Here is a 142,886-nt window from a genome sequence, read left to right on the forward strand (position 1 = left end):
CCAACCCACACGGATAAAAGGCTTATATCCCGGGAGGGACAGAGCCTGGGTCGTGTCTGGTCTGTCGGGTTCGATTCCCGGAGGAGATAAATCACTTTTCTTTCCAAATATCAGTTTCGGCATCACATTCAGAAAAATTCAATTTCTCAGCGGGTATTTATTCATCATCTGGCGTTGAATGTTGTTTCACCCATTTTGTTTGTTTCTGAACTGAAGAAGGAAGAAATCGCTCGATTCCTTAATAAATTACCCCAGGACCGTCTTAATGCATTGGCCTGCCAGGCACGGATCGGCGGAGGGGGTGCTTCTCGGGTGCATAGGGCAACTCCACGAGATAATAGGATCAAGTGCTATGATAACTAGCTGGTTAGGGAGCTAGCCTCTGACTGTGCTCGTCTGGGTTCGAATCTCGATATGGATTTCTACTAATAAATTTCCTGGACGGATCTCTTGGGAATACGTGAGGGTCACGTTATATATGTAAAAAAAAGTGTTTTCTCTCACACCGTCTTCACATTTAATTTTTGTTGCAAAATACGTGTTGTGCATTTGTCATGTACGGGTAAAAATAATCAATTGGCTTAATGAAGACAAGGAATGTTATAAAATTTTCCATATTTATCAGACTTCCCAAATTTATTTGAGAATTATGTATAATCGCTGGCAAAAGTGATAAATGTGTTGAAATTTAACCAAACTTTCTTTATCGAGACGATTGGTGATTATCTATAACCACCAGAGAGAAGCACACACAAGCACGCACGCACAGTAGCATATACAATAAAATGTATAGGAACTGATTGCGACCAAAGCCAAACGTCATACAAATGAAGTTGTAAAAGTCGTATAAACGAGGTTCCACTGTATATCGTACCTCTTTATTAGTGGGCACTTCCAGCTAACGGAAACACAAAAAGAACCCCCCCCCCCCCGTGTGAAATCCATGATATATACATAAATAATTTCAGTCTTATTTAAGTCAAGAAGTCCATTCATTATGAATGAGTTCTATTAAAAAAAAAGCCCAAAATTATTCACTCGTATTAACCGAACTTTTATATGCGTGAAAAAGAGTGAAATTTCAAATGCAATTAAATAGCGAACCAAAGAAATTCCCAGAAATGCTTCGTATTATACGAGTTCAAATGTAGAAAAGAAAAAAGTAATAATAATAAACGACATTACTCATGTGATTTGAAGCGAACTCCTGAAGAGGATACAATATGTTATATTCGGTGTTTCGAAAATTCTTGTTTCAGAACAGATTACCTACAAAGCACAAAACGTTCTGCAAAAAGATGAAGATTTTTGATCGATAAAACTCTCGGATTTCCTTCAAATAATATGAAACGGAACTTTTCCTACGAGAAAAATGACGTGAAGCAGGAAACAAATGAAACAGACACGAAAATTCGAAGTAAACAGCAAAAACCGTTTTATTTGTTCGGGGAGAAGAAAGAGTGTTCGTATATAAAAGAAAAACTACTACATATATACTGTGTATTTTGAGGGGACGAGAAAAACACTCCGAATCATAACGATTCAAAAGGAAAAAAAAAGGAATTTCGAATCACTATTATGTATAGAAAAAATAGGAAAAAAAACTTTTTCTTGCAAATGTGGTTTCTAGTGAGACTTATCGCAGATAAATCTCGGTAGAAATTTCTCTTCGAAGATTGAAGCTGATGAAATGAAATACAAAAAAAAAACCCCAATTTATTCTATAGAAGCCTTTTTTGAAGGAAGAATCACGTCACACTGCTTCTTCTACCATGCGTATGATACTGGAGCTCAAAATGTGGGGACAATATTTTTTACATTAGTGGTTCCCAAAGTGTGGGTATTAATGAGTTGGGGGAGGGAAGTCGCGAGAGATCCCCAAAATGAAAACGTCCGAAAAAGAAAATATTGAAATTCATATTGTGAAAGTATTGGGAGGATATTTTTCTCACTGGGCCCTGCGTTTGATTATCAAGTTATCCACTCTCCACCATTTCAATGCACAAGATGTGCATCCCGTTCTAACTTGCTACTGCGTCGACACCATCTGCAGGGTTCAAGGCTAAAAAATATATAGGGTAGTTTGAAATCTCATAACAATAATCAGCTCTGCCAACTGAATATTGAATAATAATTTGATTCCGTTCAACATCGATTACGGAAATTAAAGCACATTCATTAACAAAAAAATCCCGAAAAATGGGACATGTTGACGGAATGTAAAGGGTCACCAATAAAATTCTTGTCAAAAGAGGATTGTGATCTAAAATTTTGGGAACCACTGTTTTATACGAGTGTGTTCACGAGGAAACAATTATCTCTTAACCTAACGTTATTATGAAACGAACGCTTTAGTCTTAACGGCCATTAAAAGGAAATCAATATTTTCTCCTCAGTTTAGCATCAGGATGTAACTGAAGGAGCAATAGAAAAGCTATGTTCTAGAATCTGGAATAATGCTTCCCCCCTTCCCCGGGTAGATCCCATATAACCGGGATTTCTGGCTAGCTTCAAACCAGAATTTTTCAGTAAACTGATAGAGTCAAAAATGATTAGATTTTTCCTGCGCCCCGGAGCTGGAACCCTGCCCGACTTGAAATGAGCTGTTTTCCCTCATGCAAGCTTACGGACCCCCCAAAACCTCTTGAAGGACACTCATGTGATCCGTGGCCCCAGCTTAAAAAACAGGACCTGTTTCTCGCATGGTCAAAAAGGGGCTTAAGCTAACAAATTTTCAGTGCCTCGAAATTTGCTGCATTTTGCATTGTAGGTGATGGATGGCGGATGGCAGAATTTCCTTGGAGCCAAGCATGGTTTTTTCTTCTCATGGAGAAACCGCCCTAAATATTTTATTTTTTCTGACTTTTCCGGCACTTAATAGCCCTTATCATGTTAAAAAAAACTCCGCAATAGTAAATTAGAAAAATTTGTGTCGGTGTCGTCCTCGGAATGAAATTTTATTGAGCAATAACATGTAGAAAATTTTAATCACTAATACCGATTTTCTGGTCGTCTTGTTGACCTGGAATCTGAGATTTGGCAAGCCCTTATAGAAGGGGACCCAAAATTTCATATTTGCCCAGGGCCAGAAATTGGGGAGGGGGAGAGCCCTGTTGAGAACCCTTGATCTTGTAGAAGTCTACGTCAATCCTTTTTCTAAAGACTAATGGCTAAGACTAATTCCTAAGACTAATTCCTAAAGACTAATAACTACGGCTTTTGTAAGAGCCTACGCCGATTTTTGAACTGCACTTCGTCTTATCAGTAAAACTACTTCTTTTCTGTCCCGTGTCTTATCAACAAAACTACTTTTATTCTGCCCTGTGCCTTCTCAGTAAAACTACTTCTATTCTGCCTGTGTCTTATGAACAAAACTGTTTTTTCTGCACGGTGCCTTATCAGCAAAACTACTGAGAGATTGCACCGTCTTAATAGCACATCTACTTCTATTATACACTGTCTTGTAAGCGAAACTACTTTTATTCTTCCTGTGCGTTATTAACAAACGCATTTTTTGTGCACGGTGTCTTATCAGCTAAACTACTTCTATCCTGCACTGTCTTATAAGCGAAACTATTTTTACTCTACACCATGGCTTATCAGCAAACCTACTTATATATATTCCCCACTGTGTCTTATCAGCTACACTATTTCTAGTCTGACCTTGTATTATCAGAAAAACAACTTTTATTCTGCACTGTGTAATTCTGGTAGATTTTTATCAGATACTACACATTGAAATCATACAAAATCATATAAATTTATTTTATATGATTTCAATTGATAATACTATGTGGATATGGAACGAAATGAAAAAAAATTGCATTATTTTAAATGGGAAAGTTCACTCCGAGATACAAATAACTTTTAGGAAATAAACTCTTAATTTGAGGTACCTCTGGTCACATGAAAGATTATCACAAGCGCCTAACCAGTTTGGAACTGACGAAAACTCAATACGCCCTTGGGTCTAACATACAAGTGTCGTATCGGTCGCTATCACTAGATAATTAAGTATCCCCAATGCCAGTGCCTCATCTAAATATCTAACGTTAGACAACCCTTCAGCATTTATAATATAAAAAAAGAAACAATCTTAAAAAATATACAGAACTTGCATCACTTTTGCCGAAAATAATTTAATTCTGGGCACACACAAACTCGCATCGACACACGTAAAACCCGGAAGTTCTTGCTGAATGCACAAAAAAAAAAAAAAAAAGAAGGAAAATAGAGATACTTCTTAGGTAATGTAATTCCTTGAAACGAGGGTCTCGTAGAGCTGATTAGTATTCCGAGATCCGAAAGCAACTCCGTCATAAAAATTTGAATTGAAATACTGAGAGAAAAATAGAAACACTTCTTGTTTTATTTCATTCTAGTCTGATTTTATTGTTCCCGTTTTTCTTATATTCGTGCTTTTTTTTTTAACAATTTGAGCTTTGTGAAAAACTCTTTATTTTATTTTTTTTCCAGAGAAAACACCTCAGTTTGAATAAGAATACATTGTAAAAGAAACTCTCAACGATTCTTTTAAATTCCTTGAGAGCGACGAATTCGTCGTAATGAGAATGCAAAAATGTTTCTATCACATTTTGGAAATTCCTCGAAGAAACTATTCGTCTAAAAGGCGATGATAAAAATTAATTTAATAGCTTGTGCAACATTATATTTATTATAGGTATTATGAACACATGTCAGCTTGCAATCGAAGTCTTTGCCATTGAAGAATTCTCAAATCTATAAGTGATGCGAGATGCGTGTTGGAAAAATGCCAGAATTATCAGAGATACCCAGTTTTGTTTATAATTGGGGCATTAAAGATGTAACAGACCACTGTAAAGGCCTCTGTGTTCCTAAAGAACACTCTCGATAAAGTTGTTTGACCATTTCGGACGTTAGTCGAGCACTGAAAATAAATTGGTGTACGCAAGTTTTGAACGCGAATACGTTAATAAGTAAATCGTAAGCGTTTAGCATTAAGTAAAGCGCGAGCCTTTAGCCTTAAGTAAGGCGCAAGCGTTTAGCATTAAGTAAAGCGCAAGCGTTTAGCATTAAGTAAAGCGCAAGCGTTTGAGCATTAAGTAATGCGTAAGCATTAACGTTCAGCATTAAGTAATGCGTAAGCATTAACGTTCAGCATTAAGTAATGCGTAAGCATTAACGTTCAGCATTAAGTACAGCGTTAGTGTTAAACATTAAGTAAAATGTACTTTTATAGTTAATCGCTTCTCGCTTCATCACGGCGGGCGAGCGAGGAAAAAAAGATCGCGAAAACTCACCAGGGCGGTCATATAGTGTGCCCACCTACCTGCTTTTATCGGCTCAAACTGCTTTTACCCACTTACGCAGAATGAATTAGCGTTTATTTTTCTCGCTCGAACCACTCACCGCCTAATCTGGTCAGTTGGTTGGCTTTTATTTCACTACATTCTTGTAGAACTTGCTAAGACGAATTCAACGACACCTCATATAGAGTCAGGGCCACACTGGTATCAAGGCTGGGCCAATGCGTTCCAAAGTTGTTCCATCGGCAAGTAATGTGGCCACTCCACCATTGGCAGTGATCGTCAAATGCCGAAGGCTGGTCGAAAAGAACGACTAGGACTTTCAGGCCTACACCCCAAGTCAAAAGAGCCGCCTTTCTTCCCGAACTTCCAATCCGTCTGGCCGCACATTGGTCGAAGGATGCCAGTAGTCACATCATAGAAAGTGTACAGGAAGCAAATATTCACTAAGGAAAGATTTTGTGAAGCTGGGCCAATGTATAGGCAGCCTATGCCACTGATGCTTCTTTGCATCAGGTAAGCCATATATTGGAAGCAAATGTTTGCGAATGACAATAGGGCCAGGCTTAACACGAGTGTCAACCTGATTAATGGTTATGACAAGCACAGGGTCCAAGCTATACTAATTTCCGATGTGTTACACGACGGTCTTGCCGCCCAGCCCCTCATCCGCCCAGCCCCTCATCCGGGCAATGGCTAAAATTGACAATGGTCGATAGAGCCTGGGCGGTGCACGGAATGAAATGGTCTTCGATTCCGATGTGTCACAGTAAATGTCGAAACTTAATGTTTACGACAGTACTGTGACATCCAATGACGTCATGCTGGAATCAAACTCTAGAAACTTTGAATCTTCGTCTTTCTAACGTGATATTATCGTGAACATTGTCTTCACACGTGTGGTGCGTGAAAGTTATTAAGATTCAAAATGTCCGACACCTATTCTCGTGATTTTAAGAAATAGTGCCTATTTATAAACTGCATGCACGTAAAAGGTATTGATATAACTTATCGTTTACGATAGAACTCGTTTGTTATAAACAAAATTTGACGATGATCAGTCAAAAACTTCTGACTTAGAGAAAAGACGGGCAAACAGTCATTTTAGTGAAAAATTCATAAAAAATTGTACTATTGAGCAGTTTTGGCAGCGAACTCGGTGGTCACGAATTCAGATTATTTCATATCAAATACAAAAATTTGTTCAAAACTTTGCCAATAAGAGTCTTTCCTTCAAAAGAAACACAAGTAAAAAAATTATTTCAAAAACAGCTGCCCATTCACAAAATTTTGGATTTTATTGATGTTCGCGGATTTTCAAAGAGTTTTGGTAAGAAGAATTTGATTTTTGATATGAAGTATTTATGGTAAGCTCATTTGATCATTTTTGTCGCACCACGGTCATTTTCTACACATGAGGGTTAATTAGATCGGGACCTACTATTTATTGCCGATTCCGAACGGTAGGCTTGTCTTTTATACTCATCGAGAGGTTGGTGCGCTAACCCTCCGATGGGAACTCCCTGCGGTAGCAATTTTTTCTGTGGTCATGCCACCGTTTCTGTTGTACTCTTGTGTCAGGAAAGTTTCCTTACAAGGGCGAACCGGGTATCGAACTCGCGACACCTCTAAACATCCTTTAGGCGAGTATCTTATCGACCTGGGCTACCGCGCCCCATTTATGGTAAGCCTATTATATATACCTGAACACAGGGAATAAGGGTGTTTTAGCTTTAGTACACAGTTCCGTTCCCAGATACAGAAGAAGATGCTATATGGAGAATAAGATGGCAGAAGTAAAGCCGTAAAATACAGTGAAATCCCGTTATAAGAAGGCAAATTGTGGTAGAGGGATTATTGTTATATCGCGAGGCAGCAGCATTATAATCATCGCGTAATCCGTTTTATGCTGTTGTTGACGTATATTCGAAATCGGCGTTGTTAGTGCCACCAAAGAAAATGTGCAAAAAAAATTAATTCACCATACAAAATTATTATTGATTAGTTGTTTAAAAAAAAATTCAGTTGGATGTTTAATCCCCGTAAAAGAGCCTACCCTTTTACACTTTTGTGTACTATGCAGAAAATAGCAACACAGATAACTGCAATAATACTTTCGACGAAAAAATCAAATGACGAGTTTGAAAATACATGGGTGACAATTTTGAGTGAAGTGCAAAAAATAAAAAGCAAAAAATAAAAAATATCGTTGTAGTGGATTTAAATTTATTCAAGAAATATTCTTATCAAGAAGGATTTATCGTTGTTATCACTGTATTAAGAAGAGTTTGAAGCATTCGAGTCAAATAGTTTGACTCTGGGAAATCCCAAACAAGATTTGAGAAAAAATAACGTTTTAGAGTTTAGATGAATATATCGAGTTGTACGGAGGTTTGCAACAGGAGGTCTGCACTACTGCAATTGTGAAATTTCGAACTAATTTCAGTTCGTGTTGAAAAAAAAATTAGAATGAAAGCAATAAATCAATCATGAGTTTTGGTGCAAACCGCATGTTCGTTTTTTCATAAATTTTTAATTAATTTCAATAGATGTTTAATTATTATTTTTATTACAAGATATACAGAAGACTGGATGTTGTGAAGATATTTAGTATTTGAGATGTTCATTTTTTAAGGAAGGAAAAAACTCATCTCTGCCTCTACCGGGAGTCGAACCCGGGTCCCTCGATTGCCGGACGAGTGCTCTGACCACTAAGCTACAGAGGAGATAGAGATTTTCCTTCGCTAGAGCGTATATATGCCGAACGGAACCGTGCAATGGACGGTGAAACCGATCAGCTAATAGCTCATGGACGACGAGCCACCAGAGGGCTATATATATATGACATGAATGTCGCTCTCCACTTGTTAATACAAGATATACAGAAGACTGGATGTTGTGAAGATATTTAGTATTTGAGATGTTCATTTTTTAAGGAAGGAAAAAACTCATCTCTGCCTCTACCGGGAGTCGAACCCGGGTCCCTCGATTGCCGGACGAGTGCTCTAGCGAAGGAAAATCTCTATCTCCTCTGTAGCTTAGTGGTCAGAGCACTCGTCCTGCAATCGAGGGACCCGGGTTCGACTCCCGGTAGAGGCAGAGATGAGTTTTTTCCTTCCTTAAAAAATGAACATCTCAAATACTAAATATCTTCACAACATCCAGTCTTCTGTATATCTTGTATTAACAAGTGGAGAGCGACATTCATGTCATATTATTTTTATTATAATTTTTAAATAATTTTTAATTAATTTAATTATTTTTTAATTAATTTAATTATTTTTTTATTAATTTAATTATTTTTTTATTAATTTAATTATTTTTTTATTAATTTAATTATTTTTAATTACTTTCGATTAATTTAAATTACATTTATTTAAATTAATTTCAGTTACCCTTTTTTTTTTTATAAATTTATCATCTTTTTTTTTTTTTTTAAATAAACTTTCATAAAGGCTAGTGACTCCGACTTACCCTGTATAAAAATATTGAAAACTACTCAACGATTCCTTGAAATTGTGTAAAAGGAACTAATTCGCTATTATATATATCAGAGAAGAAAAAAGTTTAAATACTTTTGTGAAATTTCTAACGTCCACTTTAAATAAATCAGTTGAAAAGGATAAGCGAAACATTAATTTGTGATAACTTTTTTTTGACAAAGTTACATTTACGTACTGCAGATATAATAATGGGCGCAAAATATCTTGAAATCAGAAGTCACCATTAAAAAAAATACTTCGATTTCCAAGAGATACGAGATGTTTGGAGAACGAGAAAAATAAAGTACCAGTTTTAGGAAATCGAAACAAAAAAAAATTATCCCGTTATAATGGAAAAAATATGGAGTGCTTCGAAAAATGAGACACGATTTTTCTTCGGAGAAAATCTTCTTGGACGCATTTTGACATTTCCAAGTTAATAAAACGAGTTAACGACGACAGAGCGAAATCTTTTTGCCGGGAAGAAGATTATTTGGACAGAATTCAAAATGTGGAGTGAGTGCTACACACCATTATGAGTTCCCAACTAAGATTCAAATTCTTATTTCGAAAATCTTGACGAAACGATGTAGCTTCATCACGCAATCTCCATTCGTAAATGAAAATAACAAGAGAGAGAGAGAGAGAGAGAGAGAAAGGTAATGTAATAATAATAATAATAACATAATACCTTTTCTTTCTCTCGAGGGAGAGAGTGAATTGATCAGGCAACACACTATCTCATTTTTAATAGAGACCCTTAGAATAGGAGCACTTTGCGTCACGAAACGTGTTACTCGATTACACTGGATTCTCATTATTAGAGTATAAAGCTCGTGTGTTTCTCTTAATGATGTCGACTTGGAAATGATAGCTCTGGTATCTTTCGCATTTTTTTGCACACTTCCGTGGATTAAATAACTTAAGAGCAGTTGTTGATTCCTGCATTTTTTGAATAGAAGACAATGTGAAATGCTGAAAGATTCTAGTCATATCTACATGGGGGGCAATTTAATTCCGCGGAGGGACTGCATGTTTCACCATTTATCTCTACCACATTATGAAAAAGTGAAATAATCATCATGTAAATATTTCGGTACCTTAAGATTCATCGTTGCCTAGCGGCTTTTCTAATAAAAATTTTCGAGCGGTTTTTATTTCTACTGACAGGAGACATCGGTCAACTCATGTATTTGAGTTACTGATGCATCCGCTACTTTGGATATCGTGTGTTAATCTGTGCGCTAATTAACTTTACCTACTCTCCCGAGTGGCAAGGTGCTCGTCTTCCACTATGAAGGTTACCGTCAAGGTCCATAGGTTCGAATCCAGCCAAGAGATCACCAGGAAAAGTTCTTTACCTATCGAGCCTCGGATGACCATCGATAGACGGCGCCTTCATTTCCCACCGAACTCCACTGGTTGGAAATTGCGATGTGGCGATATACGACTGGAGTTGGTGTGAGGTAAAGTTGGTTTTACCTAGAATTTTTGTCAAGAAAATGTGGAATTTCTCTTTCGAAAAAACGACTTAAAGAAAAATAGAGAGAAAGGTAATATATATATAATATATATATTACCATTATATTTATTACATATTATAATATGTAATATATATATATATATATATATATATATATACATAAAATTAGAAAGTAAATGCTGTTTATTTATACGTAGAAAATATAATTCTCGTTCAAATCATACCTATAAAGTTGTGATTCCCTGATTATTTATCATTATGTGGCCCATAGTAATTTGATGATAATGGTTTGAGCAAATCTGAGGCTACTTCGCATCACCAAAAAAAGTCTTGTAAAGCAATCCCAAAGTAGTTTTTTTATTTCGCTTTAGGCTTAATTCAGCTCAGTATTAATCCTACTAGGGTCAAAATGAATATTGCTTGTCTCTTGTTTTTTGATAAAATAACACCAAATTTCATTCGTATTAGTTGTTTTTCTTTTTACATGTTAAATGAGATTGAGTTGCAATTTTGTGAATTTTGATCTTTTTTTTTTTTACTCAAGATCAAAAACATCCATTTCCTGTCAGGTTTCCTTTAGTACTATGCGGTAACACATTGAAATTTTTAGTGGGTCCACAGTGCACCAAAACATTGTCTTGCTAAGAAATAATCAAGGTGGTGCAAAGTAACCCAGTCCTATGGGAGGCACCTTTATAGGTTCCTATATGGAGGCACCATACTTTGCACCAATTTTAAAAAAAAAACCCAAAAATTGAAATAATAATAATTGTGATGGCTTTTCATGGCAACAGACCTGTTCTCAAATCATCTAAGAATATATCAAAATCATTTTCTTACAGTAAAACCCTCTCTTTTGCGGACACCGGTGGGACAAAAAAATTCGTCCGTAAAAGAGGGATGACCGTTAATCAGGGATTTGAAATGAATACTTTTGTTATACAAGGAGGAATTATCATTGGCCGTAAAAGAGGGGTGACCGCATCTGAGGGAATGTCCGTGAAGAGGAGTTTTACTGTATTTGTTGTGCCTAGCGTGAGTTTTTCCTAATAAACTCTCAAAAACGGTGCAAGTGGTCCGGTGTTGCGATAGGACATTTTAGTTCTAGTTAAAGCCTAAAAACGAATAAAATATTTCTTTAAAAAAATATATATACAGTAAAATTGGGATCAGCGGCTTTAGCTCTGTAGCTAACCACGCGACGGACATTAAGGGAGTTGCACCACCCCTCGAATCAGATTTCCATCTCGCCCAGTCAGATCTGTACTGAGTAGGAATGCGCCGTCTGATTTACGGAATTTACCCGTATGACGGTTTGGGCCACTGTGAAAGACTGAAATTGGAGAATGTCCGAAATATTTGGTTATATTCTTATATATACATTAGGACCATCGCCGGTGTATGTCGACAATCACAGGTAAGCTGTGGTGGGGGACCAAACGAGAAGCCAAGAAGGCGCAGCCAGAGAGGCACCAAATTCTTGTTATCGGTCTTTTTTGCCGGTTGTGGTGAAAACAGAGTCGATATTTTCAGGTCTGGGGGCGGAGTTCGCCCTACAGGTGTATTTACTAAAAAAGTAGTCGGAAATAGCAAGTGCCCTACGAGGGCTCTGCTGTCATTTACAAAAAATATTTTTATTCAACATTCACCATGTAATGAATGTAACGACATTTACACACACACACATGGTGAATGTCGACATTCGCCAGATTTCGGACTTTCACGGTAACATATACATGATAAAACATAATACAATGCCCATAAAAATACTTATGGTTGTCTTATCTAAGTATTTATAGCTTCTCGATTTATGCCGATGTGTTAATCGTACTTATTTTTAAACGTGTCAATCGTATTAGAATTTATGAACCCCGGGGGTAAGCTATTCCATCTATTTACAACCCTATTAGAAGAAAAACTCCCTGAGGTACCACAACCTAGAATTATTCCTTACCAATCGATACTGGTGTTCCATTGTCGAAGCAGTTGAATGATGATGTATTTATAACTGATGTGTGGTCCATAATATCCAACCTGGTTGAAAACTTCAATAATACCTTAAACACTTCGATCATGTATCCCGACACCTGCGTTCTTCTGATTAAAAATAATTAAGTAAATAAATTGTACTGATTGAAATGAAAGAAAAATAGAAAAATTTAGCGTAATTTTTTTTTAATTTTCTTCTTTGGAATACGTAAAAAATTTATCGGAAACCATATATATATATATATACAACCTCTGACAATACAGTTCGGTGAATGAAGTCAGAACGGCCGATCTGGCAACACTGGCGAAGAAAAACGCTGCACATGCGTAGCGGCAGGTGTTGACCATCTGCCGCCACCGTTGTTCAGTTGAGCGTCGTTTGTGTTCCGTGAAAGACTTGTTTTACAAAGTGCTTGTTTAGTGCGTTGGTTCTTAACTGAGAACAGGAAAATGAACGAAAAAAAGATCAATTTAAAGTTTTGTTTTAAGCTTGGAAAGACACCGAAAGAAACTCACGCGATGCTGGTACGTGTTTATGAAGATCAAGCACTGTCCATGAAGTGTGTGTACGAGTGGTTCGCCCGTTTTAGAGAAGGCCGGGAAAGTGTTTCTGACAACCCCCGTAGCGGAAGACCGGCGACCTCCGTCAGTGACGAAAACATTGAGAAAGTGATGAAAATGATCACGAAAGATCGTCAATTAACTGTGCGCATGATAGCTGATGAACTGCAGATTAACCGTGAATCCGTGTGACAAATCGTTACCCAGAATTTAGGGATAAGAAAGGCGTGTGGTCGTCTTGTGGCACATCACTTGACTGACGATCAGAAGCACAGGCACGTTTACAGGCTTCACAGGATTTTGTCGAAACGGCGGATGCAACACCAAATTTCTTGAACTGTATTGTCACTGAGGGTGATTCCTGGTGTCTCAGGTACGACCCTGAAACGAAACAGCAAAGCATGGAATGGCATTCTCCTGCATCACCGCGTCGGAAAAAGGTCAGAGCAGAAAAATCACGCATCAAAACGATGCTAATCACCTTTTTTGATAGTCAAAGCATTATCCACAAGGAATTTCTACCTGAGGGAACGACGATGAATGCTGCAAGGTAGATTGAAATTTTGACCCGTTTCATGAAACGTCTATACAGGGTACGACCTCAGTACGCACAACAAGGTTCATAGTTTCTTGTTCATGACAATGCTCGCCCTCACACAGCCAATATCGTCAAACAGTTCCTGGCAAAAAAGGGGGTGGTGCAAATTGAACATTCACCATACTCGCCAGAACTCAATCCACCAGACTTCTTCCTATTCCCCCGACTCAAATTCGCTTTGAAAGGAAAGAGATTTGACGATATTCCTGACATCCAACGAAACGTGACGAGGCTTTTGAACTCCATCCCAAAAGAAGACTTCTTGCAAAGTTTCCAGGACATGTATAGATCTCAGCGGTGCATAGTAATGGGAGGTGACTATTTCGAAGGACAGTAAGGTAACTTTCGTTAACATTTCATCTACGTTAATGTTACGGGACTACTCACCGAACTTTATTGTCAGAGGTTGTATAAGTGTTCGTTAAAACTTTAAAAATTATTTCGAAAGAAATAGATTTTGATGAAGTAAATCGGATGGATTTATTCAAATGAATGGATTTGCGGAATAAATAGTTATTTAAATAAATCTATATGGAATGCTGAGTTGTGCTGTTATTATAGTTTTATAATCGAGTCTGATATATAAGGCTCTCCGAGACCGTCCATCCTTTTGGGAAAGAGCGCAATCCCAAGGTGGTCTGTCTGTTAGTATAGTTTAATGAAAGCTTTATTTGCTTATGTGAGTTGTTAGTGACATCTACCATTGGCTTTTTCAACTAATTTTTTAATTTACTTAAAGAAAACCGCGCACACTTATACAATGACAACAGCAGATCTGTTTTTGATATGATTAAAAAAAAAAACCTGCAATATATATATTGTTTATTTGTTCACAGTTTTCAATCGATTTTTAAAATTTTAAAAACTTTGGACGCAAAGTATAAATTGCACTTTATACATTACACACTTGGGTCCAAATATATATATTTTGCTGCTTCATCTTCTTTTATGCAAAGAAGAACTCTCGCGAAAATGTTACTGCAATTAATGCATTTTGTGAAACGGCATAAAGGAGCTGTATTTTCTCACGCGATTTAAACCTTTTATTTGATCGCTCGTAAGTGAAGGCGGTACGTGTCAAGTCTGCTCGACTTGTGTTATTTTTTGGAAACTGTTGCGTGTTGCACGAATACAAATGTGTCTTACGTCTGTCTTTACGACAGAAAGAGAAGTTTTAAACATTTGTAACGAATGGCATATTTTGACAATCTAAGTGCGTTGGTATTACAAAGTACACACGCTTCCTTCATTCATAACCCCGCATGCATTTAATTATATACGTATATTCAGATCGAATAAACTGCGCTACCAATCGCCTACAGTTGACATATCTCTTGAAGTTAAGAGGACTCTGCTGTGAAGCTATAATTAGGGAAAGAAAGTTGTGTGCCGAATTCACACACCCTTTGTTCGGGGGCTGGGGAGGCACAAATATCGATGCTTTTTCCGGGTGACTAAATGTATTGTTGTTTCTCGTTATGGACCAACCAAACAGACCCAGATCTGAATCAAACAAAGGTTCCCAAATTATTTACGGCTATCTCAATTATGAAATTATTTCTCTTACAATTTCTGAGTTTTCATCAACTCCAGCATTGTCTTCATTAGCCCGTTGTGGTCCTATGTCGAGGTTGAATCGACATCTAGAAAAAACGGTACTTTATTGTTATTACGACCCCTTACGAATACAGGAAAAGCCATAGATGTTAGCTTTTGTGTTTTGGCGAGAGCTTAGTACAATAGCTTATAAAACATAAACGCTTGCATCTTGGGGGTCTTCCTGCAATCGTGATTGCTGGGCCCTCTAGAAAGTACAAACGATAAAGTACCGTAAACGATGAAGTACTTGGAACGCAAAGGGTTAGTGCTGGAATTCTTTCATGAATTTTAAATTTTCGTCGATTCCGAATTTTTCATCAATTTTTGCATTTTCATCAACTTTGGAATGAATTCTTTCATTAATTCGGAATTTTCAACTGGTTTTCAGAAGCTGGAATTATTTCTCTTTCAATTATTTTTCTTATATTTAACTCATCGATTCTAAATCCCCATTAGTTCTCAGATTGTTGCGTTCATTGAGTCCCAATTTTCATCAAACCTCAGATTATTTAATTTATCAAGCCCTAACTTTCATCAGTTTTGTAATTATTTTATTCATTAATTCAATATTTTCTTCGGTTCTTAAATATTCACTAAAATTTCATAGTGTATATTACGTGTGGATTTTGGGGGACCTATCCTTCCTCCCCAAATATATATAAAAAGATTCCTCTCTGTCTCTTCCCCCGAAATTGTTAAGACGTTTCTGGTCCCGCTATTATTTTTGTAAGGGCAGTGACGTCATGAAATTTTGTCCTCAACCTGATGTCAGACGAGTCCCTTGCGGTACTGGTATATTCTATGGGGCCACGGGTGGATATCAAGTGAAAGAGAAGTCATGACAAGTGCTTAAGGGAGGAGGCACAGAATGCTGTAAAGAAAAATTCAGATGCCAAGGTATTTCGATTTAAAGTACTATACGGTGGTAAAATGTCTGATTAATTTCAGAATTCAGCAAAACTGTATACCGTAGTAACCTGTGGTGGTAAAACATGGGCATGTCAAAACAGATGGGGCCCATCTTCGCATATCACTGGAGAAACTCATGTCCATAAGGGGGGGGGGGCTATATGATGACTTCCGGTACTATGATTTTCGAGAGTAAGTATGTAATCTTTTACTTCCAGCAAACTTCTGAGCCCCAGAACATTAATTCACGTGGAGGCTATTAAATTGGAGCGCTGTATTTCGAGATATTCCTCCCCCTCCTCCGCCCATAAGGGAAGTTCGCCGAATTCTAGCCCATGATCCAGAGATAAATCTTATTTATGAGTTTTTGCTCACTACAAACTTGCTCAGAAAATACATTCTACAATAACATTCCTGGGCGGCGCACTGTAATACTTTTGTTTGATTATTCCCGTCGCAGTGGAGGCTCTGCGTGTGTATATTGCATATTGCGTAAAAGGAAAGAGAAACAAAACTGCCCAACACTATGGACGGTGGCTTTGTTTGTTTCCCGTCACAGTGGAGGCGCTGTATAAATATTTTGTATACATTGTGTATTCAGAACATAGTTTCCTAACTTTTTTTGTCCCATCGCCCCCTTCTTCAGAAATTTTTTCTTCCACTTCCCCCAACGCAATCTAACCCATAGGATCCTATGTTATACCCGTAGCTTCTACCGCCCCCTGAAACATTCCATCGCCCTAGGAGGCGATAATGCCCACGTTCACGTTGTGAATCACTGATTTAGACCATTCTCAAATCTCTCCCACTTCAACATGCCAACTTATTCTTCTTCTTACTTGTCCACAAGTCTTTTCCACACTTCTTTCGAAATGCCAGGCTGCGGTCTCCGGCCCTTATGTGCCACTGGGCGCACGTGCAATTTTCCTCCCTAGTCATTGGGTTCGGCTGTACATTTTAGTCAAATGGCTTGTACGTTACATCGACTTGATGGCTGTCTTCATGGGAAGAACGACGCGAGTGATTCGATACTTGCGAGCACGGGGCAAGGGGAGCCATCACTATAAATCTTTGCTAACTTTTCGACACAACTCTGCCTCTTTTGAGGTAGGTGTTTTGCATCAGTCCGGGATTGTGAGCGGTTTTATCTATCTATCTATCTATCTGCAATAACATTCACAAAAATTGAAGGAATTGGTATTTGAAAAAATGCGTTTCCGGAAAAATTATTATTTTTTCAAACGAAGGGAGATTTTTATTGATGTAGGGAAAAAACTTAGTTCAAATTTTTGTCGATAGAGGTCACTGCACGAAAGCCAATAACAGAATTCTGGACCTGAACTTTTCTTTAATCACTTCTGTGTCCGAAACGTTCGTAAAGCTTTAGCTGGTGATTCGTAGGCTGATATAAAACATTTCACCAACAGTAATTTATCCACCAATATCAACATCACATGAAAAACTAAACGCCAATAACGGTAAAAGTCAGAAATGAGGTTTAAATCATTAAATTAACCCTACATTTTATAGGACTTTGATTTGCATTTTTCCAGTGATTTCATTTCGTACAGCGTCCCCTACTGACAAAAATTTGAACAAAAATTTTTCAGATACAAAAAAATTCTCCTCGGTAAGACTAACTTTTTCGTAAACCACATTAAAAAACGTCCTTCGATTTATGAATTTTTAAACTACTTACGAACTAACGGGTAGAGCCTACTTTTGCATGAAAGGGGGCTTTTTGGACAAGAGCTGGGAGAGCGAGGAAAAAATGCAGTTCGAAAGGAGGGGTGATCATGGGTGGAAAAACGCTAATAAACACTGCCTTAATGGACACACCAGGACATAACGGATAACCTCCTGTGGGTACCCTGCCCCTGCATAACGATTGTAGCCTATTCTCATTTATCTGTCTTTCTTTGAAAATGCAGTGATTAAGGGTATCGCAAGGGTCCGATATTTTTTCCGTTGAACACAGGTTTCCACCTAATAAAGGTTCTATTGGCATAACGTGTCCAATTCTGTAACGATCTCGTAAGTAATTGAAATAAAATAAAAATGAATTAATTGAAAATAAAGTAAATAATTCTCAGCCCGCACATTACAAACGTATAATTCAATTCATAAATTTATAATGCAGGCTGAAACAATTTAATTATTGAATTTATATAATTTAATTGATGTATTTATAAAGCTTAAATTTATGTTTTCAAATTTTATTGCGTTTAAATGTTTAACATTTGATGTATGTTTATTTTATTTATGATGGCCTTCCACAGCCATTATAAATAAAATAATGTACATTTTCTCCGTAATTACTAAATATTTATCACTTGATATGATACATTATTCGTTAAATATACATACTATGTATTTACTTTAACATTATAGTATATAAAATATGCACATTACATGCATTAACTATTCGCATTGGCGAGTAGTGAATGAAAAATTAAAAACAGTACTGTAATTAAAACTACATTTTTATTTTTTGCAGTAGGCAATAAGACAGTTTTCCCATATGCAGTGCCACCCTTTGCTGCCTGACATTCAGTAAACAGTTTTGCTTCAGAAATCAAACTAAACATGACCGATCACTATGATGTAAAGCAAAGTGCTGTAGTTCTTCCAAGGTTTTGACAGCATCTATACATAAGATTAAACCCTACATTATGCTCCTTCTGAAATGATGGCATTCATCTCATGTTCATCCTCTTCTTTTTGACTTTCTATAGAGACTTTTGACTTTCAGTGAGAGTGTGTCAATATCTGTCGTATTAGGTTCAGTTTGTATATACATTGTCGTCTATGTTTGTGCAATCATGGAAAGTTTCTCGCACGCAATTATGTAAGTCTTGCATATCATTTGGAAACTTGCACTGATTTCTCCCGTAGAAAAGCCTGCTGTTTAAAGAAAAGTTTGTTGCAGATTTCAGGAAGCAACTAATTTTCTACATATGGCTTATATCACAGCATCAAGTATATAGAAACCGTTTTTGCTAATATAAAGGTGGATGATGGCACATCATTGGCAAGTAGAGATTGCATAAAAAAATTTCCGTAGAGCTTTTTAACATTTTAAATGATCCCTTGGTCGAAACATTCGTAGTGTTTGTGTGAAATTTTCCGTTAAGAAGGTATAATTTTCTTTTCCGTTTCTTCCTAAGACAGGTTGCGTTTAATAAGGGTTTTTTTAATATGTATTTTGACATTGAAATCACAAGACTAAGAAATTTTTTCCCCGTTTAAAGACAAGTTTTACTGTATCTCAAATATAAGGCTGAAAGTCGTATTTCTAGACATCTCGAATTTCATGGAGGTATGCGCACCTATTGAAAATACAGTAAATTCTTCGCGCGACGCTTATTGTGTGTGTGCATAGAGTATTGTAAGCTCAGAAATTCTTGAAATAAACACTTCTCCCTGACATAAAAGACATAAAGAAAAAAAAAATGCCGAATTTCCACTGCATTTAGCTTTCACCAATTGTTCTCCGCTTTTTTTATTTTTATCATCGATGAAAACGTCGGATACTAAAGTTTACGACCCTCTTGGCGTTCTTTACGTGTGAACCTTGAAATACAGCGACAAATAACGTACTTGACGCCAACTCCTTTATAGGTGGGGACAATAAAAAGGATGGAGAGATAAAGAAAGAAGAAATTAGACTCGATTTCTTCGGAAAAGTAGTAAATTGCTTTTATGTGCTGAGAGACGTTGTTATTCGGTTCAATTATTTTCTCCAGAAGAAGACACACACACACATATATATATACTGTATGCACTGTACTTATATTGGGAATTCGATTACGAGAAAAAAGATCTAAAATTTCGTGAACCATTTTCTTGAGAATAGCGTTTTTGTCTCATGCTTTTATATCAGAGAATAAATGGTGGACGAATTTTTTTGGTTTTTCGAAATGATAGGTTTCGAGGTTCAAGTGGGTTCCGGGATTTTCGGATTAATTTTCGGGACACTATTTCTTCCATGATTTGTCAACTGCAAAGGTAGATGGCAGCACTTACTGAATTTAATGACCTTGCATATGAGTCAGTATATTTGTCGAAATTTATTTGCTTTTGTCTATTACCGATGGTGTCATTAAGGTAAATGAAGATTTAGTACTCTTCTAGTACGTGGAAGCATTGCTTTTGTAAAATAACCTGTTTTTTTGTGCTTTCTGCCAATGATAACAGAATAATCTTTTGTTTCTATCGCAGGAATACGATGGTCGTAGATTGTTTAGCTAAAACTTAAAACACAAGAAAAAAGAAAGTGCTCCGAAAAAATTTTTGGGAACTGAAATTTTTTGTTGGGGCAATCCCGTATATACAGCCTTCCAGCTTGGACTTGGATAATCCCTATAAGACCACATTAAGCGGTGTGGACTGTATATCACGAATCACTGCATTTTTTTTAATGTAGCTACAAACGGAATTCAAAGGAAATGAAATGAAAGGAATTCAAATCTAAAAGAGACTGATCAAAAACTGATGGAAAGAACTTATTTTTTTTTGCGTCATACATTTGCTCATTGCAAAAGTAGAATACAGAATGAACCGAGCACGTCCAGGCTCTATCGCTATTGCAATTTAAGCACAGTGGTCATAAGACCGCGGACGTACCGGGAAAACCTACTGGTGTATCAGCCAAGCCAACCCAACCCCCCAGGGCACCCCTCACCAACTCTCTCGTCACCCTGCCTCCTTTACATTCCCAACCCAACAATAGTCCAGCATCTCCGCCCGGCACCACCAGGACGTTCGCGCCCCCAACCCCAACTAAACATCCCAGCCAAGTCCCACAACAGCCGCCACCCGACCACCCAAAAACCCACATCACTCCCCACGACCGAATTGCAAAAGCAGCTCCATACACATATAAAAAATTGGTCGTTAAAGACATGTTACGAAATCGGCCTGTTCCGTTCTTTGCAAAAGTGATAACAGCACCCGAATGATTACGTTATCCGTGATTCTAATAAGCGGCGTCGACTGTAGTACAATAATTGGAGGAAAATATCCCATGTCAACATTTGTTTGAACTTGTTTGCGAACCAAGGAGATTCTTTGAAAAACAAAATCTTAGCGATCACACACGGGCAAAAAAAGAAAAAAAAATCACGATTTTCTTTTTCTCTCCTAACAACAAAAGAAGATTCTCTTCTTCGGAAACGATTTCTTTTAATGTAAATGCATGTAAGTCTACCGATCGTTAACAGGGCTTTTGGAAGGAAAGCGTTTGCTGTGTGAACGGATGGCAAGAGGCTGGAGGACGTGCAAACGCCTTTGAATAGGAAGACAGTGAGCAAGACGACGACCATTAAGAAACGTGGGCTAAAGGCTTACTTTTTATACGATATATTTCTTCTTTTCTACTTTGAAAAAAAAACAAAAACAAACCTGTAAAAGACCAAGAGAAAGAGGAAAAAAATAAAAAGGGTATATTCATTCTGCATGAAAAACGACTTCTGTGGACCAAAGTGATTTATACGATGCTGTCTTATCTTATGCCCCGGTATATAACGTCCAAAGATTATTACACCCCCTTTTTTTTATTTACCAGGAAGACTTCTTTCTTTCTGAGATAAATGATCTAGCTTTTGAATTATTGAACAGTTACAAAACACTGAAAAAAAAGGACATTGGTTTTTTTTTTTAAATTCTTAATCATATAAATAATCCTAGATGAATTACGCGCGATTCACTAGAAATACGGAGTTTAACATTTGAAAAGTCTTTAATTACATCGATTAACTTTTCTTTCTTTTAAACAGAACACGACTCCGGTTTATCTCCATGGGCTATTTACTACGGAATGAATGAGTTGTGCCGCCGGAAGTTTGAGTGTGTGTACCTAACAGTCTCAGTGCGTATGTAGTGTTGTGTCTTATTCTTTATTACTGCCATCTATATTCCAGAAGGGAAGTGTGCGCCCGAGTGGCATGGTGGTAAGATGCTCGTCTACCATCGAGAAGGTTGTTGTCAGGGTCCCGGGATCGAACCCAAGGGAGGATATAGGTAAGATATTTTCCCTAACGAACTCGAGGCGACCACCGATAGACAGCGCTTTCACTTCCAACCCATCTCACTAATGGCAGTAAATTGCAATATATGGCCAGAGTTGGTGTTTGGTGAAGTAGTAGTAGAAGGGAAGTGTAATGATTGAATATCTGTACTATTTTGTAGGATTGTTGCTGTCTGTGGCGAGAAACTTTCTAACGGAGAGATTGGCTCGCATTCGTGCTTTGAAGTTGGGAACCCTGACCAGATTTGATTACAACTGAAGCAGTACATGCAGTCAACCTAGGAATGGATTAAATCGCCGTTCTTCAATTGCTGATCCGTGGACAGGTAGGAATTCCCACGAAAAATTTCGCTCAATTCATATAGCCACTATACAGGATGCACAAGTAACAGCACACACAGCATTTTACTGGCGAGCCGTTGACCTTAAGAGGCATACTTGAAATTAGAAAAAGTAACGTTTGAACTCAGATACATCATTCATGTTGAAGAACCCAATTAGAAAGTTGTTGCTCTGTCTCTCCTGAGGAGAACAGAAAAAAAAAATTCCACGTTTCAAAGTGCAATATTCGAAGAAATATTTGAATTATAAAAATGGAGAAAAGTTGGAAAAGAACAGCATAAACTAACGGACAACCCTTCTTTTCCTTATTTATATTGTTCTTTTTCCCAACTTTCCTCAGATCTTTGAATTCTAATATCGCTGAGAATATTGCACTTTGAAACGTGGAATTTTTCTGTTGTCCTCACGAGAGACAGAGCAACAACTTTGTAATTGGGTTCTTGAAGGTGTCCATATAAAACGTTAATTTTTGTATTTTAATAACTATACAACACTTTGAAACATGAATAGCGTACCCGAGTTGTATACGTAAATTGGATACGTTTTCTTATCGAAAGTGTGTTGGTCCACTAGGACCAACGGTCGCAAGCAAGTAAAATGCGGCGGGGGCTATTAGCTACGCACCCTGTATAATTTTATACTGTCTATATTATAATATCGTCTTTATATGGGTCTTTAATTCGTTTCTTTGCCGTCAGATGGTCTGCGAATAAATTTCTAATATTTACTTATTTTTTTGCCGATCGCCAAATTACTTCTTATTTATTTTTTTCAGGTCTTCAAATAATTGCTTCCAGTTTTCATTATTTTTTAAAAATCCATCCAAATTTGTGGGAATTGCGTGAGGCCACCCTACTGCAGTTAACACCACAGCCTGTTCTTGTTTCTCTTTTGAGTCACGCAATGTTAAAGTTTATTTCACACGTATTTCTCACTCTTGAAATCGATTGATGAATACTATGTTTTCGAAAACTAGGACATTTTTGTTATTTTATAAAAGCACAGAGCAGACACGGAGAAGACTTTCAAAACACGTCCACCAGGGATCTCGAGTTTGTGTTGCTTTGGATGTCCAACATGAACTATAGAAAAATTTCCAGGAATCCTTTTGATTCTTTTATGTGTCAGCATAAAATACTTTTCGGCGTATGTTCACATTTGCTCATACAAACTGTCATCATCATCACAATTCGTGAGATAGATTTACCCACGGGTGATTTTCAGATGTGTGAAAGTTTTACGCAATTAAATTTAATGAGATTCATGATATACTTTTTGCTTGTATAGTTTTCCCCCACCACAGAAAATCATTGTCGGAAACTGTTGAATATTTATGGTGAAAGAAAACTCTTTGATCGATCATCTTGGGTTAGGTTTCAATTGACGCGCATTACTTGGACACATAATCATCGATATATTTTTACCTACTTTCTTGGTTACTCTCAGACACATTGATCAGGTTTGGAGCGCGTTATAGTTTATGCTTTGAAATTTTTTACTTCAACTCCAAAAGTAGTGCGCAATTTAACGTTTTCACAAAACCTTTCTAAAGGGGGATTTATCAAAGATTGATTGCATATTACATTTATTCGTTATCGACCTTCTCTTCAGAAAATCCTGGTTAAAATATTTGTAACTGATTTTTTATGCCTCCCATGACCGTTTTACATGTAGGGCAATCGATGTCGACTCAAAATGTTGTCATTAACTACTAATTTTTATTCGGATTAATGGTTTTCTGAAAAAGCTGAACATCAGTATTTCAATGGGTGAATAGCAGCTGCTCATAACATTTAATATGTTTTAACATTTCTTTAACGAAGAAGCAGTGGATGTCCAACTAATAAAAATTTGTAAACACACCAAAAAGTAATTGCTGAAATTCTGCGGAAAACTTAGAAACAGTGACCGGTATTGAAAAGCATGAAATTAACACGCATCGGTGTGCAGCATATAATTGAACAATTATGTGGTATAATACTACTTATCATTTTCATGCTTCACGCTGGTTTAAAAATAACAGCTAATTTTAACTGAAGAATTATACAAAAAAACACTGTTCTGCTTTCATTCAGCGTAATGCTTTTTCCTCTCTTGTATAATAATAGATTATATATTTGTTATACTACTACCTCTTTACCGCACACCAATTCCGGTCATACATCGCCATACGGCAATTTCTAACCAGAGGAGCTGGGTGGGAGATGAAGTCACAATCTATCGGTGGTCGCCCCAGGCTCAGTAGGTAAAGAACTTTTTTTTTGACATTCCATGCTCGGATTCGAACCCGTGGACCTTGACGCTAACCTCACATAGCGAAGACGAACATCTTAGCACTGCGCCACTCGGGTGTAAAGTGATGCCAAAAGCACGCGGTAGTCCCAGGTGGTCACTCTCGCTATGTACTAACCACGTCCGATGCTGTTTAACTTCGGTGATCGAACGAGAACCGGTGTTTTCAGCATGGTATGACCATTGGCGTTATTTTTTATTGCTCTATAACTCCTGATAAAAACATCATCGTATTATTGTCATTAAACTATATATTGTTTATTTTCATACCACACACCGATTTTAAACGCGTAACCAGTTTTACTTCAAGAATTAATTGTAACATATAGTTTTGTTTTTTTTATTTGATAGGTAGCGGCGGAGGTCTCAGCTCAATGCTGTTTCTCGCTTTATACTCTACTACTAAATCACACATGTAACTCGTCCGTGTTGTGAACCTAACGTGAAACTTGTTTCTGTGTAATGCTTGTTATAGTGCTGCCACCTACCACGTATTTTTCGAACTATGAGTGAAGTGTAATGTTTGAAGATTTTACCGTTGTAGGCCTGTTGCTCGCAGCGGAGAGGCATTTTAATGGAGAGATCGGCTTGCATAACTACCTCGAAGTTGGGAACCACAGAAAACCAATTTCAGCCGATCACCACTGTAGCGACGATGGGGGTCGAACCCGGGACTCCGCGATGTTAGTCCATCATTATGGCTACGCGATCACCACAGCGGCTCTCGCTATATATTAACTGTTCCATGAATTTGGAATGATTTGAAAGGACAAAATAATCAAAATAGCGTACTAGGGGTACGGATTGCACATTTAGACATGTCAAAGAGTCAATTTTTTTCCTTATAAGAAAAAGAAACAACTCATATTCTCAACGACACGTAAACAAAACACATGCAAAACATCTAGATTATGCAGCAAACATTAGCTTTCATTTGAGAATGTAAAAGCAACATAAATGTGTTCGATGTATTTACCACCATTTGCGAGAAAATTCTGCAAAACATCGAGTGAGGGAAAACCACATTCAGCCTACATTTACCCGCAGCACGTCGCAAACGATAGCAGAGATCTTGCGGCGCTCGTATGACATCTTCCAGCTCAGACAAGGTGGACAGACTTCAAACCTTGTTTGAGCTGAAATATGCCATACACCGAGATTTCTGCTATTGAGACTCTACGACATGTGTAATGATTTTCTCGCATATGGTAGTGGTCGCGTCGATCATTTCTGTTGTTTTTGACATTCTCAAGTGAAAACGAATGCTTGCTGCATAATCTAGATAGATTTCAGGTGCAGTAAAACTTTCTTTTGCGGTGGGACAAACAAATTCGTCTGTAAAAGAGGGATGACCGTTAATCAAGGGTTTAGAAAGTATACTTTTATTATTCACGGGGAAATAATTATTTGACCGTAAAAGAGGGGTGACCGCATCTGAGGGCTATCCGTTAAGAGGGGTTTTACCGTATTTTGTTAAGTGGCAACTATCTATCGGAGGGAATTTTAATTATTTGTTTTCTTGTGTCAAAAAAAAATCCGACTCTTTAAAGTCTAAGGTAGCAAACTGTACCCTGGTACGTCAATTTATTGGTTTTTTTTTAAAAATCCGTCCAAATTTATGTCACATCCTGCATATCGTTATCCTGTAAAATGTAAACCTATAATCAAGATATTAAATTTCCAGCAACAGTTCCCCCACGACCTCGTTTTGCGGAAACCTTTGTTGATATATTGAAAATAATTACTAAAAAAATCTTATTCGAAGGCGGAATCGTGTCTCAAGAAACATCAGATTGAGATTGTTTCGACGCTCAAACGAAAAACTTTCTTAGAATCAAAATTAACATTGAAAAAAAAAAACAAAAAACCAGAGACCACATATAATAACTATTAATCGAAGTCGGGGGGAACAAATGGCTTGACACAATGGCAATGAGAAATACTTCCTTTATTTATTTACTTATTTGAGCACGCACATGGAATGATATATCATTGGGCTTTATTTACACGACCAGAGAGCACACGATATTTACACAAAAGCACACGTAAAGAATTTCAACGCGTTCAAATTAACGAATTAATTTTTTTTTCTTCGCTTTTTTAAATATTATAGTAATTTCTTTCAGATCTTTTTCGCTGCACGAAATACGGACGCATCCAATTCTCTCATCGTTAAACATAAATTATCACAAAATCATTTCGCGAACAAAAAAAAAGAACAACACAAAAACAAAACACGTAAATTGCAATATTGTTAGTTCCAACTAAAGATTTTGATAGAAAATCGCACGAAATTTCTCCGTTCGTTTATAATACAGAATTATAAACTATTTTTATATAACTCTTTGTTTTTCTCTTCCCTAATGATTAGCCGAAATTTAGTTTATCAGGCACTTTTATGAAGAAAAAAAGAAAAAGGTTCGTCTTTGTGTGAATAACAACTCAACGGAGACTGAACTTTGTTTTAGTTTTTCCGAAGTAAGTTACACCGAATGAACGTGTATCATAACTTATACGTATCCTGCTAATGACCAATTTTGGACTTGGACATTCCTCAGAAACTGGCACTTTGGTGCGATCTTTAGATTGCATCTTATTTGATTTTTTCTCACATAAATTCGTTATACCTTAAGGTCACTCCAGAACTTGATTAGTGGGGCATTAGCGCCACTAAAATAGATCTCTTGTCTCTAGAACAGGAACAGTGATTTGACATCACAGCCAAAGAACCGTGCAAGATTCATATCGAGTGAAGGTGAAAAAAATAAGACGATCACAAAAAATACCCCAGCTCTATAATAATAATCCGCATTTATACGTTATCGGGCTGCCGAAAAAAATCGCTGTGTGTGTGTGTTTGTGGAACTACGAAAATTATGATAATTTTCGTCCCGAGTCTTTTACGCAGACTGCCCTGCCCTGTCCTGCCCGAAACTACCGAAGATGAGACATAATTAATCCCCAAAATTAGAAATTGATGATGAGCTTTTGGCCGGAGTCTGTATTCTCGAACTGCCACCTGTGATAATGCCCGATATCGATCATCAAGTGCGTGTAAGGCATTAAGTCTTTTCTCCAGACCACCCTGTACTTCGCGGTGCTGAGACCGTCTTTGGATGCTCGCTTCTTGGCCATTCTCAGCAATGCTCGTCTACAATGGGAGAATGAAATAACACATTAAATATGAAGGGAAACAAACAAACTCGAAGCTCACAGTATGCATCTTTTTTTTCCATGCCCATATCAAAAGAGACGAGAATAGTGGACTTACCTTATCGCATTTGGAGATTCTGGTCGATGGTTGTGCTTTATCATGGTGTATCTCGCCAATGATTCCGGTGGCCTGATGATTTCTAGCTTCTTATATTTTATCCTTAGAGAAAAGGAAGAAAAAGAGGCTTTGAGATAAGCAGCTGTTATTTTCAGAGACATTTAGTCTAAATTTGCTAAACAGCATAATACTGAGAGAAACAAAAAAGTCTAACATAAATAATAATTTCACAACTGAGCCTCGATAACGCAGAATAGCACAATGCGAAATACTGCTTTATGTGAAGCATGCATCTGATGCAGTGCACGCCGCTTAATGTAATCACATTGGGACTAGGGGTTTCTGATAACAATAACCAATAGATAACTATACTTATCAGAAATCGGAAAGTGAATACGATGACCATAAGCCCCGTTCGATCGAATGGAACGTATGAAAACGGGACAGCTCAGTTTTTCTTTTCCACATAAGTGGTTGCAAATGTCATTTCCTTTTACAATAATGTTCAATAATATTGTGAAAACAAGATATTTTTGTTTTAAACTAAAATACAAATACAACGCCACAACAGGCAAAACGCCCAACGAGGTGGCTGAGAAAATTGTGTTTATTATTATTATTATTCAGCAATTAAGGGAGGAGCTGAATGGAGCTGGGGCTAATGTGTTTTAGGAATTACAATAATTTTTTTTAATGCACAGTACGTTCCTTAGATTCCTTGAGAAACTTTTTCGGCCGAATAAATTGTGAACTGAAAGAACTGAAGAAAGAACTTTTTTTCCCTTCAGATTACATTTGTCCCACCTATAGGTAGGCCATTGCAAAAGTAGCTTCTTTCGTGCATGGATCATAGCGGCTGCCACTGGGGTATTGTGAACTGAATGCAGAAATGTTTGTAAGGGAGACGGTACACCTTCTGACCTCCTACATAGTCTTGCAGGTTGAAAATGCTGAATCGGGGGGGGGGGATGGATCAGGTTCAACTTTAGCTTCAAAGTGAGCAAAACAGATTTGGACGAAAAAAAAAAAAAAAGCCGAAGTCCTGATAAAACAAATTTTTTCCCGTGTTATGGTATTGGTCCGTCCCATATTTTACGAATGTTATAAAAATACCCGGATGATCCATGATTCTAATAAGCGGCGTTTACTGCATTACCAAAGTGAAAAATTCTGATATTCATTCCGAATTTATTCTTGGAATGAAATTCGGTTTTCGCGAAATAATTTAAGCTTCCACCACGGTTCATTCGGTCTGGCGTTATCGAGGTTCCACTGCACAAAGATGAATAAAATATGTCCAAAATAAATCATAACGTTTATAATTATCAGACTTCTACCTTTTTCGGTCCTATGTCGAGACCGCATCAGGAAAGAACGGTACCTAGTTGTTATAACGGCCCCCCTTACAGTAATGTGAAGGCACAGAATTCGGCTTCTCAGTAGAACTCATAAGTTAACTAAACTAAACGAACCGAGCACGACCAAGCTCTGTCGCACCAGCGATATAAGCTCTGTACCCCGGAGGGTGTGGTCGTGCCGGAAAAACCCCAGCTGGAAGTCCGGCCGGGTAAGAAAATCATAATAAAAAAATAGAATAAAATAATAATTATAAAAATAAGGAAAATAAATAAGTGATAGAAAGAAAATATATAAAAAAAACAAGTAATAATAAAATAATAATAAAACAAATTAATGATCGGCAAGCTGTGAGCTTTTGGCCCCTTTTTCCTTTTCACCATTGTTTCATGGGCTCTCGGCCTCTTTTGATGTTTGTGCCGTGTGGGCTTGTCAACTCTTTTATAGGGGTGGCCTCATTTTCCTGTATATTATACCTGTATATTTTCCTGTATATTATACCTGTATATTTTCCTGTATATTATACCTGTATATTTTCCTGTATATTATACCTGTATATTTTCCTGTATATTATACCTGCATATTACACTATTTAACTGGTGGCCTCTTTTCCCTGCGGTCCAGTTAGTGGGCCTCTGCTTCTTTTCTCATTTTCGAGATTTTCTCTTCACGTGGGTCGTCAGCTTCGGGTTCGCTATCTTCTGACACCGACGCGGAGGCAGATATCTCCGAGTATCGGCGCCTGATAGATAGTCTCGTCGGTCGCCTTACCGGTGTCGGTTCTTGTTGCATATGCTTGGCTTCCTGTCTCTCTGGACCCATACACCTGACTTTTTCTGGGTTGTTCCCCAGGAATGCAACAAGATCTGCCAATTTTCTCGTCTCCTCAGGTCTGTCCTGGATGTTCTTTGTCCAAGCTGCGATCCACCTCTCGGCTGGTGCGTTGAAATGTAGGTGTGTCGTGTGCGGAAAGGCTGTTGCGCAGTGCATTTTCGTGCATATCTGGCCGCATCTGCACCTGTCTCACGGTACACCTTAAACCTCCGAAAGTTGGCGACAAAGGGACCATGCCCTGTAATGAAGATGATGCTCTCCCTTCTCCATTTATTCATCTTGTTCCTGACCCTCGGTAGTATCTCGCGTGTTGACCGCCCTGGTTTGTCGACGGTATCCCATGCTTGCTGTCACTCTTGCATCATATCACTCTATAGGGTCGCTTTGGCTGGCAAGTGGAGGAGGAGTACATTGTATGAAACCGTTCCATCTCTTGTTACCTTCTTAACACATCTGTCGGCCTTCTCATTGCCCTACAGTCCCGCATGAGTTTTGATCCAAGACACACGAATGTGAGGGTGTCTGTGGAGCAATTCTCTATTTTTTCCGGCTGTTCTGGGGTTTCCGGCTTAGTCAAGGGGTTTATTTATTGCATGGAGAGGCCATCTGACTTGATATGTGCCGGAATGTTTAGTGTAACTGCATCATTAAGAGATTTATGCAACGCTAGTAGCTCCGTTTGGAGTAGTAGTTCTAGTAGTTCTCTGCTTGCAGCTTGCACTTCCAAGTCTTGGGAATGGTCTGTTGTGCTGTCCGTATATAGGCCGTTCCTGTCTAGCCCTCCACCTTGGAGCCGTCCGTATAGTACTCTATTTCCTGAGGTGTGGGGTCCGTTTCTTTTAACTGCACCTGGTATCTAGGTAGTGTCTTTGATGGATGGGTTGACCACCCGACACAGTGGTGCCCGCAGTTCTCCTCAACCTCTGTAGCACCTCGGTCATTTTCACCTTCTGTGATGCCAGCTGAACTCATATACAAAAACCAAGACGAACTGTACCAATGAAGTGCCAAAAAAAACTTCTGGGCCGCAAAGGGTAAAAATCAGAAGTATTTTGAGAAGTATTTTAATTCAGAAGATTTTTAGACTTTCTTTTCACACAGTCGAGTTGCATTAATGTGGTCACCAGCTATAACCTGCTATAGACGATCTGGAAGTAACAAAATAAGGTGCTTGAGGGTCTTCACAGATTCATAGAATTAAGCAGGCTGCAGTTAATTCGATATCTGCTGCAAATAGTGGAAGGTCTACCGTAGAACATGATGATAGAGTTGATTCAAACATTTCTTGATTGGGTTTAGGTCTGGGGAATTGGAAAACCTTAATAATACTTGCAAGTCTTGGCCATGCTCTTCCACCCATTTTTCTGACATTTCTGTTCAAGTAGCATGTTGCGTTTCCGTTCTGGAATATCTCACACACTCTAGAGAAGAAAATCATCATTTAAGGGTATAACGTAATCAACGAGGATTCATTTTTTCCAGATGGTATGGATGAACTCAGGTTCCACCGACAACAATGCTGAATTACCAATTTGTACTTTTCGGCAGTTGTTTCAGAGAGTACGTTCTCGGAGAATCCTCGTCTATATACAGGACCTATTACACAACAAGACCTATTCATTCCATGTAACTCAAAGAATGTTATCAAACTTTCGGCAATCGGCATCACTTTGGAGCTATATGCACAATGTGGTTCAACTACATTGACATTCAAGATACTGCTAAATCACACATGAATCTCGTTCACATTATTCTGCGGAAGTTCTAACGAATTGGTACATATTGGAACGTGGGTGTCCGTGCAGTGAACCTAACGCGAAATTTGTTTCTGTGTAATGCTTGTTACGGTGCTGCCATCTGCCATCTATTTTTCGAACTATGGGTGAAGTGTAATGATTGAGGTTTTGTACTGTTGCCCTCTGTGGCGAAACTTTTAACGGGGAAATATCAGCTCGCATTCGACATTCAAGATACTCTAATGCACCGGATACTTCACAGTTCATTTGGGCAGCGATCATGGACTCGGAAATAGTTCCCAATCAATAATCTGACAAATCTTGTTTAATCTGTGGCTGCCGATACATTATCAAAATGCTTACATTTTGCCTTATATTCATTCCAAGATTCCAAGTTGGGTGTTGTTCAAAACACCGCGTTATTTTAGTAATAAATTTCTAATTAAAATTCAAGATGCGATATTCACTGGCGACAAAAATGCACATTTAATGGCTGTTCAGAATAATCCACGTAAATTGTTAATTGGATAACGAACTTGAACTGGGAAGAATACCCGGATGAACTACTAATAAGCTGAACTACCTTGTGCATAACATCGTGCTGGATGAAGTGAAAGGACTATTAATTAGAAAAATCTATAAAACGGCTCTTTCCGGAACAAAATTGGATCCTTGGCAGCGTTACAACAACCAGTCATTTCAGGTCCTTTATTACAACCAGTTCTCGAAGAATAAGTAAATACACTGTGGTAGTAGCAGCAGCAGCAGTAGGGAGAAGGGGGGGGGGTGACCCATAACACAACTTAATGAGTGAAGCGTGTAAGCGGGATTATCTGCCTTTTAGCGAGCGGTGCACAACACCGTAAATGCACCTCCATTTGCTGGATTTCATCGATCAGATGCAAGCGTCAAACTGTAGAAGGTGGGTTAAAACTCTTCTTGCGAGATGAGAGAGAGAGAGAGAGAGAGAGAGAGAGAGAGAAAAGAGAGAGATGGGGGTGTGAAGCGCTGAAAAGACGGACCAAAAACAAGAATGGATGGACGGGGCGGAAAATGCGTCTGCCAACTTGGAGAATCGCTCTCCACCAACACCGGCAGCAACGCGAGGCTCTTCAAACACAATGGCCAACTTCCTCGCACACAAGCATACAAACAGGAGCCGAGACGAGGTGTTGCGTGTTAACTTGGCAAACATCGCAGACAAAGCCCCACGACACCGTCGCGTAGGTGACTGAGAATCTCGCTTTTGCGCGAAACTTCGGCCCAATGTTTGGCTACCTCCTTACAGTTGTTTTTCTTTTTTGATTGGGTCTCCTCTCTCTTCCATTCCGGGCTCTAGAAGTAATTGGACGGTGAAGAGGACCCTTTTGTTCAGATCAAACTTCACGTCATTCGAGGAGTGCCATAAAGGAATAAAGTAGATTGAACGAAACAGCCTTTTATTCCAGATAGAAAGAGGAAGAAAAGAGGAGAATCTGTTTCCTAAGATTATTTCCAAGACAAACTAGGTGTCGCTAAAAAAATATGGATTTGTGCTGTAATGAATTACGCACGATCAGGGCCGCATTTAGATACTTGGTCAAGCACGTATTTCGGCGCCCCCGAGTAATGTAGAAAGAGCGGTTGAAGGGTGAATTCGAAGCTCCCTCTATTTCAACGCGTGGGACACCAGGCCTGCCTGCTCCCCCTCTAATTGCGGTCCTGCGCACGATACATATGATCGTCGACAGTAGATGTAATTCGTAGGATACAACCCAGCCCAAAAGCAGAAAAAAGTAAACCTGACGCTGCATTTCTTGCAAGTAGAGACAAGTAGAGCTCAGATGGGCAGAACACCCGAATCGAGTACCAGCAGCACCTCCTAGAGATAGAAGGCCTCTGCACTGTTTGCCACAGACGTCATTCAGACTACCTAGCAAGTTTGCCACATTTTAAAACGCAGCATCCTATTTCGTTTCTTCTGATTTTGGCGTAGAATCTTCTTGATTGGCTCACAAATACTACATAGTGATTGGATGTCGGGCATAGAAATCGCCAATTCTGAGCCCGATCATTTCTTTTCCTCACAACGATGATACTATTCCCTGCACGAGCAGGGAATTTTTTTCCCTGAATATCCTGAGGGAAAATGGACTACTTACTGACGTTACAAGCAGACTGCGGAGGCCTTCTATCTCTAGGAGGTGCTGGTACCAGCATGTAGCAATTCGAAAGACGTGCCAATCTCTTAATATATCTCGGTCTGCTCTGCTTACAATGCAGATTATAGATACCCATTGCCCGTGAGCCAAGAGTCATCTGATGTGACCCGCGATCTCACACCTAATTTCGTAAAAATGAACTAAGCGGCATATTTTTATATATCACTTGATTGATCCACAGAACATTTCCAGATCCCTTGAGTGACCCGCTGAACATTTCCCCTTCAGTGGCTTGCGGTACAGTTTCTGAGTACTTGAGCTACCAGAAGTGCAGGCCCACATTACTCAAGTTACGCACGTCCTCAAGTGGTCCGCGGTACCCTTACAGATTATTTAACTTGTCCGCGCGCACTTATGGATCACTCAAGCCGGCAATAGCACAAATCCCAATCACATAAGTGATCTGCGGTACATTTACAGATCACTCAAACGAAATGCACCGCACTCTCCCAAAAGGTTGAGCAAACAATGTTTCACAGCACGAGACGAGCCTGTCGATTGTAGATATGCCGTACACACGTCACATTCAGTATATTAAAAAGCTAGCAATTGATTGACTCTTTGACACAAAATCATCTCGGAATATTCTTTGAAGTCAAGGAAAGAGATTATTTTGTGGATTGTCAAAGTGAACTCGAAAAGAATAGTGTCTCCATCGGGAATCGAACCTTGCTCCTCTCACAATCCGGGGCAAGTACACTAATTTATACACCATGTGCGATACAGTTCTACTTTTTCTCATTTTAAGCATGGAAATTGGTACCGGGAAGAAAAGCTTCCCTTATACATACATGTTGGATAAAACATTGATTGTTATCAAAAAATTACGAAAAAATTTAAGTACATTCATCTCATCTGGAAGCACATAAAAACGGAAAAATTGGCGGCCGAATAGCCGCAAAAAATTGTTAAAAATTATTAGTTGGCTACTCATCGCCCCTCGTGTTTCTTGGCGATATATCTATAAAACACTTTTTTTCTTTTCACTATTTTTTCCCGTCTTTCCTCCGGCTTTACTAGAATTACTAGAATTACGACATGACATTTTATTTCATGTCCTTTATACCCACGAGGGCTAGAATTACGAGTTATCTCGCTTTTTTTTCATTTTCTTCTCGTCTGTTCTGTACTTGATCACGTGCTGTTTGAATGACGTCATTCTAAAGTTTTGCGGGATTTTTAAATCAGTTCGTGGCCTCTACAGGGGTCAAAAATATTAATAATTAAAATTTTTTGAGTGACTCATAGTAATCTCGCCGAAAGTTTTTGTATTTTTGTTTATACAGGGTGTCCTGTAAGTGCTAATGCGGCCTTCATCTCATCAACCGTCCGTCGTAGAGGTATGATTCCAATTTAAAAAATGCTCAAAAGGCGTTCAAAAATTACCGTTTTGAGAGTTAAAATACATCGTGCCACAAAATAAAATAAAAAAATCCGAATTTCTATACGGTCTCCTTTGTCCTCTAACTTTCAATTAGAAAGTCGTTATCTCCTGAAGCCAAAAGAAAAAAATTCCATGCTTCTAAGTGCAATATTCGCTGAAATATTTGAATTCAAAAACTGGTCATGGAAGAGACAGGGCAACAACAACAACTTTCTTATTGGAATTTGGAGGACGAAGAGACCGAAGAGAAATTTAGATTTCTTATTTTGCGGCACACTGCATTTTCACTCTCGAAACTGGTAATTTTTGAGCACTTTTCAAGTTGAAACTATACCTAGAGGGGACGCTTGATGGGATAGAGGTCACATTAGCAATTATGGATCACCCGTACCTAAATGAGTAGAAACAGCGGCGATTTTTTTTCAATACTTTTAAGACGTCACCTTGGGACCTTTTCCTTGTATGTTGGATCCCATTAATTGAATTCCGCGGTTCCAATTGAAATCTTTCCCAGTTAGGGAGGAGAACAAAATATGCAGGCAAAGTATTGCGGGAATTTTGTGTTAATAAGGGGTTAGGCCGGTTCCATTGGAAACTGTCGAATGTAGAGAGATGTTAAGTTGACCGGTTTCATCGTACTATGTTACCTATACGAAATAAAATAGTCGAAATTTCTATTGAATTCGGATCAACTTTAGGCTCACCTGTACGCCATGTCATCGTCTTCACCGCCCCAACCCCAGTACAGGTTAGAATAGCCATTGGCGTCGAAATAGTGCTCGAGTTTCAGAGCAAATACTCCTCCCACCAAAAGATTGTACGGAAGCCTGAAAGAAAATAAATAACAAAAGTAATTAAATGTATACAATATTAAATCGCTGTATTATTTCAGCATTATTCAAAGAACGTGAGAAAAGATCCTATAGGATGTTCGGTCAAACTCGATTATAACGACAATAACTGTTGTCGGTCTGGAGTGATTTCCAAGAGAATAATGTCGATGAACATCGGTTAAGACGTCGGTGAAGAGCAATCACCTCGGATATGACGACAAATTTCTTTTCGCCGCGTTTTTATCCGTTTTACTGAGGCTTTCCTCTGTCTTCAGTTTATACCTAACGTTGAAAAAAAAGATTCTTTCATGTTTGATGACCACTATACGAAACATCCCCATATTTTGCTCTCATCGATTTAAAAAAAAAAAGAGTTTTTTTTTCAACGAAGCGTACTTTAATACCTATCATTATAATGATCGGGGATGAAAATCGACTCTCGGTATAACGACCTCACCTTATAGCGATCATTTCATTACAACGACCAATGAGAAGTCCCAATTGTTTTCATATTACCACTTACCTATATGTTTCCCCTTTCGATATAACGACAACCCAATACAACGTCCGTTTTTGACGGAACGATGGGGGTCGTTATAACAAGTGCCGATAGTACCTTCATTATTAATTTTGTGCGAAATTGCGTCATAATGAATGTGACTAAATATTCACCGCACGTATTTCCCATATTTCATTTTCTTCCGCGTGAAATAAATTTCAGCATATTTGGTGTAGCAATGAATTTCTCGTCAAGAGATATTTATAAAAAAGATAAGAAATTCAATCGACGCTCGATATAACGACCTCCACCCAATCTAAAATGAACGTTATATTGAAAATAAAACACATATTATAGTCGTTATATGAAAAAAATTTGGACGTACCAGTCGTTGTAATGGAATAGTGACAATAACGTGGGGTCCTTATAACGAGCGTCGGCTTTATTTGGCAATCTCACCGACAACTGACGACACGTTTGGCGAAAATCGGTGATGTCCAACATTAATTATCCAAATTTTCCGCATTTTTCTTGGTCAGATGTGGTAGAAATGTGGCATATCACTCATCATAATGAAATTAAAACTTCATGCACAACATTTGATTGCAACTGGTTACATTTTTAGACAAAAAAGGTGTCAAAAACGTCAATTTCAGTTATAACGAGAAAATTTCGTGGAATCTTCGATGACGTTATAAACAAGTCGAATTCGGTTATAAAGGAACTGAAGATTCCGTGAATTTTTAGTCGTTATAACCGAGGTGTCGTTACAACCGAGGTTGCTGTTTTCAGACCCTTTCCACCGAAAAATATAATCGGATCCAATCAAATACTGTGTGTATATATAAGAAGTTGCTATTTTATTACGAAATAATAAAATAAAACAGCTTCTGGACAGTATTTGATCCGGAGAAAACGGGAAATTGGGGCTATAAATGCGAGAAATCACCAATTTTCACCAAAAATATTACTAACTGTCAGGGGAAATCACCAAACATGGCTTACTAATAACCCTTCCCGAGGAATACAGTGTATTAGAAAATATACTGTGATTCAAAAGGTATTTCACCGGGGAAAAAATTAACATGGCAAAGGTTATGCTGAATATTTATATAGCCATATTAATTTTTACACAATTTATAAACTATGCAAAATGCCTTCATCTCTGATTCTAGTAAAGGTTAATAATGTAACTATAATTCACCGCCAAAAATCACGGGGAACTTTCGTAATGGAAAAAAAAAGAGTCGGAAAGGGCGAAATTACAGTAAAATAGAGGAATGTTTCCTATGCGGAGTTACCTAGTATAAGTATTAACTTGGTACAGTGGAATCCCGTTATAACGAACTCCAAAAGACCGGAGAAATCACTTCTTTATAACGAAATTTTGTTATAAAGGAATTCCAGGTTTTTGCATTGTTCCTATACAAAATTATCTGGAGAATTAAAAAAAGTGTTCCTTAAAACGAGATTTTCGCTGTAACGGTATTCGACTGTATATTGATTATTTTGTACAAGTAGAACTTGATAAAATTACATTATATGATACATGGTACGTAGCTCAACTAAGAAAATTTTTTTTTTTAGTTTTGACAAATTTTTTAAAAAATGGAAATAAATTTCTTATTTGGAGGTTTTTATTTTGGCGACTCTCTCGCGACCCCTCTAGCTTATTGAAGTGACTTCCCCAAGGGGTCACGACACACACTTTGAGAACCACTGCTCTACGGCCAGGCCGCTGTGGTGGTCGAGTGGTTATAGTGACGGACTCGCTATGCGAGGATCCGGGTTCGAACCCCACAGTGGTGGTCGGCTGAAGTTGGTTTTCTGTGGTTCCCAACTTCAAGGCGCGAATGTGAGCCGATCTCCCCGTTAAAAAGTCTCGCCACAGAGAGCAACAGGCCTACAACATTACAAATATTCAATCATTACACTTCACTCACAATTTGAAGTATAGATGGCAGCACTGAAATATCATACACAACACTAGCTACACACTCAGACTGTTAAGTGCACTCACTTTGTTCCATTCATGAATGAATGGTGTTCATTCATTCATTCTACGACCAGACCACCAGTTATTGACGTTATAACCGAGTTTCACTGTATTTTGTGTTTGAAACGAAGCATAAATTGTTTTTCCACTCAATTTCTTTTTGATAGTAAAATGAATATGGTCACTGTTATGAATACTGGTGGTGTTGCTCTCGAGCACGAAAGAAAGAAAAAAGGAGATAAGCTACGCAGATTGTTTATTTTATCTCTCAACGTGCTCAAAGTTCCCAAAGAGTAAGTGATCAACTGTATCTGCGTCTAGGCACGTTCCCTTCTGGGTTTTTATTCTACGTTGAAGGGCAGGCAGGTATATTAAGGTGTAACAGGGGAAAAAGTCGCACCAAGTATGTAATAAAAAAAAGAAGGAGGTGGAATTTTTCGCTTATAACGTGTGTTATAGCCGGAGACGGCGTAACGACTACGTCCGGTTTTGCCGTGTTTTCTCTCGGAAACTTGTTACGGAAAACTGCCGTTTATTGCTCTTGTTCTTCGGATGCTGTGTTACTGCGGGAAAAGGAAAAATAGAAGAATACACAAAGAGATAGCTGGGAAAAAAAAGAAGAAAAAGAGAGATTTTCTTCCGGGTTCTATCATGTTATCTTATTAGTGTCATGAAAAGAACAGCCTCTGTTTACTTGATGGTAGTAAACTTATATTTATATCTCTGTTACATCTCTTATCACACGGTTTATATACTTTCTAGATCCGTATCGTTTCCTGTTTTCATTTTTGTGAAATTTGATTTTCAGGTTATATTTTTATCCTTGACACAATGTTTTTTTTTTTTTTCAGGAAAAAAATTTGAGTTACTCACACAACATGAAAATTCAAGCATCCTTACTTGAAAATATGGAACATAGATGGCATCAGAGGCATACGCAAGAAGAGGAAGAGGAGGACGCGTGACCCCCCCCCCCCCAAAGCCAACCGAAAACTAAATAACATTTTAATATTTCTGTAAAATAATATCGAAATAAAATATGCTACTTATCAAACCATTATGTACTGTTTTAACTATATAATTTCTATTAATTTAAATCTTTTTCAAAGGGTGGTAACTCGAAATTTCTCGGGAAGAAAATTTTTGTTCCTCTCCCTCCAAGACTTTTGTGCCTCCTCCTTCGATCCTACGAGCATCCTTGGATGGCAGCACCACAAAGAACACGAAACAAACATAAGTCTTATAAATGCGTTAGGGTCATGCATGTACATACATTCACACAACACGTTCCGACACATATGGACTTGTTAGAAATTCCGCAACGGAATGTGTACGAGGTGCGTGAACGGTCAAGTAGTAGTTATAAAATCAGCGACTCGCAGACTAGAAATTCTATCGGTTATTGATATTATGTTACATTAAAACATTTTTTTTGTGAAATAAGGGCATATTGTTGCTTTAACCCATTATATGCCAATACTGTATTAATAAAATTTTTAAAATCATAAAAATTATAACATTAGTGAAATATGTCAGGAAACTATTTAGAATAAAAGTTTTATTAAATTAAAATTATTAATTAATTAATTATTATTTACTAAAGATTTTAGAATATTTTTGTTTAGTTTGTAACGTTTATAGCAGTCAGTTCAAAATTTAGGCGCAACAATCAAGACAAAATTCTACTGCTTAATTTGAAATAAAAACTAGCGTCTCAAAAAAAAAAAAGACAATGGTAAATAATGGGTTAAATAAGCGTTTCAACATCTTTACTTTTGCGGAACCATTGAAATCATAATTATCTACTTTCTAGGGCAGTGTTTTTCAATTAACACTTACTGGAGGATCGCTTTGTCAAATACCGACGGAACCAAGATCCCTCTGCGTCGACCGTTATAGAGTCGACACTCGTTATAGCGACCATACGGTTTTAAGACAGTTCCATTACAACGACTGGTATGAAAAGTCTCAATTTTTTTTCCCCTATTGATCCGTTGTAATTTTTCTTCCTGTATAACGACCGTCACAAAGACACTTCTATCCAATACAACATCCGAACTCAGCGCTGTCCTTTTTGAACCGAGCTTGCCTCTTTTTTTGCAAACAAACGTACAAATTCTGTTTTTCGTTTACCAAAATTGTGATTGACATTGATTCTCGATATTCGAGAAGTCGATATATAGCCTAAGTGTGTGTGAGTGCGCGTGTAATTAATTATTAGAGTTTTATTATCATTTGACGCATTTCACAGCAACTGCTGTTACTACATAATGAATGAAATACAAGCTACTTTTTCATATGTGTTCGACTCAACGACCGCCAAATATAATGTCCGATTGAAACTTATGATAATCTAAAGTGCAAGTCCCTGATATCTTGAATTTTCATTCTAATGCCCTACTTGGGTGAATTTCGTTCATTACAATTAAAACGAGACGTGAATTTTACTACACTCGCGTGCAAAATTAAGAGAATTAGCACATTATGTCGGATTTCTGAAAAACTGGTGGACATATTTTAATGAAATTAGGTACGAATACACGGTTATAACAGAGAAAGAGATGCACCATACAAAAGTCATAGTACGCAAGCTTGATTGTCAATAAAGCTCATCATTGCAGGAATGTCCAAAATCCACGTTGCGAGATCGAACCGAAAATGAGTCTAATATGGGGTATGGTCCCTTCTCACAGTCAGACAGGTCGCACAACGCAACGGCATATTGGATACGAGGCAGTTGAGGGGTCCCTGAGGCAATTGGTCCACTCCTGCATTTGTCAGCTCTGGGATGGTTCTTGGAGGGGGATGGCGAAATGCAATTGCCCTCCCAAGAGCATCCCAGACATGTTATATAGGGTTTAGGTCAGGAGATCTGGCTGGCTAATCCATACACCGAATATCCTCACTTTCCAGATAATCATTGACCAGGTGATCCCGATGTGGACGAGCGCTGTCGTCCATGAACAGGAACCGAGGGCCAACTGCACCCCTGAAAAGTCGAACATAGAGCTCTAAGATCTCCTCTCTATACCTCTTTTAGTAGTCACGGACCCTCTGCCAAACACATGGAGGGGTGTGCGGCCATCCAACGTGATGCCTGCCCATACCATGACACCTCCACCACCATAGTGGTCCATTTCCCTGATGTATCCAATTTCCCAAGGGATAGTATCGGGTACCAGGCTCATGTGATCAGTTCCAGGTTCAGATGAGTGTACGTCGAGAATCAGTATCCAGGATGAATCTCGACTCATCTGTGAAGAGTACGGTACTCCACTGAAGTCTGGTCCAAGGCTGATGTTGTCTGCACCATACTAAACGCGCTCGCTTGTGTGCTGCAGTTAGCGGGACTCAAACAGCGGGTCTTCTGGCATAAAGCCTTCTCTCATTAAGCCTTCGGGCAACAGTAAACCGTGAAACTCGAGTTCCAGTGGCAGCAGCAGTCCCGTGGCGCCACGCTGAAAGTCCCAACCAACGATCCCCATTGGTTCGTCGTGGCTCTTCCGAGGAGCCTCTTCGACGACCTTGTCTAGGTCTACTCGATATGGATTCAAGGTAATGAAACTGTTTCCACAAATTGCAGACGACACTGGGCGTAACATCGAGCTCTGTACCTCCTTGTGATTGCCTTGCCTCGAATCTACCGACGATTCTCCATCTCATTCCGTCTCTCTCAACTCTTGCGAGAAACACAGCGAATGTCGCCGAGGAGTACGAGCACCCGAATCGCAGAAAACGCCTCGTGCCCTTATCATACCCTCCGTGGTCACAGCTCCGCCCACACGCACGTGTACGCTTACGTATTCGACACTGAATATTTGCATACTTCTTCGGTGGCAACATTAGTACCTTTGGTTCAGTACATTTTGTGAAAATAGACACAAATGTGCAAATTCTCTCAATTTTGCGCACGAGTGTAATTTGCATTTTTTTAGACTAGGAGCAGTATAAAAAATTCATTTTTTTAATTTCCTTTAATTAACATTTAATGGAATTGCCCCTATCACAGATTATTATTATTTTTTGCTGATAATTTTTCTTTTGTTTCAATTTTAGAATCAACTGTAGAATTTTTATTTTTTGATGCATTCTTTTATATATGATAAGATAGAGAACACCGATCACGGATATTGATCACAAGCTACGAAGTATTACGAAGAGCAATTTAATCCTTTTGATAATCCAAGGCGGAGAAAGACGATACTGCCTGACTGCATCTGTACGCATTTATGATGTCAGAGTCATCCACGTTTGTCTCGTTTCTCATGTCCGAGAGAAGTACTGCTATCTGTTTTCCATAGTGGAAGTGGACTTAAACAACAACTGCTACTATATCTTTTAGCTGCGCAAATGGATGGAGATATACTTCTCCCTCTGCGCAACATTTCAGTAACAGTTTCAAATTATTTGTTTACTGTCGAAAATTGTTTATTTTTATTTTGTTAAAGTTATTACACTCACATACTCAGGAGTTGCTCAATAGAACGTTATCCAATAAAATAAAAATGAAAAAAAAATTGGGGAGTAACAGAACAAGCAAATCTGTCAGCGAATGGGGAAATTATGCAAGCAGGAGAGGGAGTAGAATATATATTCGCAAACTATCTATACGTCATTTCAAGAATTTCATCTCATGAAAGCAATTCAAAACATCAGAGGATGATTGAGCGGGCCATCCTCTAGAAGCGATGGGAGCAATAAGGGTTAACCGTACATGCACCTCGTACATATTCCTCTGCGGAATTTCTAACGCATCGTTACATTCCGGAACGTGCGTTATTAGTGTATGTATAGCTCTAATGTATCTGTTGTCAGAGTTATGCAAATTTTGGGTTCTAGTGCTAACTGCATCTGTTCCACATTTTGAAGTGGGTATGGCAGATGTTAGAATTTTCGTGTTATGTAAGTATCGTGTTGAAGGTATGTCAGCTCTCTGCAGAGAGTTTTTGAGACTCTGAGTGACTTTTTCAAATGACTTTTACCACTACAAAACTGTGAAAGCATTCAAAGTTCTTCTATCACTTGCAGTAACATTAATACGGATTGCACACGGCAGTGGCAAAAAAAAAAAAAAAAAAAGAAGATTTCCTGGGTACTAAATCCTTCAAGCTCACTCTATTTTAATCCAAAATCTAAATAAATGCATGTAGCATTTGTTACAGGTTGAAGGATCTCTCTCCCGTCTCTGAGTAATCAGGATTTCGTAAAGCTCCAAGCATACCCGTCAAAGAGAGAGAGGGAGAGTCGAGTGTTTTTCTTATAGATATATTAATACGTGCAGCTTCAGTATTTGAGAAAACATGCCTTTGTTTATTCATATGCGATCAGATTTATTTATTTATTTTTTTAACACAAACGTATTTGCTTGTGCATGTGTAGCGTAACCTTGGTCTAATGTTTGGGATCATACTGTTAGCTATCCATTAAAATGCAACATGTTTTCGGAGATAATGTTTTTTCGAAATCTCTCTCGATCCAATTTTATTGGAATGTATGTGTATGGAGACCTGCTGGATGCCATTGATGAAGTTTTTTAAGAACACGATTCTAACTATGGAAACTTGATATTCATAAATGTCTTGTGACTCGCCCCTAGAGGCATACGCGTAATGGGAACTTGATATATATATGAGCATAATAAAATTCATAATAATAATAATATTAAATAGTATTACGTGTAATTGAACTTGTCGACAGCAACGGACATATGCCTCGGCATGGGTGGACACGTGTACATGTTACGATCGTCTTCCGGTATCATGTCCACGTCGTGGAAGACCAAACATTGGAAATCTCCGGATCGGAGGGCCTCCTTCACGCCTGCGTTCATCAGGACACCCTTGTTGAATGTATCGTTGCCATACTACAACGAAAAGAAAAGCGATTAAATTCTCGAAAACACATCAACTAACCCAGTGAATAAATTATGTGCAAAAAAATAACGATATTGTCTAAAAATAAATATATTATTAATGACATTATATTATGTGCATATATTAATAAAAATGCTTAAAAATATACTGAAGCGTAGAAATAAGTTTTGATTTGTTTCAATAATGTCAAGAAAGACAAAATATTGTCCGAATTGCGAATAAATAACGGACGCTAACAGCTCGTCTGTCGGTCGCCTCCCATAAATTTGATAAGGAATCAAACTTAAAATGAAGCTGAATACTGATGCTAATCGATATCCACTTCTACACCAAGGCTGGACAAACCACGATTTCCCGATACGCCCGGGCATATAAAAAATTCGACCCGGCATGTTTTTTTTCCGGCCACGTGCCCGAAGCGGGCATATAAAAAAAAAGTGTGAGAACACTTTCATTTAAAACAAAAAAAAAAATCCAAATGTACCCTACACGCATGCGTGAAGTTCCACAAAAATACCTTCTTTGTGGCCGCTGTGGTGGTCGAGTGGTTATAGTGCCGGACTCGTGATGCGAGGATCCGGGTTCGAACCCCACAGTGGTGGTCGGCTGAAGTTGGTTTTCTGTGGTTCCCAACTTCAAGGCGCAAATGCGAGCCGATCTCCCCGTTAAAAAGTCTCGCCACAGAGAGCAACAGTCCTACAACGGTAAATCATTCAACCATAACACTTCACTCATAGTTAGTAAAACTGGGGGCAGATGACAGCACTACACATAACAAGCATTACACAGAAACAAACTTTACGTCAGGTTTCACTACACGTACACGCACATTCCCGCATGTACCGATTCGTTGGGGGGGTTCCGCGGGGGGGGGGTACATGTGTGGTGTAGCAGTAGTAGGTAGGGGCTCGGGGATCCATGATGTTCTTAAGTCAGCCACCTCGTTGGGCAATTTGCCTGTTGTGGCGTTGTATTTGTATTTGTATTTGGGCAGCCATGATACGAATGTGTAGTGAACGTATTTTAATCTACATGTTTTTTTCACGGTCCTTTTAACAGTTCGATACGGTCATCGGCCTACACAAAATTATCGGAAGAATTTCCATAACATAAATATAGGACTGTGTTGCTGCTACCTATCGAATAAAAACCAATCTATCTGTTACAGTTATTTTAAAGCTGGTTGTGTGTATTGGTTTCAAACTGGTATGCACAGCATGAAAACAAGCAGAACGTGTTATGATATCAAGTATTACTTGTTTTTATACTGCATATCGGTGTAAATTTTATGTGCTAAATACCAGTTAGTGTGTTTTATGTTTACCACTGAATCAATATTTGTAAACAACTCGCCAGAATCGTGCCCGTTACAATCAATTGTGGCTTTTAGGATTCAAAACCTGGCAACCAGTGTGGAAATACTAAGAAAATTGTTAGTTTCATACCACATTTTGTTCATTTTCATTCTGCATATCGGTTTAAAACCAACAACCATTTTATTTTAAGAATTATAGCAGATAGTTTTGTCTTTATTCAATAGGTGACAGCAGGGGTCCCAGTTCAACGCGGTTTCGCGTATTTAAGCAAAGTACAAATATGAATTATAAAGTCAAAGAAGATTAGGAAATTTTCCTTCTAATACATTTCTTTTTCACTTAATTTCAGAGCTATGCAATGAGAAAAAGTTTGAAGAACACTGAACTAAACCGTAAAAGGCCTATGCTATTAGTGCCTATGTGTAATTTTATCCATTGCCGACACTAAACCATCTCACAATTTTTTTTTTTTTCAAAATGCCCCGATTCTAACGAATTGGCACATGCCGAAAAGCTTGTGTGTATCTACAATGCGTGACCCTAACTATTTATATTGTCAGAGCTATACTTGCCTCGTGTTATACTGGTGCTGCCATTTGTTTTCCATATTTGAAATGAAAATGGCAAATGCTTGATTGAATTTTTGATGTTGTGTAATATTCAGCAGGAATAAAGTAAGGAGAATAGGAAAATGTTGTGTTTCCTTGAGAAATAAGCTTCACAAAATATCTGGGCTTGTGAAAGGTTTTTCTCAAACAAGACGAGACATTTCGTCAGTGCCAGTGAGACGGTTAATGTATAATCCACGGATGATACGCAGGAAATAGGGTACATACATGATATTTTCATCTTACTTCCTCAGTGGCTTTTAGTCTTTGTTTTTGGGAATAACTATTAATTATTTCAACATAATTGAGCAATTACTCAACGTCAAAAAATAATTTTTCACCTTTGACTTCAAATAATATCCATAATTGAAAGTATTTCGTATCAATTTAAAATAATCTAACCCGTATCATTTTGCCTAAACGTATATGAAACAAGATTTTTTTTTAGGTGTGACACACAGTAACACTTGAATATTAAGAAGGACGCTTCCCCTGATAAGGAAATCTTTTACTTTTATGTATCTACCAAATTAATATTGACAGTAATAAAAATAAAAACAGCAAATGTCATCAAAATAGAATCAGCTGCCAGAAATGTTGTTTTTCCCGCAGCTTTCAATGACGTTCAATATCTCATGTATTATTAAAATATCACTTTCTTATTTTTTTTTTATCGATTCCAATATTTTCTAATATTCTATACCGTATTTATTCTTTCCCCGTGGACTTTGCTGATGTCTTTACGCTGAATATATCGGTTCGTACAAAATAGGATTTTTTTTTTTTCCATAATGAGAGAATTATACAGGGTGGTTCTTAATTCACGTGGCAAACTTTAAGGGGGATATCCGACAACTAAAATAGTATGTGGTCGAATATAATGTGTGGTCGAATTGCAATAGCAATTAAATCAAACAATTCAAAAACATTTCAGGGACACTTCTTTGCCAGCTGATAAATAAAATATAGCCAGCAGAGCGAAGTTTATTCAAAATTTCCCATCGTGTTATGAGATAGCCAAATCTGTTTCATCCCGGTTCGTCTTAGAGCATCATGGGTCCCCGGGTGATTTTTCTGAGGCTGTATGTAGCGAATTCCTGAAAATTTTAACCGGTTCTCATTTTTTTGTGAGGCCCTTTTCTTCACATGAGGCTTCCGGGCTAGCCCGGATGGGTCCATGCCATAGAGCGGGACGGGGCGGAGATGCCTTGCATCCAAAGCCCCCCCCCCCCCATCTTCGGCTCTCTTCGAGCCTCCATTTTTTGTTGGAGATCAAGACCAGTTGCTCCATATGATCCGCCATTGGTGCCGGAGCAAATAAGGCCCAGTCTTTATAGGGTTGGCGAGATCAGCTTCCCCTCAGCCTGGGTTAAGCCTCCTAGGAGGAGGGACTTACAAACCCCAACTGGTTTCACCATCTTATGAGATAGGCAAATCTGACTAGGCATTTTGCCTATTTCAGCTCTAATTTGATAATTATTATGCTTGACATTCGCAACACGTTCCGTCTATCTTAGTTGCTCATCTTCATTTTTGACAAGCGCTGATACTCAGAACAATATTTTTCAATTGCATTTTTTTATTTCTCTTTTTATTTGTATTTCTTGTTCCTTTTTCCGTCAATTTTGTGGGGACAACCGATTTCTAATTTGTGTTTATTTTGCTAGAGCACGACAGGCATTCTCTTAAATCTTAAAGTAAAGCCTTTAGATGTGAAACATTACTGCAGCTTGATGTTGCAACCAAGAAATAGCGATTTTTTTTTTTTTTATTTCCCCTAACTTATGATCAAACCTTCCTTCTGGTTTTTTAATGCCAGGAGAATACATTTTTATATGTTTTGCGACACTGATCAAAAATCAAGCATGTTGAAAAAAACATGCGCTTTTCAGAAATAATAGAATTCTCTGAAGTGAAACATGTGTTGAAGTGAAAATAATTTTCAATTATATATTTCTCACAAAAATATAGCCAGGAGAACATTTAATATATATAAAAACACTCGCCTATTTTTTTCCTGCATAAACTGAATTTGGTATTTAATTTACAATTCTAATTGATTTGGAAAGAGGTTCAAGTGATGGCTGCAGCCTTCTTTTGGAAACGGGTCTTCTACCATCATTAGGGTTTGTAAGTCAATCCCTCAAGTAGGCTTGACCCAGGCTGAGGGGAGCTGCTCTCGCCAACCCTATAAAGACAGGACCTTAGTTCCTCTGTCACCAATAGTTGACATTCTCAACACAAAATTTGATAGATGGCAGCACAACTGGTGTTGTAGGACTTGAACCAATGTATTTTCAAATGTCACAAATAGAAAAGAAAAAGCTGGGGGAAATTTTCATTTGGTTATAAATTGTTGATAAAAATTATTTAAAATTGTAAAAAAAAAGATGAAATATGAATGTGTGTGTATACTGGTCTTAAAAATATATGTTAATATATTGAAAATGAGAATATATTTTTATTTTAAGACAGAAAGTTATCATTTTAGAATCAGAAAAACAGACTGGGGACAGCCGGAAGAAGGGCGTTTCCCTAAGAAATGAACATTTGTTTAAGCAAATTTAAAAAATTTTTGATGGAAAAAAAACTACAAATATATAGTGGCGGCTTGTCAACTGGGATATAAATAGAAAGTGACGAAAAGAAAGTTCGGTGTCAAATATATTTAATGTACAAGATTCATCGAAAGACTGGTTATTTGTGGAGGTGAAGATTACAAGGAAGAAAATTCATCACTGCCCCCACGGGATATTGAACCCCGATCTCTCGCTTTGACAAGCGAGTACGAACTAGTACAGGAAAATACGGGCCATCAATTTTTGCCAAAATAAATCGCAATTCGCACATAAATAAAACCAATATGCATACCACAGTAAAACCATGACATTTTGAGTAAAAAAATGTACAGAAATGAACTTTAACCCCAACTTCGGGAAAAGTTAACGTATTCAAGTTAGCTTCGTCAAAAATAGTTTCAACGTGGTTCGAACGTGAATCCTCGCAATGCGAGTGAAGAGCAATAGTTAATAGCCACATAGTGACTGAAAAAACCGTACCAGAAAAACAAAAAGTATCGTAAAGTCGGCGCACTGCGAATAATACGGGTTGTATGGTCTTCCTGCACAAATATCACACTTTTTGACACACTGAATAAACAATGTTTATGATATTAGTTTCAGCAAGTTCAGCATGGAGCGGAACTCGGGTATTATACTCCGATAGTTATGACAATAACGTGTGAAAACAATCACGAGCAAACTCACCTGTTCTACAACGAACACCCTGTATTCTATAAGCTGCCTCTGTAAAAGAGGATGTAATGTGTACAATAGAGTAGCCAAATGTTCCATCCTGTCTCTGTACGGAATGACGATGGCCACCCTGTGGTTAGGGGTGCAGTTTCGTGGCGTCCAAGATCCCCTTCCTCTCATGTACGGACTTCTCCTAAGAAGATCTTCGAGGTCTGAGAGGTTACGGGATGCCAAGTTCACCTTCAGGCGACCCACTGCAGAAAAGAAAACATACACAGAATCAGTCTCAGTATTTATATTTGTTAACAAAATAGTTAACCATATAAAATACAGTCAAACTTGGCTATACAATGGCATCGAAGATTCCGCGAAATTGTTTCGTTACAACCGAGTTGGACGTTTCCAAGAGCTAAATATAAAACATATACATGTGTTATATACTATAAAGTATAGCCTACAATATATTTTTGATTATACCGTATTATAATACTATTCATAAAAGCCTTGTTTCATTATGATTAGGATGGCCATATTTTATCAAGAAAAAAAAACAGTTAAAATTGGGAATAATAAATACGGGGCATTTCCAATTATCAACAAAAGTGCTACCAGTTTTCGGTGAAATTGCCAATTATTTCCGTATAAATTACCCTCGGTGGGAAATATAGGTCTGCAGTGAATTAAAATGTGTTTCACGAAAAAAAAAAATGAAAAATGACACATATATGTGAGATGAATATTTATAGATGTAGCTCATTATTATATGTAATTTGTAAAGTATGCAAATTATCTCCATTCCCGATTTCAGTGAAGATAATGAATTAAAGTAAGCTTCATTAAAAAGCGGGACATTTTTACAGAAAAAAAAAAGGGGGGGGGACATAAAATTAGGTAAAAATACGGAAAGATCCCGTATACAGGTCATACGCAATATACGCAATAAATAAATCTTATTTGTTATTATTTTTTTTTATCGTTAGGTATTAACAGAACAACAGATGGTCATTCATGCTCTGTTTATAGGCGTTTTTGGATAAAATACCATGAAAACTGAAGCAAAAATATCTTTATATCCGAGGTCATTCTTTTTCGATCGACTTATAAGCAACGTCTATTACCACTATTATCTATGGGAAATCAGCCGGGACAGTCAATTATTGACGTTACAGCCGAGGTGTTGTTAAAACCGAGTTTTACTGTATAAGTTGATAACATTTGACAGGGATTTTGATTAATGGTAAATTAATGCATAGAATAAGGGATTTCCATAGGCGAAACAGTTTGTTTCCAATTCACGTGCTCAAATGTGCGTCTACTAAAGACTCATCTTCAAAATAAATATTGGGAATAACAAAGGATAACGGGCTGATGCGGAAATGAATTCTGAAAAGAAAATTCAAACCCCCCCCCCCCCGCTTCCCCCGAGGGAAATCGAATCACCGTCCCCTCGAGATCCGGCGGAGAACGTTAAACCACTACGCTACAGAAGTAAGGATTTTTCGCCCGGATCGATCCTTGGAGGCGGTTGAATTTTCTTTCCTGAATTTATCTATGCATCAGCCATAGTGCATCCTGTGAATAGTGGAAAGTGCCTTCACGAACGATTACAAATACAGTAGAACTTGTTCAAGTCGAACTTGAATAATTGGAATTTTGGGTAATTCGAACTTTTGCGAACTCCTCTTGAGTTTTCCATCTAATTTAATGTTAAAATTTCTTATTTTTTTGGAAAAATATCATGATTTTTGTGTACGACCAAATTAAGTTTGGAAAAATTCTACAAGAAGCCGGACTTTCCTTTTCTCGATCAAGTTTATGAACAAAAAAATTTTAAGACTACTGAAAAAGATTGAAAATTTTCTTTTTTCTTTGATAATTTATTGCTTATTCTAACATTTTTCGGCTGGAGTGCATCAAGATTATGTATCACTTAATACCGATTATGCTTTTCACCCTATAGGATCATTGGCGTACGCAAAGGAGTGGGGATATAGATAGATAGAACTGATGCAACGCAACTTATACTTCCGTTACTTCAAAAGAGGCAGGTTGTGTCAGAAAAAGTTAGCAAAGATTTATAGTGCCCGATTTTTTTTGCCCCGTGCTCGCAAGCATCGAATCACTCGCGTCGTTTTCCCCATAAAGCCAGCCATCAACTCGATGCAACGTACCATTTCACTAAAATGCACAGCTGAACCCAATGAATAGGGAGAAAAATCAAACGTGAGCCCAATTGCACATAAGGGCTGGAGACCTCAGCCTGGCATTTCAAAAGAATATGCAGAGGGGGAGGGTTGGGGGTTACAACCCAACCCCTGAGCCAATATTATAGTGTTATATTATAGTGTTAAAAAACCTACCCCCCGTCAGAAGAAAATGATTTTGAAACACCCCCCCCCCCCTGAGAAAATCCTGCGTACGCCTATGTATAAGATCAAGGTGTAAAATTCAAAATCCGAATCTTTTTGTCGTCATTAAGGGTATGGAAAGTATCGGGAAGTTCAGATATTGCAATGCGTTAATGAAAGTATATCTCCTTGATAGCATAAGAATGATAAGCAAAATTGGGGGTAACAGTTTTATAACGGGTGATCATGAACTGTTTCGTGTAAATCAGACTTTGAACATAGTCAAGAAATTCTGCAGTGATGCCGATTTCAGACCAGTGGGAATCAACTAGCAACTAAGATGAATTATTATAATTAAAAGATATTGAAATTTGGGAAATGTTTCGTAACCGATGATAAAATCGTGATAATTGTTATCAGATGTGAATTATTAAGTGGCTATTTGTAGTCAGTTTATAGATCCAGGACAGATTAAATGCATAATTCGAATTTTGGATAACTCGAACTTTTCCCCCAGTGACTTTTGACTTCGAATTACCAAGTTCGACTGTATATTTTTGAAAAATCTAACATGTTAAATCATACGGAAACGTATATATCTCTGTGATGTGCTCGTATAGAGTCGAGATCCATCTTTGACGTCGACGGAGAAAGTATTATTTACTCGGTCGTACATTTCGGGGAAATCATCGCACCAAGATACATTTCCAACTCCCGGAAGTTGCCCGTCATGTTTCTTTTCCCGTTGAACGCCGCCCTCGGTTAACTTATTTGCTTCTGAGAAGTATTAATTTTCCAGCGAAACAGAATATCGGTGCTGAGAGTAAGAGCTTCAGTGCTCTCGGTCGCATACAGCTGTAAATGGCGATAATAAATAAATAAGTATATGTGTGTACAAACTCACAAAACAACGGCTATACACGCCGTACGTGACTCGGAAAAGACTCTAGACTGTGAATTATTAACCGACGACGGAAAGGAGGAAGAGAAATAGCGGCGATTTTTATTCTCCCCCCCCCCCCCCCCCGCTAATTCTTATACTTTTGTACTAATAGTTCAACTGAAGTGTCTTTGGTAGTTTGCAAATTTAACCGCATTAAACTTGCAAAAATATTACCGTTAGTTACGTGCCAAATCACGCAACGTGATTGTATTTTTTATCCGAAGAGAGATTTTTCCGCAATCGTTGTTTTCGCTGTACTTTAAAGTGAAATATTAATTGTACAATGTGTGTATGTGTGGTTTTCAAAAATGCAGGAACATGCTCTGCAACAAAACCATGCAATATTTAATCAATCTCCGTCAAATTTTTCGAAAAAAGGGGCCATTCAAGTATTACGTAAGCAGATTTTCAACCATTTTTTACCACCCCCCCCGCTTGTCAGCAAAAGTCAGCAAAACACTGACTCCCCCCCCCCCTGTCAGCAAAATTTCGTCAGCAGCTTAGAATATTTCATATCTTTAAAAAGGGGTGGTTGATGACGTAAACAAACTTCAAACCCCTCTCCCCCCCCCCTGTCATCAAAAGTCAGAAAATTCGAAACCCCGTCCCCCCTCTCGATGATGACGTAATACTTGAATGACCCCCAAGCACCAGACAGGACACGACAATCGCGACCAGTTACTTCAAAACGCTATCGGAATTCAATAATTGTCCGAAATGATCGGGATACTGGTCGCCAAAAATGGCCTTCGGAATTTTTTTTTCTGGTTAACATGGTTCGAAATTGAGGTGTACGCAGAGGATGGGGCATAGAGGACCGGTGTTTTCTTCCCCCTCCCCTCCCCCGAGCGCTCGAGTGGTGCAGTGGTATGATGCTCGTCTTCCACTCTGAAAGTTACCGTGAAAGTCCGCGGGTTCCGGCATAAGAACATCAGAATCAAGTTCTTTACTTACCGATCTTGGGGCGACCACCGATAGATGGCGCATACATTTCCCAATTCACTTCCTTGGTCGGAAATTGCCGTATGTCGATATATGACCGGAGTTGGTTGTGCGGTAAAGTAGTGCCAACCCTCTCCATCCCAAGACCAATGGTTCTCAAACTTTTGTCACCCGCGACTCCCTAGAATAGTTTAGTAGATATTTTCACACACAACTATAAAAAAATAACTTAAAAGCATAAAAGGCACACAAATCAATATCCCAGCTCCCCTCGATGCCCCTGACAAAAATTGGCGACGCCTCCTAGAAGCCACGACTTACACTTTGAGAAACATTGCCCAAGACGATGAAAAAGTAAAATTATTCTTGAGCACTTTTCTAAAAAAAAAAAATTGAAAGAAAACACTTTCATTTTTGCTATATTAATGGGTTTCTGTAAATTCACAGTGCATTTTAAAGGTGAGTAATTCTAAATTTCTACGAATTTTCTGTAAGATACCTTGTGCCTTCTTCAAACCCAGTATATCCCCTCCAAAGGTCAATCCTGTGTACGTCCCCTGATTCCCTTTTTCCAGAATACAGGGACAACACCTGGGTACTTCTTTGACAATCATTTGATACTTCTTCAATGCTTCACCAAATACTCAAAGTTCTAGGGATTTCCAAATGATGTGGTTACGAGAGTCTTGCAAGATAATACACTAATACACAAAAGTAATAAATGTTTCTTCCACCCCCCGGAGGCTGTGATCTCACTGTTTTGCCGCTAGGAGTATATTCTTATCAAAAAAATGCGTTTGCCTGTAAGCATAGACGTACGCAGAATTTTCTCGGGGAGGGGGGGGGGGTTTCCCTGCAAAATAAAACTATAATCTTGACTCAAGGGGAAGGGGGGAGGTTAAAACCTCAAAACCCTCTTTGCGTACGCCAATGACTGTGAGAGCAACCGATTCCTCTCCTTCTGTCCTGCACTTCATACTTCTATCCTGCTTTCAGATCGAGACCAAGGTCCGTCTTTTCAAATATTGCTGGTGTTGGTGGAAGGGGATGACGGTGGAGACAAACAAGGTCACAGTTCCGGACTGTAGGGTGGGGTTTCGGTACCTTTGATGGTGGTTCTCTTTCCAAGCAACTCAATCAACAGCGATCAGATTCGCTGAAGCTGTGAGAGTGAACCTGACAGTTCAGCTCCTAACTTTACATCTTAACCTCTAATCTGGCCAAATAGTTTCCCTCTATGCTGCTACCTTGACGAAATAACGTGTCATGCCCAGATGACTGGTTTTAAGGTGCGTGTACATCCACGTGCGTACACTGTCCTTGAGTGGATTGCTGAAATTTCCCACCCATCAATGTGTACGGATGAGACGAAATATTCCATTATGAGCTAAGCAACCCGCACTAGATGATCGTCAAACTTGGGACACTGACAGTCAGCAAATCAGAGAGATTGACATTACGACTCAGATTTTGTACAGCGAATGCTACAATGCTGCGATCGCCACCGCGTTGTGCGTGGGAGGAGAACAAGTCCGGCGCGTATTTATTTATTATTTCTCGGTGAAAGCGAGTGAGCACATACATAACAGCACCAACATCGAGCTGTACAAAGCACCACTACTTTCGGCTTCTGTATTATACGCTGAGAATTTTTTCTACCACGTTCGTCACTTTCTCCACCCAATATCTAGAGAAAACCCAGACAGCAGCGGCTGGTATTTCGGTAGTAAATTAATAAAGATGAAATTTCTGGATGCTTGATGTTTGATTACAAATTAATGAACAAAACTTATTTATTTTCGATCAAGAAAATCTTAACTCGATTTTCTTCGCAGTCATCAAGGCTTTATACAATCATAAAGCAATAAGAAAAGTTTTATTTTTGAAGATGAAAGAAATGGGGAAACGTCGATAGAGACTCACACACACACACAAACAGAGAGGAGCATCAGCGTCTGCCTATCCATGAAGCTCAGTTTCGAAGTTATCCTCCTACACACAATTTTTGCTCTTTCTCCACACACGATTTCCGAAAAGAGAGAAAAAATAAGAACGAAGAAGATTCGATAGGATTCGGATAAAACCGATTTCACGAATAGTTTCAGTAGGAGTTACACAATCACGAAGGGCGATTGCAGGAACGTGTTTCTTCTGAAGTAAGAAAAGACGCACAAATTGATGGAAGTAAAAAAGAAAGAAATCGAATTGAGTCCTCAAACAAATCCCAAGGATTTCGTCGTCAAAATCCATCTCGTTAGAGTTCGTCTTTTTCTTCTGGTTTAAAGGCAAAAAAGAAGTACAGTATTGCCAATATATGGGAAATTCAGATGCAATTACAGGCAATTTTATATCGATGTATTCTGTATCTAAAGCTCTAGGAATAAACATCGGACGACAAAAAAAAAGCAGCTCGCTGTAGAAAAACTTTCTAAAGTTTCACTTGAAGAAGAAAATTTAAATGACATATTTTATATAATACATAAAAAGTCCAAACTAGTGGTCATAGGCCAGCCAAGGAGACAAATATGAATTGAAACAAAATGTTACGGTAAATGTGATAAATCGGTGATTATGTGTAATTGTTGATTATTATGCATAATCTCCAATCTTCTCGTTAAGATTGATAAATTTTCCTACAGTTATCATTTTACCGGTGATTAGGCATAATTCCCGAATAAGTTGGTAAGTATGATAAATATGGAAGAAAACATACGGAAATATCATTTAAATTCAACCACTTATCAGTTTCGCCCGTACGTGAAGGATGCACAAAAACACATAATTCGCCGTGAAAATTAAATTAAGTGAAAATAAGTTTTTTTTTTGGCCAAAAACGTATAAATTATACGTTTAAATTATTAATTAAACGCATAAACAGTCTCTCTGTTTATTTCGCCGTTATGCATTTATTATGCAATGTTAGCTTTCTTCACATTTATCAAGTTGCTAATGACGATTTCAAATTTTATTGAGCGGCTAATTTCTTTTCCCGAACTATAATTTGAAAAAATATATCCAGGATAAGTGAAAAGTCGTGGACACATTTTAAAAATTAATAAAGAATCAACAAATTGAGACATTAATGAACAATGAAAAAAAGTTCGAAATTGGCGTGGTACGTAGGAAAAAACTTGACGCGTGACACATAAAATGCGATACAAACAGTGCACAATTAAAGTTTATTACGATTTGCGTAATATAAAGCTACCAAATTTCAATATGAGAACACTTTCACCTTTTAAGATGCGGCCAGAGCTAGAAAGAGAGCTCATATTGAAACGTGGTAGCTTTATGTAACGAAAATCGTAATAAAAATAATTATTCTATGTTTGTGTCGCATTTTATTTATTACGTCAAGTTTTTCTTGGGTACGGCGTCATCTGTGAGCGAAATCGTAAACTTCTTTTACTATTCAACAGAAATAAAAAAAATCTCGACTATAAAACAGAAATTTTATCATTACAGCTGGTCCGAGAAATATTTCGACCAATTTATATAGCCGCTACGTAATTTTGGATTCATTTTTAAATGTTTTACCATCTTTATACTGGTTTTTATTTCTGTCTTAGGTTGTCCAGCCGATCTGAGAATATTTATTTATTTTTCACTGGTCCCTAAACTATTTCTCCTATTTATTCATTTAGTTTTTGTTCATCCTCAAATTATTTCTCCCCCCATTATATCCCCCCATTTACTAATTCTTTTCTGGTCAAGTTGTTTTCCCTAACTCATTCATTTTTTTTTTCGGTCCATGCGAGTTATTTTCCTCCATTCGTTTATTTTTTCTGGTTGTTTTCCCCCATTCATTCTTTTTTTTCCGGTCTGAAAATTATTCCTTTCATTTATTGATGCCTTGTCGGCCCTCAATTTCCTTTTCTCTACCATTTTTCTGTTGCAGGTCCGAAAATTATTTCTCCCATTTATTTACTGACGATTCTCGTCTTATATATTAATTTTTTGCCTCTCCGCAAAATGGTTGCATATTTTCACTGGCCTGCAGCTGTAAAAAGGTTGAAGAGCACCGCTTCAAAGCAAATATTGAAATAAAACAGATGTTTTATTCGAAAACAATTTTGAATATACCCCTCACAAAAAAAAAAAAAGAGTTCAAACAAATGCAAATGCTCGTTTAATGGACGTACGAAACTAAATAAAAATGTCTGATTTAGGGGATTATGAGTGGACAGATTCCTTTGTCGTGACTTCCTCAGAGTCAGAGAAAGAGAGCTAGCTCTGTACAAACTGGAAACAAAATAAATAAACAAGTAAAAGCACTTCCTGTACACGATCAAGGGAATCCCAAAAAGGATTTATTTTTCATCCTGTTTCCATCCATAATGTATGTAGTATACATATGTAATGACACACACACACACACACATACATGACGCACATCTTAGACTTAAGACAAGATGGCGCATTGTTTGTGTCCCAGCGTTTTCTTTCCTATACTTTCTAAAATGCAGGTATTCTCGGTATAGCACTTATAACGTCTCTCCTTCCTGAATTTGGATAAATGGTCTCTTTTTCTTTCCATACGATATAGGACTGAAGGTAAAGAAGCATAGCTTACTTGGATGTTGAAGTCTGACTATCTGTGCACCAGGAATTTACTAAACACCTGCCAACCTCAAGAGATACGGGCAGTTTTAGTGGTTTTAAAAAAAAAGATAGGCGTTAGTGTCTTCCTGAAATATGTTTCCATTGTTTTTTCGGATTATACGTAGACAAGTTATGCGAGATGGATGTGTATGTATATATATATATATATATTGCAGGGCGGCTGGTTTCTAAGCTTCCCGGTTATTTACCTCCAATAGCAATAATAATAGTAATAATAATAAAGAAACGCAACGGATTCTCAAGAACCTCGACTGGAACCGCCTGGATTGTGAGAGAACACGGTGAAGATTACATCGTCATCACAAAAGAATTTCATATGATATCGACGATTTATGGAGGAAACCTTTCGTACCTTCGGATACAAATAACCTAAAAATAAATAAAAGCGGCGCGTATATAACAAAAGGATTCACGGAAACAGCCTGAAATGATAGACGTTCATACTTATAATACTGGTGTACATCCGACTATTGATGGAAATACACAACGGAAATTACGAATATTTTTTGTTGATGTGAAATTTTGACGAATAACTTCAATATTTATTTTTCGTGTACCGTAAGCTCGAAACTTTCAATACGTACAGAAAATGACTGGACACTCCAAAACTCGAACCAACGTGTGAAATGTAATTGAAAAAAATATATATTCGAACACACAGGCGAATAATCATCCCGCATAATTTTTCAGGCATAAAATATAATAATTAATTATTATTATATTCTATGGCTGCCATGATTCGCTAGAAATTCCGTAGCGGTATGTGTACGAGGTGCATGTACAGTTATAGTCATAGAATTCTTTGAAAGAGCAAACGAATTCAAATATGATGGAGAAGTACGGGAAAAAACAGATTCATTGGACCTGACCCTTTTCTTCAATCTCTTCTGTGTCCGAAACTTTCGTAAAGCTTCAGCCGGCTATTCATGGCTGGGGTAAAACAACTTCACCAACAGTGCTTTATACACCGATGTCAGCATCTTAATCAAAATCTTACGCAAGCGCCAGCAACAGCAAAATTTAAAAATAAGCTGTTAATCGTACATCACGCATTTTATAGGACTCTGATTTGCATATTTCTTGTGATTTGCGCTCGTGGAGCGTACTCTATCGACAAACATTTGAACTACATTTATTTCTGTACCAAAAAGATCCCCCTTCGTGGTAATGACGTTTTCGCAAACCGCATCCAAATTTAGATGTGGAAAATTATTGCTTATCATTCACAAAAGCCCAAACAGTCCCCTTCAGGCTCATGACCAAAGACTGTATGCGTAGCCAAACTAGATTTTCTTGAAACACCAGGCTTACTCATTCACCATCTTTGAGCAAAAAAGTGTGACGTCAGTATTATCAATATGACATAGTGGTTCTCTTCACAAGAAGTTCAGGGTGGGGGGGGGGGGGCTTGATTATAAGATAAGAAAACACATTATTGTTTTTAAAACACAACTTATTGTTTTTACACATTGCTGTGTACTGAATATTATTTTCTAAAGGGGTCTGTGACTTTTATTTTACGGGTACAAGGAGTCCGGGAAACCCGAAAAGTTAGGAATCCTTACTATATCCCATCACTGTTCTCCATCCAGTGTTTTTTTTTCCTTCAACGATTTCGAAACATTACTTGAAGCGGCAAACCAAACTTTACACAAAGATGGAAGATGACTCCGCTCCTCTTTATAGGCACTGTAGGCCAGCCAACCTATATCATTTATAACTAGGACTAGAATTTTTATGATCTACAAACCGACAAAATACGCTCCGTATAAAAAATGTATTTATGACCTAAAAAAACTTAAAATATGCCGTGAAAACCTAAAAGCATGTTTTTTTAAATAGGCTGGCCATATTTCCTCGAGGAAATTACTCCTAACTTTTAGCAGTAATTGACAATTTTTACTTACCTTTGGCCTCGTTTTTAGCTGTGATTTTGCGATTATTCAGCGATAATTAGCAACAATTGGCAATTTCATTTGCGTGCTTTTGGCATCGTTTTGGACAACGATTTGGGATTTCCCATATATCCTCGAGAAAATTACGGGAAATCCCAAATCATTGTCCAAAACGATGCCAAAAACACGCAAATGAAATTGTCAATTGTTGCTAATTATCGCTGAAAAATCGCAAAATCACAGCTGAAAACGAGGCCAAAAGTAAGTAAAATTGTCAGTTACTGCTAATATCCTCGAAAAATTGTCAATTGTTAGAAATGAAGCAGTGAAGAAGTGAGAGAAATAAGCAGCTCTTCATTGTTCTGCTGAAACATGTAAAATAATGCTCTAAAATATGAAAATATGGGTATAATTCTGAAAATCATGGAAAAAAATGGCTTAAAATTAGGGAAAACCATGAAAAAATGCTTTATCGTGTAAAATTAGCGAAACATGCAAAAATATAAAAAAAATATGTGCAAAGTCATAGAAATCCGAGCCGTAGTTATAACCAACGTAAAACATTTCCTTATTTGGATTTTTGTAATGAATATTGTAATTTCGATTAAATTTTGTTTCCCCCTTTTTTTGGCGTACTAATTTTTTAAAAACGGAAACATACGTACGTATATTTAGCTTATTTTGTAAAAGTACGGACACATATGGAGAAATAGTCATTCTTGAATGAAATAAAATAAAAAAAAGCACACCCGCCTTCAGTTGAAATAATACCAAAAAATCATGTATTTTGTAAAATATTTACTGATTCACGAGTTGAATGCATTGAAGTTTTCAGTTTATTTTTTATTAGTTTTCTTATTTTCCCAATAACAATTTAGGTATTGCTCTCACAAAGCCATATAATTAATAGGTATTTGGATAGAAGCTCGACAGAATTTGCTGAACGTGACTCGGAACTCGGCACGAAAAGGTGGAAAACACGACAAAATAACAGTCCGACGAAAACAAAAACAGGACAAGGACACGACGAATGCGTCGTTTATACGTAGCACGAAGTCATTATTGATTTATTCCAAACGAAGAGATCTATTTCGAAAGTGTTACAATTGAGATAACATGTTTTTTGTTGTTGTGGGAAAGAGGCGTCGTGTTTAAACCACGTAAATAGTCAATAAATTAAAGCACAGACTCTGAAAGATCAAAATGAATGAATTCGTATATGTTTCTTGCTTCATATGGATGGGGCACTTTTTAAAGTAGAACTCACTCGGCCCGAAATAAGTTTGCCGTTTACACAACGCCTTTACGTAGACAGTATTTCTTTAGTGGGCGTGTTTCGTTCTTTGGTCACCTTTTTGATACGAGCAGGAAAATAACTGTTATCAGATTTTATTCTAAATACGCTGATTTTCATATCGACAACTTATGAGGTGATGAAAAATGACGGTCCTAACGATCTCGTATGAATTTTTGGAGGGAAAAATCGGCTTGCATGATGTAACGCCGCTAATTTCTGGCACCGTAACGAATTTGGCGTTATATCGAATCACAAATTATCGTGTGCAATCCCTATTTATGGAAGATTTGTTAACTGCAAATTTTTGGCGTAAAAGCGGGGTTGGCACTAAATCGGGGGGAGGGGAGGTTACAAAGGGGTTTGACTGTACGCAATTTGTAGATTGCATAAAAAAAGCTGAAAAAAAAAATCGACACAAAAATTTATGCGAATTCAGAGAAATAATGAAATAAATAATTTCAGAATTAGTAAAAATTCAGAAATAAAGGAAAAAATATTTCGCAGTTAATGAAGAAAGGAATTTCAGAATTAGTGAACGAAAAATGAGAGAAATAATTTCAAAGAATTATTTAATAACTAATTCTTTTAGGCCAGGCCTGTTGGAAGGACTTTTCAGTCCCTTGAGGCTACAGAGTGTTTGTATTATGTGTGTGTATTTTGTTTATTATAAAGCGGTGTTTGTGTATCATTATAATGGTATTTGAATATAATATCCCCTCTCATTCAGGTGTTTCTGTAACTATCGGATTTTTAAAAGTCGGGGGGGGGGGGCAATCGCACGAAGACTTCAGATCAGAGGAGAGATGTCTGAGTAAATGTGTTACGATGAAAACGGTGAACAAATGCCCATAGTAATTTCACTATAGATGGTGGTTTTTCTAATAGATGGATTAATGAGAAGCTGGATTTAGTAATGGTTTCAGAGTTTCAAGGTCAAGAAATCAATTTCTCTTAGCAAAAAGAAAAATGCCGGTGCTAATGTTTTTTGGCCTGAAAATAGGTCTCACACACCAGTGGTGTAGTTTCTTGTGAAACGTGGTGAAAGAGGTACCCCGCATACACTCATCATCATCTGTAGATTTCTTAGATCACTTTCCTTATATTGGCAACCTTGTGATTCGCTTATTTGTGCACTACTATAAAATTTCATTCATTCAATGCCTTAATTTCCAAAAATAATAATATAATTGAAAAATATGTTAGGCATTTGGCTCTGTTCTGACCCTCAACGAAAAGTAGAGGGCCTAATGTACACCTCCATCCAGAGAAGGCTTTGCATTCATTGGTGTCCATCTTTTGGTTCCAGAAGCTATGACTTTAGTTGAAGATGGAAAACGCAGATTGAATCCAGAATTCGGCAAGGTCCATCATACATCGCCGATATTGCGGTGGTTTAGTGATATTTTATGAGTGTTCCTGATGCAAGATATTGTGGAGTCGTTCAAAGAAAAAAAAAGTTGATCAATTGCGAACCAGCTGTTATCGCCTCTACAATAGCGACGATGGGATTCATGGTTGAGGTTCAATCCAGATCTGTGCAGAAGCCTTATCAATTCAATGTCTTGATGCATAAAATGCATGGTCAAGGGTAAAGATAGCCAGAGTAAAATGTTCAGAGTGCATGTAAAATATCAGCACGCGTTTCCTCATGATGTCCAAACAAATACACATGTAATTTTTCTAACGAGCATTTCATGAACTGCAGTCGTTGATTTCTGGGACATTCTAAGTTTTTGAAACAAACGTGCGCAGTTCAAGAAAATGAGTTCTCATTCGACGAACTCTATCTCCGAAATTACCAAAACTCACACGGTTAGAGGACGGTCCTTTGTTGAATACCGACAGTGAGTAATAAGATTCTTTTAAGTTTATTTTTTACAGATCCAGTAAGTGAACATTTTGTATAGATAGTAATTACACAGGTCTGCGATGGAAAAGCTTCCTTAAAACTAATTAGTGCTTTTTAAAGTTTTTTTGGATGCTAATTACTAGAAAGATAATTAAAAAAATTTACATCACCTCTAGTTTTTGAGATAAAGTGAAAATTAAATTTGGATGGCAACACATAAGCAGCATACAAATCACATTGAAACTATGCGTTATAAACAAATATTGTAAATCACTTCCAAAGATATTTTAGAGGTTTTAAAATGGTTTTACGGGGCGCTGATTCCGAATCTGGCATTGGTTTCGCCATATTCATACTGCTTTTTGAGAAAAAGTGAAAATTAAATTTCAATAGTTATACCATAAGCCGAATCACATTAATACTGAGCACTATAAACAAATATAGTGAATCATATCCAAAAATAATTCAGTGATTATAGAATGATTTTATGGCACTGATTCCAAATCTGGAATTGGTTTTATCATATTGCCGCTACTTTCTGAGATGGATTGAAAATCAAAAATCAATTTCAATGTGTAATACATAAGCAGTATACAAATCACATTGAAACTGTGTGTTATGGAAAAATTAAGTAAATTATTGCCAAGTATATATTATTGATTTTAGGACCTATCATTATAATGACTGGGATATAAATTTGAATTACGCACAATAAAACCTCCTCTTAACGGACTCTCCTCAGATGCGGTCACCCCTCTTTTACGTACGAATTTTTTTGTCCCACCGGTGTCTGCAAAAGAGAGATTTTACTGTATTTATATGAGGTGATAAAATAAATATAAAAATTCTCCAAAATGTTTGGATTGGAGTTCTTTTTCCCAAAATATGAAATTGCTTTGTTAAAAAACCCCTTCGTGTGATACAAAAAAGTGGATTGCATTTTTGGAATCAGAACTGAAAATAGTATAAAAATCGGTTATATCAAAACTAAAAACTTTCAGAAAGTATTTTTGTAGACCTGTGCTATCCGAGGATGATTTCACTCTCCGCTATCCATACAAAGGTTTTTAACAGCTGGCTGATTCGAACATATATTTCAAGGCCGTCATTTCAACTTTTTCCAGGGGGGGGGGGGAAGACAAAGCACATGTACTCAATGTATGTATATAAATACCATTTTTAGAGTACTTTCAAAAGCCAGGGTCCCCAGCCCCCCTAAATGACGGGCCTGATATATTTTTGAAAGAGAGAAAATTCAAATGCCCATGCGGGGAATCGAACCCACGTCCTTTCACTTTCCGGGTGAATGCCCTAGACCACTAGACTACAGAGGCGACGAATTTCTCAATTTTTCCTTGGAGCTTGTGTGCACTGAACGGGACCGTACATGGACGGTCGGACCTAACTCAGGCTAAAGCTCACAATTGCTGATAATGCCACCAGATGGCGACATATCCGAGGATGATGTCACTCTCCGCTATCCATACACGGTCCCGTTCAATGCACACGAGCTCCAAGGAAAGATTGAGAAATTCGTTGCCTCTCTGTAGTCTAGGGCGTTGAAGGTGAAAGGACGTGGGTACGATTCCCCGCAGGGGCAGTTGAATTTTCCCCTCTTTCCAAAATATATCTTCGCATCAGCCAGCTGTTAAAAACCTTTGTATACACCTGTGTTATTCGTCGAAATAGGGGGAGAAATATCGGGAAAGGGTTAAAAATGATGGAAGCTCACAGAAACTAGAGCAGTAGTGATTATCGGCAAATTCCAATTTACTTCTAATCAATTAGCGTGGTGCCGCACCACCTAACCTTGAATTACACTGTGTTTAATGATATCCCCGTGATGATGAGTTAGCTGCTGTATTCCCACGAGAGAAAAAGCAGATCCTCCTACTCACCCATAATACAGTATGTGTACTCGTATGCATGTGTGCATACGAACCATACATACACATAACGGACGGTTGAGAGAAAATAAGATCTATCTCTACAGCCTACTTTACATAATGAAAGAAATAATCGTTCGGAGCATTTCGTTCCGTCGACATCGAGCGATGCTTTGAATAGATGGACTTTTGCCGTCACTTAATTACCCCAAACATCTATCAGGCAATGAAAAGTGAACGGGAAAAAGTGATTTGCGTTACGGTCGTCGCAAAGTGTCTACTTCGCATCGGCGATAAGAGGATGGTGAGACAGCAGCGGTGCGTCGAAGACGATTTCGGGTGTATTATCATAATATGGAATGAAACACTTTTTCGCCGTTTTTATTAATTCAATCCTATCTAACTACTGTTCGCGATTCAACTCGGAGCTCTCTAATCGCTCTTAACGACTTCTCATTTATCCCAACAAATCGATTGAAGGGAACTTTCTAAGGCGAGTTTGTGTAACGCAGCAGAAGCACAGAATGTTTCAATTAAATTCTAGCGGGTAAATTCTGCTCGTGTCGGAAAATTAAACTACGCTCGAGCGTTTTATGTAAATATTCGAATTAGGGACATTACTCATATATACAATCAATCGTTTCATAGAGGTTTTAAAATTAATGAGTTCAATTAATCACGCAATTATTTTATTGATTCGAACAACACTTGATCTTTTGACTCACAGTGACGTATTCATGTAGGGTCTAAGCGGGCTATTGCCCTGGGTGGCAAGTTCGGAGGGGGGGAGTCAAATTTCAGGATTGAGTGGCCAAGAAAATATTAGTGAAGAGTGGTTAAATTTTGTATGCGCACACAATAAATCTCCTGTGTAACCACGTGAATGGCCGAAACAGTGACCTACAAGGAGAGGGACCAGGTCTGTGAGCGACCAAAAGTTTCATCTATAGTGTGTGAGCATGGGACTGACCAGAAGAGTGACCTAGAGCGTGTGCATGGGACTCACCAGAAGAGTGACCTAGAGCGTGTGCATGGGACCGACCAAAAGAGTGGCCTAGAGCGTGTGCATGGGACCGACCAAAAGAGTGGCCTAGAGCGTATGAATGCATATGAATGACCAAAAGCGTGACTTAGAGAGCAAAGGTTCATTTAGGCCGGTAAGCGTCCAAAAGAGTGACCTAGGGAGTTTGCAAGCATGTAAGTGTGAAAACATGTGTGCAAAACAGTGTGCAAACATGTGTGCAAAACAGTGTGCAAACATGTGTGCAAAACAGTGTGCAAACATGTGTGCAAAACAGTGTGCAAACATGTGTGCAAAGCAGTGTGCAAACATGTGTGCAAAGCAGTGTGCAAACATGTGAATGACCAAAACAGTGTGCAAACATGTGAATGACCAAAACAGTGTGCAAACATGTGAATGACCAAAACAGTGTGCAAACATGTGAATGACCAAAACAGTGTGCAAACATGTGAATGACCAAAACAGTGTGCAAACATGTGAATGACCAAAACAGTGTGCAAACATGTGAATGACCAAAACAGTGTGCAAACATGTGAATGACCAAAACAGTGTGCAAACATGTGAATGACCAAAACAGTGTGCAAACATGTGAATGACCAAAACAGTGTGCAAACATGTGAATGACCAAAACAGTGTGCAAACATGTGAATGACCAAAACAGTGTGCAAACATATGAATTCAATTTGTGTCAAAAAAATAATTTATGAACATGTGAATGACTAAAAGAGTGACCTAGAGAGTGTGCAAGCATGGGAGGGCTTAAGAGATTGTGTGAAAAATTAATATATCGAAAGAAAATACCTTTTATATGCTATTTTAACCAATTTCGGTTAATTCCAATGCTTTTCGAAGGATAGTAACTTAAAATTTCTCGGGAAGAAAAATTTTGTGCCTTCCCCCCCTTTCTAAGTCGAGCTTGCGTAAGCCCGCCCCGGCCAGTACCCACTCTCAAGTCTTGGTTTTTTTCTGTCTCAAAACCTTTCAATATACAGTATTTGTCATTAATTCCAAATGTTTTATGCAAACAAAATATTATGTGCATAGTGAGAGGTGTGTATTAATAGTTGTCGCGTGAATCGGAACATTCGTTTAAGCGGGTGAAAAATTGCTGAACTTATTCCATCAAGCGTGGGAGGTTAACATTGTCTTTATGGGGGGAATTTTGGCTCCAGAGAATTTTATCCGTTTATTCGATATCCGGTTTGGCGTGGCCTACTATAGCTCCCGGTTGAGAATCACCTGAACAAGATGAAACTTCGTAGTTTGACCTACCTTTAACATTTAGAAGTATTGGCGCGTCCACGGAAAATGCAGTCCTAGAGTTTTTGAACAATACGAACTACCTCTCCAAGAAAAGCACTAACTCCATATATATATAAGAATCGCAAACGGAGAAACAGCGCAAAAAGGAAAATAAACGGTAAACAACGGAATTTTCTAATGCATTTCGACACGGTATGGGTGCCATCTTCAGAGGATAAATATCACTCTGACCGAGGTGCAATCTTAACTCTCCTCTGACGTGACGTGGGACCACGCCACGTCAGAGTGGTGTGTAGGGACAGTATTGCAACGGTTTTAGTTGCATTTAACTTACATGCAGGTGTCTACTTCACTCTGACCACGAAGTTTGACTTGGACAGACGTACTGTATTTTCTTTCCGCTGAGTAACCGGGAGTTAAGATTTAGTATCCAATCCAACTGGGATCCTCGGTCAGCGTATATTTATCCTGTAAAGGCAGCACCCACAGCGTGTCGAAATGCGTTAGGAATTCAGTAGTTTACCGTTTATTTGCCTTTTTGCGTTGTTTCTCCGTTTGCGATTATATCAGGAAAAAAAAAATATTTTACTTTTCCATAGATTAAAGCCGGGTTTTCCTAGGAGTAGAATTTCTGCGCCGTGTGCTGCGTGAAAATGCTGATTGGTTTTTTAACCAATCAGCGTTAATTTTACATTGCCCGCGCTGTAGAAACCTGCTCCTAGGAAAACCCGGCTTAAGAATGACGTTAATGTTCTATTCAAGAAAAACGTGAAGAAAAGGACCAACAAATTGATCATTTTTGATCGACGAATAAAAGACTCGCTGCGTTTCTTGGAAAACCCTTCGAAACATTTCAAATCAGAGAAAAGAGGACTTTCTCTAACGTCGAGCAGGAAATGAACCCCCACGATATATATTGGAAACGACTTCTCATCTACCGCCGCCGTCATCCGGGAGACTATATTTCCGAACGAGGTATTGTATCAGGTTAACGCACCAATAATAAGTTAAATTACCGAAGAATAGATTGAACTTTCTGAAATATCCGCGTGCGGCATGGAGGAGAAGCCTTCGGCATTGACCGTGAATAGAAGCTCATCAGGAGGCGGCGGCGGCGACGGAATCAATAGACTGCGACCCATACACGCAAGCACCGAATTCCCACGCGGCTCCTCCTTCACACATGTGTTGTTCTCTAAAAGCACCGCAACCACTTTATTTCAACCAAAATCGATAACCAACAGGAGGAGGCAGAGCAAAAATTCCTCTATATCTATCCGTTTAGAAATCTATTTTGATACTGGGGGAAGCTTATTGCCCTTACCTTTCTTTGATTGGTAAACGATAGATTTACGGGGCAACTTTTCTTATACATATTGTTTAGTTAGTCGTACGTGGGATTTTCTTCTCGTAAGAATACTAGATTCGTTCATTATTATTCAACATCAAACACGCGAGCTGAATGGAAAAATTACCTACCCGATGCCGATTTCGTTATTCTAAAAAAAAAAAGCAGAGAAGTGAACTTCATAATTGCTACAGTCATTTGTTAAATTACCAGCCGATTGAGAACTAAGGGCGTTCTCTTTTCGTTCATCTGTACTTTGAAATATTCAAAAATACCGGGAACGCGTTTTTGATGTTTCGAACGTTAGTAAAATTTTAATGACTAGAACATAGCAGTTGAAATTTATATTAAAAATAACACACTGAAGAGGTTTGTTGATTATCATACAGGGTATCACATAAATTCGTAAACGGTTAAAAAATTCATAAAAACTGAAGGAATTGGTATATTTGAATACGGTTAGCGAAAAAGTTATTCTCACGAAGGGGGACTTCTTTTCCCTTTTAGGTGCAGGAACAAATTTAGGTTCATTTTTTATCGATAGGGGACGGGAGGGGGGGGGGTTAAGGAAACCAGTCTGGCAGAAGCGATTGGATCTGAACGTTCCTTCAATCTCTGTGTCAAAAGCGTTCGAAAAACTTCAGCCTTTCATAGTGTACGAGGTGCATGTACGGTTAAGTAGTAGTAGTAGCCGGCGATTCGTGGCTGAGGTAAAACAACTTCACCAACAGTGGTTTGCTCACCGATGGTCAACATCACAATGAAAACCTTATGTAAGTGCCAGTGATAGGGAAATTTAGAAATGAGCTGCTAATCGCACACCCTGCATTTTATGGGACTCTGATTTGCATATTTACAGGGATGTGCTTTTGAGCAGCATCCTCTATCGACAAAGATTTGAAATATTTTTTTCTGTACAAAAAAAAAAAAAAATCTCTCTTCGTGAGAACAACCATTTTGCAAACCGTATTCAAATCCACCGGTTCCTGAAATTTTAAACTATTTATGAATTTATGAGACACCCTGTACTTTCATGACCGTCAATAATTATCAGTAATGTGTCGGTATGGTCATTTCAATCACCTCATAACACAGCGTGTCACCATATATTTAACGAGATTATTGATGAGGGTCTGGGGACCACCGTACTCAGCCCCATGCCAGAATTCAGCTACGGTTCTCGGAGGTGATTGGCAATTTTAAATCGGCATCCCAGATATGTCAATCGGGTTATGTTCTGGACATTTGCCCGACCAATCCATAACCTCCAGAGTAATCGCGTTAAAATAATTGACTTGTCGAAGAAACGACGCGCAAAAGGAAGAAGTGACTGGTTACCAAAATTTCCGCCTGGACCAACCCCTTCCCCCGTCACGGGGGTAGCCGAGGCGTAAATTGTCTTGAGACTACGGGGCAGTGTTCCTCAACCTTTGTAAACCTGAGGACCAGTAAAATGTCTGAAACAATTCGACGGACCACTTACGTCCCGTATTACGGGACATTTCTGTATTTTAGGTGATTCTGAATTTCTTTTTATACATTTGTCCCGTTTTTTCAATGATGTTTATTTAAATTTATAATGTTCACTAAAATCCTTGATAAACAGCGTATTTACAAACTTGTGATAGTTTTGGGTATAAATACAAATATTAATCTAACATTGTCAAGTTAAACTGTTTTTCCCACAATTTCTCAGCAATTTTAACTACAGTTGGGGATTTTGCTGACTTATGGCAACGTTTTTAAAGCCAATTGGTGACGTCCCGTATTTTACAGTAATTGGGTAATTTGTACGTTTTTTTTCCGTCAATTTTTTTGTTTACTTCGATTTGTAGCTACCTTTTATTTCCCCATTATTCATGCCTTTTTGCAGTAATTAGCTTCTCTGTACCATGACAGTCGAACCCTCTTGTGTGAGTGAGTGAACGGAACCTATAAATAGTAGTATTACGCGATACGATTACACTATCATTTGCAAAGTTACGGCTAAGAAAATTTTGAGGCATTAATTTTTTTCTCTTAATTTTCAGATCAAGTACGTTCAACATACCTTTCCATTTTGGTTTTGTTGCGTACATTGATGATACCTCGGCATGCGAATTTTTCTTTAAAGATATTTTTCATGATTTTTCTGCCTCGTCTAATCAATACGAATGTAGCTAACGGACATTTTTTGCAAATATTGATGCACGCGATAACATAAAACAGTCATGTCGTGAGTCGAATTTTAGTACCACTCCTCATCAGCATTACTGCTACCCGAGCCTGATCAACTCATGCCCATCTCGGAATCTTTTTTCAGATGTACCTTCACTTCTTTCTCTGAAAAATTTTGAACCACTTCATGTAAAATGAAACATTCAGCGAACAGAAAATACATTGAAAAAAAGAGTCTCAGAGCACGCGTTCTTTTCAGCGAGACTCTTGGCCTCCAACTGAACAGTCTGGATATTCTAGGATCATATCTGCACGTATTAAACACAGAAATGAGCTCACCAAATTTCAAACGGATTTGAACACTTTAAGAAGTCGACTGGAATGTGTGAACATCCCAGTTGGTTGTGTACATAAGTGTAAAATAAAAAGATCTTTAGTGTCTTTCATCCTCCTGCGGATTATCATTTATCCAATTTTGAAGCTGTTCATATTAGCCTTCGGTGAGGTTTTTTTTTTTTATAGCGTTCCTTGGTGTTTTAAAAAAACTTATCTTCAAATTTCGGGCAGAACCTGGAACGAATTAAACGATTTACTATATAAATCTATGGGAAAAATCACTGCATTTCTTTAATTTTGTTTTCTTTCCTGCATGGTGGTCTGTCATGCGGAGAAAGCACATACGCTCTCTCCAGCGTACGTACATAAATTTAACATTTTCCTCTTTCCTCAAACGAACCACGAGTCTATTTCAGAACTGATAAAATATTTACACTCAATGGAGCCTAAGCATGATGCTTAACACGAACATAATAATGTGAAATCATGCAAAATTTAATGTGATTAAATTCGTGAAAGAATTGGTTTTTCGATATCCAACCACACATTAGGCTTCAATAACTTCTGGGTGTATTAGGACACAACATCGAGCAGATAATACATATACGTCTACCACTCAATGTTAATAACCGACATGGTGATGGCCCTTTTATAGTTCTTACCTTGCCACGAATCAATTTCCAGAAACCAAGACAGATACGGACAACATACACGCATATACGCACGTATGCCATTTCAAGTATATATACATCAACCCCGGGGGCTTTCACCATTTCATATCTTACTCATTGACCACGCACCATCGAAGCAAATTCAGTGGAAACAGCGTCCTGTCACGACATGTCCATTAATCAATAGACTACGTCCACCATACCTTTCATTCCGGTTATGTGTATTTTTTTCATTTTTTTTCCTTTCCGGCATAGCGGTCTGTCATGCGGAGAAAGCACATACACTATCTCTAGCGTACGTATATAAATTTATCATTTTCATTTATTTTTTTACTCGTAGGAGCTTTCAAGAGCCACGATGAAAACCAACCAGCAACAGCTGTCATTTGGCGTCTCTCCAAGTGGTTTCGTTATGGTGATCGTGAAGTCGTTTCTCTTCCAAAGAGAAAAGAAAAAAATAATGATAATAATGGGGTTTTTTTTTTTCTCCTGCCCAAAAAAAGCCAGTGATCAAAGGCAGAATTATTGCTCTATTAATTCTTTTCTGTATCGCTGTATTCTTCAAGGTCATGGCTTTTCCGACAAAACAACATACAAGGAAAAAAATAAATAAGAAAGGGTGGTTTTTATTTTTCCTTTAAAAGAGGGGCGACGGGCGGCTGCTAAAAAAGCGAAATGGTCGTCGCCAGAAATTGGATCGATTCCCTATTTTTTTTATTTCTTGTTGGCAGACATATAGTTAGGCACGTGCCTTTCAAGCTTCATTCATTTTGACTTTTCTTTTTCGTGTTTAATTACGTTTGCTTTTTCGTGAAACACTCGATCTTGTAAGGCACACCATTATCATTCTCATCACCTCCTTTCATTTAGAACCTCTCTATCCCCACTCCATTCACGCACACAATCTCTCTCTTGGCATTTTCACGAAATAACATCATAACTGTTGATTATCATTCGGATTTCAACATCCCAAAAAAAACAAAAAAACAGCATAATAATGATGCAAATTTTCACTAGAAACGCGTGAAAGGAACGTAGTGTTGAATACCGCATATATTTGCAAGTGCGTAATGAACTAAACATTTTTCCTTCTCAAGAGAATGCGAGAAGAATGAATATAAGTTGAATGTTGAGCCTGGGATTTTTATTAACACGCGAAAGAAATGTTTCGAGCAGCGACAATAATTTTAATCAATTTATGCTTCCGTCGATACTTGTTTCATATGAAGGAGAAGATAATAAAATTAGATGATAAAACTTATTTTTTTCATTACTCATACCATTTTTTTCCTCTGTAAGGAATCATGATTGTAATATGTGATATATATTTAAGTATATAGAACATAGAATAAAATATTCTAAATCGATTCCAGCGCGTCCACAGAATTATTTTATTTGGGAAAGGATGAAACGTGATTCAAAATGGAAGATCTTTTGTTGAGGAGCTGCTTTAATATTCTAATACACACTTATTACACGTTGGAAAATGTTTGCACGAAATATTTATTTTGTGTGTAGTGTACCCGACGAATTTTCGTATCCTATTAAATATTTATATCTCTTAACAAAGCTGAACGTGAATGTATAATATTCACGTATTCTAATAATATTAATAATTTGTACGGTATACATTTTAGTCTTAATTATTGAAAAATGATCAAAGCCAACAGTTTCTTCATAAATATTAAAGGATTTTTCTTCCAGGAGTCACAGGTTTTACAAGCTGAATAAAATAACTTCAATGTAATAGATGCTTGATTTTCCATGTCTATTGACCTATCCGCTAACATGGTCCAGAAAAAAGTAAGTAAAAAATAAGTAAATAAATAAAATTGAAAGATTGCAGCTCTTCTAATGATGTGGTGAATACGTTAATTTTAGTCATCACACATGGTCCTTGTAAACATTATTTGGGGATCCACTTAAACGAATGAAGACCACAGAGAAAACTCGTTTTTTAACCTCTTCTCTTATTCTCAGGCTTGAGATTCGGGATATCTGACTTTCGAGAATTTTAATGAATGGTATACCGCAGTCATTCTCTAACTAATTAATGTCAGTGAGCAAGTCGGATCTCGTCAAACATGTAATACTTTTTTCCCCACGTTAGATACCAATGGAACAACAGACAAATATAGCCTCTATGTGATGAACTCTAATTCTGGGGATTTTTTGGGAAAATGCCATAAAAATGGAAGAAAAAGCGACGATAAAAAATACTTCATTATATCCGAGGTTGTCGAGTTTTCTTCGGCATTATATAAACGCGCAAGGTTCATTAATTATTCTCTACAAGCTGTCCCGAACCGTTAATTTTAGAAACATATTTTCAATAACAAACGGTCTGACGGGGCGAATGACGTGCGGTTACTCAAAATATCTTGTCGTACTCAAAATATATTTTTTATACATAAAAAAATAGAAATATTAACTTCTTATTTAGACCATGTGTGCTAAAATTTCCAATCAGTAAAATGTGAATGCGACTCTGAGAAGTCATTCACAAAAAATTGCATATTTTTAAATTTAATATTAATAGAGTATTTATCGCCAATGGTTGTAGGGAATGATTCACAAAATGCGAAACGTATACGTATTAAGTTCAGAGTTGTGGAAATTCTGTTATCGTCAAAATAATATTGTTTCAAATTTGGTTTCTTTCCTCGAACAATAACCGATTGGAGCATCCGCCCATCAAACATTATTGATTGTACAGCAATTTCCGATTTCTTTTGTAACATCAACCGTCTCCTCTGTCAAACTTCACCACCGCATTCCTCGTATAGGCCTCGGCCAAACAATATTGAATAAATAAATAAATAAATAAAATAATTGTCAAAAACTGTGTAACTGTTATTTATTGCGAATAAAAAAATTAAATTGTCGAGTTCATTCTATCTTTGTACATTCCCTAGAAATGTCAACGTTTGAGGTAATGAAAACTTGCCACTACAGTGATAAGTAGCCAAAACGTAGTTATTTGATATATTTAATGTATCGATAAATATTGCATTTAAAAATATGATTTTTTTTTTGCAAATGATGTTTCAGAGTGGGATCTACATTTCAATAATTGAAGACGTGCGTGCAACCAGATAGCTTCACTTTTATCCGGTTTTCACGTTTTCATCTATTCCTATAAAGGAAAAACTCCTCTATCAATTGGTGCAAGAACCATTCAGCACCGAGAAATAGCTATAGTATATATATAAAAGAAACTGAGATGTCTCATACGGTGCAAGACATTTAGAGCTTTCTGCATCAAATTGTTTCAATGTTTGGTTACTTTGTGGCAGCGCTTTTCGCGTTGCATCAGCTAGTCGTTGACATCCAGTGATGGTGATGTTAATGATGATGATTTCTGAGCTCATTTTTAAGTGAGTCAATGAACAGTGTAATAATAATAACTGTTGCTTTTTAGTGATTTTTGCAATGTACTGTTCAAAAAATGGACAAAATTTCAGGATTAGTTTAGAATTTTTCTCTAGATTTTTTTTCCATAAACTTATTGCAAGTTACATCTTGTAACCATAGTTTTAATATGCACCTACTAAGATTTTATTGGTAAGCTTCCCGACCACATAATTCCAGTGTTGAGTGGGAAAACCAGAGACATCTCCATTCTTTCTTCCTCATTAAAAAAAAAATCTGCCAAAATGGTGAAAAAGTAAAACCAGTCTACACGATAGAGGAAGGTATTATTAATGTTCTACCCGAAATTGATATGTTCTGAAAAACGTTAAGTATTTTTTAAAGTGTTTTTTTGTCCATCCTGAACTATGTAAAAAACTGGAGCTGTGTCTGTGTTTCTTCCACCCACGTCTTCAGTTTGAAGTTTCAGCACTGGGGAAATTTTAAGAAGATAAGAATTTCAAAAAGATAACTTTTTTCAATGTATACGACCCCTCAAACAAATTTTTGGATATTAAGTAACTGCACGTTATTTGAAAAGATTTTGTAATCGAAAGTACGTTTCTCTAAAGTCAGCGGTCACAGAGATATCAGCTGCGCAAAAAATTTGAGACAGCCTGCATAGGAATCGGCCCGGACAGCCAATTATTGACGTTAAGGGTCTCATATCTTTTAACACGGCGAAAACTATGCTTTTGATAGAAATATCATCAAAAATACTATTTAACCATCGATTTATTTCAAATGTTTTACGTGTTTTTACGTGCTATATCCTGTGCTTGTATAAAGTTTTACGCATCTTTAATTCTTAAGTTTTTGTAAATTTTCAAAGAAATGCATTAAAAACGGCTTCCGCATACGATAAAATACCACGACATTAAAAATTGATTCTATATATATTTATGAAGGAAATTGTTCCAGTTCATGAAATGAAGCAAAAGATTGTGATTTCATTGAATCAATCCTATTTAAAATTTCTATTTCAAATTTAAAATTTATATTTAAAATTTAAAATTTATATTTAAAATTTAAAATTTATATCTAAAATTTAAAATTTCTATTTCAAATTTATATTTAAAATTTCTATTTAAAATTTCTATTTCAAATTTCTATTTCAAATTTATATTTCAAATTTATATTTGTTTTAATGTAAAGTTTGTAATGTAATGTAATGTTTGTTTATTAATGTTTTTGTTGTTGAAAATTTACAAAATATTTTTAATGGATATTATTGTATAATTATTATTGTAATGGATATTATTGTATAATTATTATTGTAATGGATATTATTGTATAATTATTATTGTATAATTATTATTGTAATGGATATTATTGTATAATTATTATTGTAATGGATATTATTGTATAATTATTATTGTAATGGATATTATTGTATAATTATTATTGTAATGGATATTATTGTATAATTATTATTGTAATGGATATTAATGTATCTAAGATACGTAGAACTTTTTGCAAGCATAGGATAGCTCTTACAATCAGGAACATGTGTGAAAAATTTAAAATAAAAATCAATGGTTAAATAGCATGTTTAATGATATTTCTATTAGAGTATACTTTTCACCATGTCAAACTGTATGAGACCCCTTGAAGGCAAGGTGTCAATACAACCGAGATCGTTATAACCGTGTTCAACTGCACATCTAGTGAGTCGATAAGATAAAGAAATAAATAAATAGAAACCCTTTAATTATAAAGGCTGTTGATTAATTTTTTTTCAGACTTCCCTGCCTCGAAGATGGAGCTCTCATTTTCAGAATCTTTCTTATTGACTGACTCATCAGATTTGTTTTCCCTCTCGAATCTTATCATCTTCTGGTAAAAAGTAGAACTAGGTCACGATAACGACCGGTCCATTGCGTATGAAGTTGTACAAACAAAAACTGTCAAAGTATAACAAATTGAGAATAAGATAATTAGAAACGTTGGTTTCGTTTTAACAGGGAATCATCAAGGATGTGATCAATGTACCATTTCAGAGAGAGTTGTTAATAGTTTTTGAGTGGATGTAAATGACTTCCCCTCGAAAATCGGTCGGTTGCACGTTATTATTAACGCAGATATTTCCATAGCTCTTAGCTATCATCGGCAGCTTATTTGCGTCCATTTTAGGATGACATAATAGAAAACATATCACCGCTTTGAGCGGATATTTACGATCCATTATGCAAGGCTGTGATAGACATGCCAAAGCGTTTGAATGAGATCGATGATTTATAAAGGGAGTTGACATTGCTGGCTGCCACAAACCATTTACGTCGCGAGCACGATCTGCGAAAGGATGCCCAAGAATCGACCATGATACCGCATTGCGCACGGTAAAGTCCAGTTTCCGAGGGATATTAATATACACTGTGTGTAATATATCATGGGGATATTTCATGAGTATGAAACGGTAAAGAGAATAGATAAAGGAAGAATGATAATAAACTAAGACGACCCTTTCTTAATTGCACACTGTGGCTGTTTTTTTTCTCTAATACAAAGGCCACTTCCACGTGTCATGATTCAAATACATTTGACGTTCATTGTAATGATACCTTCTTCCATGAAAACGGCTATTCTTTTGGGAGGTCGCTATATCGAACATTCGAAAAATTGTTTTTTATTCTATAATTAGGGGTGGAATAAAAACTATTTTTTTTCTTCATTTTTTTTTATAAGGAAAGCCTTTACAATGAAAATGCATCGGTTACAAAATAATGTAATTATAATAATTAATAACACGCACACGCACCTATGTAACAAATTATAAAGTTCCACAAAAAATACTTTTTGGAAGCTTTTTTAGTTTAAATATAATTGATTTTTACAATTATTTTCAGTGCCGATTCCAAAAATGCATTCCTCCATTTTTTCAATCACGTATGAGCTTTTCACGAACGATTTGATATTTTAGGGAAAATGACTCAAACCCAAATATTTTGAAATTAAACCCATTTATGGCTACTCCGCCGCTCCTTCTCCGACCAAAATGCTGATTTTGCATCTATTTTTAATGTTTTTCTAATAGCGGAAAGAGCTTTACTGCAGTACGGCATTAAAGCAACTAAAATTTTCGAGATATTTCCTCCGAATCATCAAAACGGTGTAGAAAAAGGCTAATTTTACTAAGTAACGTTTTTTTTCTGATTGGGAGTGGGAAGTATAGAAATTTCAATTTTTATATTTTCAAAACCCAATTATATCATTTCATCAGACTGAAACTGTCGCAGCCTAATGTCCTTTTGTTAGCTGATGTGTTTTTTAATATTTTACTTCAATTTTTCAACCAACCATATAATTTTCATTGAATTCGGACGCTCTTCAATGGCACGTATGAATGTATGTTCAATGATGTACGGTGATACCTCGGTTAACGAAGACCTCGGCTGAAGAATTTTTCGGCTAACGAAAATTTTTTTGGTTTAGTCGACTGAAGCTGTTAATGGCTGAGTACATAATGTAAAATAAAAAGATCTTCAGCATCTCATATTTCCTGTAAATTCTCCTTTATCCAATTTCGAAGCTGCTCGTTTTAGAATTCGAGCAGTTTTCATTGTTTCTATAGAGCTCCTTAGTGTTTTAGAAAAACGCATCCTTAAATTTTGGGCCATATCTGGAACGAATTAAACAATTTTTCCAAAGAAACCTATTTGAAATTGCGTTTCGACTTACGAACGTGATCCCAGAAAGTTTTTATTTATCAGATTATTTTTGTTATCCGAGGTATCACCGCACTTGGGATGATGTTATTTATTATCTCATTCAATTCAGGATACACGACGAAAGTGCAAAATCTGAATTTGTTTTCCCAGGCTTATAATCTGTGCTTTTCTGAAACATAACTCATTCTGAGACGTAAATAAAATGCATAATTTATTTCAGACCAGAAGCCCTCATGTGTTTCCAGTTTATAGATTACACAAACTTATTCTCGACCGGATCGTGATTTCCTGCGTCTGATTGCTATTATAATTACATCTCAACGATCGATTGGACTGGGAACAATGTTTGCCGAGTTGAAAAATTGTTTTAAACAAAGGTCACTCGACTGAAACATATACTGTGCGCTCTCTCTCTCAGTCTATGCCAGCTGGCGGATCTTGATAAACTCACCCGGAATAGCTCAGTTCATATGTAGAATGATTATGATTACAATGTTATGATTTGCAGCCAACGTCAATCAGATCCGTGTAATTTTCGACTCTGAAACGCATGCATCCGATCGATAAGGTTTCAATAATAGATAACTATACCATAGAAAATTTGATTGGAATAATATTACGACGGAACAGGTACATAAAAGCATATTTATCTGTTACACAAGAAACAGGAGGTCCATTTGTACGCTTATCGTAACTTGATAAGTTTCAGCGTATTATATTCCGTCACTCATTATTATCAATTTCAATATATAAAAGACTAATAAAGAAAAAAGAATTGATTTACTTTTCTCAGTGCACGGGTGAGAAAATTTTCCATGAGTGTACGGGTTGGGTCTCGCAGACCCATACTGAATTATATACAGGGTGGGCAAAAAGTCCATAGAAGCTTTAAAAATGAATAAAAACCGGAAAAATTACCGAAATAAAAAAATGGTTTGCAGGGTTAGCATCGCTAGGTGACGGGGATTTTTTAAGACAGTAAAAAAAACTAAAAAAACAGCCAATTGGGGGCGCTGGCATGAACAACTTCAGTGGAAATATACAAATGAGACGGTTATAAGAGAACTAGCGCTCCTACTCCACAACCAGTTCACCGTTGTAAACCGTGTATGTGGACCTGCTGCACTCTGCCGTTGTTGGATTTGTGACTCGACCGCAATGTGTTATATCCCCTGTGGTGGTGATGTGAAACACGTACTGCTGTCATAAACGATTTGGAGGCATTCTGTTCGTTATTCGCGTATCTTTGACTTGTGCACGTCAGCGCACATATCGGCTGTTTTTTGAGTTATTTTTTTTTTCCTGTCAAAAAAATTCCCAGTGACTTAGCTATGCTAACCCACGCAAACCGTTTTTTATTTCGGTTATTTTTCCGGTTGCTATGAATTTTTAAAGTTTCTACTTACTTTTTGCCTACCCTGTATTACACAAAATGTTGAAAACTTCGTTTTTTCAATATTTTGATACATTTATTATTACATCATTTTAGCTTCAATATGAACATGTAACTAGCCATTGCTATACTATAGTATATTTGAAATTAACAGTTCTAGATTACTCATAACATCATACTAAAGAAAGCAGAAACTCAATGATAACAACAATAACTTTTTTCAATGTATGTGGAGAATGAACCTTATATTATAATACAAACCCTCATATCTCACTTTCGCAATCATTTTAAAATAACCATATCAATTAAAATTGAAAAAAAATTTTTTTTTGGCTGTGGGTGTTGCGTCTCAATAGACCCAGATACAGATAACCTTTCAATAGTTTCGAGAAAAAAGTTGGCACACAGAAGATAAACGAGTTGGAAATTATCCGGAACTTCGGGAAAAAAAAATTTTCTTGCCACCTGTCGGTAAATGAGAGGAAATACATAGGCACAGACCTAACTCGCGCACTCTCTCGAGGGTTAATATAAATAAAAATAAACATTTTAACTCAATCTCTCATTTCCCAAAGGGTGATGCAGCATTCGAAAAAAATTACTGCCGTGATTTTTTTTTTTTTTCAGTGGTTCTCAACTTGGATCCACATGGCCTCCTCATGGTCTTGGGTATTCTAAGGAGGATACGGGTGCAAAAATCTAGTGGGAAAGAAGCAATAGCAGGTGCTTAAAGGGCCCACAGAGAGCTGTGAAAAGAAAAATAGAATGTGAAGAAATGAAGCTTTTTAAGTGGAAAGTGGTGTAGGTAAAAGTGGGAGGGATACTCTTACGATACAACACAACTAGCCATATAACCATGGCGATCATTACGCATGAGCCCATCGAGGCATGGCCCAGGGCCTCGCGTCCATAGAAGGCCCGCCTACATGATGAAATCTGTAGTACTTTGGTTTTTATGAGTGATAATGTAAGCTGTGTGTTTGCAGCTGAGTATGGTTCCCCTGCGCATGATATTGAGACGGCAATGAATGGCATATCCAACTAGTGGGAAGCTCATTCAACTCTAGCCCAAGGATCTGGAGTTCGAACTCAGTTATAAAAAGTTTTGTTCATTCGAAATTTACAAAAAAATTAATTAATTAATAATAATGAAGTGTCTCGCTTCTGGACGAGGGTGGAGAAGCCCTAGATAAGCCAGGGGCTATGAAAAGAAAATATTTTCGAAAGAGGGAATAGGAGAGAAAAAATCAATAACATTGGTCAACAAGGGGGTGTCGCGATATATTCCGGGAATAAAATTATATTGAACGTTAATACAGGGTGGGCAAAAAGTCCGCGTAGAAACTTCAAAAATTCATAAAAACCGGAAAAATAACCGAAATTAAAAACGGTTTGCCGGGTAAGCATCGCTAGAGGTCACGGGAATTTTTTAAAACAGACGGGAAAAAATTAACTTAAAAAAACAGCAAATAAGTGGCACTGGTACGAGCGACTTCGGTAGAAATATGCAAATGAGATGGTTATAAGAACTAAGCTCCTAATCCACAATCAGTTCACCGTTGTGAACCGTGTATGTGGACCTGCTGCACTCTGCCGTTGCTGAATTTGTGACTCGCCTGCAATGTGTTATCCCCTGTGGTTGTGGTCATGTGGAACACGTACCGCTGTCATAAACGATTTGGAGGCATTCTGTTCATTATTTGCGTATCTTTTCTTTGACTTGTGCACGTCAGTGCCACCAATCGGCTGTTTTTTAGTTGGTTTTTTTTCCTGTGACCTAACCCTGCAAATCGTTTTTTATATTTCGGTTATTTTTCCAGTTTTTAAGAATTTTTAAAATTTCTATGGACTTTTTTGCCTGCCTTGTATTATAAGAATAAAGTTATAAAAAGGCTGTGATTTTCTACTTTATTACATCCAGTTTGTTCAATTGCCACGTAAATTTCCCTTTCGAAAAAATTACACACTGTGCCAGGGCACTTTAGAGGCTGCCGCGAGATAATTTGAATTGGCGAACATGAAAAAATCTGAGAGGGCATGTTCAAATTACCGTATTTTCCTATGTACAGTGTAATATGCGGATTTTATGTTCAAAAATAACGGAATATTTTGGTGCAGATTTTGAAATTTAAATGAAAATGGTTCTTTTGGAGATGTTTAGATATACCCCGCCATACATAAATTTGGAGCAGTTTGGTGCCATGTTTGCCGAAAAATGGCACGTGCACATAAAATTTGCATAAGAAACATCATCTGGTGGCTGGAACAGATTTGTTTTGCTTTTCAAATCCTTATCCCATTCCTTCATTTAAGTGCTTTTGAAGCTTCATAATTTTCTGATGAATCGATACCAAGTTTTCTGAATAAATGAACTTCAATTTTATACACCCTATAGTTAATTTCGTTGAACGACATGATCGTATTACCCTTTAAAGACATAAACTTGCATGTGCGAATAATGCCAAATCGCACTTCCGTGCCTTAAAACGGCAACTAAACAGATCCTTGGGTGTGGCCAGACGTGATTTCTCGACAAAAATTCCGTCTGAACTAAAATTACCCAAAAATTGCGCAAAAGGTTAAATGATGGTATTTTCTTTTTCACATACGATTTTCCTTTTTCTTTCCACATTATTATGCTTTCAGTTTAACTTCCATGGACCATTTAGTTAAAAAAACGTTTCGTATCATGGGCAGAAATTTGGGTTTTTTTTTTAAACGTATGAAATAATACCGTTTCCATTAGATAGAATAGAGTGTCCATGTTGAAACAGAATGTGATTATTTCATGCAGAGATTCATTTTGAAGTACTGTTTTTATTCGTTTCGACGGTTGGATAAGAAAGAGGGAGAAAAAAGTTCTTGTATTTATTGACCATAAAAAGATTCAGAATTTACAAAAATTGACGTAATTGAAAACAGGAATTCTTCCAGCGAAAAGTTCGAATTTCGAAACTGGGAAACTAGAAATGTCATGGCTTTCCAGTACGTTTCAGTTCATTATGCAATCATTTCTTTTGTTTTATGATGTTTATACAGGGTGATTCAAATTGTTTGACAAAAAATTGATTTTTCATACAGTCCTCGTATGCTAAAAGTCCAATAAGTGAAATGTAAAACCGGCTCCGAAAAGTAATTTGCAAAAAAAATTCAAATTTTTAAATGCAATATTTATCGAGATGTTATGGATGTTTTGGCCATTTATCGCTGTGTTGGCAAGTTTTTGTTGGCTTATAAATTTCCACTGTTACGGACTGTACACAAATGGAATGATCTCACCAACTGGTTATTTTATTTAGATTTATTAAATTATGTATTCATTATGTATTCATGTATTCGAAGATAAATGATTTTCATCACTCACTGAGTCAGACACTTCTCATCCTTCTTGGACAAAATTATTTTGAATTTGAATTCCCCACCTGCCAATGAAATTTGGAACATGGGTAGGGAGTACGATGGCGACGAATTTTAAATCCATATACAAATATTCTTATTATGTATTTCCACGGATTATTTTAGTCGTCTGAGAATGGCACCAGTGCTTTGTGGTACAGAGAGGATCTATAAAGAGATTTGATTTCGGAAATGACCAAATGTCACGCGAATACGGGTTGAACGGCTTACAAAATCCAATGAAATAATTTTCCGCAGCTATTATAACGTAGAACCTACTTTCTCCAGAGAGAGATGTCTCCCGTGATTTCGGGTTATGGGGTAATGAAAAATGTGGCGAATAGATTTTTCCATCAAGCTCACGGAGTGCGAAACTTCTGTCATCGACTCAATAATAATGGAAGGTAGAGACGATACTATTATACCCTCCCCGTGTGCTTAGAACATTTCATTATCCGAGTCGTGTTGTAGATGGAGTGATGGAGGCGTTTCAATTTTCGTGACGCTTTTTTTCTCATCTAACTGATTCACTCCACCGTGAATAAAGAAGTTTCACTTCAAAAAAAGTTGTTATTCAACCTTTTCAGCATTAAGAAGTGAAATTAAAAAAAAAAATTAACTACACAAATGTTCTGTAAATGTCTCTTCTCGGGAATTTTTCGCGAAGGACTTTTTGGTACCATAATCTATATTCCACTGATTGGAAGTTTTAGCACACGAGGACTGCATATGGCATAATTTTTTGATGCATACGTCCCTAAAAAAACGGCATTTTAGGGAACTGCATGTTGTCTGAAAAGTTTTTGTAACCGTAAAATCACTAAAGCTCTAATTTCAACGGCTGCAGAAAATGCCCCATGAACCAACAATTTGAATCCACATGTATAACGATATCAGCATTTTATCATATTTTATGGTACATAATATCGTCCCTCTCATGCCAGAAGCATGAATGTGCAATGTTCCTGAAAAATAAAAAAAAATGTGAGAAATGACGTTCGAATGTTTACTTTACACCCCCCCCCCCCCCCATGTTATCTATGAGAAGTTATTTTCTTAAAATGTTTTATAACATGTGTTTCGATAGGAATACATTCACGTTTCAGGCAAAACTTAGATAGCAAAAGAATGTATCCAACCAGTTGATAAAAAAAGGGGGAAATTTGCGCATTCTCAAATATAACTCATATAACTAATCGAAAACTGATGCTGCTACGATTCATTCGATGTTTCAAAGATACGAGTGTACCTAATTGAAACAGAAATAAAATGCTTCTAGCCTCGATCAGAACCAAATTTGCGTGCTTTTGACATGCGGGGGGGGGGGGGACGATATATAACTTACATATTCTTTTTTTGGAAATCCTTAAACTTCAAAATCGGGGAAATTTCAATATCTCTATCTTCTCGAATATTTCTTAAACAGCATTCTATGAAATATATTCTGCGGCATCAGCAAAAATATTCAAGATCAAAGAGTTGAAACCCCGAGAAATAAAATACACGTGTATATTTTCCCGTAATCCTTCGATATTTTCTTCAACAGGAACTCACACACGCACGCCGTAAAATGGTTTGGAAAGCACGGCATTGAATGTATAATAGTATGGCATCCAGGTTTGAGAAAATTGTACATTCAAAATGCCGCTTGTTACTAAAGCTCTTGACAAATCGTTGCCATTAGTATAACTAATCGAAAACTGATGCTGCTACGATTCATTCGATGTTTCAAAGATACGAGTGTACCTAATTGAAACAGAAATAAAATGCTTCTAGCCTCGATCAGAACCAAATTCCTACGTCGATGGTTGATATTTCTATAGTAGAGCTAATTATAGAATTTTCGGTACGATTAGTTTGTGGTGTTAAAAATATTGTATACAATGGGTACACAACCTTATTAGTCCGCGGGCCAGATATGCGGTATATAAGCCGCTCGAGGGCCTGGAACTTGGACATATGGCGTGACCATATGACCCGTTTGTAATGGGCATCCCGTAATTTTATGGCTATAATTTTGGCCATCCCAACTTTTTTTTTACTGTCCAGTTCTTTCCATAACTAAAGTTTCGATGAATTTTTTAAAATTAAGATAATTTTTTCTTACTTATAAATTACGTTATGATAATTATGTCTCCATCATAAATAATTATAGTCATGCAAATATATTCATTCTATTTTCATTGGATCGGCGGCACTAGAAAAAAAAAATTACTTACTCTAATTTATTTTACGCTCGCGAAAACAGAGAGGTTCAGTATATATACCTTTATACTTTATCATTTGAAAGAATAAGTGGAAAAAAAAATCTTTCTAACAATAAATTGCAAAGCGATATAGAAGCACAATATAATTCTCAGCCACCTCGTTGTGGGCATTTTGCCTGTTGTGGCCCTGTATTTATATGCTTTTGAAACAAACTGAATGCGACAAAGTTGATAGAGCTAAATAAATATCAAGTTAAAATTCGTACATCACCGATATACATAAAATCTCAATCGCGATTTCATATAGGATTTCCCCCTTTTCTACGCGAATCGATAAATTCCGATTTCAAACAAGAACAAATCGCGTGATGACTTCAGGAACTTTAAATGAGTAGAAAATTAGTTTCCCGTGCAATCAATCAACTTTGGTAAAACGGGACTGGAAAATGATCCTGACTGATATTCGTAGAATCTTTTGGTCGAGAAACAGAAAACTATCCAAATCGCGACGTGCGTTATTGGGGAAATAAAAAATGGAAAGAGAGATTAATTTTTGCTTTTCGTATTTACTTTAACGACGTGCAGTTGAAAAAAAATCGCTCTACGGGGTGTAAAGAGATATCAGGTACGGACGGCGCTCCTGGCAACGTCTGAGAACAGATGTTTCGTGTCACGCAGCCCAGCGTGAAAGTGAACGCGATTCTGTCAACGAAGATGGATCGACCATCACGTGCACTTTTACGATCAACGCGGCGTACTTTTTAAAGTGTTGAAAAAATAAATACGCAAGAGAAATAATAAGAAAAATATAATTCAACTTCTCTCTCCTTGTGAATTTGTATAAATGTTTCATTTTTGTCGAAACGTTTTTAACACATTTTGTTGCGATCTGGAGACGTTAATGTATGAAAAACAGTATGGTTACAAGTTCGGAATGACATTAGCATTATCGAAACGAAATTCCATAAAATCGTGTTACTACATTTGTTTACATCAATCAGTCAATTAATGGCCAATTAATTTCCCCTTTTCCCCCTTTTTTCCTAATTTTTTAAAAGTTTGAAGCTGATAAAATATGTTTTCCTGATTAAAATTTTTTATGAATACATTGAAACTGACTTTAATTGCAGATATGTTTCTCATTCTTAGCTATGATTTTTAAATCAACAAAAAAATTGTGATAATTAAAATAATTGCTGATAACTTTTCAAAAATGGAAATACTAAAGCCGGGTTTTCCTAGAAGCAGGTTTCTACAGCGCGTGCAGCGTAAAAACTCTGATTGGTAAAAAAAAAACCTGAATTTCAAGTTTTTAATCAATCAGCGTTTTCACGCTGCACACGGCGCAGAAATTCTACTCCTAGGGAAACCCGGCTTTAGACCGAAAATCGGCATGACTTCATATGTCATCGTATCCATATAAATGGTTAAAAAGGTATTGACTTTTTTTATTCATGAAAAAAACAAAACATTTTCTCTTTTGAGTTCTTGGGAGCTACATTTTTTGAGCTGAAACCTTCAAATACAGGTTGTCTGTAATTCAGGTCCCGCTGTTCTGAGCCGCTTGCAGCCATAACTATTCATCAGAAAGCATCAAATCTTTAGGTATGTTCCAATAACGGGATCGGTAAGAGATTGAAGATAATTCGAAATTTTACTAATAATAGTGCTCACATTAATATTTTATTCAGAACTAGGCTCTAAATTACAACGTTTATTTCAGTAACGATGACAGCAAGTTCAGCGCAATGGCCATCGTCGTCTTCTAGTATCTGAGGGCTTTGAATAGCATGCTCTACAGTCGAGTGCAATGTACGGATTGAAATGGTGAAAACATTGAAAAATACAATCAGCAATATTTTAAAAAAATATGCCACTTTGCTCGGGTAGACAAGATGCTTTTAGAATGCTCCAGAACCAAAATTCACACCGATCGAGTTCTGAGGTCCACTTGGCCAAGCATTATGTTAGTGCCCGTAAGGGAGGACAGGGCTTTTAACCAGGGGGATTCCCCAGATTTAATCTTACTAATACTGTATATATTTTTTCTATATCTATCATTATAAATTAAGTAGAAAATCAGTATCAAGGGTCATTCCTCAGTTCTGAGGAAAGTCTGGACCCGGGGAAGCCAAGAAGTCTGATCGAGGGCTATGCTTAAGAACGTCGAGCCCCGAAAGTGCCAGATGATGACTGTTCCGTCTAAAAAAAATGGCTTTTAAGCAGTTTTTTTTAAATGCAATCTGCTATGTGCGGAGAACGATCGTCGAAATTGGCATTTGTTCAATATTTTTTTGCGTAAGGAAACGTTCATTAGGGGTAAAATTTTATAGCTCCCTCTTTTTCTATATCCTCAATTTTTTCCTTCATTAAAACGTCCCTAACATTCCGCAGCTTTCTGATGAATAATTAGGGCCGTAGAAAAGTCAGAATAGAAGAAGTTTGACTGAAGCCATATTTCGACTAACGAAAAAAAAAAATTATTCGTTCCGGAATCCAATTCGATAGTCAAAACGCGATTTTCTGAGAGTTTCTATGGAAAATCGTTTAATTCGTTCCAGGTACGGCCTAAATTTTGAAGATAAGCTTTATAAAACACTAACAATCACTGCAAAAAATATCATAACCGACCGAATGCTGAAATAACAGCTTCACAATTGGATGAAGGAGAATTTAGAGGAAATGAGATTTTCACTGTGTACACAACCTAGTTAGGTTCGTAGGTGTTCTTCTGCGTGTTGTTGGTCACTCATTTCTCTATCTCATAATAATGCAGATGGAAAAGACAAGAAGACAAGATCCTAGGATATCCAGACTGTTCAGTTTGATGCTGAGAGTTTTACACTGAAATCATTCTCTATAGTCTAAGCTCTTTTTTTTTTCCGTTTTTAATTCATTCTTCTCTTTGCTTAACACTTGAATGCATAACTTTGCATACGCGCAATGTGTCCTTTTAACTTTCATTACCGCAGCCAGTTTGAAAATAAAAATTCAGAACCGCGCATAAGGTGAGGTCGTATTCTTCCCATTTTATATTTTGAGTTTGTTAGTAGATGTTCCAGTTAACGACAACAATTCTTTGTTGCAGAGCATGTGTGGATGTGATTTCGCAAATTTGATAAAATGTTTTGTTTGCATATTTTTTACCTTGACGTTTGCCATCAGAATTTTTTTCTTACTATAGTTTCAATCACAAAGAAGGTGATTATATATATTTGGAAAGTAATATAACTTCAATACATTCATTCTAAGTGCACTTTCTGAGGCTCTGTACGTCCTCTTTAAGGCCAAGTGTGGGCATTACAGTTCGAAATAGATTTTTTAAAATATTTTTCCGGCTTTCTATACGTGTTATTAACTATGAAAAGATTATCAGTCCGGAAAAAAAATCACTCATTTAAGTTTAAATTATTCATTTTGCATGAAATCACTGAAAAGCTTTCTGGAAGAGAAATCAAGGTATGAAGACTGATCATCTGATAATGATGACTAGTACTAAAATTTTTCTTACAATGTTGCTATGTCATGTTAGCGTGGGTATCATCAAAAACGCTCGTTAGCCTAGGTGGAAAAACCACGAGTAAAATCTTCGCTAGTCGAAACATTCGTTAGCCGAGGTATCACTATACAGACATCTGTACTTCAGAATCATAATTTAACTCCTTAACGATCACGGACGATATATCTCGTCCAAAAGCAAAGGGAAGAAATTCATTCTAGAGAACTCCCTGGTTTTTTTCCTCCTTTTTTCTCATCATCACAAAGCTTTACTGTATTCCAATGAGTAGAAGTTTCAGTTCTCCCTCCCCGTTTTTTCTATACTTCTGTTGTATGATTTTTCCTCCCCACATATAATGTAAGTACAATTAATTTATAAGATAGAGGGAGGGGGTGTGAGAACAACTAGGGAAGGGCAAAAGTGAAATCTATTGCACTAATTTTATTCTACCCTTCTACTTATAACATGCGAACAAGGAAACCAGTTTCTTGAGTTTATCGTCGATGTTTCAAATACAAATCATCCAAATTTATTGACATAAGCCTGAACGGGTTATTCAACATCAATTAACCCCCGAAAAATTTCTATAGGCATAACCCGAATCTTCTTTAGGGGCCGTTCAAGTATTACGTCATCATCGATGGGGGAGAGGGGGGTTTACGATTTGCTGACTTTTGATGACAAGGGGGGGGGGTTTGGATAATGCTTACGTCATCAACCACCCTTTATGAAAATATGAGTTAGGATTCAGAGGGGCAGAGCTGATGACGAAATTTTGCTGACAATGGGGTGAGGGGGGATCAGCGTTTTGCTGACAAGGAAGGGGAGGGTGCCAAAAATGGCTAAAAATTTGCTTACGTAATACTTGAACGGCCTCTTACCGTCTTTGATATAATAACCATAATCTCAACACGGTTAGAAATGAAAAATTCAACTACTAAGTGTAATTGTATAAGTGTAACCATGTAATTTTAATTTACATGGTAAAAATTTTTTCATCAATGTGTTCGACAGGTTTCTTCCCATAATTTCATAGACAAGGTACCAACCATTCCGGGTCAAAAATCTTAGAATCTGGAAAAAGATAATGATTTTTCGACTACGAAAGGCCAACGACCCTGTGTAACTCTCCATAGGAGACAAAGAATCTTTCAGATAATAAAAAGAAGACACTTTCAAGACGAGCGACAGTATAATCCCAATATCTTTCTTGGAAAGGCAGAAAAAAAAGTGAATAAAAAGTTATCGAAAATCTAGAGAACCCTAATTTATCTGATAGAAGAAAAGATTTCCTCGTCCTCAACGTGCACTATTTGTTTCATATACGCGTTACACTATGACACTATGATAATGCGGCTGTTCGTTTTTTTTCTCTCTCCCCCAACATTTCAGAACCGTGCATAAATCTATCCGCCATTCGTTGATCGAAAATTATTATTATAGTCGGAATCCGGGACACGGGCACGAGCCCAGAAAAAACAGGTAAATAAATAGATAAACGGAAAAAGAGTTTTTGGAATATTATTGTCCTTTCTGGCATTAAGAGAAACGCGGTTTTTGTGGCGCCTCCGGTGATAAAATGATCGGAAAATGCGGAAACGCTTCCGTGAAATGGGGACAAAAGATGCAAAAGGTGCGTTTATTTATGATCTCGAGCCACGAGACGTTTTGGGCCTGTGATGCCTTTTATTTTATTTTTATATTTATTTTATTGTATATTCGCCATTCTACATTAGCATGCGATGCCCGCCAGACGCAACGCGCTTTTGGAGAATTTCCTATTGTTGTCTGGAGATGGACTCGAACAAATTCTTTTTTATGTGTACGTATATATTAGTCCCGTTTTGCCATCACTATTTATTTACACATGCATCCGATTTTCATTGCTGAAAGCAATGGAACAAATTTACCAGGGACTAAATATGGTTTGTGGAGCTTTACGCACACATCTATTTTTCAAAACCTCGAAAGGTGTGTTGATAAATTTCAATGTCAGGAGCGAGCTCAAAGTTGCCATTTATTCATTCATTCACACCGAGAGCGACTCCTGTCCATTTTCCCCGAATATTCTGAGGGAAAATTGACTACTTACTGATGTCACAAGCAGACTGCGGAGGCCTATCTCAAGATGTTGAACTAACCCACCTATAAAGATGAGAGGGATTGCATCTAACTTTGAGCTAATAACAAATTTGCCGCTCAGAGTAACGTCAGAGAAATCGTCGCAAAAAGCAGGATAGGGGAAAAGCGAATGATTGAGATGCCTATACCAAGGCCTGCATATCAAGAGGGTTCTACGTCAATATTGTCTATAGCGACTATACTCACATCACACTTTTGTGGAAAGATGGCGCATAGGTCAACTTAATATTTAATGTAGCCATTATGGTAAATGCGGTTATTTTACATACTTACCAAGCATTTTGGTAAGTTTGACAAATTCCCTGAATTTATCACTTTTACCGGCGATCATGCATAATACCCAAGCATCGCGTCGTTGGTAGACATGATAAATCGTACTACAGTAAAACTTCGATTAACCGTCAATGTCTGTTATCCGTCATCATCCAAACAAAATGCGTGAGTATCAACAAACAAGCAGACATCTTCAAAATTGTCCACGAATTACTTTTACACCTTTCTGTATAAATCTGGAAGTAACTGTAGTGTATGATGCTACTGTACTGCTGCTCAGTCGTGACGGAGTATACATATAATATGTATGTATTATATTCACTTTTGAAGGATTTTATTTTCATTTTCGTCCCAAGCCCGCAGTGAAACCACTTTACTGTACATATGTATTAAGAGGTTTTTGTTATCCGTCACAACCCTGGTCCGGACGGTGACGGTTAATTGTAGTTTTACAGTATATGATATATGGTGATGATTCATACATGTGTTGTATCATTATACCGGGGTACGATCGTAAAATCTCTTATCACACATCCAGCGTAGCTGGGTTTTTTTTTTAGAAAAGTGGGTTTTTTCGGGGAAAACTGTTTGTTTTTGAAACAAATGTGTTGCTTTCAGGTAAAAGTTTTATTCTGAGGTTTGTTTATGTATATTTAAATGTATTTCAAAAATTTCTGCATAGTGTAGTGTTTAAAATATGTATATTTTGAAGTACTTTTAAATGATTTTTTTAAGAGCAAAAACGTGATAAAAATAATTTCTTGGAATCACTAACACACGTTTTTTTTTATAATTCTTCTGCCTACCTTTCTTTTATGTAAGCATTTAGATACGAGATTCCCATATTAAAATATGTTACAAGAAACCACAAACAGAAAATGCGGCCATGGACCTTAGTTTAAAAAATATACCTGATACGTAATATATGTGATAAGCATATCCACAGAAATTATTGCTTATTCATAATATAATAGAGAATAATTTCTCTCTCACTCACTCACACACACACACTTTTATAAATAAATTGAATGAACTGAATACGCACGTTTGCATTACTTTTTTTTAGAGGTTTTATACAGGCACATCAGATTTTCATAATCGAAATATCAAGAGACAAAAACATTATCGCATAGCAAAAAGAAAATAACTTTGTGGGATTCTTGAATTGAACATTGGTAACACTTTTCTTCAAGTGAAACAGAACAAAAATATAGTTTTTCTCTGAAAATAAGACCTAATCAAAAAATAAGCCTTAGCTTGACTTTTCGGGACGCTCATAATATAAGCCCGATCCCGAAAATTAGCCTGTTAAAATCGTCAGCCAGATGAAGGCATTCTGTAGGTCTGTTGCTATGCATGACAGGCAGGGCCGGACTTACGCAGGAGCGAAGGCGAAGGGTGCAGTCACACGCCCGCTTAGGTGGGGGGGGGAGGGGGGAAATAAAAATGTGTTTTGATTGCATTTTTACTTCTTTTTAACAGCTTCAAGTTCAGTTCAAGATAGAGAATCTCTAACATTCAGACATTCAACCATCTGGCCTAGGGTTTTACATTTTTGCTAGGGTTATCCTCTACGGCAAAAAGTATCGCCCACTGGGCAGCGGATAATATTGTCCGCATTTATATCCTAATGGCTTCTTTTATGACTATGAAATAGTAGATTTATAGTCATTCTCGTTCTGGCACCAGAGATACCAGTGTGAAAATGGACACTGGGGTGTTGGGAAAATCCCGTTTAGAGGGCCGCAAATCTTTTTCTGCACCGGGCCGCCAAATATTTAAGCTCGTCCCTGATGACAGGTTTTATTGTATAAGTGATATTAATATACAATAATGTTATTGACATTTGTACTTGCTGATAATTCAAGTGTTATTCATTTTTTTTGAAATTTTAAGTGCCCAAAAATGGCTAACTTGGACAAGTGGAAAACACCCTAGAGTAATGAATCCTCAGAATGACTGCTATCTCCTCCTCCTCTTAACGAGATCATGGCCCGCCGCTTTGTGTCAAGGAACTGCTATCTCTAGACGCCTTATATTGTTATACACAAAATATTCAAAGACCGTTTGCGTATGAAAACGAATAACTAATGAATATAAGATGGTGAGAAATAAACTTGGAAAATTGATCAAGTTCACCCATTTTGCCCAAAAAACCTTCCCGGGCTGGGTTTTTACAACCCTGATCATATTGGGGTCCGGCTATATTCTTCACATACTAGACCCATTTGAAATTATTTTAATATTCATCAAATTCACCAATTACACGGGGGTATTATGCATAATCGATAAATTTCAAGTATTAATACAAAGTCAATACAAAGTTGATAAATTTTAAGTATTAATAAAATTTGCCAACGACATTTGGTTACTATGCATAATCACTGGTAAAAGTGATAATGTTTTCAGCATTTATCAAATTTACCAACGACGCTTGGTATTAAGCATATTCGCCGGTAAAAATGCTAAGCGTATCAAGCAATTGGTAAGTATGCATACAAAATAACCAGTTATTATGTATCATAATAACAGATTTATCACATTTTAACCGTAAAGTATCTCTAGCTTTACCTGAGGCACTTTTTCTCAACGCCTTTTCTAGGGCTGAAGCTTTGCCTATAAAAATAAATAGATTCTATTCTTCTTCTTCCACTGTCACGTGGTGTGAAATATCCATCCGTGTTATTGAAAGGTTAGAAAAAAAAATCTTGTGGCTCTTGTGTAGTGGTTGAAAGTATTTCATTTTCGTCGAAACATTCGAAACATAAATTTTCAGAGCATTCCATTCTGGTGACACGAGTATCGGTCGATGCGCAAGTGTACAGTGTGTTCACGGAAAGCATCCGAGAGAAACAAAACATTTCCGAAACTAAATTAAGATATATATATCAGCACAGAAAGAGAACAATGAAGCTGACAGTGTTTCACTCCCGTAAAAATAACAATTCCGAGAAATGTAAAAATTACAGTCTATATACAGGGTGTCCTGCAAGTGATATAATGTGGCCATTGTGAAGGTATAGTTTCAATTAAAAAAAAATGCTCAAAAGGAGTTCATAAATTACCCTGTACCAGTTTCGACGGTAAAAATACAGTGTGTCACAAAATAAAAAAAAATATACATTTTTATACTGCCCTCTTGTTTTCTAACTTCCGATTAGAAAGTCGTTGCCCTGTGTCGCCTAAGGCCTACAGAAAAATTACAAGTTTCCAAATGCAAAAACAGCAAGTACGAAAAAAAACAGCAGAAACTAACGAACAACACTCCTTTCCCTCGTTTATGCTGTTCTTTCCCAATTTTTCCCTGATTTTCAATTCGAATATCTCAGCGAATATTGCACGTAGAAACTTGGATTTTTCTTGTTCGTCTCAGGTGAGACAGGAGAATAAATTTCTAATTGGAAGTTGGAGTGCAGGGAGACCCGTATAAAAATTTAGACTCTCAAAACTGGTACAGGGTAATTTTTGAACGGCTTTTGAGCATTTTTTAAATTGGAATCCTACCTCAACGACGGATGGTTGATGGTTATACAGATTCCCCCCCCTCCCCTCTCTCTCGCGCACACAAATTAGGAAGCGAGGCCCAGTGGGATAAATTTACTGCTCATTTTCTATTACCGAATAAAAACACACACACACACCACTCTATCTATATCTCTCTCTCTCTATATATATATATATATATATATCTCATCTCTCTCTCTCTCTCATCTCTCTCTCTATCTATCTATCTCTCTCTCTATCTATCTATCTCTCTCTCATCTCTCTCTCTATCTATCTATCTCTCTCTCATCTCTCTCTCTATCTATCTATCTCTCTCATCTATCTCTCTCTCATCTCTCTCTCTCTCTCATCTCTCTCTCTCTCATCTCTCTCTCTCTCATCTCTCTCTCTCATCTCTCTCTCTCTCATCTCTCTCTCTCATCTCTCTCTCTATCTATCTATCTCTCATCTCTCTCTCTCTATCTATCTCTCTCATCTCTCTCTCTATCTATCTATCTCTCTCATCTCTCTCTCTATCTATCTCTCTCATCTCTCTCTCTATCTATCTATCTCTCTCATCTCTCTCTCTATCTATCTCTCTCATCTCTCTCTCTATCTATCTCTCTCATCTCTCTCTCTATCTATCTCTCTCATCTCTCTCTCTATCTATCTCTCTCATCTCTCTCTCTCTCTATCTATCTCTCTATCTATCTCTCTCATCTCTCTCTCTCTCTCTCTCTCTCTCATCATCATTTGAAGAAAAATCTCTAAACAGTTGATATAAATAAAAAGCGTGAGACAATTTGGTTCACCAAATTACTTTTCTTCTTGATTTCACCTCCGCATTCCGCATGTGCTATCCAGAAAAAAGTGTAATTGCTTAATAGTTGAAATGGTTGATGTGTTTTGCCATTTTTACAACTACCTCCGCATTCTTATCTCGTCTGAATAAAAAAAAAATGGAGAATTTCAACAACCAAACCAACGTCTCAGAAATTTTTTAGTTCAAATTCAACGGGATAAATTTTGGTATAATGAAGATAGACACAAACTCTTCTTTAGGGTTGTATAAAAATTTAGTTCCCTTACCTTTCTTTTTACTGTGAATTTTTAGAGATGAAAAGCTATCGAATTTAATTCTCTTCTTATCGGAATTTTTTATTACTTTTAAATGCGATATTTCCACAAATAAATCCACAGTAGAATTTTTATTTTTTCAGATATTCTAAAAACACCCTGTGGACGCACACGTGCACAGGCTGACGAAGCAATGAGCACAAAAAAAACAGCCTTTGCTGTCGTAATCAGCCGTCGATCCCTGCTGCAATTTTTTCATACGCTGCAATCCCTCAGAGCGAAAGAGTTCTAATACGTGGGAATCGGGCGATCGATCCACGCGTGTTTGTCTTTTGAATCTCTCGCCGTGTTCCTATTTCAGTTCGTGTCTTCATCTCGAGATTTACGCAAGATTTGGAAATCGTGGTCGGTGATGTAGACTTGGCGAGAGATATAAAATGCACACAGACACACTCTCCCTCTTTCGTTTGACAGCTTTCCGGAAACCAAGAAAGTGACAGTTTATTCGACAAAGTTCTAGAATGAAATGAGTAGTCTCATAGAAGAATAAAAAAAGGGGGAAAGGAGGGTAGTTTTTCGCTGTTTCCATTCTGAGAAGTTTCGGAAACCTTCCAATACTTGAGTAAATATGAGTATGTTGATTTCGCAACATTCGCTTCCTCTCTCTCTCTCTGTCTATCGTTATGAAATAGACGTTCGTATTCGGTCATGTCCAGCTGGAACTATCTGCTGAAAATGACGTTTCGCAAGAGCGCAGCGGATTGTGCATATTTTTGTGATTTCGCAGACGTATGCGATGTCCTTGGTGACATCATTGTTATTAAAATTTTGACGTTGATGATATAACACGACGTAAATGGCAATAGACTTTTCATAAATATCCGTCTTTTATACTTGATTCTGAAAACGTTTCGGAAGAACATGGCCTTATTTCCTGACATTGACATAGGATGCCAATTTTAAAATCATATTTATTGAGAGTCAGAGTTTATAATCATTCAACCATAGTGTGCCTTCTCAAAATTATAGAGAATGCGTATATATATATATATATATATATATATATATGTGTACACACATTTTTTGTGAATAAAATATGAACGAAAGCAACATCCAAAACCATTTCAGCACACGGTTATAGAAATAATAAACAAACGTCTTAGCAATAATTTTGACATGAATAACAAAATTCCAACTTGAGTTAAAACAAAAATTCAGCTAAAAACGCTATTTCAAATGTATAGAGGGGGAAAACGTATAAAAAACAGCGATTTACCAAAGAATTCTAACAAATTTGCATCAAGTTGGTTTGCCATCGTGAACTGATTTCTGACGCTCATTAATTGAATTATGTAACAGGCAAGCTGTTAACAAGGATGTACAGCAATACTTTTATTCACGAGACACGTGGGATTTAAGTTGTATCGAGAGACGAAGACATTCTCGAGGAGTTCGATTTTAACCTTCATGACGAAGGGTTGTGTGTTTCGCAGGTTAATGCAAAATAAAGGAATGCTTCATGCTCGTCGCTTCGTATACACCTCACCAATCGTCACATTGGCACCCAACGTAAAATAGACGCGTGAGTGTTTTTTAGCTAAGTGGACATCCCCTAATTAGGTACCAAGTGAGTGAAAATGGCCTATTTAGCGAAATATCGAAAAGACGAACTCCGTCGTCTTGCCGAAGAGATGGGCGAACCTACCGAACCCGAGATGAAAGAAGTGATAGAGCTGAAGAACAGCCTTAAATACGGACGAAATGGTTTTTCCACATTTAACGCTGTTCTTTCCCGAATTTCATCCGTTTTTCGAATTCGAATATCTCTGTGAATATTGCACTTAGAAACATGGAATTGTTTTTTGTTGGAATCAGGAGAGACAGGGCAACAACTTTTTAACAGGAAGTTAGAGCACGGGGGGGGGGGATATAAGAATTTAGATTTTTTTTATTGTGACACACTGTATCGCCACTCTCAAAACTGATACATGGCTATTTTTGAACGTTTGTTAAGCTGGAATCATATCTCTACGACGAACGGTTGATGAGACAAAGGTCGTGCTAGCACTTACAGGACACCTGTATATATATATAAATATGTATTAGTTAATAGTATTTCTAGCTATAATTATCATAATAAGTTAACGTGATATACCGTGGTTTATTCAAGATTTTAGTAAACATTACGGATTCAAATAAAAATCGTAGGAGAAAAACGGTACAAATGTATAAAAAAATTCAGAACAACTAAAAATATACAGGATAAAAATACAAATAACCGCTTTTGTCCCGCTTTTTGTTTAAAGCGGTTATTCTAATTGTTTGAGACATTTTACTGGTTCTTGTGTTCAGAAAGGTAAAGAAACGCTGCACTATATGAATAGCTGCAGTATATTTATCTGCAGTTGCTCTTCCACTCAGTATTCCGTGTGTAAGTGACGAAACGGACCGAAAGAGTGGCCGAGTGATCTTATTCTTCGGGTGTTGTTTTAATTTTTATCCGTGCCAATCTTTTTTCAAAACGCCCAGTGTGACTTCAATGTGTGTGCGTGGCCCACTCTGTTCTATTTATTTCAAGGTACACTATGATAAAAGATATAGAAATACCCGAAAGGAGAAACAATCACACGTCAGAAAATTGAATAAATAATCGACCCTTCCCACGGTTTTCAGAACAAATGTCTTGATGAGACATCGCCGCAGGCTTAAAAAGCGCTCATTTGTCACATGCCGTTAATTGTTTGCCCGTGACCATAAAATGACTCGATTTAATCATACTTACGCTCTCTTTCCTCCTTCATATATATATATATATACTCATAATAGTTTTTTTCTTGTGCTACATGAACATATAAAAGACAGACACACAGAACTAAATTAACCTATCTCATTTTAACGGTCTGCAACTTTCCGTCTCAAATTACTCTACGATTATTAATTGTCGCGTCAAACGGAAAGTGTTTCGAAGTCAATCTTAATTCCAGGTATTATTATTATTTTTCTAAAACAAGACAAAGTTCCCTTAAGGAAAATAATCACCATTGAATATATGGGGTAGTATGGGAAGTCGCTAAGTGACATTTTACTGGAGAACCGTTGATCCTAGAGGCATACTTCCAATTAGAAAGAGCGTCCAAATAACGTGTGGGCCTCAGATACGTCATTCACGTCGCAAGGGGATTGTATAGTTATTAGAATACAAAAACTAACTTTTTATACTGAAACTCTATATGGGGAAAGAAACTCTCTCACAAAACTTGGGGTTTTGATGTCCTCAAAAACCCAATTAGATAGATTTGTCTCTGCCTCTTATGAGATCAAACAAAAATAAAATACACATTTGTAAGTGTTTATTCAAGATTCACGGAGACACTTGAATTCAAAATTGGAGAAAAAAATGTAAAAGAGTAGCATAAATAAAAGAAAGAAGCATTGTCCGTTAGTTTTTGTGGTTCTTTCACTGTTTTCTGCAATGTTTTAATTCAAATATCTCAGTGGGTTTTGCACTTACAAACGTAGCATTTTTTTTGTTGGCCTCAGAAGACGCAGGGCAACCAGGGGTGGCGGCTCAAGCTTACCTCCCGCACGGGTGCAAAGCCTCGTGTGCCACCCTTAAAGACGATCCTGGCCGGTGGCTGACAGGGTCACTCCAGGGAAACACGTGTTTTTCTTAATAAAAATCGACTGTTTGATGTACAAAATGTGCGTGACCATACATCCCGCTTTCAAAAAAAAAAAATTCTAAATTTTGGTCCGGTGTAATGTCGGCACAGTATAACGAGGCAGTTTTTATTAAGAAATTTATATCAAATTTCTTTCTGGTGCTCAAGAGCCGGACAAGTAAGAAGCCAAGCCGAATTTTTCGATTACGTTTATTTCACTGTTCTAGAAAGTGACAGAATATATTCTTTTTTCTGGTAATACGGTCCCAGGTCCCGTATGTTCCCTCAAGTTTTCTCAACATCTTTGTCGTCAAAGTATGGCAAAAAACGACAAAACTAATAATAAAATAGTAGAAACAAAAAATTTTGCTGACTGGCAAAAATAAATTACCGGAAGAAAAGAAATAATTATTTAAAACAGCAACAAAAGCAATATTCATACGTATAATATTAAATTAAATCCAAAAATGTATAGTGGCTACATCACACATGATCAAGCAATGACCGGTGGGCTCAAACCTAATTTTGTAAAGTACTAAGTATACTTATGTACAGGTAGTTTTGTATTGTGTACTAAGGCCACCTGGGCCACCAGAGGCCTTAGTTCGTCTTCACAAAATTAGGGAAAATGCTAACTTTTTCTGGCCCCCTTATATATAGTGTTGAAGCAAAGGCGCACGCAGGCAGAGGGTGGGACATGTCGGCTGTATATAAAATACAAAAGGCAACAATTTTGGGGCTCTGTTTGCTCATGCAAGAAACAGGCCTTGGGGCTACAATAAATTTAAAAGAACAACATTTTAGGCAATTGGTACATTGCCAGATCACTCAAGTGACCCGCGGTGCAGTTCAACATCACTTGAGGGTGGTTCGTGGCTTATTGCAAAATCATTTAAGTGATCTTACGGCACAGCTACATCATCAGATAACTTAAAGGTCCCGTGGTGGTTGGTATATTTATAGATCACAATTGTGTGATCCACGTCACAGTTTCAAAGCACTTAAGTAACGCGCGACACATTTACAGATCACTTAAGAACCTCGCGACACAGTTGCGGATCCCTAAAAGTGGTCCGTGGCACATATCCAGGAAAAATTAGTTGACCCATATACATTCCTAGATCACTTAAGTGACCAACGGCACATTTACCGATCATCTAAGTGACCCCACGGCACAGTTTCAGATTACTCAATCGGCCCGCGGCACATTTGAAGATCACTTGAAGGAACTTCGGCACAGTTCCACATCACAGAGTGCTCAATGGTCCCGCTTCACGTTTACATATCACTCAAGGGTCTGTTCAGGTTCACTGCATTCAGCCGTGACATGTTTTCAAATCAACTAAGTGGCCCGCACTGTCCTAAAGGTTGAGCACCCTTGGGCTGCATGAATTGGGAAAATGATTTGCAGACGTGTAGGAAATTCCCTCGGACTGGCACCGGTCCGCGGACCAGTAGGTGAAGAACAGGCTGGTTTAGAGAACAGTTTCAAAGAGAGCAAACCCATACCGAAAAACTACAACTACACTATTAATAATCTCGGGAGCTTTCTAAAGGTTCTAAAAAGAACCCCAAAGTATATCATGATAAATTCCGCTTTCAAACATAAATTTTCGGATCAGCACTTTTATTGATCTCGCTCATTTTAATAACAAATTTCTTGAAGTATTCTTTCTGATTTTATGTATGTGTTGGAACATCGTATAAATATTCCAAGCTTTCAGAGAATTCGTTTCAAAATAGCCCATCGGAAATGCCTATGTTAATTTATTTATTTTTTTGTCAATCAGCAGATGTTTTTCGCATACTGTTGTACATTTTTAGGTGAAAATATTTTGTTTTATTCATAATTTTTAGTGTCAAATTCAAAATAAAAACAATTGAATTATTATTACAGTAAAACCTTCATGCAGAGGTAGGTCTCAAATCACTGAACCGGTTGCATTTGCTCGAAAGTAACCTATAAGTTTTATTGGTTAAATTTTTCAAGTTTTATAAAAGGGATTTTATCAAACTTTTATAATGTAATACTGGCCTAAGGGTCTACGGAATTTTTAAAAGTTCCTGTTTTCTTAAGACCCTCGAGTGACGGTAGGTTCCCTTTTGGAAAATTTCATTGCGTTTCCGAAACACTTTCTTGTGGTTAGTAGCCGCGCTGAAGGACATAAAATAACCACAGAGGTCACATCTAAATTTTCTGAAACATGTTATTTGGAACAGCGCTACCTGAACATTTTTATGCCTGCAGACAGGCGGAAATGAAAGAAATAATTTGCGGATGGGTAGGAATAATTTGAGTACCGAAAAAAAATGAATATGGAAAACAATTTGCGGACCGTCACAAAAATTAAATTAACAAATAGGAATAAATATTAGCGAAACGGCGAAAGATGAATAAAAAGTGGTAACTTTAGGACTGCCAAAAAGATAAATAAAGAACGAAATTATTTGTTGACCGTCAAAAAAGTAAAATAAATAAATATACGGAGACTCATTTGTGGACCGGCAAAAGATGAATAAAAGAACGAAAATAATGTAAGGGCCGGCAAAACACAAATAACAATAAAATTTGAAAAATTATTTGCGTATCATTGAGAAAAATGAATAATATAAGGGGGTATAATTTGTGGAACGGCGAAAAATGAAAAACAATTTGAGGACCGCCGAAAAAATAAATAAATGAGAAAAAAAATTATTTGTGGACTGTGTGCCAAGACATCGAAAATAATTTGCAGACCGGCTGACGGCAAAAAGAGAAATAATAACAAATTTAAGGACCATTTTTTTTCCCAAGTTCTGAAATATGATTAATATTAATATATTATTATCAACAAATTATAACTATTAAATGAATGTAGCGGCTGCATACATATCGGGTGAAATGTTTTGCGGACTGGCACTAGTCCGCAGAGCACAGATGGAAGAACACTGTTTTAGAATAGAGAAAGAAGCTGATTCATTACGCTAATTCTTTTGGAATATGGACACCAACCATTTTCAATGCTCGAATTTTCCTACTTCTATTTTAAAGATTATTATTATTTTCCCATTTTTTTCATCATTGTCATTTCCAACGAGTAATCCTACGGGGTTATTATTTTTCAACTTTTTTTATGGTCGCTTCCCAAGGAAACGGCATCTGTTTTTCTTTTCAATTACTGGAAGAAAAAAAAAATGAAATGAATAAAAGTAAAAAATAATTTTCATTCGGGATTTCCAATTACTGTAGCTACTCTTGCGCGCTATTAAAGTGATTGGATATATTTCTTATTTTACTTTTCATAGAAAACAGAAAGGATTATGGAGAAAAAAAATGTATTGTGAAAATACTTTTATATAAGAAAGAAAGAAAATCATATCTAGAACCGACGTCTTCGATTTCTTCGCTTTGGGAAATAAAAACTTTTTAGCGATCGAGAAAAGTTTTATCGGCTCTTTTTTACATGAAGCTGCGTATTCGGTTTTTTTCACTTTCATTCTTTTGTTAGTTGTTGTGTGAGCTATATAATCCAAAGTTAAAGAACACGTATATACCGGCTATCGCATATATTCGCGAAATAGAGGAAGCGAAAAAGGGAGTGTGTAGTGTTTTCAACAAAGGGTTAATGCACAAAAGAATTTTATATCCGCATTTTTACAACGTGTAGGGTTATCAGACGTCCGTATTTTGAAGGGCTCTTTCGGTGTCCGACTGAAATTCATAAATGCCAATTCTCAGACTTGAAAAATCTGCAGTTTGTCACTTGACAAAATATTTCGCTGCTGAAGGAAACGTCATACAAATAAAAGGGAAAATCAAAGATAACATATGGTTGTCATACGATCCGTTTTTCTCCTCAATTTTGGTTGTCCGACTTTTTTTAAACAAACACGTCCCGCATCTCCAATGAAGCCTCTTGAATTTTTGTCCTTCAGTGAAATCAATGGTCACAATTCTGTGGTGTTTGGTCAGAACATGATAACTCAAAAATCACATTTTTGAGATATGAGCATTTTCATTGCGATTTAAAAATCAAAAATAAAACATACGCACAAATACAAATAAAAATATGATACATCAGCATGTTGTTCGCGCGTATTTGCGCATTTATCTCACTTCTAATTAATTATAATTCGCGAGACTTCCTTTTAGATAAAAAAAACATTTTTTTGGGGATATCCTGTTCCGACCAAAAACCACAGAATTATCATGTCAACTTATAAATTGTTATGTTACTCATTTTAAACATTTCCCCCGTAGAATCATTCTTTCAATCCACCATGATGAATTTTTGAATGTAAAACTGAATACCCGGATGAAGATGCAAAGTACGTAAATGCCGTAAAAAACTTCACCACTTATTTTGATTGTAATTATACACAATTGCCACGTAATAATAATGTAATTATGCCTCAAAGAACGCGATATATAATGCGAATAGGAAAGTCCCTTTATTTTGGAATAATTCGCAAACCGTTGATCCTAGAAGCCTACTTTCAATTGAAAAAATAGTATCCAAATCATGTGTAGATCTCAGATATGCCTTCATATTGATAGGGGTTGTAGTCTGCTAAAAAAAAGGGGGGGAACCCTTTTAATTTGGACACTGTTCGGAAAACCCCGATTACAAAGCTGTTGCCCGGTCTCTCCTTAACCTCCCAAAAAAATCCACGATTGTCTAAATGCAATATTCACTGAGATATTTGAGTTTGAAATAACTAAAAATGAAGAAAAGAACCGTATAAACTGACAGACGAGATCATTTTATATTATTTCAGCGTCATATACTGTTCTTCCATTTCAGCGCGATTCCCGAATTCAAATATTTCACCGAATATTGCACTTCAAAACATGTAATTTAGTTTTTGTGGAGCTCAAGAGAGATAGCCCACAGCTAATTTCTAATTGGTTTTCTAAGGCAATAGAAAGTCCATTTTTTTAAATTTACTCACTATAAAACCCTTTGCAATATGAATGACGTAGCTGAAGTCCACACGTTATTTGGATACTTTATCCTACGGGAAGTATTCTTCTAGAATGAATGGGGTTCGTGAGTTAGTCCAGGATAAAAGGACTTTCCTACACACACCCCGAATAAGGGAGGAAGGATTCCTCGCAAGAATTCGTGTTTGCTTACCAGGAACGGGGTCACGCTTTCTTTTAATACGCATAAATGTACGTAAACACTGTCATTATCTTTCAAGTTAACACCCCATCGAGAAAAGTGTCCCGTATTTTAAATTTTTGGTTTCTTGCTTTCTACCAACCCCATTCAGGTCTCATCTGTGAGCAGTAATACATCAAAATTTTAACCCTTGAGATTATATTTAACGAGGAAAAATTTCGAATACGGCGAAACCTTTTTACTCGGAACTCGCGCGTTCGCGAAATTTCTCTCGAATATGAACATCTTAATTTTAATGATTGTGGGATAATCTTTTACACAATTTTGTCGAGCGTCTAATTCCATGTGATGATGGTGGTGGTGGATACTGACTCACATCTGAGAAGATACCGTTGAATCGTTCTCAGTGTGTCTTAACTTTGAATGCCTTGATGAGACGAGCTGTAATAATAGTATCACGGTAAGATGTATTCGAGAGTGCAACACGCACGAATACGTAAAACCTCGTCCTTCGTTAGATGAAACACGACAGTCACCACAACCGACGTGCTCTTCTCATCAACGCATGCGTTGTTCGTCGGTCTGGTTTAGCGAAATGTTTTGCAGGCCAAAGCTAGAAATCTCTAAACTCCACTGCACGTTGTAACAATATTCGCTCAGACCGTAAGATAATGCATGTTTGTCGCGTAAATGGCGCGTCGTTACTGTAAACATTTATGTTTAGCGCGATGTTTTGAAGAGAGGGGGGGGGGTGGACGCAAATACGTAATGACGTCGTTTAGCATCACTGGGTCCGAGATTGATGACCACTAATTCAAGATTGGAGATAATCACAGAGTCAGTGTAAACCAAAGGAAGTGTTCCGGAGCTCACGCACGTGACCGGCATTGAATCTGTCATTTACAGCTGACAAACATTTGCAGAGGATATATGAATTTATGCTACGACAAAATAAAACGCACTTCTATTGAGAAATTACACATTTTCATGAAAATCTAAAGGAAGCAGTGATTCCCAAACGATTTGCCGGGAGGTATTTTTTGGAATAAAATTACAATCCATACATCGAACGAAGCGATAGGGCTTTTAACTCACTATGGTCCAGTGTATATTCGAATATACGTGGCAAAAAAAAACCACATTTTACCAATTTTTTTTTGGTATTTTAGAAAGTACACATCTCAGCATTAGCAACTCCGTTTCACGTTTGATGTCTTTAGCGATATTTAGGACACCTAGATATTTCACTGAAACGCCACGGTGGCGCACTCAAAGGCATCGTGATCGCAGAGTTTCTGTTACGTAAACACATTGGGTGCTCGCTCGCTCACAATATTCTGTAGAAGAGATCAAGCACACTACAACATTTATTTGAAAATATGCAGTAGTGGGAAGTGACGAGAAGTCCACACATTTCGGAGCAGTTTTGGAGCAGCAAAATATAGGATTCGGAGCAGTTTTGGAGCAGATATTTATAAATTGGAGCAGCGAAATTAACTTACAAGAATATTTTCGTTACCCCCCACCCCTTTCAAAATAAAACAACTGCATTGTTTTTTGTTATCAAACATCTTTTCATCAGCTTGTTTTTTATTTTTGGTGTTTCAAGGCTTTTGACACCTTGTTTGAATGTGAGTGGCTGTCATAAAATTTTTCACACCACTCTATTTAAGATGACACACTTTTTGCTTACTGAAGGCACTATTTGCTGTCTGGAACAGAAGTAGTTTGAATAGGCTGAAAGTTTTCAATTTTTTTATACTCGGAAAGAAATTGTTGCAAAATGGGGAGAATTTCGGAAGATTCAATACTATGTTTGGCGATTCAGCAAGCACTTTTTATTTGGTGATATTAGTGATTTAACACGTTATTTGGCGACATCAGCGATTTAACATTCGTTATTCGGCTAAGTTGTTAAATTAGCATTCGTAATTCGGTGCACTTACTCTTTTACTCGCGGAATGAACATTTTTTTTTCACGAAACAGCGGGATTTCACGTAATGATGATCGACTATAGCTATCCCTGCTGCCGCTGTGGTGGACGAGTGGTCAGAGTGACGTACTCGCAGCGCGAGGACCCGGGTTCGAACCCCCGCAATGGTGGTTGGCTGAAGTTAGTTTTCTGTGGTTCCGAAGGCGAGAATGTGCGCCGATTTCCTTTTTAAAAAGTCTCGCCACAGAGAGCAATAGACCTACAAACAGTACAAATGTAATTCAATCATAACACATCACTCACTTCACTTCTAAAATATTTTAGATAGCATCACTGAAAAATTCAAACACGACACTACATACGCACTCAGACTGTTAGGTACACACACAGTTACACTTCTGGCACAACTCACTAGGTAAGAAAATCGCCCATAGGTAGGTGGTGATAGACCTGAGTTGTGCTCGGTAAGAAATTTCTGCTGTGCTCGCAGAGTGGCGACTTTTTTTCTTTTTCTTTTTTTGAAAACGGAAACTGACTCACATTTTTCGCTTTAAAGCTGAAAGACCATTCATTGCAAACCATTTTCAGCTGCACGATTTCGGTTAGTATCGGGGTTTCGCGATGGAAAGCCCGATGAGGGGTCGATAGTTTATATATGGAGCCTCAGTTATCCCAATCCGATTTTCAAGGTCAAAGTCGAGCGCGGGAACTTGCCGTGAAAATTCTCAAATCGATTCAAAAAAAAAAAAATCCGCTACCCACTTTCTAATTTCCCAAACTTCTCTGAACTTCCGGCAACTCTTTCAACGAGAGACCAGATGAATTATCGGTTCGGCATTCTTGTGTAGCACTTAAAAAAAACTGTATTGGGGTAAAGCAACGAAGGGTAAATAAATATTAAATTTTTTTTGATTGAAAATTTTCGTTCTAATGTAAAAAAATGTCTCTGTATTTCTTACGAAGGGCGATAAGCACACATGGTTACATATAGCCCGCGAGTTTTTTTTTCCCAACACTGTACTTAGTCAAACTTAGTGTTAGTCAAACTACTTTCCAACAGAGACAACTATTTTTTCAAGGTCACGAGATAGCACGACTACAGAAGATGCGAGGAGGTGGTGCTGAAAAGTACGGAGGAATATAACACGCTCTCTTCTCGGAAAGAATCGTTTCGCAGAGAGCAGGAACAAAAATTGTTTTGGCGTCCTTTCCGAAATTCCGAGCATGCTGAAGCAAAATTCGCTATTTTGTCTATTTGGCGCAGAAAACTTCGAAAATACACTATTGGAGCAGGATGGCGTCAGATGTTAATTTTGGCGCAGAGTTCCCACCCCTGAATATGATTTTCATGCATCGAACTGAAGCCGAACACCCACAGGCGTAAAACACTTTCGACGCCCTCAGCAGTAGCCTATAATGTGTTTGAAAAGTCTCTCCGCAGAGAGCAGGCAAGCCTACAACACGATACTCACAAAAAAAAACATGAAAATTCAAGCATTTCCATCCTTACTTCAGAAAATGGAAGCCAGATGGCAGCATGAACACGAAACAAGCGCAACACTACAACATAAATACGTTATGGCCAAGCATACACTCAGAACAGACATTCCGACATGTGCCGATTCGTTAGAAATTCCGAAGAGGAATGTGTATGAGGTGCATGTTCGGTTCAGTAGTAGTAGTAGTAGTAGTAGCCTATACTGTGATCCTGCAAGGCTCCGGGCCGGCCACCCACCGAGCTCTTTGATAGCATACGTATAGCTCAATGGCCCACTAGTTTCTTCAAAATGTCAAATGCGGCCCGCGCCGTGTCCAAGAATGAAAGCGCCTGATTTAAAGGGAGCCATGAGCGAAAAAAAAGTTAAAACCGGTTTAGATAAAACTTACGCACATTTCGCGTAACACGCTAGCTGCACACATGTAGCAGATTCGTATTACACGAAGTATTAGAACAAAAGATCATGACTATTCATTTCTCTCCCCTCCACCATGTAGGTAGACGTGATTTGTTTCATTCAAATGTCGCAATAGAGACAACCTTCTTCATGCGTGAAGAAAAAGAAAAGTAATTTGAATTCAATGAGAACACTTTCGAAAATTCACCTAGGAGTTTATACGCCTACACTATCGAAAAAGATTTTCCCGATGCTCAATTCTTTTTTCTTATGTTACTATACGACATGGCGTTAAATTGCCACACACAGTTCGTATGGTTGTATTTCCCTCCACACACAGCACTTGTTTCTATTGATTGAACATTATTTTTTTTTATCAAGACACTAGTCAATTACGGTTTTTTTAATTACTCGGTTTTTCGAGTTTTTAAAGACTCAGCAGCTAAGCTCGGCCGCCCATGTTAACTTGCGACATCACTGGAAACTTTGCTTACCGTTGTGTTTTATTTTTTTCACACACATAGTGGCTCAATCCCACTTCCTCTACATCATAGTTTCCCAACCTGTTTTGTTCCAACACGCCCCCTTCTTCAGAAATTTTTTTCTCCCACCGTCCCCCAACGCAATCTAACCCATAGGGTCCTATGTTATATCCGTAGCTTCTACCGCCCCAATGGAACATTCCATCGACCCCAAGGGGGCGTTAACGCCCACGTTGGGAATCACTGCTTTACATGTGGTTGGTCTCTCAATTTTTTTCTAAATTTTGTTTCTCATGTTTTACTTAATTTCTCAATGGGAGTACATACAGGCAAGTGAACTTATTATTTTGCTGCATGCAGTAAACAATAAATGTAGGTTTTTACCGTAAGAAGTGCATTCGTAAATACAATGTGTGCATAATGTACTATACATGTAAATTTTTTCAGGCAGATACATTTTCATAAACATATTATAACAAAATAGAAGATTTTTATCCCGTTAATAAAATATATTTTCCTAGAGAAGCGGAACTTTTAGAATTTTTTTTTAAAACGTTCGATGTAACGACCTCCTAATACAATGTCCGTTTCCCGTGGAACGAAGGGCGGTTGTTATAACGAGCGTCGACTGTATATAGCGAAGCATATGAAAATAAAAGTCTTAAATTGCGAGAATTTCGAAACATGTTTACGCCAAAAAAAACAGCAAACATATCAGGGAATTCATGATATTTACCCGATACGTCTGGAAAGAGGAAACCTTATCAATATATCATTAAAGTATCGTTTTTCTTCACATCTATAGATGAAATCCCGCGGGGAATATCTACGTGGTCCATTCAGTGCGATGATTTCAATTTGGGAAGCTCTAAAGATGTGCTCGATGGAATAATATATATATACAACGGTGTTTTTATATACAGGGTGCATAGCAAACACGGGGGTATGGCATTTTACTGGCGAACCGTTGATCCTAGAAGTATACTTCCAATTAGGAAAAAGTTTCCAAATAACGTGTAGTTCTCAGATATGTCATATATGTTTCAAGGGGATTGTACAGTTGATGAAATATAAAAATTGATTTTTTATATAGGCCCCGTGTGCCCAAAAATTGACCCGATATTGGTCCGTTCCATCCTTTGCAAAAGTGATAACAATACCTGAATGATAACATTGTCCATGATCATAATAAGCATCGAGAAACTGTATTTATCATAGATTTTCTAGTAAATTTCTAATGTAAGAATTTATAAATACACGAGGGTGCTGCCCCAGGAACTTCACGCGATATAGCCTTGTTAACCTCCCTCTGGTGGACGCCATGAGAAAAACATACTCAGACCATATTCAAAGGTATTCATTGGTATCGCATGAGAAAAATTCCTAACTATATAATGTACTAGCTGATACCCGGCGACGTTGCCCGCCCCGTAAAAAATGTGTGTATGCATAGCTTATTAATTAGTTCTTAATCAAAAAAATTTCTGCATCAAGTAAGAAAAAATTACTTTTATTTTTAAATATTTTAATTAAAAACTTGAGGCAATCGCTTGTGGATACACAATATTTTTTGTTTTCCCATCTGGTGTGTAGATGTACAAATTTTTGGGATTACCAACACGCGACGAAAAGCTGTCCGTGTGAAAAACTGGGCTCAAGTAGGTTGATACCCGCCACTGCTAACGACTGGCCTTGCGCTTTGTTGATTGTCATGGCAAAAGTTAAACGAATCGGGAACTGCAATCGCTTTAAAGTGAATGGCATTTCTTCAGTGATAATTGGGATAGGGGCCATTCAAGTATTACGTAAGCAGATTTTCAGCCATTTTTGATCCCTTGTCAACAAAAGTCAGCAAAACACTGACCCCCCTCCCTTCCCCCTGTTAGCAAAATTTCGTCAGCAGCTTAGAATATTTCATATCTTCAAAAAGGGTGGTTGATGACGTAAGCAACCTTCAAACCGCCCCCCTCCGCCCCGTCATCAAAAGTCAGCAAATCCAAACCCCCCCTCGATGCTGACGTAATACTTGAATGACCCCATACGTGGAATGAAGACGTCTGGCACATCCAGTTAGAATCGGTGCTTCGATGATGTAATTGTGCAATTTCTTCACGCAGAGTCTGCTGCCATTGCAGAGTCTCGCGGTGTCTCCAAATTTCTTAAAAGCATTATAGGTGCTCCGACTTTGAGGGTCAAATTGTGTGGTGGCATACCCGGAATATCCAAAGAGTTCAGAAATTCTGCAGGATACAGAACTGCCTGCCGATTGTCAATCGTCATGTCATCTTACAAATCGGTTGACACGATGGAGTCTCCCGGAATAATTTTTAGGATTTTTTCGTTGATCTGGTTCACACTGTCATTTTTCGATGCCAGAATCGCTCTCTCACAAAGCCACTCATGGTTTCGGTGATTTTATTCAATGTTTGGGAAGACTTTGTCTGCAAGTTCTTGAACTGAGTTTAACAACTGGCAAAATCCATTTGGGAACGTAATGAGTCCAGTGCTTCGGTCTCTACGGGAATTCTTCCATTGCCAAGTTTGATCACAACTGACGTGAAAATAATAACAGTGTTGAGTCATTTTTCAGTTGAACTCGCATGTTAGTGGATAATGATAATTTTTTAACTTCGTGCCAGAGTGTTGATGATTTGAGGCAAGCATTGAGTTCATCAGCTGGCGTTAAACATTTTTATTCCCAATTTTGTCGTCGTAGTTGTTGTCCTCCGTTGTTAGCGACGTCATACGTCCAGCTTGTGCAGCGAATATTATTCAAACGCCTTTTAAGCATTTGTTAAATTGAAACTATACCTCGACGGTGGGCGATTGATGAGATAACGGCTAGCCTATATGGAGAATACCCTGTATATAGGCTAGCAGAAATACCCGGCGCTCTTCCCGGGTTTTCTTCAATTACTGGGAGGATTGGAAAAGTTACAAACCGTTATAAAGGAATAAACTGTTATAATAACAGAATTAAAGGTGTGACAAACCATTGTAAAGGCATATATACAGGTCTGAAACGCATTGTTGGAAACCACGGTAACCGCAGTAAACGCGTTCCGAAAGTAATTGTTGAGGCCCCAAAACCATTGTTGCCCGACAGTTTTTCCGCCCATTTCGGGTATTTGCCCAGCTCTGACGAACTTTTAAAGTAGCCTACGGTTCAATCCCGGTCCTGTTTGGTATATATGCAAAATCTGGCGACGATCGGCATAAAACTGTAGATTTGCATAAAGAACAGACATACATACATACATACAGACAGACATACTTTCACATTTATATCTTATATATAAATGTGAAAGTATGTATGTATGTATGTATGTATGTATGTATGCTCTTTATACAAATCTACAGTTTTAGACCGATCGTCGCCAGATTTTGCATATATACCAAACAGGACCGGGATTGAGCCGTAGGCTACTTTAAAAGTTCGTCAGAGCTGGGCAAATGCCCGAAATGGGCGAAAAACTGTCGGGCAACAATGGTTTTGGGGGCCTCAACAATCACTTTCGGAACGTTTACTTTGGTTACCGTGGTTCCCAACAATGCGTTTCAGACGTGAATATATGTCTTTACAATGGTTTGTCACATCTTTAACACTGCCATCATTACAGTTTATTCCTTTATAATGGTTTGGCTCTTTTCCAATACTCCCAGTAATTAAAAAAAAACCCTGGAAGCGCCAGATATTTTTGCTTGCATGTATACAGGGTGTCCTGTAAGTGCTAATGTGGCCTTTATCTCATCAACCACCCATCGTTGAGGTATAGTTTCAATTTAAAAAGTGCTTAAAAGGAGTTTGAATAATATTCGCTGTAGAAGCTGGACATATGGCGTCACTAACAACAGAGAACAACAACTACGACGATAAAACAGGGAATAAAAATGTTCTACGCCAGCTGATGAACTCAATGCTTGCCTCAAATCATCAGCACTCTACTTCACCAAACACCAACTCTGGCCATATCGCTACATTGCAATTTACTGCCATTAGTGAGATGGGTTGGAAGTGAAGGTTCTGTCTATCGGTGGTCGCCTCAACACTCTGGCACGAAGCTAAAAAATTATCATTATCCACCAACATGCGAGGTCAACTGCAAAATGACTCGGCACTGCTATCATTTTCACATCAGTTGATCAAACTTGGCAATGGAAGAATTCCCGTAGACCCAAGCACTGGACTGATAACGTTCCCAAATGGATTTTGCCAGTTATTATATATATAAACTCAGTTCAAGAACTTGCAGACAAAGTCTTCCCAAACATTCAACAAAATGACCAAAACCATGAGTGGCTTTCTGAGAGCGATTCTGGCACCGAAAAACGACAGTGTGAACAAGATCAACGAAAAAATCCTAAAAATTATTCCAGGAGACTCCACATCTTACAAATCGGTTGACACTGTCACAGACACGGCACAGACATTTAGTTCTGTATCCTGCAGAATTTCTGAACTCCTTTGCATATTCCGGGTGTGCCACCACACAATTTGACCCTCAAAGTCGGAGCACCAATAATGCTTTTAAGAAATCTGGACACACCGAGACTCTGCAATGGCACCAGACTCTGCGTGAAGAAATTTCACAATTGCATCATTGAAGCAACGATTCTAACTGGATGTGAAAAAAGAAGAAGTCTTCATTCCACGTATCCCAATTATCATCGAAGAAATGCCATTCACTTTCAAGTGATTACAGTTCCCGATTCATTAGCTTTTGCCGTGACAATCAACAAAGCGCAAGGCCAGTCGTTAGCAGTGGCAGGTATCAACTTACTTGAGCCCTGTTTTTCACACGGACACCTTTTCGTCATCTGTTCACGTGTTGGTAATAGAAAAAATTTGTACATCTACACACCAGATGGACAAACAAAAATATTGTGTATCCACAAGCGATTGCCTGAAGATTTTAATTAAAATATTTAAAAATAAAAGTAATTTTTTTTTACTTGATGCAGAAATTTTTTTCATTAAGATATAATTATTAAGCTATATATATGTAAATTTTTTACGGGGCGGGCAACGTCGCCGGGTATCAGCTAGTATAAGATAAAAGGGGTAAAAAACAATGACAGATTGTTTGATGGCGTAACAAAAGTAGTTTGTTGTAAAACTGTCATGTCATTTCCCCCCCCCCCCTCCGACATAAATAGAAATGTCTGTAGTCTAAGAGCTTGTGGTGATTACAGCGCGTTTTAGCGTGATTCAGCGTATTTCAAATTGTATATCTTATAATTAATTTGTTTCACGCGTCTTTCCACTGTTAGAATACATTACATTACATGTTTCGCAATATACGCGCATAGACTATATCATAGTCATAATTATACTCATTAGATCATAGCAGTGGCTCTCAAACTCTTTTTGTGCTGGCGGTTCTCTAACGATGTGGGTCAGACTTTTAGATAGAGGTAAGAATTGTGCAAATCACTCACTACGCCACTAAATACAAATGCATTGAATGAGTATTTCCTTAATGATACAGCTTAATTCTTACAGTGGCAACGACGAGATATCTTGATACCTTGTATTTCGGAAATTACGAGACATTTTCGCGTCCTTAAAACCCTCTTATTTCGACAATGCCGAGCCCAACTATCTCTGTACAAAGGGCTTTGATCGCAAGCATGCTTTCCTTCTTCCCCCCCCCCCAACCACCTGTCAGATCAACAGTCAGTGGGCGGAGTCAGCATTTGTTGAAAGTTTGATAACAGAAAGGAGAAAGTCGGTGTTTTTTTTTCTTTCCTTCGGGATAGTATAGGAATATGCATACAGTAGTATAGATAACATAGAAAGATGAAAGTATTTTTCTCTTCTTTGTTTTTTTATCATTATTATTATTTTTCGTTATTGGGGGTGAGGGGAAAACACTTATCACCTGAGCAAAATCGGAAAAAAAAATATTTTTCTTGAAAAACGCATGGAAGTTGCAGGGGTTTTAGTCATTTTCACTGCTACATTCATGGTGCGGATCAGGGGAAATTTCAAAAACCACTTAAATTGCTAATCAAGCCTCAGATTGAAATTCTATGATTTCAAGAGCTGGTCTATATGAATCTTTATGACAGACAGGAGATAGGAGCTACCAAAAAAGTTTCAAGATCACAAGTTACACATTTTTCTAATAGATAACGTCTTATCAAAAATATATCTTTATACCCGGAGTTATAAGCAATTCCTCTCCTCCCCCCCCCCCCCCCTCCATTAATTTTCTTATAAAAATGTTAACAATAACTAAGGAACAAAGGTTAGAATACTCGGTCGGCTTTTCTGACTAGTGTGGGGGGGGGGGGGTATTCATACACATATGGAGTAGAGTTACACCAATTGAATATCTTCGCACTGGGTCTCGTACATTGTCACTGGCCCATAACTTCACCTACCATGATCTCATAGCAGTAACGATTGTGCACAGAGAGATAGTGAGGTTAAAGTCTAATTCTTACTAAACGCTATGTAGGCGAACATCGATAGGCTCAGCTAGGGAATAACGTTCCCCTACATAAGCAATGACGTACACTTCAGAGAAATCAAAGGCTTATCCTATAAATGAAGCAGTGATGAACGAATTAATACGGTGGTTCTCAGAGTGTTATGCGTCGCGGCTCTTAGTGCCGTCGCCAACCTTTATACGGGACGCGTCGCAGCGTGGTGGCGATATTGATGTGTGTTCCAGTTTTCAGTGCTTTGAGGTGGTTCTCTTGTGGGTGCAGAATATCTACTGCCGACTGGACTATTCTGGGGAGCCGTGGAGGAACGACTATGGCAAGAGAGTCAGTGGTCGCAGAAGTTTGATAAGCACTGCATTAATAAGTTCGAAAGTTTTTCAGCACCTCGTAACATGCATTGCACTTTTAATGTGAAGATGATTGTTTGAGAGTTCGCATCAACAGACCACAAATTACAAGATCACCTCAACTCGATAATACAATAAAAGATGAATATGCAATACAGTCAAACCCCTAATTATAGCAGACCTCCGGGTATAGCGAAAGAAATTTTTTGCAAATTGTTATAGCTTTGTCCTGCTACTAGATCGGATATAACGAACCAAATCTGCGGCCCTCTTGTATTTTGCAGTAAGGAAGTTTCCACTCAGCTCTATAACACGAAGAAAGATGAATATGTAATACAGTTAAACCTAATTATAGCGAACCTCTATATACATTGCAGAAGTTTTTTGGCACCTTCATAGATTTGTCCTCTTATTAGATCGGATAGAACGAACCAAATCTGGGGAAGTTCCCGAATCCCCTGGAGTTCGTTGTAAGGTAGGTTTGACTGTATTTCAGTTAACGGAAAAATAGATTGAATAGTTTTTCGACTTACCGAGATGTGGCACAGAGGGACACGTGCGTTTTCTTCTCAGTTCATCTTCGTGAACTGTATTCCCAGTATCTGTACGCAAGACACATTCGCGTTGAACTGTAGTTCTGAAACTGCCGTCTCTCTGTCCGGAATGAACCGTGCTAGGGTGAGTTCTTTGAACGGCCTTTGCAGAACCGTTCCACACAGTAGTCTCTATCGGGCTATCACTATCGTGTGTACCCGAGGATGGTAGGTAGGCGCAACTTTCGGCGATCGACTTCATCGAGTGCAGTAGGTGCTTGATGCGGACCGCGTTGGCCAAGTTCTGGAGGATGAGGACGTTGTTCTCGACGGTAGGAGCTGCCTTGTCCAGGTACGCTTCGACTTTGAGAGCCATCCTCCCCTGGTGCCGGCTCTTCGTCGGGTTCGTCGGCTGACTGTTCTTGGATACCACGCCGCTGCCGCCGTTCTGCGTGCTGCTACTGTAGACCTGCGGCAGGGGATGCGTCCCCAGGGTCGTCGCGTTCAGCGACTCCGATCTGTGCGAGCCGTAATGACTCCTCCGGTTGGAGTGGATGATCGCTATCTGCATCAGGGTCACGAATATCAGCGAGAACACGAACAGCAGCAACAGGATCGACGGCATAGTCCTGACCAACCTCTTGAAGTTGCACCTCATCAAGGGCCGAGCCATGGGCACTCGTATCCTAATCAGTGACATAATGATAATCCAACCGGGATTTTCCGAACGTTAACAAAGCTCCAATCAGGGGCAAGGATCGCTCAAGTACTGCATTTTTTTCTTTTTAGGGCCTATTAGTTCGTGACACAAAATTATCAGGTATATCCTTGCCATTTTCTTCACTCTAAGCAATAGTATGACGTACTAATTGCTGACACTACTCGGCGATAATAAGAGGATAAGCCGCTTCTTTTTCAAGACGATATGACGAGATGACAACTCTGCCGGACAGAACAGGAGCGGTAGCTTGAACGACAACATCATGGAAACGTGACTTATCTCCGGGTTTTTATGGAATTTCTTCTCTAAATATCGTGCCTAAATTCCACATTTAGAAATTATCACGTAACAGTTCATACCATCACCCCGAAGATGCTGAATTCTATTCGTGTTTGAAAAAAAAAAAAAACCTCACGGTGATATCCTCGATTACACGGTGCAGGAAAATTCACTGAAGCACGGAGTAAACAAACCACATGATGACTGATGAATTCTAAATTACATCGAGACGGTCATGATCGCAAAGAAAAAAAAACCCCCAACTAAAAATAATCACGTAAGAGAAGTTTTAGCCGTCGCTATGTCGACGTTCACAATGACGGGGGGAAGCACAACACGGATATATCCAAAATTGATAACTTTATATTGTTATTATGTTTCTGTTAATCGACGTCACTAGTTATCACCAAATAGATCGATGACTAGAGTTCAGATAACACAGAAAAAAATATAGTTCTCTTCTTCCATTTCAATGGAGATTCCAGCAACGATTGGGATTTATATCTAAAAAAAAAGAAATTATATAAATTAATACGTAAATAAAATCGGACTATGATCAGCGTGGTGACGTCCGACGTGTTATCATCATTTTCCTCCGGAGGAGCTCCGTTATGCGGCAACTGAATGAGACCGTTGCGTATGCACGAATGTTTATGCCGGCACTACTTGCAGGACTGCAGTTTTTTTTTCACTATTACTGTTGTTGTAGTAGAGAGAGAGAGAGAGAGAGAGAAGAGAGAGAGCACAGTAAAGTAGACAGTGGCGGAGAGGAACGAGAATCCGATCCAACCGAGTTGCGCGAACAGTCGCGTAATAATAAACGAAAATGCTGCTAGAGCTCGGTTTTGTGTGTGTGTGTGTGTGTGATCCAGCCGATCTTCAGTCTGCTATCGACCGATGCTCAGTTGCCATGACAACGCTCTGCAAAGTCATTCTGGATAGTTTTTTTTATTTACTTCTTCTTCTTCTTTTAACCTTCGTACGGCTTGAGAAAGCCTTTAAAAAAAAAAAGAAGCAAACTAACTGAAGGCCTTCTTTTTTACTGTACGAAAAAGGCCTTGCCTGCCTACCGTTATTTTATTGTTGTTATTATCACTCTTAAAAACAAACGCGACTGATAGATAGATGATAGACTCGTGTTATCACACACCGTGGATGAGGAGGTAAATGCTGCGTATTGATGCCACCTAAGGTTAGAAAAAGGCATAAAGACTTTATGATTGTCTAAAAAAAAATAAGTGAACGTAACTCATTTCGAGTCTATTGTTTCGAATATTTCGTCAACAGTTTTGCTCGGGATGGGCGAGGTTGTATAGGCCTCGGGATTCAAATGTTTTCTGTGTTGGAAAATTTTTGCGATTTTACCAGTTAACTCAAATTTTACTCACATTTTATGATTTACAGTAATCTCACCTATGCACTCTCATTTATACGTCTCTCTCAGTTATAAGTACCAATTTTAACTTTGCTGATTACATTAAAAATCTTTGCTCTGTGTCATATAAAAAACTTGGTTTGCTTAAAAGAATGTCGAGAGATTTCAAGGATAGTAATACGTTAATATATCCCTTTTTAATACGCTTATAAGATCTAAACTTGAATATGCTTCAATAATCTGAAAAGTATTTCACGCTTGCCATATTATGAGTCTTGAAATTATTCAAAACAATTTCCTAAGGTGTTTATATTTCAAAAAACATGGTCCTTATAACAATATTCTATCTGCCACTCATCTACGAAACAGGGTTTCAATGTTAATAGCTTGCAAAAACGCAGAGAGTACTTGCTCGTTATTTTTTTTTTCAAGAAACTGTTGACTAACCAAATTGATTGCATACGCATTCTTAATGAAATCTGTTTCTATATTAAGTGCCACAATACAAGATCTAATTACTTATTTGCCGTCAAATCATTCAATACTAATATTGGTAATTACTGTGCTGTAAACAGATTTTCCGAATTTTATAACGCGCTTCCTCAACAACGGGATATTTTTCATTCGTCTGTTACCGACTTTAGAAGATTTTTGCTGTGATTTCGTTGTATATATATCTTTGTATAGAATTTTTGTATTTTGCGTAATTTTTGATACTTTTTATCTGTCTTTTGTGTACTTTATCATATCGTTTTTCCTATTCTGTGCTAATTTTTATTTTTACTGCAAGCTGTAATTGGGTTTGAACCTGTAGCTTTGTATTTTGAATAAATAAATAAGACGATTTTGTGTGTGTGTGTGTGTGTGTGCACTCCTGGCCAAAAATATAGGCGGATAATGATATTTATCATTTATCATTCATTTATACGACTTTCATTCATAGCGCGAGAGTTTTTCATTTATGCGACTCATTTTGTGACGTGCCTCTCAGTTATGGGTCACAAAATATTTTAAAATCTAAATTTTTTTCAGAAAGGCTTTCACAAAAAGTGTGAAAAGATCATTAATGTACAAACTGTTGTGACTAATTGTATTTGTTATGTTTGTGCTCAAGAGCGTATTCATTCATTTTTTTTTCATAAGACTACATCGCTGTTTATGGCTGACTGGAAATGAATCATAGTGGAGTGTGGGATGTGTTCCATCTGAAGGTTTTTTTTTGCACTCCGTGCACCTCACGGTGAGATTCTAGTATCTATAATCACTCTGCTGCTCAGTGAAACTTATCAATATCGATAAAACATACTATTCCACGGGTGCTAGGAATTTCAACTGAAGGGGTTAGTTTAATTGATGTGATAAGAGATCGGCGATAGCGATAAAAAAATTGCAACCACTGGCAAGTAATTCAGAAAGGGGAGGCATATTTTATCTAGAGGCCGCATTTCGAGTTCGTCTAATCATTCTAGCTTGTGAAAGCCCAACGAGGTGGCTGAGAAAAAGACGCCCAGAACAAATATGGATGCCATATATTTCAAAAATACAGCAACCCAATTAACAATGCAATTGCAAATAATATATATATATATATACATGATGGAATATTATACAATGCCCATAAAGAATACTTATGGTTGTCTTATTCAAAGATTATTAAATGTAGATTACATTAGATATTAGGATATAAGAGATGATTAAAATTATTATACTTGGATTATTAAAATAGAAAAATTAACTTTTTATACGGACAACCTGTGCTCAAAAACCAAATTAGAAAGTTTTGCGCTGCTCCTCCTAAGAGCAACAAAAAATCCCTCGTTTCTAAATACAATATTCGCGGAGATATTTGAATTTAAAATCCAGGGGAAAGCAGCATAAATGAGGGATGAAAACATTTCCCGTTAGTTTTTACCCGGGGTTCCAAAACTGTGTTCGCCAATGAGGATTTTTGGTGCTGCGCGAAGAGATCGCAAAATAAGTAAATAATTTTCCCAAATATTTCAAAAATTTACATTTAAAGCAGGAAGCTGTTTTCTTTTTTCGAATAAACGAAAGCAAATGTTTTTAGTATAATAAAATGTATTGGTCAAACATCGGAGGGGGGGGGGGGTTTGTTTTGGAACTAAACTGCATTTATTCGGCATCTCTCGAATACGACGAGTTTACAAGAACGGTCTATTATAATGGTGGAATCATTTTCGAAAAACGGCAGTTCCGCTGCAGAAGCTTGGATAGGGGAGGGTTACGCTAATTCTGCCCATTTCTTTATTAATATTTATAAGGTCACATATCAATATAATATGCATATGTTACGATAAATGTGGTATAAATTGGTTATTATACATAAATGGTTACTATGCATAATTAATAATCGTCTTGGTGAATTTGATAGATTTATCACTTTTTACCGGCGACTATGCCTAATACCTTAACGTCATTGGTCAATTCGATAAATACTTGAAATTTATCGCCCATATCTGTGATTGTACATAATATCCTACTGTAATTGGTGAATTTGATAAACACGAAAAAAAAAAAATCCAAATGACTCTAGTATGTGTGATGAATGTAGTTAGACCCCGATATAATGATAACAAATTTCACTATCGCTCTCCGATATAATGATGCAATACATTTATATGAATTATCATATATAGTACGATTTATCATATCCACCAACGACGCCACGCTTTGGTATTATGCATAATTGCCATAAAAGTGATAATGCTTTGGTACTTATTAAATTTACCAACAACGCTTAGATATTATGCATAATCACCGGTAAAAGTGATTAATTTAGAGAAATTTATCAAACTTACCAAAATTCTCGGCGATTATGCGTAATAACCGGATTTATCACATTTATCGTAACATATATATAATCCTAATTCTTATAACGTGAATGTTATCTATTATCGTGAATCTTACATATGAACAGATGACTGAGAAAACAGAGAAACTTTAATTACAGGTAAACCTTTAATTGAAAAAAGAGAAAATAAATAAGAGTCATATTTCGACTTCCGACTTGAAATAACGTTCCTGATTCCACGGAACATTCACAAATATATATATCAAGTAAATAACAAACTAAGTTATAAATAGCCAATGCCCCAGGCAGTGACACTTGCATCGATTGCGTTCCTGGGTACACATTAACATAAAAATCCTATTAACTTCTACTGCTGCCTATGCCTATTCTGACTCTGCAAACATTAAAAAAAAAAAATATATATATATATATATATATTATTTAACGTAGCTATTCGCGGAACGATCAATATTCCAATTTTTTTAAGATTATAGTTCTAAAAATAAGCCCTATCACCGCTACACACACACATATACAAATTCCGAGTTTCACCGTCTCTTGGTAAATAAAACTTCAACGTGCCGAATAAACTAGCATAAAACACGAAAAACCATCACGAAACTTAATGGAAAAAAAAAACCCCATCGAATGTTACAAGAAAATAGGGGGATTCTGTGAGGTCTGATTAATCAACGTTAACTACGTATATACGTGTGTGTTTGTTTCATGAAATCCAGAAATTATTGCTTTTATTTGAGTCCTTTATGGGTTTCGGCGATTTATTTGCTGTACCATATCGTTGCCGACATCACGGAACTCCAATAAGGAAGTCGGTCGCAGTCCCGTAATAAAATGAAATCATGCATGTGTGCGGTATACATTTTTTGTTTGGCCGAAGTCTTACAAATTACCCTCCCATTTTTTCTCCCCCTTTCAATTTTTAGGGGAAAATATTAGCATAACTGAAAAAAAGAAAAATTATTTTATGATGAAATATTTCCTGTTGCTCCGAAATAATTTATCCGAAGAAAAAGAAATTTCTTTTTCCCTGAGAGACTAAAATATTTCTTTCCCCAATTTATATTGTTATTTATGTCAGTAATCACTGTTATGACTGTTATTTTTTTAGTTTCATCGACCAATTTATAATTTCGCACTTTTCTAAATTTCGAGAATGTGTTTCGAATTTTTTAATAAAAATCCCTTTTGCTGCACAAGATAAATTTGGACTGTTCTTTTTCATTTTCGCCGGTACAGTAGAACTTCATTAAATCGAGCCTCTATCAATCGAGGTAATGTAATTGGCCAGGTGAAAATGGTAGACCCTACTCACGCGGGGATACTCGAATAATATGTCAAGTAGCCTGGAGACTGGACGACTCGAGTTTCCCCGATATCCCTCACACGGCGTTACTAGAACTCTTCAAAACACAGGCCACTGAGTAAACACACAGCGCAGTTTCTCTCAATCTTCACTCTGCGATCTTCTATGACGGTACCAATGCGTTTTTCCTGTGATTTAAGGGTAATGACTCGAACGGGATCCGGAAATTTCGCTCATGACATTTTGATTCACCATGACCGTATGAGTGACCGAGTTAGTGACCAAGTAAGTGAATGACTATGAGTGACTGAACGAGTGGCCGTATGAGTGAGTGACTTTACGGATGAATGATCATATGAGTGATCAACTGAGTGGTTGAGTGATCGTATGAGTGAACAATTGAGTGGTTGAGTGACCGTATGAGTGAACAATTGAGTGGTTGAGTGACCGTATGAGTAGACAAGTGAGTAAGTGAATGGCCATATAAGTGACTGTATCAGTAACTAAGTGTCTGACCGTTCGAATGATCACATTCGTGATCGAGTTAGTGACCGTAGGAGTGAACAACAGTGCGGCCGTATGAGTGACCACGCTCGTTCGGTCACTCATACGGTCACGCACCACTCACTTGGCCACTCGTACAGTCATTCATTCACACTGTCACTGATCAACTCAGTTGGTCATTCACCCACCCACTTGGTCAGTCTTATAGTCATTCATTCATATGGTCACCCACCCAATCACTTGGTCATCCCTACAGTCAGTCACTTATTTGGTTACTCAATCGGTCACTCATACGGCCAGGGAAAGCGAAATGTAATAGGGACGAAACGTGCCAGGGGCAACATGTCGGGGACAAAACATCGGAGTCGAAATTTGCTTAAACCGACTTGAACCGGGTGCCGAGGACATTCGTTTTCTCCGGCGGATGAGTGGCCCGTTCAAATTCGTTGATCCAAAGAAGAAAAAAGCCTTTAATGAGATGGTGCAGAGTTTTTTTCCCACGAACTTATTCCAATTCAGCTTTAATCTCTGGGCAGCATTCATTTTTTTCATGACAAGGAACTCTTCTTATTATTAATTTCTAGAATAGCTGCTGCACATACCGAACCTGGAACGGCCCCAAAAAATAAACCACAAAACTCTTTGTGCTCCAACTTGTTTTGTCACAGGTTTTTTTTTAAGAGTGATACTTATAAATGTAATAATCTGAAAGTGATCATGTTGTTATCTCACAGAAATATACCTTAATTAACAAACGACCCCTTTGCTCTACTTTTCAGACCTGAGCATTCATTCTTTGGAATTTTCAAGATATTTTTTTTTTTTTTTTTGCATTTTTGATACTCAAAAAGTGCATTAAAGATGGCTTTCAGTAGTGCACATAAGTAAATGTACATCACGATGATCTACATCAAAAGCCGGCATCACTTTATAGACATAAATGTCATGCAGGGTATATATTCATCTTCATTTATCTACTAAACTACCTTTTTTACCAGAGGAACTTTCTACTGGAAGCCATCTTAAAAAACCCCTGATAAAAGTTCAACTTCACTTCAAGTTCTGCCCTCTGATGAAAGCTCCAAAAATTCATATTCACCATATTTTCAACTCGAAACTTACGCAATCCTTCAAATCAAGGCTCAACTACCTGAGGTCAAAAGAAAAAATTCCTGCAGTGAGAGAAGACAACCCAAACATTTTTGTGCATGCAGGGCTCATCGATGGTGTTCGAACTTTCTGATGATGTTTATTGTCCAGTAAACACCAGAATACAGTTAAAATTGTAAATTCTGGAAATGCCAGTGGAGCTAAAGTTATTTTTTAAAGATAAAAAAAGTGTCTTTTCAAGATATTTTTTGTCCCGAATTTCGTTGCAACCCGGTACAATCCGTAAACATGAGGAGTATGATTCGATAATAAAAGGGTACGAATAATGAGAGGTGTATCGTATCGACGTGCACATAAGTAAATGTATATCACGATGATCTATATCAAAAGCCGGCATCAGTTTCATTACGGCACTGCTGCTGAAGTTCATGTAGGAAACATTTCCAGGAGCACTCATAAACGTCTCTCGAGATAATTAAACATTCTCTCTCGAGAGAGAGGCATTCAGTTCGTGTTTACGGCGTTCCTGATGGATATGCATTACAGCTTAGAAATTTGCCAATTGAGTACATAAATCGTAGCGGATTTACTGTGTGTTAGCCCTGGTTAATCAAAATATAGTACTTTATATTCTGCTTAGAACAATCAGAGAATATTGCAGTTTGATAACACTGGGGAACAAAATTTTTGTTGCATTTATAGAAGAACTTCATCTCCGGGTATGCTGGTTTCAAATCTGAATTATTTCTTTTTTCCTGTAACTCTAGCTTTTTCTTTTCTTCAAAATAACATTTTTAGGTTTTTCTGAATTTATCTTTTCTGGCAATTTAAATTAAAAAAAAAGTTAAATTTTGTATCTCGATACATATACAGCCCCTAGTGAAATACATGACATAGCTGAGATGTTGACATGTTATTTGGATACTTTTTCTAGTTCAAAGTATGCTTCTATAACCAACGGTTCGAAAGATAAAGGGTGGTCTGAGGACTTGATTTCACACCCTGTATAATATCGAATTGCATAAAAACTAGAGCTTGCACAGAGAAATTGATTTCGGATTTGAAATCAGTGATCAGAAAATAATTTGGATCAGTTGAAAAATCTCATGCAGCAAAGAACAGTAAAAATTTTCCCCAGTGCAATTAATTAGATATTTTGATTAAGTTTATCATTGAGGTGGATAAACTATAAAATGTGTTTTTTATGCATCTTATGAAAGAAAGAAAGCTTTAGAAGAAAAACATTTTCAATAAATGCAATCCAATCTTTCATATCCGTAGTAAAAGCGCTTGATGTGCAACTGATCGGATAGCCTAAAGCCGCATTCATTTTTTGGAATTTTCGAGATGTTTTTACATTTTTGATACTCAAAAAACAAAATGCATTAAAAACATAAATGTCATCAAATCTTTATTTTTTTTCAAATTTAAATTTTTTTTGGTAGAAATTATTTATTTCGTTAAAAAAATTTTCAGCCATGATGATGCAACGTATATCCATCTTCACGTGCAATTTTTTCCAGAATTTTATTGCTAAATTTTATACAATAAATCACATTTTTGCTCGATGCATTTTCCCCTGTAAGTCATCTTAAAAACTCACTGAAAGTTCAACTTTAAGTGCTGCCCTCTGACGAAAGTCTCCAAAGTTCATATTCACCATATTTCTAACTAAAAACTAACACAATCCTTTTAGTCAGGGCTTAACTGTTTGAGATCGGAAGAAAAAAATTCCACAGTGAGAAAAAAAAGCAATCGACACATTTGTGGCACCATTGTCTGAAGTGCCTACACGCTGCGTAGGATCACATCCCCGTCAGTGCCGTTGTGATTTCTGATTCGTGGGGATTCACCATATTACTGACGTGACGTGGGCATAGTAGTATGTAGCCGCCTTTGATCTTGTGACGATGCATTTCCTCGTCAGTATAAGCCTATTCTACATCTGTTTGGTCTCAACCCGCTTCCGAAAAAAAACAAAACAAACGTAAAGTTTCCCAAAGTAAACGACGGTTTTGGTCAAAACAGGTTGTACAAACACCACGTTCATTTGCTTTCACATCACGTTCGGTTGCATATTTTCTTTGACGAAAGCATCTTTCTTCGCGATGGAAAAATGCCGTTTTTTATGTCACAGAGAAATTCGAGTTATCAGACAGACCGAAGTCTCCCATTATTTTGAACAGTGATGATGACAGTGAACAGATCAGCGTGAGGGGCTCCCCCTCACAATTTCCAAAATGATAGAGTTGGTCAAATGGAAAGGTGACGAGGTAGAAGGAACTTTTTAGTGAAACAACGATCTGCCCCCCCCCATGGGTTTAAATGCGGAATTCAAACTATTTTGCAAGTTGGTGTATACAGTATTTTCCTATTAAAGATGACCTCTTGTACTGTAAGATCAATGTTATTCAAATTAGCGGCGTTCGTGTCTAGCTTACGCTCTACCATAGAGTCCAGTCCAGTCACTGGAACTATCAACATATACGTTGGTGCTACTCCCCAGTAAATAGTTTTTTTTTTTTAATATGCTCCAGTAATTGATAGGTGTTGTGCGATATATCCGCGTATTTCTGAGTGCAAGCTGAACACATAGGGCGTTACTACGTGTGAATTGAGCTGATGGTTCACAAGCTATGTCCACTAGAAGACTTGTAAATATGATAGCACGTGGCGCTGCTAATGCTAAGCGTATGGATGGTTGGCGGGAACGGCGAACTGACAACCTGGTGAGTGAATTCCAAACAAGTTATTTTTCCTGGTTCTCCACCGCGTACTTCGGGTTCACAACTACGTATTGATTAAATATTTTTTTGTGTGAGACTTTCCACAAGAACTTCAAGTTTTGGCGGGTTTAGTGTTGCCACAGGGAGAAGGTGGTAACGTATCTCTGGAACTAAATAACCGATTTCAAAAATTTTTGTGGGAAAGGCTGCAGATTGTTCTAAACATTAAAAAAAGAGGTTATAACTTCCTGTGTGCCGATTAGTAAATTTTTTATTCCCGAAAATATGACTAATTTAACTTGAACTTCAGTGAAAATGTCGTTACATCGCTCAAAGAATGAGAGGATGTATGACAAGGGAATTGATGACGTGGAACCACACAGTGAACACTCCGTTGAGACAGACAGTGACCTGGTAGTTACTAAAAATATATCAAAGACTAAAAAGTGTAAGAACAGGAAAATAAGGAAAACCGAATCCAATACACAGAGCGAAAAGGATAGTGATGAAGACGATAGCCAAAGGAGGAGAACAGCGAGGAAATTTAACGATAGTGTGATGATGCACAATTCAATGACAAGTGCTTCAAATGTAAAATGGAAAAGAAAGGGAAACAACGCAAAAAAGAAGAAAGAGGACGAAATAAACACTGATAGTGACACTTCAAACAGAACAACAGAGAGGACAAACTTTCAGGATACAAAATTTATAGTTGAGAAAACAAATAACAAGACCCCACCGAGTGCAGAGATAAGAAGGAGCACAAGACTTCGACTGAGAAGACAGATGATGGAGTCCATAGAATGTTCTCCAACCACCTTCCCGAATACTCTAAACTTGAATAATCCTAAGAGGGAAAGAACACAGTCAGATTGTAATGAACAACAACTACGACTTGGTCGTTTTAGATTCCTCTATGACACAGATTCATCAGAAAATTCTAAAGACCAAGGAGAGGACACAGGAAAAGGAAAACTGGGGCGTCTGTGGGCAGAGGTGGAAGAAAAGGATCGAATACAGGATCAAGTCAAGGGTAACAAAAGTTCTAGAAGTGAAGAACACAAAGAGGACGTGGAGATAAGACTGGGACGATTTTGGGCAGAGACAGCAGCAAAAAATTATTTTCAAAATGAGAAAGAAAATATGGAAAAGGAAAAATTAAAAGAAGTGCAGCAGTACAGCGCCGAAGAAACAAAAAGTGCTACAGAAGCAAGATCATCGCTGTATACAAAATCAGGAACAAGCAAGGATAATGAAAAAACGAAGAAAATTAAAAAAAGCACTAAGCAGAAACAAAGGGAAGAGATTGCAAAAAACGAAGATAGTAGAGCTGGACAATCATCTCTGCCAATGGTTGAAACAAGTGGGGAGAATTCGACAACAGAATCATCCGAAGAACTTACTTTTAGTGAAGAAGAAGAGGTTTCAACAAGAAACAAAATTACAAATATTCCAACACTGCTTAAAAAGGTAAGAACTATAGTGAATTCAAACACAACAAATAATAATAAGGGTGTAACAAGATTCAACATACCAAATGCTCCAAGAAAAAAAGCTAACAGGATCCTGTTAAATATATTAGAGTGGTTTGAAAATAATACCAATGAATTTAACATTCTAAAGAAAAATACTATCACCAAAGAAGTAGAAGATAAATTGAATAAAATGGTGCAATCAGATATTACAATGCAAGTAAATATTTCTGGAACGAATGAAAAGCAAGTGGAGAACGAAACAGAAATAGAAGATTCCCTACTTTACGAAAGAGTAATAGAAGAAATCAACTATGACGAGAAGGATATAATACCAGCACACAGTAATGAAAGAAAACAGATTGGAGAGACATCACCAAAAAGGGTAGCGTGGACTTCTCTAAATGAAGTTGAAACAACATTTAAGGAGGTAATAACAAAAAAGAAGAAGAAGGAACTCGCACGTAAAAATAAAATAAAGACTGAAAAACAGAGAGTCGCAGAGTCACAACAGCAAAGATGGAGCGGAAAAAATATGAAAGAGTCATCGAAACAGCATCAATTATATTTATATCCTAATAAGAAAGATAGAACTGGCACATTTCAGCAAAAGATGAGGAGTATCACCGAACAAATAACAAAGGAAAATGCAGTAAGATTACAGGAAATAAATAATGGAATATTAATTTACTGCCGGAATGAGAAGGAAAAAGAAGAAATTAGACAAAAGATTTTACGAGACGAATTTTGGAGAAATACTATATATGTATGGAGTCCAAGACTCAATAGAAGAAAGCAGAGCATACGTTTACCAAGGAATAGAAATTATCAAATATACAACCCCAGAAGAGGATATGCGAATACATATGGAAGAACAGAATGGTATGATTATAAGCAAGGAAATAACAACAGATATGAGCGAACAACAAACTGGAACAAAAGTGAAGGAAACGAATGGAATGGCATGGGGTATAATACAAGAACTTACTTTGGAAGCAATATGCAAGCACGATGGAACGATTATCGACGACAAAACACCAATGGATATGAGAGAGAAAGGCGATGGAATGGTGTAGAAGAAAATGAGCGGGGAAACAGGCAAAACAATGCAAATAGGGCCAATTATGTAAACAACAAAAATGCAGTTTATATTTCACATAACAAGGATACCTCTAATGACTTACATACGACTTATAGACCTATAAAAGAAGGAGGGATCCTCATAACAAGAGTTTTCAACAATAAGAAATATTTCTAAGAGTAAGAGTGGTTTTCGCTTGAAATAAAATATACAAACACATCTAACATTTAGAAAAAAAAATGAATATGGAAACGATACAGTGTGGTCATATAAACTTGAACCACTCGTACTATGCGTCGTCTTTACTCGGACAAACTGCCACAGAAAAAGAAATTAACATCCTCAGCCTTAATGAACCATATGTCTTCAAAGGAAAAGTTATGGGAATTCCTATGAGATGGAGGATAATTGCCAATGAAGAAGAACCTAAAGCAGCAATAGCAATAACAAACAAACGACTGAATGTGATAAAATTAGAAACCAGTAAAAATATTGTTGCTGCAAAGATAGAGACTGATAACACTAAGATTGTATACATATCTACATATTGTTCTCCATCGCAAGACATAGAGGAACATCTATTACAACTCGAAGATGTGTGTAATAAATATGACAATGAAATTATTATTATAAATAGTGATTTAAATGCTCATAGCAAAATATGGGGACCGGATCCAAAGAATGAAAGAGGTGACAAGGTTGAAAACTTCTTATTGACTAATAATATGGACTGTGTTAACAACAACAAAGATATTCCAACATTTTTCTGCATCAGAGGACAATCATGGATTGATCTCACAATAACAAGGGGAGGATTAGAGAAGATTCGAGATTGGAAGGTGCACGATGAATGTACCATTAGTGACCACAGACTCATCACTTACAAATACGAAGAAAACAGGAAAACAGAAAAGATCAAAAGACAGAATTTGAACTTTAGTACTAAGAATGTTAATATAATGAAGTTGAAAGAGAGCTTGAGAAACTTTCTACAAAAAGATGATATAGACAGCATTAGACAAATAGGCATCGAGAACTATGTGGATAACTTCCAAAAAGAACTTATTAAAATGTGTAAGAATTCGAGCCTGAAGAGAATTAATCGAGATAAAACTGAACCATGGTGGAATGCACAATTGCAAGAACAAAGAAGTAAAGTGAGAGCATGCAGAAGAAGAATGCAAAAAATACAAGGGCAAGAAGAAAGGAAAAAGATGGAAATTTTATATAAGAAGCAGTATAACATATACAAACGTATAATTAAGAAAGTAAAGAAAGACTCATTCAAAAAATACCTTGAAAATATAAATAAGGAAAATCTATATGGGAGGAGGTATAAAGTCATAATCAATGAAGAAAGAAAACAGGAAATTCATCAGGTCATGAACTCAGAAGGAAAAGAAGTGTGTGATGTAGCAGAGATGAATGACGTAAAAAATAGATATTTCTTCCCCTATGATCTACAATATTCGACATTTATGAAGATAGAGGGAGATTTGGATATGCAGTATATAGGACAAGAAGAACTCTCTATGATTATAGAGGATTTCGGTAAAGACACCACACCGGGAATAGATGGCATTACTAAATCTGTCGTAAAAATCATATTTCAAACATGCCCCGAGAAACTTCTTCATATCTACAATCTGTGCCTTGAACAAGGAACTTTCCCACAGATTTGGAAGAGGGGAAAAATTTTATATATAACCAAAAAGGAGATACAGATGAATGATATTAAAAACTTCCGTCCTCTTTGCTTACTGTCAGATCTGGGGAAAACATTAGAAAAATGTATATATAACAGATTAATATATCACCTTGAAAAGGATAAGATAATATCTGATAATCAATATGGATTTATGAAAAACAAAAGTGCAATTCAAGCCCTTCAAAAAGTTAAAAACAAGATAATGGAGAACTTTGAGAGAGATAAATTAACATGCTTGATATCTTTGGATATATCTAATGCTTTCAACTCCATTAGAATAGATCAAGTTAAAATTGTCATCAGTGAAATGAAAATACCAACATATCTAAAAAATATATTGTTTGACTACCTACAACAAAGAACGTATTGGAATCAACTTACAAATAAGTTTGAAGAATATAACATTGGAGTACCACAAGGTTCGGTATTGGGACCCATGATATGGAACATTGCAGCAAATGAGATTTTAAAAAAGGCTACATCTAAAGGTATAATACTACAAGCGTTTGCTGATGACTTCTTGATCATAATAACAGGAGAAGCACCATACAAGTTCATCAAGAAATCAAAGAACATCCTTAAGGAGCTTGCAAAATGGGCGGACAGATTTGGCTTGAAATTTAATCTTCAGAAATGTCTATTTACGATAGTGAAAGAAAGGGGCAAAATACCAACGATCCCCTCCATAAAGATGAATAAAAAATCACTAAAATATGTAACAAAATTCAAATACTTAGGCGTAGTCATCAATAGAAACTTTTCATGGACTGACCATCTACAATACATTAAGAACAAAATGGCCAAAAAGACGCAAGAAATTGTTCAAAGATCAAGGGCCACTTGGGGTGTCAAAGCTGAAGTGCTAAAAAAAATTTATTTGGAATGCTTGGAGAAAATGGTAATATATGGGTACGAAATCTGGTACACAAATACAAGAACTCAGGATGACAAATTAATTTCTATCCAGAGGAAAGCTTTAATTGCAATCTCAAAATGCTATATTACGGTTTCTAATGAAGCATTGAATGTACTTACTGGGATACCACCCATACAGATTACGCTTCAAAATCTGCTGAAACGTTACAAATTGCTTCAACTTGGAGAACAAATATGCATTAATCAAAATATTGTTAAAAGAGAGCACATAGAAGAAGATAAGCCGGCTCTAATACCACCGTGGGAGAAAAAGAAGATCGACTGGAATGAAGATCAAAAGGATAGTATGGAAAATTCAATTTACACAGATGGATCCAGGATTGAAAACAGGGTTGGCTGTGCTTATGTGCATTATAAAAACACACAGATTGAAAAGGAGCAACTAACAAGGCTTAGTGATCATAGCACTGTATTTAGAGCCGAAATTACAGCGATAACACAGGCGGTGCAATATACTCATGAAAATCACCTTCAAAATGTGCACATTTTTAGTGATTCGAAATCGGCACTACAAGCGCTAGCAAACCCTAACAATTATAACGAAATTCATCGTACAATACAAAATCTGGCAACGATAAATAATATCAAATTTCATTGGATCAAAGCGCATAATAATAATAAAAGAAATGACTATGTGGATAATAAAGCTAAAGAGGCAACAAAAAAGGACCAAATTGACATTAAAACTAAAATCACTAAAATACAACTTAAAAATGCCATAAAAAAAAATATACAGGATGAATGGCAGAGGCTGTGGAACTCAACTACAAAAGGGAGATTTACACACTCAATAATGCCGAAGGTTAAAACAACCAACATCTATGGAGACTTCTACATCAACCAATTGTTGACTCAACATGGGGCACTGGGAGTCTATCAGGCAAGGTTCCACAGACGAGACTCATTATGTATCTTCTGCAAGAAGGAGGCTAGCGACGCTCAACATATAGTATATAGATGTGAAGCATGGGACAAAGACAGAAAAGAATGCAATTTTAGCGATCACAACATAAAAATCTTAACATTGGTGAAAAATAAGAAAATAGCTAATTTCTTAAAATCCATCATGCAAAAAAGCGTGGAATATTATATACATCACCAATAATGTCCTATTTTATGACAAGGTTTAAATGAATACATAATATATATGATATATTTGTTTTAAATATATAGATATTATTGAAAAGTTGAATAATTGTAAGGTGTTAATACAACATTGTATATAAGTGCATTTGATGAATACGAAAAGGATTTTCTGATTTAGACTGGATTAGCGTATACCATTTTTTCAATGTAAAGTTCTCACTTTGATCTTTTTTGTTGCCGAGTTATACTGTAAATTTTAATAATACGTACTACAATTTTTTTAAAATTTATGTTATATACTGATTTTTTACGAAAATATGTAAACTTTTGTTCGTGATAGCATGTGTGTAGCAGTGCACATAAAATATATGTTAATATCTAATACATGGTTACAATGCATAAAATCGACTGAAATATAACTTGTAGTACAGTGTTCTTCGATCTCGTGCAAAATTAGCTGATTGACGGACTGATTTGCTTCGTGTATTTCAGCTGACCTGATGTGTGTATAGGTTTTTTTTTTTTTTTTTTCTTTCTTTCTTTTTCTCTTTTTTTATGTTGAAAGATTAAATGATTGTCGGACTCATGTGTGATATGTGAATGTGTATCTACAGTGTGATAATTACAATGTAAAATATAATACTTAAGTGAAGCAATTATTATAAACCCCAGGGACACTAAATTGCTGCTCGCGAGTTGTTAATGGTTGCTCCCTGGGGCAAGATGTAAAGTTGATTTTTTTTTTTTTTTTTTTTTTTTTGTGGAGAAAATAAATGCTCCCTTCGGGGAACCCCGTATGGCGAACTATGTTTGCCGGGCCGGGGGTTAGTATCTCTTCTTACGCTCTACCATATGTTGTTTTTTTTCCCGGAAGATGGGCGTAAACGAATGAATGTCACGGTCTGGCCTGTAAAGGCCGAAACATTGATTATTACGCCATTACACTGGCGTAATAATCACGGGAGTGTAGTGTGTTCCGGCAGGTGCTGGTTCCGGCCGCGTAATTACAATCCCTACTTTCTTAGTAAATGACACCAAAAATGGAAGGAGGGGGAAAAAAATTTTGGATGGGTTCAGAATCGAATACACAACCTTCGGTACGCAAGCCTCGTATAGTTCGTCTCGTCTAAGTATAACGTAACTAAGTCTCGTTTAGTATAACCATTGCTCCAACGGTGTCAGATTCAAATGTATATTGCTAAACGTTGCCAGCAAAAATTTCACCATGAGTGACGTAATGGTTCATCACTCATTTCGGCCAATCACGATGCGCTAAATTTCTACATTGTAGCTAGAAATGTAGGGATTGTTTATAAGCGTTCCGGCCTCAACCCATTAACGCCGGTTGTTAAAAAAATTTGCCATTCGAAATTTTTCTTTGCCAATAAATGGTGGAAGTGGTTCCACTCAGTATTTTTGTTTTTCAAAACATCAAAGTCGTCGTTAATAGGTTAAAGAGAGTTTTTGCAGTATTTCAAGGACTGGAAGAGGCTTGCGGTGCATCTGCATTGCCTCGCCTAATAGTAGTAAGATGGGCAAGAGCTTCCAGAGAGGGTCGCGAAAGTGTGTCTTCGCACCATCCAGAAATTAGGCAGTCGCAAAGGTATCCAAAAGCTTCTGCATCGCTAGGGAACACGTTGTATGCATCACTGATAGTTAAATCAGAAAGGCCTGCAAAACTTAGAACTTATTGCATATGTACTACTATATATTCAGAAAGTAGTTGGCACTACTAAAAAATCAACCTATGTATATGCTCCAGTGAAACTGAGGGTGTGTACCATGCAGGTAGCTTGTAAAATCTTGCACTAGCCTCAATTCTTCAAGAAGATCTGCTTGGTATTGGTATTTTTGAAGTGAACACGTGTCTTTTAAATCGTTTGAAGATACTACTACTACTACTAAACCACACATATGTACCTCGTCCATATTCCTTTGCGGAACCTCTAACGAATTGGTACAGGCGGGAATGTGTGTGTACGTGTAGTGAAACCTGACGTAAAGTTTGTTTCTGTGTAATGCTTGTTATGTGTAGTGCTGCCATCTGTCACCAGTTTTTCTAACTATGAGTGAAGTGTAATGATTGAATAATTAATCGTTGTATGCCTGTTGCTCTCTATGGCGAGACTTTTTAATGGGGAGATCGGCTCGCATTTGCGCCTCGAAGTTGGGAACCACAGGAAACCAACTTCAGCCGACCACCACCATGGCGACGGTGGTTTGAAGATACTGGGAGCATTCGCAAAAAAGTTGCGTGACGAAATTCTTTAAACGCTCATATCTCAAGAAGTACGCAACGCACGTCGAAAACAACGGGTATCGTCAGATGCACATTGCAAAGATGAATTCAATGATATTACTCCGGTTTTAATGTCTTTTTTCCCGTCTGGGCACCAATCCCGCTTGCCCTGATTCGTAATAAATTGTTTTCCGCTGGACGTCATTAGTATCGTTTGTTAGCTGTTCTAAAGACAAAGATGAAGAAGATGATAATTACTTATCATACCAGTACCTACTATGCGATTCAAAAAATGCGGCACAAGAATGTGCCACACCTCGGAACTTGCGGCCGTGTCTATGGTACAGCCTAGAACATTTTTTTTTGGCGTTTTTCTTCGGTACACAAAGATAAAGGAGCCAAAGCAAACGTAACAGCACCCGAGCTGGACATATTCCAAGTACATGTGCACGCATACTTGTACCGCAAGGTTTGGGGTGGAAATTACACATGGTTTTAGAAAAACACTGAAAATGCATGCTTGTCAAGCTTGCAGTTACATGTGTAGCCATCATCACCGTCATTGGAAAAAGCCTTGTTTTTTTAACTGTTTTTTGCAAACACAACGTTCATTCGACCTATGAAAAACGCATTTGTTTTATACTCCTCCCCGAAAGGATGTCATTCCACAGAAGTGAAAAGCACGCCCGAGTACCAAATATTTACGAATGAAATGAGAAAATAGTCAAAACGACTGGTCGGAAATATAAATGGTATAATGAATGCGTGGATAAATAGGGGAGAAGGGGAAAAAAAAAAGAACTGTCCGTACCACACGCGGGTCGCAATGCGGCCAGCAGGAAGTACTCGCTCAACTTGACACAACCACAAAGCAATGTAAGTAGACATTTTCATTTTTACTTGCGTTTACTCTTTTGTTTACGGAATGATGAAAATCCAAATGTGTAAATTTATGCCTCTCCACGATATCGCGACTGAGACAGAATAAGGACACCGAAGAATTAAAGCTTTTGTCGGCCGAAATAAAGAAAGCAAGACCAAAAAAAAAAAATTGCATGTGTGAGTATCATTCACAGTACCCCGAACGAACAGTTCGTAAATGAGGTATAGCTGTCCCGGATGAAAAACAAAAATGACAAAGGATACCCCCCCCCCGTCCCGTCCTCAAGGTCACGCACAGTTTATTGTCTCATGTTGATGGATAACAATGTCGCTCGCGAGAAAAATTCTAGTGAGAATAATCGATGCTCATAAAAAGAGGGAATGTCTTTGCGTGAAATGAAAATACATGGACGTTCATGACAACCGGGGAAAATATTTTCATGGAAAAGGGACCGTCTCTCAATAGTATCGTAAAATTCATGCTACCCTTCGATGTGTGACGAGTAAGTATTTTTTGGGTTTTAAAGACTTCCAGGGGCGTCGGAAGTGTTTCGAAACTGTGGGTGCTCGTCTTTGGGGCCGTCCAAGTATTACGTATAAGTAAGTTTTTAGCCATTTTTTACCCCCTCGTCAGCAAAATTTCGTCATCAGCTACGCCCCTCTGAATCCTAACGCATATTGCTGGGATCAGAGACGTACACGGAGGAGGGGGGGGCATAAAGGGGCTCATAGCCCCCCCCCCCTCCAATGATCAAAAATTTATTTTAAAAAAAATTTTTTGTGAACTCAAAAAAATTATTTAGACCCGCCCTCTAAGCCATATAATGATAAATCGCATAAAGGCCATTGGCCCGCGGACCAAATATGGCCCCGGGGGTTATCTGATGAGGCCTGCCCTCCTAAAACCGAATTTTGTAAAAATTAACTAAGCGGCACGTTCACAGATAGCTCGAGTCCCGTAGTACAATTCTAGAGCATTTAAGCGGCCCGTGGCACATTTTCAGATTCACAGGCCCCCCCAGTGCGGTTCTACATCACTCGAGTTACCCGTGGCACATTCTCAGATTATTTAAGTGATCCGCGGCATATAATAACAGTGGCACAGTTCCAGAGCACTTAAGCGGCCTGGACACATTTCCCGATCACTTGGATTCGCGAAACATTTAGAGACTATTAAAGTAGGGCACTTATCAATAGGGGGAATGTTACTTAACAAGTGCCTACAAACTATCGAAGGTTTTTTTTCTCGTCTTTGGCGCACCGAGTAAGATGCCAGTAAAAAAAATTTCATATTTTCATAGAGGGTGGTTGATGACGTATAAGCATTATCCAAACCCAACCCCCTCCTCACCATCAAAAGTCAGCAAATCGGAACCCACCCATCGATGCTGATGTAATACTTGAATGACCCCTTTAGTTTTATATCGGAAATTTTAATTTCTGGATGAATTCTGGGGGTGCTCGGATCCATGTCATAAATTTCCGTGGTGTGCTTCAGCAACCCCGGCTCCGACACCACTGAAGATGTTGAACTTGGTAAGCTGGAATGTGTTGACAGCCATTCTAGTCCGCCGGGGCGCCAGATTAGCCTGCACCCCCTAGTTGCGGGCCTGATCAACATACAGGGTAGTAAGGAATGTACCTAAACCACACATTAATGGTGAACCGTTGATCTTGGAGGCGTACTTCCAATTAGAAAAAAGTATCAAAATAGAGTGTAAGCTTCAGATACGTCATTCATATTGCAGGGGGTTGGGTAGTTATTGAAATACAAAAAGTAACTTTTTTATACGGACACCCTGTGCTCAAAAACCCAATTAGAAAGTTGTTGCCCTGTGTCTCTTGGGGTCAACAAAAATTCCACGTTTTTAAGTGCAATATTCGCTGACATATTTAAATTTTAAAAAAAAGTAGAAAAGGGGGGGGGGAAACTAGCAAAAACTAACGGACGCTTTTTTCCCTTAATTATGCATTTTCCCCATTAGGGGGTCATTCAAATATTACGTCACCATCGAGGGGGGGGTTTCGGATTTGCTGACTTTTGATGACGGGGGGGGGGGGGTTGAAGGTTGCTTACGTCATCAACCGCCCCTTTTTGAAGATATGAAATATTCTAAGCTGCTGACGAAATTTTGCTGACAGGGTCGAAGGGGGGTGTCAGTGTTTTGCTGACTTTTGCTGACAAGGGAAGGGAGGGGGTGAAAAATGGCTGAAAATCTGCTTATATACACGTAATACTTGAATGGCCCTTTCCCTCCAATTTTTGAATTCAAATATCTCAGCTGATATTGCACTTACAATTGCGGGATTTTCTTTTTGGGCTCAGAAGAGACAGGGCAGCAACTTTCTAATTATATTTTTGAGGACAGGGTGTCCGCAAAAAAAGTTAGTTTTTGTATTTTAATTATTAAACAACCTCTCGAAATATGGATGCCGTATCCTTAGCCAACACGTTATTTGGATACTTTTTCCAATTGGAAGTATACTTCTAGGATCAACGATTCGCCATTAAAATGTGACTTAGTGACTTTCTTTACCACCCTGTACATTTATTTGGACTACAAGATTCGGGGCCCATGGATCGAAGGTGTCAAATTTTCCACATCAAAATTAGTTTGCCCTTGGACTTCCACATAGGCGTACGCAGAATTTTCTCGAAGGGGGGGGGGTTCAGATTTTTTTCCCTTCTGAGGGGGGTTTACTTTTTTTCCCTGCAAAATAACACTATTTGCAGGGCGCTATTAGCTCAAGGGTTGGGAGATAGAACCCCAAACCGCCCTCCCTTTTGCGTACGCCAATGGACTTCCAGAAGCTTAGAGCCGGCGCAGTTGCGATGCTGCCTTCGTGTGCAGGAAATGAGCATGCCGATTCATTCAGGCCGATTATGATATCAACGTAGTTTCGGCGGGTTTCTGATTCTAACGAACTTCTCTATCAACATAAGCTGGTGTGCCGAATACCAGAAAGACACGTGTGGCTTTGCAGTTCTCACAATCGTTCACTAATTTCACACTACTATCGGAGGGGCGCCAGTGGCGTTCGAACACGGGTCCTCGCGCGCGATGCGACTCTGTCACTATGACCACTTGACCATCGCAGCGGCATTTCAATCCTCTACGCGATTTGCAGTAATGTTCCATTTCCCGTCACTGGCGTTTTTAAATTGATTTTAGCAATAATTGGCGACTTTGCTTAGCTGTGGCACCATTCTGCGCAATTCTCGGCGACAACTGGCAATTTCTCGTATTTGAGGCCCCGGTTCCCGTATTTTTCTCGGGGAAGTATGGTCCGCCTGGAGATGAATACCTTTATAGAAACGGCCATAATTGCGGGAATGTCCCATGAAATTAGGGTGACCATACGTCCCGTATTTCCTGGGACAGTTCCGGTTTTCTTTCTTTTTCTAGCCGTCCCGACTTTTTAGCAAAAGTGTCCCGGTTTTTCCCATTTTTCACATGACACCTACTTGGATTTTTATTCTTCAAGATAGAAAATATTTTTGAACGCATAAATTATATTATGTATTATATTACAACTACAAATAACAAACATTAATCTCCCACATTTGCGTTGATGGACGTTTTATTTCGTGGAATCCACTGCAATTTGCAGTAATGTTTCGCTTCCCGCCATTGCGATTTTTCCGTAATTTCAGCAATATCTGGCGACATTGTTCACTTTTGGCGTCGTCATTCGCGATAATTGGCGATGTCCCGTATATTTGGAATCCCAATTTCCCGTATTTCTCTCGAGGAAATGTGGTCAGCCTACGTAAAATACGGATCACGTGGTCACCTCAGTTTCTGAACCGCGAGGCAGAAATACTACATATCCGACCGGACTTATTCAGCATTGTGTGCTCACGTATGGATGGATTGATCCTAGAACTAAAATATTCGACTGAATATTGTCCACATTTTGTGTACGTTGAGGTTATTAGTGAAAATATAATTTCGTTACCCGACATGGAAATGCGACAAAATTTGAAATGTTTTGACCGCGACAAGACATTCTTAGAAATATAACTGGATCTCTTGAAACCAGACAAAAAAGAAAGTCTATGTCTTACCAAGGACAGGTCTTGACAAGCGAGAGGCAACTGAGCGTAATCTCGAAGCCTACACGGCGGAATATTATTCCCAATCTTCGTGAAAAAAAAAAATCGCTGCACACATTTACCAACAGGTTTCAACAACCGCCGCAATCACGTGCGAAATGAAATGAGACATAGAAAACGAAAGCGTGGTGCTCCAGCGAAATTGAAAAGAGGGCGGGGCAGCAGCATCACACGGTGCGTTTAGCAATAAATTCCAACTGATCTCTCTCTCTCTCTCCGTATATCACTTCCATATTATATTTTCTTCATTTTTCGCACTTCCGTTTTTATTCATTTTTTTTGGCGTCTTTTAAATCATCTGACGGTATTGGGTACATTCGCAAAAAGTTGTCTAAGGAAATAATTTAAACCCTCGTATCTCAAGAAGTATTCAGATATACCTTTTTATGATCTCGTTAAAGCAAATTCAACGATACCCCCCCCCCCCCTCTAGTTTTAATAACTCTTCTTGTCTGGGCACCAGGTTTGCGGCCCGCTTTCGTAACGGTGTTTTTACGCAACATGTATATAGGTTCGTAACGCATTTAGACGACATTGACATCGTCTATTTTAGATATTCGGGGCCATTAAAGTATTGCGTAAGCAGATTTTCAGCCATTTTTGACCTCCTTCCCCCCCCCTTGTCAGAAAAACACTGACCCCTCTCCCCCGTCAGCAAAATTTCGTCAGCCGCTTAGAATATTTCATATCTTCAAAAAGGGGTGGTTGATGACGTAAGCAACCTTCAAAACCCCCTCCCTCCCTTGTCGTCACCAGTCAGCAAATCCGAGACCCCCACCCCCCAGATGCTGACGTAATACTGGAGTGACCCCTTCCCCAGTTAATTATGTTATTACCTATCACGCGATTCAAGGCACCAAGGACGTGTTCACGTCAAAACTTGCGGCCGTGCCCCAACACAGCCTACCTCAATTTTTAATATCACTTCAATTGTGTATGTTTTCTTCTCCGTGATACAAATACTAGATGGTATATTGGCGGCAGTGGAGGAGGAAAAAACGGCCACCAAGTACTGTATAGTTGCAGTTAAAGTCCACCTACACCCTCGGGAGGGGGACGATGGAATGGTCGGGGGGGGGGGGTGATAGCAGCTACGGGTATAACATAGGATCCTATGGGTTGGCTTGAGTTAGGGGGAGACGAGAGAAAAAATTCTGCAGAAAAAAAAGGTAGAACAAAAAAAAATTTTGGAAACTCTGACCTAAATGATTTTTGAAAATATGCTGCGGTCGACTTAATTGAA

General features: G+C 37.6%; 1 protein-coding gene, 1 non-coding gene and 1 pseudogene across 2 annotated transcripts; 1 reads left to right on the top strand and 2 right to left on the bottom strand.

Moving 5' to 3' along the window:
* Positions 1–8,315: 8,315 nt before the first annotated feature.
* Positions 8,316–8,387, top strand: TRNAA-UGC (transfer RNA alanine (anticodon UGC)). The gene has a single exon. It is a non-coding gene; the product is annotated as a tRNA-Ala (tRNA).
* Positions 8,388–24,639: 16,252 nt separating this feature from the next.
* LOC149083107 (5S ribosomal RNA) lies at positions 24,640–24,759 on the bottom strand (annotated as a pseudogene).
* Positions 24,760–26,504: 1,745 nt separating this feature from the next.
* LOC149083108 (beta-1,4-N-acetylgalactosaminyltransferase bre-4-like) lies at positions 26,505–119,134 on the bottom strand. Its single transcript, XM_089236247.1, has 6 exons — positions 117,272–119,134; positions 49,745–49,986; positions 44,357–44,544; positions 36,058–36,180; positions 27,843–27,944; positions 26,505–27,722 (listed from the first exon to the last, which is right to left on the bottom strand). The coding sequence occupies exons 1-6, from the start codon at positions 117,969–117,971 to the stop codon at positions 27,539–27,541; spliced, it is 1,539 nt and encodes a 512-aa protein (XP_089092373.1). The 5' UTR covers positions 117,972–119,134; the 3' UTR covers positions 26,505–27,538.
* Positions 119,135–142,886: the final 23,752 nt, after the last annotated feature.

Source organism: Pholcus phalangioides, unplaced genomic scaffold (assembly GCF_987345545.1).
Source record: "Pholcus phalangioides strain wild (caught in Gottingen) unplaced genomic scaffold, Ppha-v1.0 ptg000009l_1, whole genome shotgun sequence".
NCBI lineage: Eukaryota > Metazoa > Arthropoda > Arachnida > Araneae > Pholcidae > Pholcus > Pholcus phalangioides.

Bases quoted from the DNA above. Each gene is read 5' to 3' on its own strand.
- LOC149083108 (XM_089236247.1), bottom strand. From the start codon at position 117,971: ATGTCACTGATTAGGATACGAGTGCCCATGGCTCGGCCCTTGATGAGG. The intron at 49,987-117,271 runs GTAAGTCGAAAA...TCTTTTCTGCAG, and splicing joins TCCCTCTGTGCCACATCTCG to TGGGTCGCCTGAAGGTGAAC. The intron at 44,545-49,744 runs GTGAGTTTGCTC...TTTTCGTTGTAG, and splicing joins GGGTGTTCGTTGTAGAACAG to TATGGCAACGATACATTCAA.